At 40.3% G+C, this 144,179-nt stretch overlaps 2 protein-coding genes and 1 pseudogene across 3 annotated transcripts; 1 reads left to right on the top strand and 2 right to left on the bottom strand.

Moving 5' to 3' along the window:
- Positions 1-29,111: 29,111 nt before the first annotated feature.
- On the top strand, positions 29,112-122,196 carry LOC148034108 (uncharacterized). Of its 2 annotated transcripts, XM_087682121.1 has the most exons (5): positions 29,112-29,537; positions 29,646-29,863; positions 96,579-96,707; positions 102,441-102,572; positions 121,888-122,196. In XM_087682121.1, exons 1-5 carry the CDS (start codon positions 29,195-29,197, stop codon positions 121,999-122,001), a joined length of 936 nt encoding a protein of 311 aa, XP_087538247.1. In that variant the 5' UTR covers positions 29,112-29,194; the 3' UTR covers positions 122,002-122,196. The 2 variants fall into 2 exon arrangements, with proteins under 2 accessions (XP_087538247.1, XP_087538248.1); XM_087682122.1 differs by lacking the exon at positions 102,441-102,572.
- Positions 42,471-43,528, bottom strand: LOC148034110 (uncharacterized). Its single transcript, XM_087682431.1, has 2 exons — positions 42,921-43,528; positions 42,471-42,777 (listed from the first exon to the last, which is right to left on the bottom strand). The coding sequence occupies exons 1-2, from the start codon at positions 43,238-43,240 to the stop codon at positions 42,471-42,473; spliced, it is 627 nt and encodes a 208-aa protein (XP_087538557.1). The 5' UTR covers positions 43,241-43,528.
- Positions 43,528-44,485, bottom strand: LOC148034109 (uncharacterized; annotated as a pseudogene).
- Positions 122,197-144,179: the final 21,983 nt, after the last annotated feature.

Raw genomic sequence — 144,179 nt, 5'->3', positions numbered from 1 at the left:
TTCCCAATTCCATTTAATGCATCAAGGATCACATTGATTTCGTAACCGCAAGACAATTCGTAAAAGCCTCAATTGGTAGATGAAGAATACATAAGAATGAGCATGATATTGAGTAAGTTAAGTACCAAAGAGTATGACATGACTTTATATACTAGATAAGTCATGAAGCAACTAGGACAAAAATCACTAGATGAAGTCATTTTAAAAAATAAATAATATTTTTGAAAAAATAGGCCAAAAAGTGACTTTTTAATGCTTGGAGAGAGGAAAACATTAAATAATCATCCCCATGCCACCATCCAATAGGTAAGCAATCAAAATGAATATTTAATAAAGTTCAATTGGTTCTTAACAAGTACCCAAAAGAATGAGTTGACTATATACTCCCCCTCATGCCTATAAAACACCGCCTCTCCTTCACAAAAAAAGCAAAAAGGAATACCTCTTAATGATGGAAAATTTTATCTACTTCTCTTATCCATTAAAGCGTGAGACCGGAAAGAAGAAAATGTCCCCCTTCTACCTCATTTTCATTTTCTCTACCTCCTGTTATGCCTTCGTCCCATATAGCCATATCGCTAAGCGAAATGATGGCAAAAAAATTTTGGATGACTATCAACTCTCCCTGAACTACTATGTCAATTTCACCTAACATCCATGGCTCCACGAGGTCACAGAAATTCAAAAAGCACATTTGAAACCACTGAAGCAAGGAACGCGACCGATGGAGAAAATGACACGGTAGGAATTGGCAAGACCCCCATTACAGCAAACATGAGAGAGGTAACATCTCGTTAGTTTGGAAAAATTTATTATAAGCTTATCGCTTTATTTGACGTTAAATGATTATAAACACATTCTAATGAAAATATATGTGAACTACCACTTATGAAAATAACCTAAGTAATATAATAATTAACTATTTAGTGAAAATACTCTTTCACTTGGAAAATGATTATATGCATGTCATTAAGAAAATATCTCAGTTATGGTTTATTTCACGATATTTATTGTTATTTCATTTATGATACATGTGGTCATATGGTAGATGTTGTTAGGAAAGGGAACATTTTATTAAAAAATTTTGAAAGCAACTATCTCTATTTCATTTTGCTAATGATAAACTGATGTATATAAATTTTATAATAATTTATAAAAAATTATTTAGATAATATCATGAAATAGTCAATCCATTAAATCAATAGAAAAATATATACTAGACGCACATAAATTAGGTGTGAGAAAATATAATTCGATGTCTAAAAGATGAAATAAAAATTACACTTATGATTTTTGCATTGCTTGGAATAAAATTTTCAAAAAAACAATCAGCATTGCACTTAGGACATAGCTAAAAGAATATTGATCTTTCTAGATAACGTTGAAAGTTCAGCAAATGGACAAACATCGTTGATTAAACCATAGAATATGAGAAAAATAATATAAAAATTATTTTCTTGTTGAAATCACATGTAATGTTAATATTAATTATTATATTAGCGAGAACATCAATACCATGAGTTGACCCATGTATGAATCAATGAGAAAATCAAACCTAAAATATAGAGAATGTTGAAGTGAAAACAACTATGAAATACTCAACAACCCTAAAACTATCAATATCAGGATATTAAATAAATATTAGAAGTCTGTAGGACTTGTTGGACATTGATAATAATTTGTCCATACAAATTTTAAAGTCTAAACAAACTTGGAAAAGCATTTGAAATCTTGCTAAGGGCAGGGCAGCGCATGAATTGCCTGCCATAGGCATAAATGCCCATATTATCTTTTAGGATAAAAATACCAATTTTTTCATAAGGATAAAATAGACTTCTCATAATTAATCAGATTCACAAAATAACTTGCGGATCCCCAAAAAGAGTTGTAAGTAGGAAGCAAAATCCTAAGAATAAGGTGGGACCTTAAAAGAGAAACCCCAGATTTGAGTGGGGTTGCTTCTTATGCTGAAAACACTTGCTGATGTTTCTTTTTTATTTATGCACGCATTGATAGTTGCACAAGAAAGATTGATTGTGCTTGCAGCAATTAGATCTAATTGTAAATATATAATCTGAATAATAAGAGGAAAGATCGTGCTATGCCTCCCCCACGACTAGAGCGGAACCTTGCTCCAAGGGGGATTGTTTTGTACTGTCACAAGGAGCTTTGGACCAGGCCCCGATGGCGAGAGGTCACTCAATGAGGAATCCGTAAGGTAGGAGGACGTGGGAGTGCCAGGGGGCTCTGGCCGTAAATCTCTCGATCGATCCTAGGAACTGCATGAACCTCACACGAATCAGGATGGGATCCTGGAGTCCTTGGAACTAATGAATGGATAGAAATCTTGGAGGGTTTCTTTTCTTCTACGCAGACAAAATGGATTTTCTAGTGAAAGGAGGTTTATCTTCTACGTAGGCAGAAGGGAAAAATCATTATAAATAACTTTGCAAAATAATAAATAAATATGTTTTGCCAAAAGATTGTTTTCTCTATCTTTGTGTTGTGTAGTAAAACTACACGAAGGAACCTATAATAACGGGTTAATTAACGAAGCTGCTTTTTATGCCATAACTTGATGTGATAGGTAATTAAAAAACTAAAGAAAACCATTTGTGGAAAGCGGGTGGGCGAGATCCTGATGGATCTATTCTACGGATGGATGGTCCCGGTAAGCTAGGAGCTTCTCTCAAGGGATTCAATGAAATGTTAATTAGGAAAAATTAGATAGAGCTAAGCACTAACTTACCTAGGATTGGGCCTTAAAACCTTGATCAGAAATTATCTTAGGGGAAAGGTACAGCGGCTATGCCAAAACTCATTAAGGTTTCCTGAATCCTAACCAGTTACTAGAAAAAGGCGTTGCACTCCATGAACCAAGGGAAACTACAATCACTCCAGCCATACGAGAAGCCCTTGTGGGACACCTCTGATTGAGCTATAGGACCTCGAGCTTATAGGTTGACCCTCGTGGGAATGGCCAGTACCTTCCGTTACGAGGTGGACTCTGGGAAACCTAAATGATAGACCCTGTGCATTCTCGCGAGTGCCAAGTGAAGCCATGTAGGATAGTTCCCCAATGAACCACTAAAATGTGCTGCCAGGAAATTGTTAGGCATGCATGTGACACTCAAGAATACAAGAAGAGAGATGGAGGCCAATACATTTTCTTACTGGTTTCTTTTTCTTCTTTCACACACAATACAATGTACACAAGTATAGATAAGATAAAACATAAAGAAAAGTGACCTATAAGTTAACTAGTGCATACTTGACTAACTAATCGATTGGCACTATAACTATGCCATTTGTAGATAAATGCAACAAACTAAATATAATAAGTGATAAGTTAGTGGCCATATGAGAATCATAATGGCCACCAATGTGCTAAGTGTAAACGTGCAAACTCATCTAGCTAGGCAGTCCATCATCAATGTCCACACGTGTTAAGCTTCCAAAATAAACACTCGCATGCTTCCTTGATTTGTTACTAGACATCATTATCATTAGCCTTGTTCTTTCCTTTGTTTTCAATCATTTTTGCTCTTTATTATAGTGTAGTCCAAGTAGACCACATGTCACTAAAATGGCTAGAACTTTTCACCATGATTCGAAATCAACAACTTTTTTATTCAAAACGAAGCCAACAAATACTCTATATGATTAGCTTTAATACTTGACTTTAGAATTGAAATGGAATATTTGAAAATATTCAAATTTTCTACTATACAAAACAATCCAACACAATATAAAAAACATTGTTTTGGCCTTTCTGCCACCCTTAGGTTCAAACTAAGGCCTCCAGATTCTATGGTGCCCTGGCTATGACTTTTAGAGACTAGATATGACATGCAACACCCTATATATGCCCTAGAAATTTTGAATTACAACATTTGTAACCAAGTGGATAATACCCTAAGGATCCCAATTCCTATTTTACTGAAATGCCCTATGAGCAACATCTAGAATAAACTATAGCACTTGCAAATGATTGAATATCAGCCCCAATCAATGCCTAAGTGTCCTATTACTCCTACATGTATCTATACCCTATTAATGAAGGTTGAAATAGGTTGAGATAATCTGTAATCAGCTTGTAATCCATGTATAATCCCTATAAATTGATCAATGAGGCCTTGATCAATACTCTTTAACTAAAATCTTTGGGTCTTTAATATCTCCACTTTGAGTACTTATATGAGGGATAAAAAGGCCTAACAACAAGCAATACATAGACTCTGAATCACCAGGAGGTGGGTAAAGTTCCTGCTAGGTCAGTTTGGTCGCACCCCTTTGGAACCTTTAATAGTGGGGAAGGGTCATCTCTCTTTTATCCCACTATCTTCCTTAACATCCAGCTTTTTTCTTAGTGGGAATTTCCATGGCAATAGCATTTTATTGTAAGAAAACATGCATTACTAAAATGATTTTTTCAACCTTCAATGGTACGTATAGATTTGATCAATGAAAATAGAATCAAAAGTTTGAGATTTGTTGAGGATATTACCGCTACAGATCAGTGACTTTGCAATACTTATCCTTTAAAATGTATTTATTTGGTATAAGAGAATCACAAGATCAAATCATAGTTATGCATAAAGACATTCAAAATTATAATCATTATTGAAATGGAAATGAAATGAATGTTGAAATTCAATGTAGAGGCTCTGATTTATGTAAACAAGCATTACTCTCTAATCTATGGTTCATTTAGAGGCTCAAATGACCAATATCTCTGATCTCAGCAAATGATGGAAGGGCTTCTTGAACAAGTGGATGTAGAGATATCTCAAACATTAAAGCAATTGAAAAACCTCTTATAGTTTTGAAGAAGATGGATGATTCAATTAGAATCAAGCCTCAATCATTATTGATGGAAGCAACTATCCCAAATAATCAATTTATAAGCTCCATGCTCCATGATTCCATTGAAATCGGTCTGTCCTTTGCTCAAAGATCATTAATCCTTCAAAGTTGAAGTGCCTTGAACCTTTTTAAATGTTTGAATGCAAGATATTCAAGCTCTATGATCAAAAGCTCCAAAATAGAACTCCATTATGAACTCAATGAAGCTTAATAGACTGAAATCTTTCCAATTTCTTCAATCTTGAAGCCAATCTTGCTTAATAATGGTAGTAGAGAAGCCTATAGGTCAAAAAGAGCCAAATCTTGAAGAAATTTAAAGCTTTAGACATGAAGCTATGGCTGCCCTACTGGTTTCTAGGGTTATATGAAGAAGAAATGGAGATTAGAGGTTCATTATTGAAGAATCTTGATATGGCCTTCTAACTCAATGCTTGATGAAGAATAACAACTCCTAAGATGGAAGTTTGATGAAGCAGGGAACCAAGATTGATCAGTCTCTAGACCCTAGCACATTTTACGAGGCAATCTACATTGAATAATCAGCTCTCTGTTATGGCATGAATGGTGCAAGAAGTATACTCCTTTGGTTGCTCAAGGGCGATGAAGATTTTGCATAAGGTTAAGCACAAGAAAATGATCTTTGATAAGTAAGAAGAGGGATTTGAGAGGAGTCCACCATGGAAGCTTCTTCCAAAATCTTCAAGGAAAGAGGAGAGAGAGAGTATGTTTGAAAAGTAACTATACTTCTAATCCCAACTAACTCTATTTTCATTTTCTTTAACCATTTTACCTCCAAAATGGCCTACTTCTTATCCACGACCCGCCATTTGTCCATGATGCCTCCAACTTGGTCTCCATGTACTCCATTTAGCTCTAACTAGGCTGCCCTTGGTCTCCTTGGTCTCTACACTTGTCCATTGCCAAGCTAACACCCTGTCGTTAAGAAATTGGAATGTAACTAGTTTGAGAAGGAAATCTAGGGAAATATTGCAACCAAATGGATCAAATACCAATTCTCTAATACTACTTGTCAAGAAGAGGACTGAGATGTGAGAGAATGGAGAGTAGAAGAGAGAGAAAAGAGGAGAGAGAATGAGTGATAGGGAGAGAGAAAGCAGAGAGAATGAGAGATGAGGAGAAACGAGAGAGAAGCCATGGAAGTTGTAAACAAGAAGGTGAGATGAGATTAAAAAACTATATTATTTTCAAAAGTGGTGAAAATTATAAGTCTTACACATTTTATACATGTGTCAATGTGACAAGGTATTATCAATAATCTCTCACTAAAAATATAATCTTCTCAACTTCTTACATTTAGTGAATCGGGTTCTTCAATAGCAATAATATCACCATCAAAACTTTCCAACACAATGTACTCACCAAAGCCATTAACCATGAGATGCAATGGTCAATATTGTCATTATTTTTGCCCTCATAGAGTTATATCAATATCCGCAAGTAGTTGTGGTACATCAAAGAGTAGTTTTGGCACATTAGGAAGCAATGTTATACTATACTAGCAATTCAAACATTGAGGATTCATCTACTAACCTTCAGCAAAGCCATATTAGATAGTACAAACTACACTCTATTGAAGTTTAGATTTATAGCTATCCTTTATGCTTATGAGCTCCTCGAGACAATAGTAGGGACTTGTCTAGAATCATAACCAACATTTAACCCATAAAAACTTGAGTGTAATAATTCCCCTAAATGTTGATGTTCTATGGGCTTGGAAATGAAGGAATGTAGATGCATTGTGTGTCTTAGTTACACAAACTTCTAACTATGTTTTGACTTTGATTCAACGCATAAGCAAGGTGTCATAGGCTTAGAATGTATTTAGGAGTCAGTAGGTAATGTGAAGCAAAAGAATAATTTAGAACTAGGAGAATCAGCTACTAGTAGCAAAGAAGTTTGGCGAAGGAGAGACAATTGTAGCATTCATCACCCAAGTCAAGAATCTCCATAGCCAAATAATTGGTGCTAGGATACAAAACTTAGTAAGGAGCTAGCGTGCTAATGTCTTTAGATTTGTCCACCATAGTTTGATGAACTTGCAACAACTATTAACACTCATATGAGATCTCAAACTTTGATATTTGAGGAATTTTCTACATTATTAATGTAGGAGGGTTATGGCTTAAAGCTTGAGAAGGAAGTAACAACGATGTTGCATTCTCCACTAAGAAAAAAGGCAAAGTTGGTTCCTCCACCAAAAGCGATGGTGACAAAAATAAGAACAATGGTGAAAATAGGTTGTATGGAGAGTTCTTCTATTGTAAGAAGATTGTCATGTCAAGAAGGCATATGAAAACAATCGTATCCTAAAAAGTAAACAAAAGGAGATGAACAATACAATTGAAGTAGAGTTTGAGTTATTCATGGGCACCATTGAGAAAGTGTGCTTCTCGATGCAAGAAGCATTTGCTATTAACTTATGTGTGTTGGACAGTGATGTCTCCCATCACATGACCACCAAGAAAGATCTATATAGCTTTATGTAACCTTTACAAGAACCCATCACTTGTTGGTATTTTGATTAGGTTCTTAGACAAACCCCATAAAGTTATTGAAAAGTTTGAATGCCGGTGCTTAAACATTTAAAGGGAATCTTAACTATGGTATCACACATATAGCTCTGGAATTTCTTAGGTTGTGAGCTATCGCTTTGATCGAGAAAGAGACAATGATTCCAAGAATTCAATTTTTGGTTTTCTTTTTTTCTTTTGGGGTTCAAGAATATTCCCTAGGATTAAGAAGAAGCAACCAACAATGGTATCTATCTACTACCAAAACATAGTACAAGGTTTTTTTTTTTTTGTTATCTATGAAGTTATATGATTAAGGAGGATCCTGTGGCACATGGGAGTGCAAGATAAAGAGCTAACTATGCCAAGATATGACAACAAAAGTTGCATTGACATTGCAAAAAATCTAGTGTTCCATGCATGCACCAAACACATAGAGATTCAACATCATTATATGCAATAGACATCCAATATCACCAAATACATAATTTCAATATCACTATATGTGTGATTTGATTGAGGATGGGATAATAGAGCTATTTAACTATCCAATAGAGGAGACTAGAGTGGGTATCTTCACCAAAGTTCTTACGAAGGATTTTTTTTTAGTTCATCTTCAAAGACTTAGCATTGGGTTGAAAACTTGTTGAAAATAAATCACATATGAGTGGACATTGAGGGGGATTGTATTAGATATACTCAATGCCCCACCCTTGTAAGGTTAGCACCAATGATCCATGGTACTCAAAGTTATAAGGCCTAACTTGTATGTCAAATGAGGTCTCTATTGATCAAATGGCAAAAAAGGTGACCTATTTGGGTCTCTAAACTTTGGGTTAGATAGAGTAATTAAGATGAAAGCAACTCCAGGAACATTGCAGTCTTGGGAGTTATCAAGGACCCCCTATTTTGGATCCCAAGGGCCACCAAGTGGGCTTTGATAGGAGGTTCAAAGGGGTTCTTTCAACTAGCCTTAAACTCTTTGCCTAGATTCTATTCTCTACTCACATTTTGTATGCTTTGATGTGAATTTTTTACAAAATTTAGTGTAGCCATAGAGACCATATTGTCAAATCATTTGGACCTAAGATCAATGACATGAGAATAATCTAAGATTCTGATGAGCACAAAATAACTAGATAGATATAGAGCAGAATATGACTTCTATAGCATTGTGGAGTGGCCGTCTAAACAAGTTTGTGAGTCTAACAATCTTTAGGTCACTAATAAAAGGTACAAGCCTTCGAATTATGCCTAGGTGAGAAGAAGCATACGTGGTTTACAAGCTTGGACACTACAAAGAAAGACAATTTTGACTCCTATTAAGGTATTTTCATTAAATGATTCTCAAAATTGGCTATGCATACACAATGGTAGTTAAGCTTATGGTCACAAAATAACCATATAAATATGAAACAAAGAATGACCCCTTCAGCTTGTGGAGTGGCTTGACCAAGTCTATGAGTCTAATAGCTTTCAAGTCACTAATTAAATGCACAAGCCTTTAAACTATGCTTAGATAAGAAGGAATGGGCATGGTTTATGAACTTGGACATTGTAGAGAAAGCCAATTTTGACTCATATTAGGACATTTGCATCAAATGATTCTCTAAATTTAGTTATGCATAGACATTGATAGTTAAGCTTATTAATGTAAGCCAAAGCACTTGTATAAGAACTTACCCTAGCTTTCTCATCTCTCATTGCAGTCTAGATGAAGCTAGAGATGTCATGGCAATCCAATGATCCTTGCTTGTGAGCTCTCTCCACTCCTATTGCTACAAAGCTTCCTTCTTGATCTATATGCTTTGAATACCAAAAAGAAAGAATCAAGTTCTCTACCCAAATCTCACACAAAGTGTAAACATCACAATCCTCTAGAACTCTTAAATGATGGATAAGTAGAAACTCTTGGATAATCCTTTAGGATATTTTAGCTCTAAAAGCTTGCTTCTTGCAAGGAGAACTCCCAAACACACAAACTCCACACATCTACAAATGCACCTAATGTTGTTCATCCTTTGACATGAACACATGCACTGTCTTCTTCACACTACCTCTCAAAGTTACCTCTTCCACTTCCACCAACACCACCTAAACTTTAGCTCCTTAGCTTCACCAAGTTGACCCCAAGTCTTATTTAGCCTCCATGAACCTCCATAATGTTGACATCATCCTTGCCTCTTCATTTTCCCCCTTTTTACATTTAGTATGCCCCTTCTTAGGTACTAGTGGACTCACTATGCAAGTGCTCTACATCTGCCTTAAGCTTTAAAGCATCTTCTTATTTAAGGCTTTTTGCATTTAAGGCAAAAGCAACGGTTTAGCTTCCCAAAATGGAGGTCACCCTCCTTCTCCACAAAAGAACCATGCTGCCTTTCTTTCTCCTCATCCTGCTAAAGTTGGCAGTGGTCTTCCTAACATCATAATTTTTCTAGTCCACATTAGCAGCTTTGAGCCCTTCGAAATAGTTGCCATACCACCTAAGTGGTTTTGCTATCTCAGTATTCTAGCTATCTTATCACCCCTTAGCCCACCATGCTCTTCATTGTCAAAATTAGCTACATAGACTATCCACATAGCCAAACATGTTAATATATCCCACAATATCTCTAAGGTATCTCAACTCCACCATACGTATGCCACTATAGAACTCCACTATACGTATGCCACTATAGAGCTCCACCATACGTATGCCACTATAGAGCTCCACCATACTAATAACTCCAAACATACATATGTCATAACAGAGCTCTACCATAGTAACAAATCATGCCTTTGAACAAGGAATCTTGCATTGCCCAAAGTGCAAGTTGACACCAACCATGAAACTGACCACATAGTCATGACCTTTGGTCTTCCATGCTATTGTATTGAATTTAGTGATGATAAACCTCCTTTAATGATCAAGGCACCAAGCCTTGAACCTCAACATCTGCCATACTCTTGCATCCAATCAAAACCCTAAAATAGGTATTTGAGGTTCTAGATATCAAACTTAGTAATGATGCACCTTCTCCAATTATCAAGATACTAGGCCTTGAACCTTAACATCCACCATACTCTTGCATCAAGTCAAAACCCTAGAATAAGTATTTGTAGTTTCATGTAAAACCATGCTAATCATGTGGAAAACTACAACTCTCTCCCATTAAAAACAAATATATCTTGCTGCTAAAACCATCAAGATCTATCCTACCAAGTGGCACAAAACTAGTCTTTACTTCTCTTACAATTGCTTGTCCATGTGTCACCATCCCATCCTTTGTCATGTTTAGGCTATTGGGAAAAATCCACATCACACTACTAAAGAGTCAACATGAGTCAAGGATAATGTTCCTATGCACTTTGACTTGATTATCCCTTGGAACCTCAAAAGGTACTACCTATCTTCACTATTGATCGACTCATCATAATAAGCACATTCGTTGCTCAAAGATTAGTTTATTTGCAAAGGGTGTTTTGTTTGAGCTTGCAAAGATAGTAAATCTTAGTGAGTTGAATATGCTTTGAGGTCCAAGGATACTTACGAGACAAAATATCATGGAGACAAAACATCATTGACACAAACAACCATGCTTAGTTTTCCTTTTATAAAGGATAACTATGAGAGAAAGAGTAGACTATAGCCAAGATGTTCGGAAGCTTCATTTGACATAATAGGCACGTGAGGTATGACTTCCCAAATATCCCTAATATTAATATGAAGTACTCAAAAACCCCATCTCTCTTTTGAATCATGGACTTGGTCATCCCTAACTTTTATAAGGATATTTACCAACTACTCAGATATTACCTTCTTAGTCATCATAACTAATAATGACTATTCATTCTCTTATTGAAACAAGAGCCTATAATGTTTAGTGAAAAGCACCTATATTGTTCTTTGTTTGTGAATCCCCAAAAAAGCATGGTTAGGCTTAATGTTCATGCAACCCTTTTACCAATGTACTATTTAGAATTGTTGGAAGATATGGCCGAGTTTATCTCAACCCTTCCCCCCCACAATCTTATTCAAATGCAACTTGCTTTGCTCAAACTTTATGCCCCATCCTTGAGACATGAAAATTTTAGAAGATAAAAGAAATAAAAGAGAGAAAAAGCTTCAAAAGTTAGCTAGCTACATGTGCAACCACTACACTTGGGCGTCCTCAAGCTAGAGATGCCCAATAAGTTTGGCTAGCCAGCTCCATCTCTTACCACCTAACTCACTTCTCCCACATCAAAATTTAGGGCATCTCACATCAAGGGGAAAACACCCCTAGGACTTGCTCCATAGACATGTGACCCTGAACCGAATTTCACAAGCACCTTCCATTGATTGGGTCCTCGAGTGTGGACATACTAGGAGGTTTTGACGTGCCTACAATTAGACCTGGCTCTCAATCCCACTACACAATCACTACCCATAGGGTTTTCTTTCAGGAATACCTCAAAGACACACCCATCCACCCCATCAACATCTACCCCACTCCCTTCAACAAATTCACATCCATATAATTACCTATTCATCATTCATGTCCTAGGTGCTACAACATTTGATGCATGCTACAACATGCTACCTTATACAACTTATGAGGAAGACCATTTTGCCATCCTTGCAAAAGACTTGAATGACAATGGGGACTAAAAATTATGGTACTTTGGGAATATTTAAAAAACCTAGGGAGTTGCTAGCTCTAGAATAATTGTAGAGTTCACGAACCACCAATAGCTCCCTAGTTCTTTTATGAGTCTAAACCATTTCAAAAAAACTATAAGCAAGAATGTAGCTTGACACATGAAAATGCACAATATGAATATAAGGGAAGAAAGAGAAATATATATGCTTTGAATATATAAGAAGAATTGAGAATCTCTAAATGGTAGACCTTGTTGCATTATCACAAAATACAAGGGTGTACATAGAGATTTGGAAACCAAATATTGCCTTGAATCACAAGATAAGAGGGTTTGAAGCTTTCAAAGAATATTATTTTTTGTATTTCAAGTGAGTTGTGTATATTAAAATTTGATAGTCAATTTTTTGGCTTGAAGAGAGATCTCCTAGTGAGAGCACTAGCAAGCGAAAGTAATGCAAGTGTGAGCTATGGAAGATGGAGTAAGAGAGCAAGAGAAAGAAACTCAAGATCTAGGAACTCCAACTGTCCCAATATGTGATAGGCCTCCCTTATTCTATTAGTCACTACAAGAATAAAGAATGCAATGGTAGTGATGGGTGCCCACTACCTGCAATATACATGTGTGTCAATGTGGTGAATATGCAAGCAGCATAGGTATGAGCACCTTTACCCCTAACAACCTCCCACTTAAAGGTGAATGTGCCTCTAATAGGGAGAGAACAAGAAAAAAGTGATACAAAGTACAAATATACATAAAGTATAGCAAGATGAGGAAAGATATCATCTCATCCACTGGCCATCATCTTCCTAAAGATGACAAAATGCTCCACTAAGAGACTTTTAGTGAGCAAATTTGTAGGATTTTGGTATGTTGAGATCTTGACAAGCTCATTAGACTTGTCCTCAACAACCTCTCTCATAAAGTGGTAACACACCTCAATGTGCTTTGTCTTCACATAGAAGACTAGATTCTCAACCAACTAAATAGCACTCATAGAATCTGAATGCATTGTATGGACCACATCAATAATACCAAGGTCTACTACTAGACGGCCTAACCAAAGACCCTCCTTGTAAGCCGCAGTGGCTACAACATACTCTACCTCTATAGTAGATACAATTGTGCATTTTTGCACCTTGGATATCTAAGAAATAGCATCTCTAGGAAAGATGAAAACATAGCCAAAGGTGGATTTCCCACTGTCTACATAATCAGAGTCAGTGTGCCCCACAACTCTTATATCCTAGCTACCATAACATATGCACATATATGCAATGCACTTAAGCATGATACCCTTCATTGCCCCCACATCAAACTATGAGTGATGCATTATTCCTTCTAGATTAGGATGAGTAAAGGAGCAACATCATTGTGCCACCATGATACCTTCTAGAGGCACTCCTTCTATGACAAGTAAAGGAACCCCTTAGAGAAATTACAGGTGATGCACATCCTAAGAATATGTGGGGCCTATCCCATGTCCTTCATCTCAAAGATTTTCTTAAGCTAACTATTCAAGGCATCTAGCTCATCCTGAGTGTCTCGATAATCAACATATCATCTGCATAGAGTACTAAAATCATAAGGTTGCCATTTACGGGCCTTATTTGTGTATAAACATGGATCTATATTATTATGGGTATATCCCTGTGTATGCATGAAAGTATCAAACTTGTGGTACCATTCCCTAGGTTCCAGCTTAAGGCCATGAAGGCTCTTTCTCAACTGGCATACTAGGTGTTCCCTACCTTTTTCCTCAAAGCCCTCGGGCTACTACATATAAATCTCATAATGTAAGCCCCATGTAAGAAAGTTGTTTGGCATCCATCTAATAAAGGTCAAAATCTAACTACACAACCAAGGCTAGTACCAACCATAGGGTAGTCATCTTGGGTGGGGTATATAGGGTGGTCAACTAACACTTAATATCCCTCATCACAAAGCTGCTCAAAGGTTTTAGATACATACTCACGCCCATTGTCAAACAATAGGCATTTTAGCCTATACCTAGACTAGTTCTCAACAAGAGCAAGCCAACGTTGAAATATAGCCAATACTTTCAACTTCTACTTTATGGAAAATGTGTGGACCTTATGTAAGTAATCATCAATGAAAGTAACAAAATACTTTGTGCTGCCTAAGGGCATAGGTCCATAGACATCAGAATAAACAAGATCTAAAGGCTCACCCATGCACATAATGCCATACTTCTTATGCGGACTGCATGTTTGCTTGCCATAAAGACAATAATTAGAAGAATCTAAATATTTATAGTCAAGAGGCAAGAGATACTGCAAATGAGTAAGCATTTTCATTCCCTTAAATGACATGTGCCCAAGGCAAGATGCCATGATGATATATGTAATACTGCAACCACTACCAAAACATGGTCAATAGACCCAGATACAAGTAAGGGATAAAGAGTGCCAAACTTGGCACCTCGTGCTAGGACAAGTTTCTCATGGATAGTCTTCCATGAGGAATCACCAAAAGATACAAAGTAACCTACATCATCTAATTATCCAGTAGAAAGTAGAGTTTTGATCAAAGTCAGAACATGGCATACATCATGTAAAGTAAAGATGTTGCCTAAAGTAGATTGCAGCTATATATCTCTAATACCTACAATATCCAATGCCAAGTCATTACCCTTGCGATAAAAGTGAAGCCACTCTTGATAAGGGGTAACATGAAATGAAGTCTCTAAATCAATCAGCCAATACTGAGTATAGGTGGACAAGGCATCAATCAACTATGAAACGTCATGAGAAGAAACTACATGTATGTAATCATCATCAGACTCAGACTGCACTACATCAATCTCTTCAATCTTAATGCTAAACTTGCTAGGGACAATGCAACAATCATCATTTTTTTCTTACACTTTTCTATTTTCCTTTTTCTTGCACTTGTCATCACACAATTTATGGCACTATTATGGCCAAACATGACCCTACTTCCCACAATAATGACAAGTTAACGTGGACTTACAGCAATGGGACTTGGTGCAAAACTATCCACGTGATTGAGAATGAGACTTCATAGAGTCTCTCCCACGATGATCATTACCACTCTTACCATTACTACCTCTGACTACCAAAGCATGAGAGCTACGAGAAGGATTAACATTCTTTTTGTTAATCTCTTCGTTCAATCGTGCACCATTTATATCATGCACTTTTAGCCTATCAACATGCATATTCACACACATAGTAGTACGAAATGTGTCCCATGATTTAGGCAATGTAACCAACAAGAACAATGGTGGAAGATTGTCCAAAAAGTCTATCCCCTATGAAGCCAAGTGGTTGAAAATAAAATGAAACTCATTTAATTAGGTGGAAATGAAAGTCCCCTCCTTCATGCGAAGGTCTATGAGTTGCTTCAGTGAATACATTTGAGAGGTAGGGCTCTGCTTATCATAGATATCACGAATCTTCTCTCGTAATTGCCAAGTGGTCTGCCCTTCAAAGACAACATTATAGAAGACCTACTTAAAGAGTGACAAAATGATTGTAGATTTACATAACTCATCCATTTAGCCCAATCCTCTACATCAAAGCGTTTGAGCTTTACACCCTTCTGTCTCAATGGCTTAATCTCCAATTTCTACACCAAAACTTACCATATCTATGCCTTCCAATATCTATATTTAGTGCCATCCAATTTGTCAATATTAAAGATACCATTGCCATTTGATCTGTTAGCCATCATTCTAAGTAATGAAAGCATAGTACAAGAATGGTTGTAAATTACTACAAATCCACCTCAAAATTACTGCCAACGAAAGGGCTAAGCAAGAGAAACTACCAAAATAATGAGCTATATCTAATTGCAATCAATGAAATGTCAAGACAAAGTTTTTGCTCTCATAAACAATGCTAAAAACTACAATTACAGCATGTTGAAATAAATACAATAGTAAATCCAAAACCAATTGTAGGCAAGCAGTCTAAAAAATCATAGCTCCAATTGCAAGATATATCATGCAACAAACAATATATGTACAAGCAAATAACAATGACTAAGCATGTAATCGGTGTTAAGAACTGGCAAACTCAATGTGCAAGAGAGAGATAGATCTAATGAGTATAAACATTATGCATGTAGTAGGTCTCAAGAATAACTAAAGAGAATTGCCAAATGCACAATCGACTAAGCAAGGATAAAGAAGCTCAATACATAGCCTAGAAGGGTGGATACATCACTGATAGCACACTCACAAAGATAGGTGCTAGGTCCAATATAAGAATCAAATCAACCCATTAGGTGAGTAATGGGATCCAAGTAGCATCCAAAAAGCATATGCATCAGATGAACGTACCATCATCTTAATGAAGTAAGCTCAAGCTCAATTGCAGAAGTATAAAGCTCGATGCCAAGATCCAATGCCAAGTAGCTCCCACTGAAGCAAAATCTAATGATACATGAGCATTCAAGCTCAATACATGAAGTACATAAGCATCCAAAAGCTAAGATGCATCAAGACCATACATTTGAGAGCAATACATATAGCCAATCCTCAAGCCATAAGTAGAATCACTGAAGCATCCAAAGCATAAGGCCAATGCTCCAATACATGTAACCAAGCTCAAAGTCTATTGCCAAGGCAAACCATAAGCACATCCAGGCATATCTCAATGTTAAGCATCATTGGAACCAAGGAGTAGAGTTGAATGACATCAAGACATAAGAGGCATAAAGGCATATCAAAATAGCATGTTGGTTACTACATTACAATAGTAAAAATGATCAAAGAGATGAGCCAATGCAAGATCAAAATAGTCCAAATCACCTCAATATATCACACAATGGTCTAGCATCAACTTATGACTATATGTGCATCATAAGAGTTAAAGCATGATCTACAATCTATGATAAAAACAATGTTACATATTCATACCATCAGGTTTGCTACTATTTATAGCAAATGTTAGAGGTTGAATCACTTAGAAGATGGCCCCAACCACAAATAGCAATGCAGTAACTAGTTAAGTGATTGTCCAAGGGTCTTAAGTGGCCTAGGAGCTATTGCTGATAGTAAAATAATGCAAAAATAAACCAGTAGCAGCCAGGTACAAATCTGTAGGTCACATTGAGTCACCTAGGGTTAATACTGCTTGTGCATGTCACAATAGGGGAAAGGGAGCATTCACAAGTGCTTAAGGAAGCCTTGCAAAGTCCAAATAAATTACCAATGGTATCATGTGATATAGATAACAAGGAAGCTTGCTCAAGACTACTGCATGGACACAAATAAAGTTGCTAGGACAATGCAATTAGCATTGATAGGTTTGAAGTATGCCTTCTAATGCCTTGGAGTGAGCCCACAGAAGCTGAGAGTGAATGATCAACAATGGTTACTTGTTTCAAGCTAAAGCCACGGCTGCCGACGATGAGTGGAATATAGGTATTCATCACAAGTTGAGAAGAATGCTAAGAAGCTCCCAAGTGCAAGGGCTTTGATACGAGTTGAAGGGAGAAGCCCTAGTGAGAGCACGAGCAAGCAAAAGTAATGGACATGTGAGCTGCAGTGGTGGATGGAGCAAGAAAGCAAGAGAGAGAGAGAGACTCGATTTGTGGAAACTCCAACAGTCATAATGTGTGACCTGCCTCCCTTAGTTTATTAGTATCATTAAAAGAATAAAAAATGAAGTAACAGTGATGGGCGCTCGCCACCTGTAGTGTGTAGGTGTGTAAATATTGTAAGTGTAGTGAATATATGAGTGATGTAGGCACAAGGGCCTTTACCCCCAACATAGTTGATGGTACAATCTCGAAAAAATACTCTTTAAGATGGTGTGCCTAATGCATGGATGAATCCTCCTTATATCCATGATCATTGATTCTACTATCCTCATTCAAAGCATTAGACTCGCTTGATGTTGCTTTCTCTTCTCCACCTTGATTCTCTTGTGTATATAGAAAAGAGCAAAATATTGTAATAAGAAAATGATTTTAATGCCCAACATAACAAAGTGTAATTACAATATAATATATTTTGTATACAATTATGGAGAGAAAGATAACAATGCTTAAAGATAATAAAAGAAACAGTAAATTATGTATACCTTTGTTGTATTGATGTTCATGTGGTATAATGATGTTATTGCTCATTGATTGCTCTCTCTCTAAAGAGGTGATCCCACATATCTAAGCTATCATGTCGATGATAATATGATGTCTCATTGGAACTTGACTCACAATATCCATTTGAGAAATAACATTTGCATGTATTAAAACATATAAGCAATTTTAGAAACACACAAGCTTAATGAATTAAAGTGATTATACTTACAAAATTGATCTAAAGTGTGAAGACTTGTATTGTTCCGTGTGGATGCATTGCACCTCATTGTGTTGCTAATTGATAGTCCCTTCCATTGCCTACTTCTTCAATTCCTTCCATTCCTCCCTATGAGCAGTAATAGGTTGTTCGATTGGAGGAAGCCCTTGCTTTATTCTTTCTTGGTTGGTATATGCATGCCACATTAGCAAGGACCTCTTATTTCTAGCCCATCTATCTGTAAACCTTTTATTCTTTGGATTTGGGGGTCTCTTATGCATAGCATTTATTAGAAACAAGCTGACACCACAAAGGTATATCTCCCTTCTAGGCATATCCATCTCGATGCCACCCTACTCATCTATGCCACATTACATCTGACATATAATTTTTGATGCCGATAAGTGCTTAAAAATAGCCAAAATTTACGAATATAAGGGGAAAAATAGACTTCGTCGAAGGCAGCAATGGCAATCAGGACGATTTTAAGCGGCAAGTCCCTAAAGCGCTAGCACTAATTTTCATGGAAAATCAAACGGTAGCGGATGGCCGAGCTGGAGTTTTCCTAGATGCAAAACGATGTCATGAATCCAACGCAAGTCTTAGATTTCAATTCTGCAGTCGTCTGATCCCCCATTTAATCCCCGCAAGGTTCGGGGCTGTGAAGCGGCTACTAGATCTGGAAGTCGAGAAGAGCATGACGGAGCCCAGCTTTGTAGATTTCGATGCCACGGAGCCAGCCATCCAATCGGATCGCGAATCGGAGTCCGTTTGCACCCCAAACAGGCTGAAAACCCTTCCATAGTAGTGTGAAAGTGGTATTTTTTTAAGTGGACATTTTATAAATGAAATGAAATAAAACTCTAAATGAAGAAAACATGCAAAAATATGTCGTGATGCAGGGAGGGGCATTTTTTGATTGACGCCCCATTTTTTGGGGATGTATGTGCCTCTTGGATACTCAATCATGTAGAGAGAGAAGGGAAGATCCTTGATCCATGCAGAGAGGGCAAGATTTTGATGGTAACCACGTGCAATATGATGAAGGGAATGAAATTCTAATTTTTTTTCTTTCTCTCTCATCCCTCTCTCTCCTGCATAGAGGCAATTCATGTGCAAGAAATCAAGAAGAAGAGGGGCTGAAGGATGCTTATCCGGCTGTGATCCGATTGCTTCAAGATAAAGAGGAGGCTGAGGAAATAGGTTTAGCACTGAAGAATGGTTGCTGGTCGGTCTGTGGGCTGCTCAAAATAATTATTCAAAAACCCACAACACGCAAGACACGCGGTATGCTCAAATTTTATGAAGAAATTTGCTTGTTTTTATTGTTTCATGGTCCAAATGTTGTTCATATGCGATGAATTTTTGTTCGAACCTTGTTTCCATCATGTTTGAGGGCTGTAACTACAGAAATATAGAACCCATGATGATTTAGAGTCGCTATTAATTCTTTAAAACCTGCAAAATGTCATTTTTAATGGAAATTAGTGGTTTTTTAAATTTTGAGTTGGCAGAAAGGAGTGGAAAAGGGATAAAATCAGAGAAAATGTTAATTTTCAGTCAAAATAATAGGCCAATACAAATAAATCAGAAAATACCTATTTTTCATGAATAATAAATAGAAAAAAATAGTAAAAATGAAAAAAATAGGATTTTTGCGCTCCAAAAATATGAAAAAATAAGATTTATGTGCGTGAATGTTTGGCAAGGTTAAAGCATGAGTTTAAGCCTCAGTTTGGCCTCATCCTTTATGTTATAGTACGTATTTATTGTTTTTTACATACAAAAATGATACAAAACAACCATTTACACCTATGCACCGCAGCAATGCCTAAACGGTGAGGGGGGGATGAAGTTTGTGCGATGATCTAATTGCTGAAAAGATACAAATTCTGATTTCCCTCTTTGTGCATAGCATTTAGGGATCGTTCCATAATTAAATATAGGCGACTAGTAGCACGGAAGTTTCGGTGCTAGTCCCTAAAGCAGCGCAACACGTAACGCTTAGTTAAAATAAGGGCTATTTTTTGCACCCCACATGGCTGTTTTTTTTTTTTAATACATAAAATGGTTGTGCACAATCGTCATACTGTCAAGATTGTGGGAGAGAAGGAAGGAGTCTCACTTGTAGTTTTCTTGCTTGCACAATGGGGGAATACACACAAGGGTGGAGGCTGAAAACAGTTTTCCTCTTCTTAGTTATGTAAGCCAAAAGAACTCTCTTACAAAGAAATAGAAGAACCCTATATATGGGTCTCAAACCAAACTCAACTAACTAAGGTGGCATACTAACTGAGCCACGAACTAGAGTAGATAAGGATAGCTGTCATGTAGCTATTACTCATGGGCGGTGTACCAACTGCGTCTGCAACTGACAAGTCGGTGACATAAATACACAACGGTCACCCTGGTATATCACGAGTGGAGCTCGATATCTCAACACATACACCTTGCATTAAGCATGCCACATGGTATCTCCTTGAATGCTGAATTAGGAAAGAGTGGAGTTTGTGTGAAATTTATATGTGTTAGTGACGCATCTTGGGGCTAATCCCTGAGGTGTAGGAGAGTCGCAATGGAACCGCGGCAATCAGTCGAGAGGTGCTTCCCTGTGTGTGTATTACAAGGCATTATGCCTATATGTTATGGGATCTCCCTCCAAGGAGAAGAGAAGGTGAATGTTGGAATACATAGTGGATACAAACGTAAAATCGTCATAAGCATTTAGTGCAAAGTGAGTTTTAGACGCTCCTGGCCCGCGAGGGTGTGTGGTGGGGTTGTCTGTTGTATGCATGAGGTCCGGCTAGTGCCATAGCTAGTGTCGGCCCATTTTAGGTCCCATCAGTGGTGTGCTTGTCGGGAGCTGCCTATAAGTGGTGGCTTTCGAATCTTGGTTTTACCTGTTAGCTTTATTATATAGTTGATAGCCGCCTTGAAGCGGTGGATGCTAAAATAGGCGGATTAAAGTTTCAACCATGAGTATGATGATGAAACCGAGGAATCCCCGTAACCCTAAAGATACCTTGTCCATTCTAAGTGGTTTAGTGGGATCTTTGGCTAGAAATGTGGCCGATTACCTTACCCTTTGCCTTGAAAGTGACACCATGCTGGAGTTTGGGTCATTATGGGAAAATACTCATGGAGTAATCATGAGAGATAGTCCATGGGAGCTAGAGAAAAGATTAGGGAGCAAAAGTGATGTTAGGATGGCACAATCGTTTGTGATCCTCAAAAGCAATAAGTTTTTGAAGGAAAAGACTGTGATGCCATTAGTCAAAGTAATATATGCCTATGAGTAGGAGATACCTCCGATGCTAGGACCTGATGCAATTGGGTTCCAAAGCACAATTTTGCAGATCCATAAAGCATTGGACGATATCTACATATGTGGAAAGCCCTTATCAGAAAGGAAGGTTCTATTAGGACCTACCTCCGATTCTAGGGAGACAATAGCAAATGTGGATAGAATTACTAAAACATTAACATCAAGCGATGGAGTAGACTCCTTAGTGCGTAGCATAGGACTCCCTAGACCACTCTATGAGTTGGTAGAAAGGGATAGCAAGGATGATATTAACCTTCCTACACTAGTAAAGGTGGAAATGGAAGAGGTTGGAGACCCCAAGACACTAGAGTTAGGTCATGAATATGAGGATTTTAATGGCCCAGTGCTGATCCCAAAGGAAAGGACTAAATGCCCTCCTCCTTATAGGGATCTCCTCGTGTTTCATGGGCTGGTTAATGAGGATCCGATGGTGCATTTACGAGAATACGGCCTAACTTGCCTTGTAAGTGGGTTCAATGATATTCAACGAATGCTCGTATTCTCAAGTACCCTAAAGGGAGAGGCTAGAAAATGGTACTGGAACCTCCCAAGGGGGTCTATTAAATCCTTTGAGGAGTTGAGTGATCGATTTTTAGATGAATATGGGAAGAAGGTGCCTATGACTTAAGTTTTAGGGCATCTCATGTAGATTAGGCAAGAGTCCTGTCCTTCTGTTAAAGAATATGTTAGAGCCTTTGATGATATTCTAAGGCTTTGGCCAAGAAGAGCTACTGCATTGCCAAGTGATGTGCTATGTGAGCTCTTTTTGAGTGGCTTAGAGATTAACATGCAAATCCAAGTGGGACTACAGAATCCTAAGTCGTTAAGGGAAGCAAAAATGCATGCTATTGATTATGAGGGACATATTCAGAGATGTTGGGAAAACTTTTGGAGTTTTTCCCGCTCAGTACAAGTACATCCTAGCTTCCAACCATTTCTACAAGGAGACAGCTCACTTGTTGATACCAAGGCAGCCTATGAGAGGAACCTTGGTAGCCAAAATCTCCAAGCAGAAAATGGCAATAGTAGGGATAATATACCCTCTGGGGATAAAAAGATTTCAAGCCTAGTAAGTCCCATCAAGGCTTGCAACACTTCCATAAGAGGTAGTTGTGATGGTGGAATTGATAGGACCATTAGGTCTACAAGCTTAGATGAGTGTTCTATGAGTGGTTCTAGTTGTGCTCCTAGTAAGGCTCTTGAGAGACCTTTCCAATTTATAGATGAATCATGCTTTTGAGTAGATGCTATTAGGCAAGTAAAGACATCTCATGTCGATAAGATGCAGCATGCCAAAGGTCCACCTGTACTAAATAGAAGCCATAAGGCTATGAGGCCATCTGGTAATGGTGATAAATCCACTGTGAGTCCATTGGACCAATGTGGGCAGATGAGGCAATCTAAGAATATGAAAAGGAATATGAGATGGGTTTGGAGGCCCAAAACCTCTAAAAATACTATTGGTGTGTCAGATGAAGGGCCAAGAATCGCATGTGGACATGCTTTGATGGATTCCCAAGAGGATGCGACTAAAGGCCATAATGCGACATCTAACAATAGGGACCGCCGCCCTGAGATGCATCTATGTGATGGGTCTAGGCTTGAAGCTCTGTCTAGTTTGGGTCATATCATTGGCATATGTAATGGTCCAATTAGAGAAGAGTTAAATGATCGTAAATCCATGATTCTCCCTGTAGGAGGAGTTACTGGAAAGTTGGGACAAGCGATCCGTTTGAATGACGACCAAGGGGATGAGATATATCAACCTAATGATGTCATTCATTCAGCTCAGAGTACCCAAGAAGAGATGGCCATTATTTCAAAGATATCAGTAGAAAGGCTTGGGCTAGTGGATCTACAAAGAGTATAGATCAAGCTTTTAGCTGACTCGCATGAGTAGCATGAAGCTAGTCCTCCTATTTTATGCTATCCTGATTAGTTTGATAGGATGTACTGTATATGCCAAGGAGATCATATATTGCATGGATTAGAATGAACTATCCATTTTAGGCCAAGCAGGCCAGCTAGTTTGTAGTGAAATGTGCTATTTCTTTAGGCCCAGAGGGCCATTCGTCTGTTTGGTGCAGGTACAGTTGATGGGGTTTTGTTGTTTTAGTGATTGCACTATACAAGTTGACGAAGTCGCTGGAGGGAGCCTTTGCTGCGAAGAAGCTTCTTGTGGCCATTCCAGGTGGTTTCATTCCCTTTTCTAGTTTTTCCTTAAGCAATTAATGATATATGTGCGAGTGAGGGTTTTCTTTCTTGTTGGGACTGGCACTTGAGGCATGAAGTCCCAGGTTTAGGTTCTGTATGTTTGAGGGAGGTCTGAGTAGTCATTGCCTCATGCAAGGCATTGTCAGGCATTGAAAGATCTGTTTTAGATGGGAGTTCTAGTGACCCTAAAGATTTGAAAGACGATATATGACTATACGAAGGTGTGTAAAAAGGGGTTCTAACCCCTATAACAATAGAAAAGGAAAGAAAGAAAAATCCTTGAGATGTTGTTTATCGTCTTGGGAAGGCCTAGTAGGTTCCTGGGGACGAGTAAGACCAGGGGCCGATGCCATGTCTTCCTTGAGGTGACATGTTGCCATAAAATAATAATAATAATAATAATAATAAGGTTGGAGCGAAAATAAAAGTGAGCGTTAGAAAAGGATTAAGTGTCGCCTTTCGAGGACTTGGTAGGTTTTTGGGTACCGAGACAGGACCTGAGGCCGATGTCCTGTTCTCCTTGGGTCACTACGCTCAGCTCCCTCCTTTTTACACAGCTGAGTATGGCAAAATAAAAGCCTTAAAGAAGAGGAACTATGCTAAAAGAAAATATTTCTTGATTAGGCTATAGGAGTCCTCGCCTGTGAGGAGCTCCTGGTTGAGTTGTCCTTAGTTAGGTAGGTAGTTCTTCAGACCACCACTTAGGGCGACCTCTTTGATAGTTCTTTTTAGCTTGGTTGTGTTGCAGCAATTGCTTAGTGACTAGATTTGCACTTTCTATCAGATTATGATGGGCCTACTCCTTGTGGATTTCATGCCTTGGTTTTGTCAAGGGGTAGGGTATAAGCTGTGATGTGTTTTGTTGTGTATCTATTTTGTATCAGCTTGATGCTCCTTTTTGTTGTTTATGTGCAGATCTATTCGTGGGATTCGAGGGCTGAGTCGCCCTATCCCGTGGTCGCCAATGACAGATGATTTTTTATGCCGAGAAGTGCTTAAAAATAGCCAAAATTTACGAATATCAGGGGAAAAATAGACTTCGTAGGAGGCGACGGTGGCAATTAGGACAATTTTAAGCGGCAAGTCCCTAAAGCTAGTAGTGCTAATTTTCATGGAAAATCAAACGGTGGCGGATGGCCGAGCTGGAGTTTTTCTAGATGCAAAACGACGCTAGGAATCCAACGCAAGTCTCAGATCTCAATTCCGAGGTCGTTTGATCCCCCATTTAATCCCCGCAAGGTTCGGGGTTGTGAAGCGGCTATTAGATCTGGAAGTCAAGAAGAGCGTGACGAAGCCCAAATTTGTAGATTTCGATGCCATGGAGCCAGCCGTCCAATCGGATCGCGAATTGGAGTCCGTTTGCACCCCCAAACAGGCTGAAAACCCTTCCATAGTAGTGTGAAAGTGGTTTTTTTAAAAAGTGGACATCTTATAAATGAAATGAAATAAAACTCTAAATGAAGAAAACGTGCAAAAACATGTCATGATGTAGGGAGGGGCATTTTTTGATTGACGCCCTATTTTTTGGGGATGTATGTGCCTCTTGGATACTCAATCATGTAGAGAGAGAAGGGAAGATCCCTGATCCATACAGAGAGGGCAAGATTTTGATGGTAACCACGTGCAATGATGAAGGGAATGAAATTCTGATTTTTTATATTTCTCTCTCCTCCCTCTCTCTCTTGCATAGAGGCAATTCATGTGCAAGAAATCAAGAAGAAGAGGGGCTGAAGGATGCTTGTCCGGTTGTGATCGGATTGCTTCAAGATGAAGAGGAGGCTGAGGAAAGAGTTTTTGCACTGAAGAATGGTTGCTGGTCGGTCCGTGGGCTGCTCAAAATAATTATTAAAACCTGCAACACGCAAGACATGCGGTATACTCAAATTTTATGAAGAAATTTGCTTGTTTTTGTTATTTCATGGCCCAAATGTTATTTATATGCAATGAATTTTTGTTTGAACCTTGTTTGCATCATGTTTGAGAGCTGTAACTACAGAAATACAGAACCCGTGATGATTTAGAGTCACTATTAATTCTTTAAAACCCGCAAAATGTCATTTTTAATGGAAATTAGTGGTTTTTTTTATTTTGAGTTGGGAAAAAGGAGTGAAAAAGGGATAAAATTAGAGAAAATGTTAAGTTTCAGTCAAAGTAATAAGCCAATACAAAAAAAATCAGAAAATACCTATTTTCTATGAATAATAAATAGAAAAAAATAGTAAAAAAATAAAAAAATGGGATTTTTGCGCTCAAGAAATATGGAAAAATAAGATTTATGTGGGTGAATGTTTGGCAAGGTTAAAGCATGAGGTTAAGCCTCAGTTTGGCCTCGTCCTTTGTGTTATAGTACGTGTTTATTACTTTTTACATACAAAAATGATACAAAACAACCATTTACACCTATGCACCGCAGCAACACCTAAAAGATGAGGGGGGGATGAAGTTTGTGCGACAATCTAATTGTTGAAAAGATACAAATTTTGATTTCTTTCTTTGTGCATAGCATTTAGGGATTGTTCTATAATTAAATATAGGTGACTAGTAGCATGGAAGTTTCGGTGCTAGTCCCTAAAGCAGCGCAGCATGTAACGCTTAGTTAAAATTCATGAAAGGGTTGTTTTCCACACCCCACATGGCTGGTTTTTTTTTTACATAAAATGATTGTGCACAATTGTCATACACCTTGCATCAAGTATGCCACACGGTATCTCCTGGAATGCATTGCAATTGATTGATAAACTTTGACCAACGTTGAGAGGACAGGAAACCCAAGCTGTAGGTTAGACGGGCGCTTTCGTTGGGGAAAGTTTGGTGAGGCAAATCAAAATCTCCTGGAATGCTGAATTAGGAAAGAGTGGAGTTTGTGCGAATGTTATATGTGTTAGCGACGCATCTTAGGGCTAATCCTTGAGGTGTAGGAGAGTCGCAGTGGAGCCGCGGCAATCAGCCGAGAGGTGCTTCTCTATGTGTGTATTACGAGGCATTATGCCTATGATCTCCCTCTAAGGAGAAGGGAAAGTGAACGTTGGACTACATAGTGGATACAAAAGCAAAATCGTCATAAGCATTTAGTGCAAAGTGAGTTTTAGACGCTCTTGGCCCACGAGGCTGTGTGGTGGGGTTGTCTGTTGTATGCATGAGGTCCGGCTAGTGCCATAGCCTGTGCCGCCCATTTTAGGTCCCATCAACATCTTATCTTCCCTAGAGGGTTCTATTGGCTTTGAAAATATATTTGGTCTCCTTTCTATCCTTGAGGATCCTTCGCCTACTCCACTCTCCTTGCGTCTATGACATCCTTGATTAGTGGATGGAGACACATGCACTGTGGGTAGAGGAGTTTGTGTGATAGAAGGACATACCACAGTTGATAACATTAAAACATAGTAAAATCGATGTCGCAAGTTGAATTGAAGCTACGATTAGAGATGATCACGAATTGAGGAATTAGAATAAAAACAAAAAGAATGATTGGTATGGGGTCCTCTACACGTGTCTTCTTGACAAACTTGCATGTATGAAACAAAATTATTAATGCAATGTTGGATGCAAAATATACATTGGAAGAAAACAAGGAGTGAAAGGATAGGATGAAACTTCCATAAGGGTCTAATTGTACTTGAATTTTGTTGGTAGCGAGAAGTGTGATTTTGAAACAGTGGCATCATCACAATTTGGTTTTAGTATGTTGAAATATATTTTATAATTGGTCTGGGGGATAGTGCTATTGCAATATCATAGAATGCATAGTTGATGCTTAAAGGTTAAGAAGAAACATGGACTATTTGCCTAATGGTCACATTATGTGGATACAAAATAAAAGACAAAACCATTCGGATTTGTTGAATGCAAAGAGGTGATTGAACCCTCAAAGGTAGTACATGATTAGAGGGGATTGAACCCTCTCATTGTGTCCAAATAAGAGTTATGCTTGTAATTCGTAAAACATTCTCATTCCTCGAGGATTGGTTCAAGTGTTTTGAGAAACAATCACCTCCATCAAAGATCATTAGCGAACAATAATTGTGTGCATTATTTGTAGAAGAGACACTTTCTCATTCCTCAAGGATTGGTTCAAATGTTTTGAGAAACAATCACCTCCATCAAAGATCATTAGCAAACAATAATTGTGTGCATTATTTGTAGAAGAGACACTTTATTAGATATTTAAATGTCCCTTAGTATTATTAGAAGTATGTTTTTGCTCTTGCATGCAAGCATTGTTACTGCTTATAAGTGGCTCATGGCATTGTTCTTGCTTGCTTATGAAAGGTGTTATTGTTGCTTATAGAAGGCTTTATGGTCGCCTACAAGCACCACTACTGTTTATAGGCGGCTCATGGTGGTGATGTTGTTGCTTGCTTATGAAAGGTGTTGCTACTACTTTGGGGATTGCCCATGTGTTACTATTGCCTTCTTATGGAAGGTGTTGCTGCTGCTTGTTGGTGCCATTGCTATTTATAGGCTAGGGTGGAGAGAAGATGGACCGACAAAAAATCATCAATATGTTGTTGTTGCAAAAATTATCATTGTTGTTCCCTTTGCTTCATGTCACCATGAAAGGAAAACAAATCTTAAAATGCCTTTTTACGCCCTTGTTGCACATACTTGGATTTCTCTTGTTGTTATAAAACTAGATCACTTGTATACCAATTTTGGATGAGTGAAATAACACAAAAGTAACTTTGTCCACCAATCAAAAGTGCTTAATTATTACCATCATAATAGGGTAAGGGAGTCATAGGATTGATACCCTTGCTTTATTGGCTTCCTGACTCTAAAAGGTGCCATTTCAAATGTGTGAAGATGTCATAGCATGCTCCGTGGAATGTCCATGGGACAACAACCTTGGAATTATGGGTTCCTCTAAGGCTGGGTTCCTCTAAGGCTAGGTTCCTCTAAAGCTGGATTTAGACAGAGGTGGTAGCAATGCAAACCATGACCAGTATTCTACCACCTTTATGTGAATGGTGAAGCTAGAAACATAGTGAGCCACAAGAAGGTAAATAGACTTTTTTTCTTAGTGCTCGTGCTCTTCCGAGGGGGGGTTGGTAGAAAGAGGGTGGGTGTGGCGGAAAGAGGAGAGAAATCTCAACCATTTGGGATATGCCACATCAAAAGCATGCCCTTTTGATATATCTCTATCATCACTCGTCTCAACCCAGTCTAAGGTTTATCACAAAACGTCACATTCAAAATGCCATCATGTGAAGCCCTTCTAACCCCATTGGCTCATTGACTCCTTTTAAGAAGTTGAGAGAGAAGAGAGAGAATATTGAAGGCCTTGGAAAGGTTCACAACTCCGCTGCCGAGGGGAGATTTTATAATTGTGGCCACTACTCCCAGTGGGCTATGGCTATGAAGGTGGCAGCTGTCGGATATGGCGGCGCGCCAACCATTCATCATCGCTGCGGTTTGTTTCGCTTAGAGCTGTTTTGTCGTGCGTATTCCTCCAGGCCGGCCTCATCCCCGGATTCTTCTTCTTCTTCGACGATGGAGAGCAATATCGTGCCTGCTGTCATTGTAGGCTCTGGACGCATAGGTTCAGCCCTTCAGAAGATGGGCGGAGCTAAGGACCTCGTCGTTCGACGCGGTGAGAAAGTGCCGGCCAACAGCTCAGGGCCAGTCTTCGTCTGCACTCGAAACGATGTTCTTGACAATGTACTTGAAGTCACTCCTCGAGAGCGATGGAAGGGTACGCTGCTTGCTTTCAGCCGAGTGCCATCTCTGTGCGGGGACATGCGTGCGCATCCCTAAACCAGCTGCTGGAGGGATGAGTTCTAATGGTTATTCTTTCCAACAGATTTGGTTTTTTTCCAGAACGGTATGCTAGAGCCTTGGCTTGAGGCCAAAGGGATTCCCGATGCGACACAAGTATTAGTATATTTTGCTGTAGCAAAGCTCGGAGACATGCCTGTAGATGGTAAAACAGATACAAATCCAGATGGTCTGACAGCTGCCTGTGGCAAGTGGGCATCTGCAGTGGCAACTCGTCTGCACTCTGCAAGCCTGTCATGCAAGGTAGATTGAAACAGTTTTCACGATTTGAATATTATAAACTTGAGAGTGCTTCTAAGGTAAATTTTTCACACACGTTAGGAATACATTCTGAACGGATTCATAATTATTGGTTCCATGTGGGATTTTCAGTTCTTTTTCTAGTAGAACATGAAGACCCGTGGTTCTAATCAATAACTCAAGTGTAGGTAAGGACCTATAGACAATGGCTTAGGTTGTTCAGCTGGAAGACACGACTTGTGGAGATTTATGTGTTTCATCAGGTGTACAAATTGTAACTTGCTGAACCTAAATTGGGTCTGGCCAGCCTAGCAATATCAAAAAACTTGGAAAAGCTCACTTAAAACAAAAATGATCGTGCAAAAAGTTTTTTAATCACCTTACCAGGGATGAGTACAATTCTGAGACACAATAGTATCTCTACTTCCTGGAACAGCATTACAAAGAATTGGGCTAAGCAATGGGAGAGAGCAAAACAATGTTGGACCAATTTGTCATAAATATGGAATGGAGTGGCTGTACCTCTTGTATGTGTGCAGATTAAAGGCTATCGCCATATAATTTTAGATCTTCATTGGTGTGGAATATGTTAGGTTAGGATTCAACAGCTCGCACAGACTCACATATACTCATAATGAACAAATGAACATCAAGAGAGAAGAGACTTGCTAGAAGGTCACATCCACTATGTGAGAATGATAATGAAAGTACAATCCCTAAGGTACTAAAGTACCATACCCATTGATGTGCGTTCATATTGGAAAAAACCCCTTCTCCAACTAGAAGGTAAAAAGTTTCAAAAAATAAGAGGTATGCTTTATTACCATGTCAAAATAAGTGACAGTGTAGAGAGATAGTAGGGTTTGCAAGGAGTAACACAGAGTGTGTACGACAAACACTGAGAGAGAAGAGAAACTCAAAAACATAAGAACACGGTGATGATGCATTGAATCATGCTATGAGAAGAAAAGCTGATACAACACAGCTGAAGCGCAAAAGATAGTTGCATTGTCCTGTCTGAATCAAGGGGCAATACTTGTGGGAAATTTGCATACTGAAGGGAGCGAAATGCAATTCTTTGGGTAGTGGGCTATTGAAGTAATCACTAGAAGGTGAAGGATGTCTTTTGAGGGAGTGGAATGCAGTCCTCTAATGTTGTCGGAGATGTGGAAGATGATCACCAATTGTCAAGGGAGCGAACCGCAATCCTCTGATGCCAGGGAGTGACTTGAGTAGCAAAACACAAATCCCAGAGTGTTGGAGCTATCAAATGCAGAGAGAGCAGCCCCGATGTTGATGCCAGGTGGATAATGATGACACTAGATGATGGAAGATGAGCCGGGTTGCAAAAACCTAGGTCCCAGCAGCCTCTGTGATAGACGAGTGACACCAAGTGATGGAGGAGGAGCCATGTTGCAAAAACGCAGGTCCCAGCAATCCCTATGATAGACGAGTGATGAAATCACTAATGCTCGATGATGGAGACTGTGGCCAGAGGCTAGGATATTGATGACAACCTGGAGATGATGATGTCAGGCAAGGAGAAGATCTCCACACTGAAAATCGCAGGTGAAGGTGGAGCCTGATGAAAAAGGGTGCTACGCCAACCAAATGATGGTGACGCTAGGTGGAAGATGCTCCAAGTGCGAGGCCTGATACTCGAATAGGGTGTTTGAAGTAGAAGAGGAAGGGCGAGGGCAGCTAGGAGCCACGAACTGCAATGTCCTCTTGAAGGGGTGTGAGGGCAGTGGAAGGGGTTGGGGAGGGAAGGGAAGTGGTGGTGACTAAAGAAGGTGTTGAAGAATGACTGAAGAGAGACTGGTGGGATGGTAGAAGTGAAGAATGAATGAAGTGATTGCCTATTTATAGGCATAAGCTATCTAGGGTATCACTGAAAAAGTTGCCAAAATGTGGAGACTAGCCCTTTTTGGGGTTTTCAGTGCAAAACCCTAAAATGAAGTGTTTAAACTGAAGAAGTGGTATCTCAACAAAAAGTACTATGTGGATAAGGGAGCGCTTACAACATAACTACGAAGGAATAGGAGGGTGAGTGTAACAAGCTCCCCTCGAGCGAATGATGTGAATGAATACTGGGAATCAACGAATCATTCCCTATACGGTAGTACACCTAAAGCCTTGCAAAAGGTTTCAAACTTCTCTCTATCAACTTCGTAGCCAAATGTGGCCACTAGAGATTGCTTCTTGCTCAGCCAAGAAGTACATGAATCACTAAGCATGAATCGATTACCACTAGTGGACACCCATTATTGTATGGTATCATGTCCAATGGATGAAACAATGAAAAAATTTGCCTTTATAGGGAGTTCACTTATATGCCTATTGACACTTGTTGGGTTGTTTGCATGAGTAGTTGAGATAGTTTGGTGACTAGACATGGAGATTTAACTTGATAAGTTTATGTGGTTCATGCTGAAGTTTAGATATTTGTAGGACACTGTACATGAGAAGGAAGAGATTTTTACATAGACTTTAATGTATGCTTTTGGGGAGCAGTAGAGAGAGCTTTTTATGTTGAAACTAATGGGTTGTCCAGAAGGAGAATTCAGCATTGAACATGGCGCAAAAAATAGGGATTTGTCTTAAAGAATTTGTGGAGGGAAAGGAAGAGTCTTATGCTTTTACTAAGGGCTTTCAACTAGCTTATAACAGGGGTAACACTTAAGAAGAGCAGGGTTGGAAGGAAGTGTGCTCTTTGATGTGTTTTTCGTGGAGCTGAAATACAAGAGCTCACTGGTGTAATATAGGGCATATAGGCTCTATATTGTAGTCCATAGCTTTTACAGTCAAAGCTCTCTTGATCCAAGTGCCTTCTCTTACCTGTAGCTATTCAGCTGAGATATAGTATGGATAGATTTGAAGATTTCTTAATTTATTGCTATAGGTCTTGAAGTGTCTTCTAAATGCTCCGGCACAAAGCTTTTGGATTTATGCGGGCTGCTTTGTCTTGAACAAAATCTATGCGTACACGGGTTTTGTTCTTGGAAAATGGGTCCATGTCTTGATTTTGGAATATATGTACAGGAATTGGATTGATGCATACATGGTATTTCTAAGCTATTATCTTAGCTATTGTCTCAGTGAAATTATCTTGAGCTATCATCTCAAACTTGTCTGAATTGGATTCATGTATGCTATATAAGATCCGAATCAAAGACTTTCCTATAACTAGGTTTTCGATATTTCTTGTGTCTCTATTGCAAAATATATCCTTTCTTTCAGAGATTTCTTATCTCTCTTCTTTGTGAGGCCTCTAATTGAATCCCTATAATTAAGGCTTTTCAGTGTGTCACTAATCCCTCCCCCCCCTCGGTGACATTTGGTGAACTTGACATGAAAGGCCATTTGAAGATTTCACGATGGGTGATGCTACAAGATTTTCTACAGGATCTTCTGATTAAGTGAGAATTATTGCAGAGCTTTAATATGTATTTATAGCAATAGTAGTAGCAATTGCAGTTGTAAACATCTACAAAGCATATGTTGTCACTATAGCTTAGTAGGTTGTTGAAAGCTAGTTGAAATTGTTTGATGGTCGGAATGCTTCAGTCTATCTAAAGATATATGTAGAAAAGATCACTTTCTTTGGGATAGTTGAAATTAATTGGAGTCAAAATTTGTATAACTCACAATGCATGAATTGAAAACATGCATCATTGAGTTGTATATAAAAGATGCAGACTGGGGTGAGTTCAAGAAGGCATTAGGAGAAGAATTTTTCATTGAGGACACAGGTTTGGTTACTGGCAAAACTTTCACAGAGTGTGTTATTAAGCCTAATAAAGGTCTTGTAGCCATGGAGTTATTGCACGAGTTTGAGCACAGGTATGTTCAGTTGGATACTGTTGAGCAGCAGGCTCTAGAGACTCAAAAGATAGAGTTGTCTTCGCAGGCTGCAGATCTTGCCTTGCAAGTGAGCTTGGAAGAGCTCTTGGGAGATGAAATGATAGGATTGGGTTTGAAAAGAGATTGGAAAAATGTAAAAGATGTTGTCTTTGTGCTTATTAAGAGCCAAAGAAGGGCTAGATTGCATGTTGGGATTATGCCTACAATTTCTAGTAAGGTGACAGTGCCTGCTGTGAAATAGCTTGTGTTTGTGATTGCACCTTCTGTTAAAGATGGTGTTATGGATGAGTCAGTGAAAGGGATATGTGAATTGTAACTTAAAGTCGCAAAGCTTGATGAAAAGGTGCGTGCTATAGTCCCTAAGGATTTTTAGGTTGTGAGGGATTTGTTCGTTGCTGTACTTGGTGTAATAGTCCTCTGCATGAGTAGAGAGATTGTGATGTGTATTGGGACGCTTTAGAAAGAAACTTGATTTTTTGGAAAGAGGGAAAAGTTCATTCGTGGAAAACAAGTTTTCCACTTGACCCAAATTTTGGGAAGAGAGGATGCAAAAATTTCTTGAGGATATGGTTGCTAGGAATGTATATACAAGAGTGGAAGCTATCACTTTTTGGTCGTAGATTGAAAAAGCTCCTAGATGTGGTATGGTTAGTAATAAAGCAAAGTTTTGGACTTATGCAATGTATACAACTGAAAAGGGTAAGATGGGCCAAATTAAGGTAAGAGCATTCGTGAGATGATGGATTGGGATGTGCTAATAGATTCATTTTCAGCTTATGCTTATCTTGCCGTGACTCAGAACATAGATGTGATTGTGGAAGAGGAAAGGAAAAGGGATGATGATAATGCATGTGCTTCTAAGAGAGCGACTCTTGGAAATCCGAATCAGCCTAGGGCTTCTGCTAGGCCTACTCGAGAGCATGTGATAAAAGATGCATCTCAAGAGAAAAAGCAAGATGGAAAGAAAAGGGTAAAATAGCCAAGGTATAAATTGCAGTTGGATATTGAGATTGTAACTGATTTGAAGAAAGTACTTGAAGAGCTCATCTTAAACAAGAGGGTTCAATTTACTCTTGAAGATGCGCTTGCAATTGTGAAAAGAGAATTTCATGAAGAAATTATAGATGTTACTCTTGAAGAAACGCTTGCAATTGTGGAAGAGAATTTCTTGAAGAATTGGGGAGCTTGAGACTGCATGTATTGCATTTATTGACCATTGGTTGGAGATCAATGTAATGGCTAGAAGTCTGTATGAAAATGACGGATGGCCGGTTGATGTTGATCATGGATGGAGGATGCAGACAGCAAACAACTCTCTAGGGGATCTTTATGGAGCTTGCCCGAATGTGAGGATTGGTGATGTGCACGATGATCAACATTTCTTTGTATAGGACAATTATACTTAGCTGATTATTTTGGGATAGCTATATATCATTGCTGTCCACATGGAATTAAACTTGTTAGATGATGGGTTAGCTTATGCATGAGTTAGAAGTAGAGATGGGAAAAGAGTTGTCTAGTTCTTGACTGTATGTGTGAATCATGCGAGAAATAGAAACATACTAAGGGATTATCTGCTGCCACTAAACGTGAAAGAGTTTAGGGAACTGGGTTTTCAGTGTGAGCGCTATTGTAAGGCGGGACTACAATGGTGTTGTGTCTAGAAAGCTCTCACTCCTCTTGTGAGCACAAATGCTTTTTTGGTAGGGTTTATTGAATTTATAGTAGCAAGTTCTATATATTTTCAAAGAATTGAGTCTATGTGCAGGGCTGAAAGACCACACACACACACACACACACATACACACACACATACATATAGGGCTGAAAAACATACGAAAAAGCATGGACTATTGGCAAAAGATGAGAGCATCTCTTGCATGTTTGAGGGACTAATTTTTGTGGACACAGTACAGTGACTGAAATTTCAGGAATGCTGAAATCTGAAAATATGGCTGAAAACAACATGATATAGGTTTGGTCATTGGATATGTTTCAGTGATAGAGGAGTTCGTTAAGTATGGATTATGGTTGAATAAAAGGGCTGAATTTGTGGTAGAGACAAAGTACAAAACTGTGGACAAGAAAGTTAAATCGGTTGTAATGCCGTTGTCACGAGACAGTGAAGAAATGTATTATTTGATGTCTAGACAGCCAAGCTTAAGGGATCCAAAGGGAATTAGTCACAAATTTACTGTGGAATTGCTTAAAGAGTTGAAGATTGGTTGTAATGAATTTCTCTTGCTTGCAAAGAGGAAATGCTTTGAGGAGATGATATCTAGGCATGGTAAAGCTTTTGCATTTCAGCCATATAAAATAGACTTTGTGAATCTAGGTGTTGTGGCTCCTTTGGTTATTTTTACTATCTCGCATAGACCGTGGAACTTGCGACTGATACCTATGCCGAAAGCTTACTTGCCTAAGCTCATGGGTTTACTAAACGAGAATATTAAAATGAATATTTTGGAGCCATTATTAGCCCCTTATTTGAACAGATGGTTCATGGTACCAAAGAAAAACGAAACTTTGAGATTTATTCAGGATATGTAGCTATTTAACAAGGTGACCATCAGGAATGTTGGTGCAAGTCCTGTGGTTGATGAATTTGCAGAAGCATTTGTTGGTGGAGGAATCTATTCCTTGGAGGACTTGTATTTAGGTTGTGATCGATTTTGGTTGCAATAGAGAGTAGGGATGTTGCCAATATTAAGATGCCCTTGGTTTTGGTGCATATGTGTATTCTTCCTCAAGGAGCAACAAATTCAATGGCACATATGATGAATGCAATGAATAAGGTGTTGAGAGATTATATTTCTCATTTGACTATGCCATTCTTGGATGATCCATCTATTAAAGGGTGTGCAAGGGAAGAGAAAGATGATGAGCCGAATAATCAAGGTTGCAAGAAATTTGTTTGTCACATTGTCGACTGTGAGAAGATTTTGGCTAGACTATGAGAAAATTTATTGCTAGTCACATTGCTGGAGAGAAGATTTTGGCTAGACTAGAAGAGGTTCATCTTACTCTTTTTGGTTAAAAGTTTGACTTTGGAGTAGATGAAGTGTTGACAGTTGGTCAGATGTGTGGGTCTTATGGCAGAAGGCCATCTCTTATGAAGGTTGATGCAATTGACAGGATGTAGGAAACTTGTTCTTCTATTTTAGAGGTAAGGAGATTTTTAGGGGCATGTGTATTCTATCTCATTTGGATACTGCATTTTGCACATTATTGATGACCTTTATGAGTTATTGCGTACGGGGCAGAAATTCCAATGGGAAAGAAAACACACAAGGGCCATGAGAAAATTGAAGAATTTGTTGAAGCCTACGCCTACTTAAAGAAAGGTGAACTACTCAAATGGGAGACCCATTGTCATTGTAGTGGATACTAGCCCTATCGGCATTGGTCAAAATGATGATGAGGGAAACATATATGTAGTCAGGTTTGGAGCAAAGGTTTTAAATGAGAGACAGAGGATATATCCACAGGTTAAGAGGGAATTAAGGCATGTTACAATCCTTAAATGTGATAGTATTTTAGTGGTGCACCTGTGATAGTTGAGATGGATTGTTTGCCTTTGCTTGGGATGATTGCAAGTTGTGCTACTCTAGATATTGCCATGTTGAGATGCATCGCCTATATCAAGTCTCTAAATCTTGAGTTTCAGCACATTGCAGGGAAAAACAATCGGGTGGCTGATATGTTATCCAAGGCACAGCTTGAAGACGAGGATGAGATGATGGATGATGATGATGAGGGTGAATTCATAGCAGAAAGTATATGTACAGCTGCTGTAGATGCATGTACAACACTCATACATGCAAGATCAATGATGAATACAGTAGGTACAATAGAAGGATTGATGGATACAACAGTTGTAATAGTGAGCATAGCAGCAAGAAAAGTGTGTACAGTGATAGAAAAAGCATGGACAGCAGAGGAAAGACATTATTGATGTTATATTTGAGCATTGGAAATGTTTTTGGTATATGAGGGAGAATGGCGGAAAATTGGGTAGTACTTGAGTACATTAACAAGGAAAGATGGATGGTCAGATGAAGAGTTCAAGAGAATCAAGAGAAAAAAGCATATGGCCATTTTCTGAAGGATGGCTTTTCTTGGAAGCACCCAAAGAGAAAGAAAAGGTCTCCATTGTGAGTGATCTGCAATAGGGCTATTCAATTGCAAATTATGCCAGAATTCCATGAGTCTTTGGGCTGGTCATAGAGGTGTATGGGCTACTTTTAAAAAGATAAAGGAGAAGTATTGGTGGAAGGCTGCCACAGTGATGTGATTTTTTGAGATGCTCTAATCTTGCCGATAACATTTGATTAAGTTACTAATGAAATGTGCAAGGTTGTTTAACACATGTGATGCACATGGCAGTTATTTCATGGTAACAGTCCAAGGACCTCGGGAATGTGGGGGGTGTCAAAAGAAAAAGCTGTGATAGGTTATGCTAGTTGGGCTTTGGTGGTCAGTTGGTGCCAGTCTGGACCTTGGGATAGTTGTTTGGACACTAGGGACTAAGCATTAATTAATTGATGAATGCCGGTCTAAGGGTCAACAAAGATTGGGGACCACTCTAGGTTGCAAATGGCACAACCAATTTAATTATGGATAGGCACATTTAATTTTGGGCCTTGTCAGAAGGGTTGAAATTAATTTTTGAAATTATTTAATTGTGAAGATTAATTTTATGGTTGCATAATGCTGAAAGTTGGGTTTAGAAGGCTGCCACTTGGCAAAAATGCCCATGCGAATTAAGAAAACGTTTTTGGGTCTGGTTTCAACCATTCAGATTAGTTTTTAGCTGGAGGAGGGGAAACAAAGGCTATTGGTCCATTTTCTAAGTAGGAAACAATAGATTACTGAAGATGACAGCCATTTGGAGCCACCAATAGGCCATTTAGGGACTAGAGACATCATTAGCTGGTTGGCAATACCATGTTGGTGCTCCTAGGCTGCAGGTGATTGCATTTCTTGTTGGTTGGAGCAAGTTGTAGGTCTCTCTGTGAAGAATTTGTGAACTCTCTCTCTCTTTCTCTCTCTCTCTACAACATTCTCTCACCTTCTCCAGCCCATTCTTAGAAGATCTCAGCTTATCTTAGCCATTTGGAGCAAATCTCAGCTAGATTTGGTGGACAATAGGAGGATTTCTGTTGTAACCCCTGAATTTTTGCAGAGATTAGGGTTTAGTATCCACCTCGGGACCCTACCAGTAGTAGAAGGGATCGTGTTGTGGGAGCACTAGACTGTGCTCGAGAGACTAGACTAGATGCAAGATTTGTTACAAGAATTCTGATAACAGGATAATCCTATGTAGGGACATAGGGTACAATGATAACTTAACAAGATACGGAAAATCCCACAACCTGGGACCGTAGGTATAGACAACAAGGCTTGATAGGATATGAAGGATTCCACAACCCGGGACTATAGGTATGGATATAAGATATCCGAATTTCAAAATTTCTCTCGATGGGGATAAACAAGATACAAGACAGAACTAGACAAGATCTCATACTACGAGATTACAAGGTGACAAGACAACAGGATTATAATGGAAGACAAGACAAGACTAGATACCATGACTAGACAAAAACTAGAATTGGAACTCGAAGTTACTTATTTGGAGGTCGACCTTTTGAGCTTCCAAGACTATCATCAGCAAGATTGAGGAGCGCTATGGCAAGCCTCTCCTTTTATAGGTGTTGGAGGGCTGCTAAAGATTTAGAATGCTCCATGATGACATCATTGATCCAAGGTGCAAGCTCGATTTTTATGCTCCAAGCTCCGTGCTCCATTGTCGTGCACGAGAGAAGAGAAGAGAAGAAGAAAAGAGGAGAAGATGGAGAGTTTCTCCACCACGGTCCCTCATCCTCATACACTCACTTTCTCACTCCTTCACACTCCCTCTCTCAAGCATAAGCTTAAGCAAGGAAGCAACAAGAAGAAGAAGAGGAGAGCTAGTTTTGGCCACTCAGAAAAATGAGCTTCTTCATTTACTTTTTTCCTTTTATACAAGCTCTAATTGCTGTTGGGCACCCATCCCTTTTTTTCATGACCGACCATTTTAGCCTAGGTTCTCTTTTCCTATTGCCTTTCTATTTACATTGTTCCTTTACCCATACCTGTTTATATTTACAAATTACATAGGAGGGAGCGTGGCGCTCTTTTACAAAGATTTAGAGTGCACCTTTATATTTAAAATGCGCATTTCCTCTTTTGCACTTACCTTGAACTTTTAAGGTTGTCCTTGCGCTTAACATTTTTTTCTCTTATTTCTTCGGTCAGGTCACCTTTTTTTGCTTTTTCATGCGTCTTTTTAATTTTCTTTTTGCTTTCTTTGTATTGGGATTAACATTACCCCCTCCTAGCCGAGTGCCAGTCCCATGGCACATGCGAGCACTTGTTGATGAGGACTTGGGTGGTTAAGTGGTTGGCATGTGGGTCAATGATGGGGCTTTGTGGAGATTAGACGGGGAGAAGAAGCATCATGTGTAACTAGCCTTCCTCCTTGGATAGGGTGGTAAATCCGTGATTACAACTTAATTACAGCAGCAAACAATTTAATTACAACAGTAAACAATTAATGCAAATTTGAAAATATAAATTTACCTACTGATCTTAGACAATGCACAAGTCTTGGAGCTTCCAATTTCTGACATTGCTTCTCAAGGCTGCTGTTAAACCTTAATTTCTGCTGTAACTTAGGGTTTACAGCAGAGAAATTTGCAATTTCTCAGTCTTCAAGTGTATAAATGCTGAGATATTCGGAGCAAGGTTGTGAAATGGCTGGGAGATGAGAGAGAAAGCTGTAGAGAGAGAAAATTCAGAGTTTTGTCACAAAGAATGATTGAAAATCAGTCACATGCAGATGCTACCCTGCCACAACAGCATGTAGATACAAAGAACTGAAGAAAATCAGTCATTTACTGTTGCTGCCCTGTCTCAACAGCTTATAGATGCTATCACTTGCTCTTGATTGGTATTCTCCAGTCCTTGGATGCGTCAGAAGGTCTTCTAATGGCTGCAAATCAGACCAATAGCATCTCCTCCCTCTCTCTTGCAGGCTGAATACATTAAAATGCCTCTCTAGCCTCTAAAGACGTTTTTCAGACTTGCATGGGCATTTTTGACAAGTGGCAGCCTTCCCAAATGGCTTTTTCAGCATTATCCGTAATTAAATATTAATTTTCAGTCTTTAAATACTGAAAATTAATCTAATAATTATTTTGATGCCTTGAAAAATAATCAGATTGACCAATAATTAAATTGGCTTGGCAACTTCCATTCCCGAGTGTCTCTGCACCATCTTTGACCATCAGATTGGCGTTAGGTACCGTTAAACGCCACTTCTTTAGTATCACAAACTAACACTTATGGTCAAATAAATGACCTAGCCCAACAATTGGCACCAGATACCACTAAGTACTTGTGCAGCATAACTTATAGCAACTTTTTCCTTTGACATCCCGTGATTTCCTGGAGTCCCAGGCTCGTAAATTTACTTTAACCCCAGTTGCATCTCATATGTACAATATTTACTTAATCATGTGATTAAAAATTAATCCACATATTAAGTGAGGTTTCAAAAATACATGTCCTCATGACATTACGAAATGGATGTGAGATCATGGTTGTCACGTCCGATGATGTTCGATTAGTACAATCCGATGCTAGTATGGTACCAATCGAACTAATAAATCTTGGATATGCGTCCGATGAAAGAAAAAATACATATAATTTTAAGTCTGTGCTTAATGTTTGGACTCACAAGTTAAAACATAAACTTAGAGATTCAAGTCAAAAGTGCAAAAGAGAGTTGAAACAAGACTCGAGATTGTACTATGTAGCATGAATAATGAAACCAACAATTTTATTATGAGCCAGATAGGCAATCTCATACAAAAAGTGTACAAAAATGGATTGAGATAAAAGCCATCATCCATGGTTCAATCCGAATCAAGATATATGATTACTCTAGGTGCTCATATCACTCTTGGCATCAAAGGTGGAAGCATCCTCGCCATTGCTTAAGGAGCTATCACCCTCCTCAACAAAATCACCCTCACTAATGACATTTCCCTCGTAATCATACTCGGGCTCTCTAAGCTCTAGGTGAGAGGCAGTGATAGGTATGTCCTCCTGGGCCAAACTAGGAGTACTTCTCGAGCCACTCCCATGCTTCGTGTAGTATCTAAGATGCGAGAGACTCATTGGTCTATCTCCTCGAGCTCTAAGTAAAGCTCCCTAAAGATTTACTTCTCCTCCAAGTCTCTCTCGCGAGTCACACTTGTAAGTGTACCAGCGGAGAGCTTGAGCGAATCCACATTTATCTATACATTTAAAGAATGAAGAACTTAGATTAAACAAATGAAACTTTTTTAAATATATTTCATAATATATGAATAAATTTATGAACTAAAAAGTATAAAAATTAGGTGTACAATACCTGCCTTGCCATAGATATCTCATGCATATTGCGTAGCATGCGTAAATTGGAGCGACAATAAATTAGTTGCTCCAATTGTCGTGTGCTAAGCTTGTTACAAATTTTGGTATGCACGAGGGAATAGGCTAACCAATTCCTCTCACATGCACCTGACGAACAATCCTAAACTATGTGAAGAAAAAGTAAGTTTAACTAGAATTAAATAAAAAATGGAAGAGATTTTCAAACATGTGCAAGAATGCGTAAGGCCACTCTTTGGAGGTGAGGCAATTGATAGCCAAATGACTCCTACCAAAAAAGGGGCTTCACCAACGATTCCCGCTTCCAACAAATGATAGATGTGAAAGTGGTGCCCCTTTGATCACTATAATTAATGAGCTCTTGGAGGAAGGCACCATGGTGCTCTTTCGCCAAAGCCTTTGGAAAAAAGGCATCATGATCGGCAAGGACATTGGCATCCATGAAGAGAGAGGGTTTTTCGAAGGCAGGATGTAAGAGTGTCGGAAACCCATGTATGGGTCGCTTCATCGACTCCTCTCTTTTCTTTATTAAAAAGAGAATGTCATCTCTTTTAGGGGTGGTATTCAAAATATCACTACAGTAGGTATAAGATGATAGAGATTTAGAGGGAGATTTAGAGATGAAACTTGAAAAGAAAGTGTGAGATAATATGAAATATAGATTCTAAAACTAAAAAAAAATATGAATCATTAAAAGAAATAAAAATAAAAACAATACCATGAAAAAGAGGCTTCCCTATCCAAGATGGTCGATGATTGTATCTCCTTCATTGCATCCACCATAAGATGATAGAGGAGGCCAATAGTAGCCCCCTCCATGTCCGTCATGCGAAGCACCTTGTAAATGGGAGTGACGACAATGATAATGTCCCTCATATCCATCCAAAATTCCTCCTTTAAGCAAAGCCTTTGAACGGCCTTTGCTTCCACTTGGCTTGATGTGGACTCCCCTTCAAGCCATTCCTTAAACTCATCTGACACAACCGTTTTTTGTAGCTTGTTGTGAACGTCATAGAGACACTCGAGGAGAAGCCACATGGCTGCAAACCGAGTCTTTGAGGGCTTCTTCAACTCCAAGTCTAAGTATGAGTGATATATCGTAAGAACTTGGACCTTAGAGTTGACAAAGCCAACGATTGTGCATGCATCGTTGACAATCCTTGCCACCTATTCCAACTTGCCTATATCTTCCATAAGAAAATCTAGACAATGTGTAGCACATGGTGTCCATACTATGGACGGAAACTCGCCCTCAAGTTTCCGCCCTGTAGATGCACAATTCGAGGCATTGTCTGTGACAACTTGTACCACATCTTGCGGCCCAACCTACAAGATTATATACGATGAAATTAGAATAAATTTGGGAGGTTAAAAGAAGAGATTACAAAATAATGGATTTAGAAGCATTACCTCAATGATGGCTTGCCGTATGTGCCGATACATGAACGAGCCCGTGGTTCTCCTTTCCCTTGTGCCCGCATCCACCGCTCGTAGGAAGTATGTACCAAGTGGGCAAGAGACGAGGATGTTGATGATCCCCCTTTTTTTTCGGTCATTCCATCCATCGGATAGGATAGAGCATCCGTACTTCGCCCAACCGGCACGCACTGGCTCAAGGGACTTATCAATTCTCTCTCTCTCTCTCTCCTCATCGAGTTTCTTGGTATGCATGTCATTGTATGTGACACCATAGCATCCCTCGCATGGACCAACGACGGCAATGGCTTTTACCATCCGCTTCCATCGATCCACTTTGAGAATATGGAAAGAGAGATTGCACTCAATTATGGTGCGTGCAATCTCTATTTCCGCTTGCCTTTGCCTCTCCTTGAGAAAGGAGAGAGGACTGGAAACTTACTCCTTTGCTTGGGCAAGGGTGGCTTGTCTCTTGGGTATAGGTGCACCACTCGAATGGCTTTTTCTAGATGGGATAGAAGAGGCCCCTCCAATGGAGGAAACCGAGACAGTTGGAGAGGGATCGTCTTCCGCATCCAAGACCTCATGATCGGGAGAGATCACCTCCTCACTTGCCCTTGAAAGGCCTTTGCGTCGCTTCAATGCCAAGTATTTCTAACGACAATCTTCATAGACATCGTCGGGAATACCAGGGCATGGTGTGGCTTCCCCTCCTAATTTGCAAAGGTGGATGAGAAGGCGAGTGACAGATGAGATTTGGAGCTTTGGGCAATACTTGCATTGCTACTTGCAAGTGTTGGTTTTCTCCTTCACTCGTTCAAAGTAGGCACAATGCAAGCGAAAAGCCTCATGGAGAGGGGATGCCATTGATGATGTATAGAGAGAACCTAGAGGGTCACGGGTGGAGGGTGAGATGATTGAAGAAAGGAGTGGAAAGAGTAGAGCGCTTGAAGGAGTAGAGAGCTTGAGGGAGTAGAGAGAGGCTGTAGCTTGATGGAGGAGGTTGGAAGGGTTGAGAGGTTAAGGGAGGACTCGAGGAGAGAGCTTGAGAGAGTAGGAAGGATGGAGAACTTGAAAGGAGTAGGAGGGGTGGAGAACTTAAAAGGATGAATGAGATGGTGGGGGAGGGGAGATTTTATAGAAAGGGAGAGTGCTTTGGGGTTTAGGGTTGGCCCTTGGAGAGAGAGAGAGAGAGAGAGAGAGAGAGAGAGAGAGAGAGAGAGAGATTTTTCAAATTCTGAAATTTGAATGGTGGCCCATCATCCATGGGAAAGGTTAGTTTAAAACTTTAATCTTTAATCTTTTCTCTTGAGTCTTTGTGAGAAAGAAAGAAAAGATAGAGAGAAAGAAAAGAAAGAAAAAAACAATAGAGAAGATTCAAGAAAGAAAAGAAGAAAAGAAACGTAAGAAAGAAAGGTAAAAAAGAAAGAAGAAAAGAAAGGTAAGAAAGAAAGAAAGAAAGAAAAAGGCCTAAAAACGGTAAAAAAAGTGACCGTTTAAAACTTTATTGGCCGCAAGACCTAGGCATACGGGAGTTGGGACCGGACGAGACAGGATGGGTCGGATGGGTTCACCCTTTCGTCGGACGTGGACAACCTCGTGTGAGATTGTGGAGGCCGAGAGTAGATTGAGTGGATGGCAGGGGTCTCCGAAGTCAGTGGTTGGTCATGGATTGTCAAATGTACTTGAAAAGGAAAAGGAAGTGCACTACTTGGGGGATATGCCTACCTCACCGTGCAGTACGGGATCTCTGTGCTAGTGAAAGTAGGAGTTGGGTCAAACCTCAGGGAAGCCTGTGATATTGTCCCATAGTTTAGGACCCAGTTTGTGTACAAGGAGAGGTGCTGTGGATGTGACTTAGGGAGATAGGTCTAACTGTAGGTGAGCACAAAACTCCCTAGGTGTGTCTTGCCCTTAATGTGCCCTAAGGGTGAAGTGGGGAGACAGGGAGGGCTAGGGGGTTAGGCACGGAGCCAGCCAATCGAGGCCACTGGATTCCTCTAGGTGCGGTTTTTGTGGCACTCAGATGTTACATGAGAAGCTTTTTGTTCCTTTCTTTTTGCTTTGTGTGGGTCTTTGTTTTTTTTTTTTTTTTTGGTGAGATACATTGGGAGGGAGTACGCTAGACATCATCCCAATGCTCTTCAGTAGCTACATTTCGAGGTGACCTAAGAGATTTGCTAAGGAATGCATAGCCTTGCATGTAGCCCTTTTGGTCATTCCTTACATTGAGAGGGGTAGTAGAGAGAAAATGATGATTACATTTTGAGAACCTGCTATCACTCATATCTTTTGAAAGGTTCATGCAAAAAGCTAACAAGAGAGTGGCCCTTAACATTAGGCAAGCCATTGCACAGATGTCTATCCCTACATTGATATCAAAATAGAGAGGTGGTAGGCCCTCTTCTTGGGCTATTGGATTTTGTTTTAGTAGAATTCGCAAGAGGCGGAGGTAATTACAAGTGGTAAGGAAAACAGGGTCAGGGCATGCCGTGAACTCGTCCAAAAAGTGGGTAATGGAAAGTTGGAGGTCTTGTGCTCCAAAGGTCAGACATTCTTCAGGAGTAGTAGCATTGACATTGTAGATCAAAGGGAAGTCGTACCTACCATGCTTTCCCTGCTCAAAATCCACACCGTGGTGCCTCGGGTAAGCCGTGTAGGTGAGGTCATCCCTTTCGTATGGTAGTGTGTTGCAAAAAGCTATCCATGTCTCAAAATTGGTGTTCCAGATTCTTTGATGCCATTAGGTTGGGCTTCATAGCCTTTGACCTTTCTTGGCTCTTCTGTGACGTTATTCTCTCAGTATCTCACACGCTCTTTTCTCTATAATGTGGGATTTCTAGCCCTCTTGTCAAGCCACCGCTTCCCTAGCCTCTTCGCAACATGGATGGCTCCTTCAACCATTGGAGGGGCTAGCACTCGATTTAGGGCAGAATGGTAGAAGAATTCAAATTGAAATCGTGTGCACCCATTCTTCCACTGCTCCCAATGGTTTAATTCTAGTGCCCAATTGATAGGCAGTTGTTCCTCGGTTTGCGGCATTTGGACATTCGGCATGTCTTGTGGTCTAGCATTAAGCTTTCTCCTCGTGAAGTTAGCCAACTCTCCGCATTTCCTTTTGGCCTTAGTAATTCTTTTTGCGGTGGTAGAATCTTCTTTTTCTTGGCCTTTTGCTCCTGTTGTCGGAGGTGGGGGAGGGGTCTGTTTACCAAGCTGTGCCTCTGTGTCGGCAAGTTGCTCAAAATCGGGCCCTTTGTCCCTTGGTAGTTTTGCTTGGGCTACTGCAATTAGCTTCTCTTGGTGCTCTTGTTCTCCAATTCCGAGCTGCTCTAACTCCTCTATCGAGAGCCCCGCTCGCAACAAAATTATCTTCATTGCGTGAGGCTTGGGCTAGTGCTAGTTCTTGGGGTGTACTCTTGGAGCCCGTATTTTATGGCTCTCCTTGACACCTCCAACTTCCTCTTTAGCCCTTCCATAGGTCATCATTCGCGGCTTGAGTTACATGAAGTATTGTATTGAGGAAGGCATGTTGTTGGACCTCTAGCCGTGCCTTCATTGCGTCGGCCCTTGCTTTTGCCATGATTCTCTTGCTTTCTTCTAGGGCAAGGCGTTAGCCAGGTTCTTGACTCTTCCGAGGTTCCTCTCTTCCCATACCTTGGCCTTCTCCTCCATCTTGCCTTGACTCAGCCGCAGCTCTTGTGACAGTGTTGTCACCACCTCTTCTTGTTCTTTCCATATTGACAACATATTTTCCTTGTCGTGTTTGTGGCGATTCAGCTCTTCTTTTAGCCGTTCCTACTCTTGGAGGGTTTGTTCTCCACTTCTAGTAGCTTTTTTGTTAGCTCCGTGTCCTTCTAGGCCCTACTCTCTTCTAGTTCCTTTAGTATTCGTTCCTTTTGCCTCCTCTCCTTTTGGAACTTTGTATGGGCTTTTGTCTTTACCCTCTTCAGCTTCTTGGTGAGCTCCTCTTCTAGGATTTTTAATTGTTCGAATTGCTCCTCCATATCCTTTTGCCTTTGTATGAGGCTTGAGAAGTCTATTTCTAGCCCCGTTTTTCCCTATCTTTTCCGCTTGCAGCTCTTTTGCACTTTTTTCTTCCTTCTCCGCCTTCATTTTCTTACTTGCTTCTAATTCCTTTGTTAGGCCGTTTACTTGCTTCTAATAGATGGTTATCTGCTTTGTCTTCTCTAGTTGGTAGGCACCGAACGCGTCCTTTTCCACCTCCAATTCTACCATGGCAGCCTTCCTATCTTTCTTCATTTTTTCTAGTTGGCCTAGGAGATCCTGCATGTACTCATCATAGTTGGTCACTGACGGCATGGCCAATGGCATAGATGTTGTGGATGCTTCGACCTTGGACTTCTTTGGGTCCTTTCTAGATTTTGTGTCCATGGCAACATGTCTCTTTGTTCCTATTATTGGGGCTCTGCGACTGGGCGCTAGGCTGAGCCGCTTCACCGAGCTCAGCAGGTACTACACCCATGCCACCATGTTGCTTTGGTCCACTCCCCCTTCTGAGGTCTCTTGGGTGGTGACTGGCGTGGTAATCAAGCCTAGTGGTGGTGGGTTCATGGGGGCCTTTCCCTTGCTTGGCACAATGGGCCCTTGAGCTCTTTCTTTTGATGCAGTGTTGGAGCTTGGCTCATCACTTGGGCATCTCCTTGTGAGTTCTTCAAGCTGGGAGGCTTGCTCTACCGACAACCGCAAGGCTAGGGCCATTTGCTCGTCTTCTTCTCATTTCAACCTTTCCTCATTTTCCATTTTCTTCCTTCTTCCTTCCTCTTCCTCCCTTCTTGACTCCTCGTCCACCCTTATTACTCGCTCCTCTTCCTCTTTTTGCTTCTTTGTTCATCTTCTAATTCTCTCGATTCCTTCTGTGTGGCTTCTACTTCCTTGTCTCCTTCTGCAATGGTTTTCTTCCTCTTTCCTGGGATGTTCAGCTTGAGTTTTCTTTTTGTGCCTTGGTTCGATGAGACTAAGCCCTCCTTCCCTTTCCCACTAATGGTTCTCTTGCTCGAGGCCTCTTGTTGCTGCTAGAGTTGGGGTGGAGCTTGTTAGAAGTGGTGCAGCAATGGAAGCATAAACACGTGCTGAAATAAACTGTTGAACACAAGACAAAAGAAAAGAAAGAGAGAATACAATACAGATGAGAACTCAAATGTATGCTTGGAAAATGGAATCCATATACCAAGACATGAGACAATATAGAAGCAATGTGAGTCACCGGCTATGGGGGCATTGGCACATGCTCCCTCTCCCCAAGAACTATCAGGTGATGAATGAATGAAGAGGAGGGAGCTTGAGAATAAATAGGCCAAATAAATGCCATAAAATATGACTGTTTAATGTTGTCCGTCTGGATGCAAATAATGCCAAATTCCAATAAGTACTGAGAAATAAAATGCCCAAAAGATCTCTAGTGCCCAACCTATTGTACCACATGTACAGACTTAGCCATGAATTGACTAATCTGCTAACACCCTCTCTCAAATCATGGGTAATCTGATATAATACAATATACAATGACAATGTCTCATCATAGTACATACAATAATGTTCGTCATAGTAGAACCATGGATACCCAAGTAGTGGGTGCGCAAGCCACCACCAAGGTGCCTCGGAGAGAACTTGATGTCGATGTCGATTGTACTAGCTCTTGAAAATAGAGAAGAATCATAGTAGCTCTCATGTTCGTCAATGATGCCTCTGATGTAGCACACGTGACTATCCTGTCACCAATGCCGTAGTGTATAAATGATCATGAATTCCCTTCCTTTAGCCAAACCGCCAAAGTGTCCCCTAATGTGATCTCTAGACGAAAGCCACCCGCTCTCTATCAAATAACTAGCCCATCATGAACCTCAATGCCAATTCCAGCTCCAGGATTTAAACTTGCCACACTTTGGTTGATGCGAAAGAGACATCCCTCTTTGGATCATGTACATCTGTATAGAAATATAGATGAGGCACGGTTGCCCCATCTCACCACCCTCTATGAATGATCAAGAATCTACACAGTAAATGGACAATCACTTCATTGGTGAAGCTCGTGCCTTGATCACTAACTAGCTCAATTGGGCAGCCAAATCGTGAGATCACCTACTCCCAAAGGAACTTAGCCATGGTCCTAGCGTCATTCTTCCTCATGGCTTGAGCTTCGGCCCATTTTGTGAGATAATCCGTCGCCACAATGATGTATCTTGCTTGTGAGTATTGCGCTTTAGGGCTGATTGGTCCAATAAAGTCGATCCCCCATTTTTCAAAGGGTTGTCGTAGTGCTTCACGAACTTAGCAGTATCGTGGAATAGGGTGGGCCACCATAGCTGAGATTGCAGTACCTTGCATGCTGCAATCTCCGCTGAAGTGTCCTTCAACAATTCCACCATGTGTCTCAGCAAGCACCTCATGTATTTCGTGCTCACACATACATCTTCGTAATAACCCATCTTGTCCTAGTCTATAGGGCTAGCTGACAATTAACTGATAGGGCTGAATCTTAAGGATAAGGCGCTTTAGCCTAGCCTTTTCTATAGGTCTCTGAGGCAGTCCATGCTCTAGGACTTGGACTATGTTATCTATCCACCAATACGGCGTTAGATCAATCTTGAAAATGTCTCTCTCTCTAGACATGCTAAATATGTGTGCACTGGGCAAGTTGTCTACGATGCTTTGTCTAGCAGCTTCTCTTGTAGGGAATGTAGGACATATGGTCAGCCATGTAATGCTGCTTACCCTTGCCTACAACCATAGAGAAGTTGAATTCTAGAAGTAGAAGTAACCACCTAGCTATGCGCCTTGTAGCACAAGGTTTGTTTACTAGATAAAGCAAGGCTTGATGGTCAACAAAGAAGACAAAGGGCATAGCCAAAAGGTAATGACAAAACTTCTTTACAACGAATACCATGGCTAGGCCTTTCCTCTTTGTTGTGGAGTAATTTATCTCCATATTCGTGAGTTGTCTGCTAGCAAAGCTCACAGAATAATGGAGATTATATTCACCAGGTTGACACAAAACAACATCCACAACGAAGTCTTTAACAGCTTATTTATCTTCTCCTTGGTGGTGTGTGCATGCTTTGGATTCATGGGATATGGCCGTTGCTTAATGGGTGTTGTATCAGGAGTCATCGGGATGTTATGGGTTATGACCCTTGGATCAACTCCTTCGAGTTCATGTAAGAACCAAGCGAATACATCTATGTACTTTGGTAAGAGAGCAACGAGATTAGCTTGCTCTTGCTCAACTAGGTGACTATGAACATAGGCCGAGGCTTTTCCTCTTCCCTTGCCAAGTTCCTTGACCTTAGCAGGCCCTTCGATAGGTTCATTTGCTTGTCCTTGCCTCTTAGCTCCTAACAAGATCACTATCTTGTCGCCCTTTTTGTTTGAACTTCGTGAAGCGTTGAGGTAGGTCATGGGGCTTTCGTTGTTCTTCGGCTTTCAATTTCTTTGGATGCTTCCCCTTGTCCTCCTTCAACCGCATGTGCCTTAGGTGGATTGCAAGGTCCCCCTTGGTGTGGTTGGCCTTAGGTGGTCAGGGCATTTTCGAGTCGCTCTTAGACCTCACTTCTGACGCGAGTTAAACTCACAACCTTTGCTAGGAGTTTCCCCTTGGTTGCAACTTCGAGGCCGATTCTGTTTTACGGAGTGGTGCAACACTTGGTTGAACTAACCCAACTTGCTTGTAGTCTACCACCCCTAGGGCTCCAACCAAGTACAGTTGCATTCTATTCTGAAGACTCCTCTTTCAATCCTAGAAACATTGGCTTTCTTTGGCTTGGAGTTTACTCGTATCTGTTCAATCACTTGGCCGTTCGCATCATATTCTATTGTGTCGGTTTCTTCCTTACTTTCCTCATTTGTAGAGTAGCAGTCTTCATACTCGTCGTCCGAATCGTTATCTTCTGATTGTTCATCGCCCCTTAGGCTTCTAGTCTCAACCCTCTTCTCGTCCGTGATCAATGCCCGATTGTACATCAGGTTCAAGTTGTACACCTTGGTCCACTGCAACTTTGGCTCGTCCATGAGATCCTTGAGGGGTTTGAGATTAATAGGGGTTACTTGCCAGCCCTCTCGTCAAATAATTAAGGGTCCCCTGGAGTTCGAGTTTGTTAGACAGAATATGGAAAGGGACAGGTGTTTGTTGTTTGCTAGGGCTTGTGGCCATCATGCAAAGTGGTGCCAATGGCGAGGTCTTACCCTTTGGCAATTGAGATGTTGTGGCTTTATGGGACTCATTGGCTGTCCTTGTAGCTTGCTTATAATCCTCTTCATCATTTGAGAATGGCAGGTCGGTGGTGGATAGTACATGCATCCAATCCCGCTCGTCCTCGGGGCATGGGATATACTTCGTTAGTGGCTCGTAAGAATTCCTAACATGTGAGTCTCCTTTCAAGATAGCAGAGATGGCGTCTAGGTCAACCGACGTTTTCTAGATATTTATCTCGACTCTTACCATCTCCGCTCTGTTGCCCAAGAACATGAGACCATTGTCCCAATCTTCTATCACTCATGCATTTCTCATCTAAGGTCGGCCTAGCAGGATGTCGCAGTCCACTCTCTTTATGACTATGAGGTTCACTGAGAACTAGACTCTTGCTATCTTCAAGGGCCAGTCTTTTAGCACTCCAAATGGTTTGACCTTTATAAATCCAACTCCTATATCTACAATTCCCTTCCTTGTAGCATCTCCTAACGTGTTTACAAGCAAGATTGCGTGCATCTCTGTGCCTTCCCAAAAGGTATTTATGTGCAAAGACTTAGACACCGAGTTCAAGGTTAAGCTTGATGTGTGGGTTACTGTGTTGTGGTCAGGCAAGTCAGTCACTCCAAGCTCATCATGTCGTTCTATCCACTACTTCAACCCTTGCCATAATGTCGGGTTCTACTTGAGTAGCTCTCCTAGGGGTAGGGTCACAGGGGCTGATATCAACGTCGTAAGCAAGTTGCCAACCGTCTGCTTTTCATTAGGCCGTACACTCTTTTGCCAATGATCTTGGGCAATTTGCGTATCTGTGGCATCTAAGCTCTGTCTATGCAGTGCTACATGGAGTGTGGATGCGTCTCTTGATCTTAACCGAGTTGGCAAGACTAGTGTGCTCACGCTAGAGCTTATTGATCTCATCTTCAATAATGGGTTCCGCCTCCTTTAGGTGCGCTTGGGCTTCTTTCACCCACTTATTGACCTTATCAACCACTTCTAATTGGTGCCTCGGATTAGGATATTCTCCAATCTTGGCACCTCTCTTTTTTGCTATTTGAGGAGTAGATGTCTCTGCTTCTGTATCTGTGACTTGCTTCCCCTTTGATAACGTAGTAGCAGTGCTTGTCTTACGCATAATCTTTGTCTCAGCCCTCTTTTTCCTTCTTCTATGGCTTTTCTTCCCTATTGAAGGTGCATTGAGGTTGCTAGGTCCTGTTAATGAAATACTGGCTTGCCTTACTTGTGCTCATATTATAACATTCAACGGAATTGGCACAACTTTTTCATCAAGTGTTTCAACTTTGAACAATCCCAATGGTACGGACGGCACGATAGCCGAACTAGTGGAATGTTTCCGTCTAGGATACTCAGCGTACAAGCATGCGATCCCACACTCAGGGCATCTCAGGTCGGCCTTGTCTTGATTGTCTTGCTCTCTTTTGGGGAATTGAGATCAGATATGTCTTGGGTGGGCCACAAGTCTAGTATGTGATGGGTTTCTGGTTCTGTTCTCCTAGATCTCTACCTCTTTCCCTACTCATTGCCATCATCAGCACTGGTCTGAAATCCATCAAGATGGAATTATCCTCTTCGTCGTACGAGATGTAAGGGGGTTCACGTATGCTTCGTCCTCGTTCGGCTCCTCTACGTAATGTTCAGAGTGTCGCTTGGTGGATGGGTCACGATGGGTCTAGGTATCTCTGTGGGGTTGATATCCATTCTAAGGACAGTTAGCTTTGAATCATTTGGTGCTGGGAGAGCTAGTGGAGCTCCCCTTTTGAAATATGATAGTATACTCTCTAGGTAGTAAGGCTGATTGTATGGCTGTGAGTATGGCGATCGCCTTGGTAATCGGCAATGCATTGCATCATGGCGAAACCTACCGCAATTGGCACAGGGTTTGGATTTAGGATTCATGCACTCAGCCAAAAGGTCGTTTGCTCCACAATGCACATATTGCATGTGAGGTTGTGCAGGCCTTCTCATCATCTCTTGTAGTATAGCCAACTCTAGCTTTATATCTGCCAACTCCTGGTCCTGGTCAACACTCTTTCCCTTGTCTTGGGTGCTCTGGCTAGATCTTCCACTAATAGTTGTAGCACTTTTTGAAATTACAGAGGCAGTGATGTCTCGGGTTGTGGGTCTTGAGCTCCTCTCCTTGAGTAGGTGATCCACTCGTATGGCTTCTTCAAAGACCCTAGCTAGCACATCTCTTTGTAGGGCTGAGTTGCTCACCAAGGCCTTATAAAGCTCTTCGCTTTGGATTCCGCTTACGAACACAATGGAGACTGCTCGTTTGCTAGGTCACTCTGCGGTTGGGATTCTCTTAAAGAGACTCTGTATGTGGGTGACAGTCTCGGATATCCTCCTTGTCCTTTTGACTGACATTCATCAATCTAATGATGAGGTTGTCAGAGCATCTCGTCTTAGAGAATCTCTTGATGAAGAGACTCTTGAGGTTATCGAGGTCATTGCATTCGACATTGTTTAGGCTAGTGTACCACGTTTGTTTTTTGTCTCCTAGGCAAAGTCCAAAAGCTTGTGCATCTTGAGCAAGGTCCGAGAGGCCGTTAGCCTCGCATACTTGCTCGAACTGCTCTACAAAGCTATGCGGGTCATTGTCGGGCTGATACTTGTTGAGTTGCTTGGCAACCATAGGTATTTTGGTTTGGCTTTTAGAATTTGGAGTGATTTCTAGTTCTGCTAGCAACGAAGTTGTCAGGGCTGCTCCGCTCTGCTTTGCAGCCATGTTATCTAAGAGTCGCTTCGTAAGAAGCTCGCTCAACGTAAGGTCGGCTTCTAGTGCTCTCTCCCTCTCAGCATTTGGTCTTGTTCTATTTTGGTTGGCAAGTGCTAAGACACGTTGGACCTCGCATATTTCTATGTCTTGTCTTATCTTTTGAGCTCGTTGCTCTTGATTGTAGGCAGCTATGCCTTGCAGTGCTCTCCTTGTCAACCCTCACTATGTCTTCGATTAGTCTACTGTGATGCTTCATTTTAGTTTGTAAGTCATACCGGGTTATCATTTGTTGGATATCGACTGGGAATTTTGCCAAGTCAAGCTTGTTATTTTTAGGGTTGGTACTAGCCCCTCACATGTTGCCAGTTTCTTGAGCAACTAGAGTGTTGATCAGATTGATCAAGTCGGGTAGAATTGTGTCCTTAATCGTGCTTGTAGTTGTTGCTCTTGAAAAGTGGCTCAACATTTCAAGTCTCTCATTGTTTAACAATTGGTGTCCTTGGCCACTGTTCGATTTTTGGGGTCTCCTACTAGTGGGTTCGTTCAGCTTATCTTAGTTTGCGTAAATTCCTCGTTATTTAAAATAATCCAGATTGTTATAGATACTCAGATACTAGTGGTGTGCTCCTCAAAGTGCGCTGTGCTAAATCAGGCCTTTAGCTTTTTCTGGTGTACGTCAAATGCTCAATTGATGTAGTGTGTAGATCCAGTGAAAATAATACAGTGCAACGTATACTTTCTTGATCCTTTCATGTATTTAACGGCCACTCTAGTTGGTTCGTTCTGGTCTCTATGGCATCCTATACGTGTGATTTGAGGGGTAGCAGGTTTGGTCAATTAGTCCGGGTCTCTATTGGGACACAGGGTTGAGGGTCAGTGCTGCGGTTGTTTTTTGGGCCATTAGATTGTGATTCATGAGTTTGGTGGCCCTATGAGCCAATCTACACATTTGGGGGCCTACGAGGGTGCTGTTTAGCTTGGGTTTAGTCTCTACCTGCCTTGGGGTGGATCCAATTTGCTAGAATCTAGCTTTTGTGCAGTCTGCCCAAGTGATAGTATTCGAGTTGTAGACTCGGACGTCCGAGTCTGGTATCCGTCCAAGTTCGACTTATTCCAGTCCTAGTGGTCTGGCACTTCACTGTCTGAGTTCGTGTGGATGGCCTTTCGAGGTTGAATTAGGTCTAGGGTTCGAGTCCGAGTCTCAAACTTGGACAGGTTTTTTGTTGTTCGAGTGAACTTTGACTTGGACTGTCCTAGTTGGTCGAGGCCTTCTAAGGCCGCAGACAACGTCTAAGTGCAGCGGTCAGGTTACAGAATGACGAAAAATCCCTCAAATACTCCCAACGTCTGTCCTAATAATGCAACTAGGATCCTGACTAGGATTAACAAGCATTAGTTGACATTCAGAGCATACTTGTAGGGCTCAAGGATGTGCGAATACGAATTGATGTGTCATGAGGACATGTATTTTTGAAACCTCACTTAACATGTGGATTAATTTTTAATCACATGGTTAAGTAAATGTTGCACATGTGAGGTATAACTAGGGTTATAGTAAATTTACGAGCTCAGGACCCGAGGAAATCACGGGATGTCAAAGGCAAAAGTTGCTATAAGTTATGCCATACAGTTACGTGGTGGTACTGATGCTATTTGTTGGCCTAGGTCATTCATTTGGCCATAAGTGTCAGTTGGTGACACTAGAGAAGTGACGTTTAATGGTACCTAACTCCAATCTAATGGTTAAAGATGGCGCAGAGACACTCGGAATGGAAGTTGCCTAGCCAAGTTAATTATTGGCTAGTCAGATTATTTTTCAGGACATCGAAATAATTATTAGGTTTAATTATTATTTAATTATGGATAATGCTGAAAAAACCATTTAGGAAGGCTGCCACTAGTAAAAAATGCCCATGTAAGACTGAAAAACGTCTTTAGAGGTTGGAGAGAGGCATTTTTAGTGTATTTAGTAGCCTGCAAGAGAGAAGCAAGAGATGTTGCTGGTCTCATTTGCAGCCATTGGAGGACTTTTTGAGGTAGCGAGGGGGGCAGGAGAAAACCAATCAACAGTAGGTGACAGCATCTACAGGTTGTTGAGACAGGGCAACATTAGTAAATGATAGATTTTCTTCAGTTCTTCATGAAGGTCTGAATTTTCTCTCTCCTCAGCATTCTCTCTCATCTCCCAGTTTTTCTACAACCTTGCTCCAAAGATTGCAGCATTGAGATCACCAGAGGTTGAGAAATTTCAGATTTCTCTATTGTAAATCCTAATCTATAGTAGAAATTAGGATTTAGCAACAGCCTCGGGAAGCGTGCCAGAAATTGGAAGCTCCAAGACTTGGATTCAACTGGGCTGAGGCTGGTTTTAGCCTATTCAAGTGGAGGGACAAGCAAATAATTGAATTTGGGGCATTTTCCATCTCCATCAAAGCGGGTGAAGGCCAATTGATTGCTTGAATCGAGGGGCAAATCAGAGTAAAGACTTGCTGGTTATTTTGAACAGCAAGGGGAGTTGGAATATCGAAAGGGATTGGGAGAATCCCATTGTACATCAACTTCCTCTTCAATTAAGTTAAATAAATACGGAAAGGGGCGCCAATTTTGGGGGCCAACAAGGTGTCCAATGTCCAAGATTATATGGTAAAGTGTACTTTTCAGTTTTGTGAATTTCTTAATTGCTGTAAATAGTGCTTAATCAGGTTATTTACCACCCTATCCGAGAAAGAAGGCTGGTTACATGGTTCCATTGCTGGGATACCACTCAATCCCTTGATTTGGTGGGCCCGAGGCACCTATTGCAAGCCAAAGCTTTGTGCTAGTGCTAACTTTTATTCTTAGTAGTGATTTACAGAAAGCATGTCTTAACATGGTGATACGGGATCAAGTGGAGAGGATGCATCACTCCTTGGTCAATCACGTGGTGAAGCGGGAAATGGAATGATTGATGTTGGGCATGGTTCCTAGCATGGACAGCATGCTGAAAATGTGGAAAATGACCCAAATGTTGACACTTCAATGCATAAAGAGGTTGACGACCAACAAAGTGAAGAGGAATTTGATGACGAGTTCAAGAATCGGATGAGGAAAGTAACAAATCTCTTTGCTGAACTGGCGAAGGATCCTCAATTTACCCAATTTTTGAATGCTCCAAAGAAGGACAACAAAGACAAGAAGAAGATGCCTTCTACCCTTCGGGATAGCAAGATGCACTGAAGATAATGCCAAACCCTTCATTTGAAGCTCCTAAATATGCTAATGAAATAAAACAGTTGGTAGCTATAGGGCAAGGAATGCAAATGCAAGGCCATCATGGAAGTGCCAATCCAATGGATTTTGGATAGTTGGGCATGCATGCTATGATGGGGAAGCTAGGATATTTTGGTGGATGTACGATTTTTCATACTATGGTTGGACAAGGATCGCATATGGGAATGTATGACACAAATCCCTATGGTATGCAATAGCCAATGCATGGATCACAACACCCAATGTATCTAGGTAATGCAAGTGGAATGCCTAATCCCATGTATGGCAGCATAGGCATGATGCCTGCAGCATAAAGCGGGCCATATGGATATGTATCGGTATCCCCAAGGACTGTGGGAGCATAAGGATTTGATGTTGGTCATGTAGGTGCTTTAGATAGTGCTGGTTTTTATGCAAATACAGCCAATGCACCCTTTTTGCAGCAGCCCATTTATGATAACTTGACCCCCATAGGTCCGCCGAAGGACTATGATGAAGGTAGCGAAAGTGTGAAGTTTGAGTCCTTCAGCGGTGCACAAGATAGGGTGAAAGCTTTGACTTTCATTCAGCAGTTTGACGTAGCCTATTCGGGGGGGAACTTCACGGAGTCCTCAAAGATTCGAAAGGTAGCCACTTTCTTGAAAGCGAATGCATTACAGTGGTGGTCCACTCTTTTGATGAAAGGTAGAGCACCGTCAATGTGGGTACAATTCAAGCAAATGTTTGCATCGAATTGGTTGACAAGTACCTTTGAGGTGGACATCATGATAGCTTGGAATAAGTTGGATGCTAAGGAATGTAAGAATGTTGTAGTTGATGCACTTTCACGTAAGCCACAAATTTCAGTCGTCAGCATGGTTTATCACACCGAGTTGGATGCCATGATAAAGCAATATGTTGTTGATTCAGACTTTGCTAATGTTTATGATCAGCTTTGCAATGGCCAAAGGCATGATCACTTTGTGCTAAGAGATGGATTTTTGATGATGCATGGACGACTGTGTGTCACAAAGCAGTTAAGGCCTAGAGTTCACTGAAAGTTATGCTCCTCCGTATGTAGGACACAGAGGTATTGATGCCACAGTCAAGGCAGTGGAGCATTTCTTTTATTGGCTAGCTTTGAGACATGATGTAGAATAGTTTGTTAAGATATGCATCATATGCCAGAAGGTAAAGCATGATAGGCAAAAGATGCCGGGTTTGTTGCAATATTATTGATTAATTCCATGATAAGAACGGTAATAAATGTGTATATTTCTAGATTTTTCTCTTTCTATCACATCATTTGCTACACTTTCAAAGCCCTTGCCTATTCCAGATAAGCCTTGGTATAGCATTGCAATGGACTTTATTTTTAAGCTTCCTAAGACACCTACAGGGAATGATGGGATATAGACTATCATTTGTAGGTTTAGCAAACAAGCCCATTTCATTCCAGTGAGGAAGAAAATAAAAGGTAATCATATGGCATGATTATTTTTGTAGCACATCTTGTAGTATCATGGTATGCCATAGTTGATTATTAGTGATGGAGACCCCTGGATGACCAGTTTATTTTGGAAGGGCTTGTTTGAGAATACGGGTACCATGTTGAAATTCTCATCATCCTTCCATCCACAGATAGATGGTTAGTCTGAGGAAGCAAATTCCATAGTGTTAGATCTTTTGAGGTGCTATGTTTCAGACCACAAGACACAGTGGGAGCAGTATTTGCCCTTGGTTGACTTTGCTTACAACACAATACATAGTTCTACGAGCAAGCTCCATTTGAGATGGTTGAGGGTGGCAAGAAGGTACCACCTATTCTACAAACGAAGGATAAGATCTTTGAGGCTGATCGTTATGTGGAAAACTTGGATGTAGCCTATGCAAAGATAAAATATGCACTTTAGAGATCGCAAGAAAAGCAAAAGAGGGCAGCTGATCACCATAGACGTGCTTTGCAGTTTGTAGAGGGTGATTATGTATTACTGCGTTTTGAAAAGGCGAGGCTGAAAAAGATGAAAGGAAGAGAAAGATTGTATCCAAAGTTGAGTATGAGATACTATGGGTTCTTCCAAGTGTTGGAGAATATCAAGGATGTGTCATATCGGCTGAAATTACCTCCATATTGGCGGATACACAATGCCTTTCATATCAGTTTGTCGAAGCCTTTTCATGGTGATGTGCCAAAGGATATGTTTGTTGAAATTCAGCCTGAGGTTGAGGAGCTAGACGAGATTTTGGTACTTGAGCAGATTTTAGCACATAAGGAAAGAAAGGTCAAAGGTAAAGTTTCCAGGAGATACTTGGTGAAATTTGAGAACTATTCACCAATGGATGTCAAATGGATGGAAGAGGATGACTTGGCAAACCATCCTCAGTTGTTGGAGCTTTACCTAGATGCCTTTCAGTTAGAGCCAACTTTAGTTCGGGGCTCTGTCAGGTTCAACAGAGCTAGGGTCCGGAGTAATACCTGATGCTTAAGGGGGGGATAGCACTTCCTCTCCTCCAGTTATGGACAACTCTCGTATGTAGTGGATCTCGGATGTATTCAGCATGCATCTGCTGACAATATGTTTGCCATGAGGTCACTACTTAGTGTACTAGTCATTGTGAGATGTATGCAGATGAGTATGAGTTTCACCCGAGCACTAGAACTATACTTTTGCATCAGCTTATGATCTATTTGGCATGAATTTTGCCTCAATTTTGAGACAAAAATTCTGATCAATTTCAGCTCAGCTTCTGATTAGTTTCAGCTCAACTTTTGATAAGCTTGAGAACCGTTTATGGTCACTTTTTGGATTAGTTTTGCACCTGTTTTTGCATTGATTGCTGGTTAGTTTTTGCAATGAGTTTGTGATCAGTTTAGGGTCACATTTGCAACAGTTTGTGATCAGTTTTGAGATCAGCAAGTGATAAGTTTAATGATTAGATTATGCTCAGTTTTCAAGGGTTTATATCTAGTTCCATGGACAACAAGATATGTTATGATGCCATTGATGTTTTAGCCATGGTTTATGCTTGATTATGCTATGCTATGGTTTTGTTATGCTAGATGAGTTAAGCTCATGAGAAATAGATATGTCACATGATAATCTGATAATGTTTTTGAGATTCTTTGTGAGTCTTATGATATGCTATGATTGGCTAGTAATTTTCAGCATGTATTGGGCATATGGAATGGTTGAGCAACAACGCACAATGTTGTGTTTTTTCTATCCACTATTTTGCTTTTGATGCATTTGGCAGTGTAATCGTGGACGATTGCAAGGATTTTAAGGGGAAGGGCTATGATGAGGACATGTTTTTTTGAAACCTCACTTAACATGTGGATTAATTTTTAATCACATGGTTAAGTAAATGTTGTACATGTGAGGTGTAACTGGGGTTAGAGTAAATTTATGAGCCTGGACCCGAGGAAATCACGGAATGTCAAAGGCAAAAGTTGCTATAAGTTATGCCGCACAGATATTTGGTGGTATCCGGTGCTAGTTATTGGCCTAAGTCATTCATTTCGCCGTAAGTGTTAGTTAGTGACACTAGAGAAGTGATGTTTAATGGTACCTAACGCCAATCTGATGGTTAAAGATGATGCAGAGACACTCGGGAATGGAAGTTGCCTAGCCAATTTAATTATTGGCCAGTCATATTATTTTTCAGGGCATTGAAATAACTATTAGATTAATTTTCAGTATTTAAAGACAGAAATTAATATTTAATTATGGATAATGCTAAAAAACCATTTGGGAAGGTTGTCACTTGTAAAAAATGCCAATACAAGACTGAAAAACGTCTTTAGAGGTTGGAGAGAGGCCTTTTTAGTGTATTCAGCTTGCAAGAGAGAGGGAGAAGATGTTGCTGTGGTCTCATTTGCAGCCATTGGAGGACCCTTGAGGCAGCGAAGAGCAAGAGAAGACCAATCAACAGTAGGTGACAGCATCTACAGGTTATTGAGACAGGGCAGCATCAGTAAATGTCAGATTTTCTTCAGTTCTTTGTGGTCTGAATTTCTCTCTCCTCAGCATTCTCTCTCATCTCCCAGTCTTTCTACAGCCTTGCCCCAAAGATTGTAGCATTGAGATCACTAGAGATTGAGAAATTTCAGATTTCTCTATTGTAAATCCTAATTTGTAGCAAAAATTAGGATTTAGCAGCAGCCTTGGGAAGCGTGCCAGAAATTGAAAGCTCCAAGACTTGGATTTAACAAGACAGAGGCTGGTTTTAGCCTATTCAAGTGGAGGGACAAGCAAATAATTGAATTTGGGGCATTTTCCATCTCCATCAAAGCGGGTGATGGCCAATTGATTGCCCGAATCAAGGGGCAAATCAGATTAAAGACTTGCTGGTCATTTTGAACAACAAGGGGAGTTGGAGAATCCGATTGTACATCTTCTTCTTGTTCAATTAAGTTAAATAAATACGGAAAGGGGCACCAATTTTGGGGGCCAACAGGGTGTCCAATGTCCAAGATTATATGGTAAAGTGTACTTTTCAGTTTTGTGAATTTGTTAATTGCTGTAAATAGTGCTGAATTTGGTTATTTACCTTCCTATTCGAGGAGGAAGGCTGGTTACATGGTTCCATTGCCGGGATACCACTCAATCCCTTAATTTGGTGGGCCCTAGGCACCTGATTGCAAGCCAAAGCTTTGTGCTAGTGCTAACTTTTATTCTTAGTAGTGATTTACAGCAAGCATGTCTTAACATGGTGATATGGGATCAAGTGGAGAGGATGCATCACTTTTAAAATGTGCCTTTCGTCTTTTGCGCTTGGCTTGAACTTTTAAGGTTGCCCTTGCGCTTGGTCTTTTTTCCTCCTATTTCTTTGGCCCGAGCGGTCTTTTTCGGCTTAACCTACGTCTTTTTAATGTTCTTTTTGCTTTCTTTCTACTGGTATTAATAAAGGTGCTCTTCCGAGATATTTTCCAGGTTCCCAAGTGTGATTATGGATGTTATATTCTTATCAATGAACAAGGTATTGCAATGGACGTCGGGAGATCCTCGAGTACCTCAAATTTTTCATGTTCTTGAATGCGAACAAATGGTGGGAAATTAGATCTTTCCCCTCTCAATGGTGAGCTATGGTATGACTAGAGCAAGGAAGCATGAAAGATTGAGTGGATCTTCATGGTGCTGGGAAGTTGGAGTTGGTAAGTATCTGGGTTTATTTGGGGTGTGATAGTGAAGGGCCCAAATTTCTGGTGGTCTAGCTTGGTGGAGAGCCTTATTATCTGGAGGTTATGCTTGAGTAACCATACTTTATCACCAACTTTGTATGCTGGATCTTGGAGACGATGCTAGCTCGCATAGTGCTTGTACTGATTCTGAGCCTTTTGGATTTGTTGCTCAAGTTCTTGGTGTATATCTACTAAGTGTTGAGCTTCATCTCGGGCTGTAGGGTTCTTTACTTGATTGGAGAGATGTATATCCATCCTTGGATGCTGGCCATAGTTTGCAAAGAAAGGAGTTTGCTTGGTAGATGCATGGATACTATTATTAGAAGCAAACTCTGCAAAGGGCAAGAGCTCAAACCAATAATTTTGATGGTATGGTACAGTGGAGATATTGTTCCAAGACTTGATTTACCCGTTCTGTTTGACCATCAGTTTGTGGATAATTGGTTGCGGATAACTTAACTTGGACTATGAGGAGGTTGCAAAGGCACTTTCAAAAACTAGATATGAATTAGGGATCCTGATCGTTGATGATGTCGTGTGGGAGTCCATGTAATTTGAAAATGTATCTGAGGAAGAGTCTAGCAATAATTGCGCCTGTGATGGTCTTGGTAATAGGGATGAAATGTGCCATTTTTGTGAACCTATCTACCACAACAAGAATAGAGTAATATTTGTTTGATTTAGGAAGATCTATTATGAAATCCATGGATGGAGAAGACCAGGGTTGTGTTTGAATGGACAAGGGTTGCAAGAGGCCATGTGGTTTGTGACGATGTACTTTGGTCCTCTTGTAGGTATCCCATGATTTTATATATTCCTTAATATCTTTCCACATCAGGGGCCACCAAAAATATCTTGAAATAAGCTCTAAATCTTATTAACTCTAAAGTGTCCTACTATTGGGCTGTCATGGCATTGTTGGAGTACTTGAGTCTCGGCTTTCTTGGAGGGATGCAAAGTAGATCCTTATAGTATAACAATCCATTAGTTTTCTAAAACTCACAAACTTCATTTCCTTTTCTCTCTTGATTTTTTCTCTTGACATTGTGGGCCAAATCATCATGTGGCAGGGCTTCATGGATTAACTAGATCAAGGTAGGGTCATCTTGGTGACAACTAGAGATGGCTGCTAGCTGGAGGTGCTTTGGCTTGAGTAGTATTGCTTGTTGTTGATCAAAAGCTTCTTCTCCCTTCTTAGATGCCAGGTAGGATCTTGTTGATAAAGCATCTGATTGGCATTGTTGGTGTCTTGGGCGATAGGTGATGACAAAGTCATACCTAGATAAGAAGTTACTCTAGCGGGATTGTCTTCGATTGAGGATGCGGGTCGTCATAAAGTATTCTAGATTTTTGTGATTTGTATAGATGATAACTTTATGGGTTGCAGGGCATCCTCCAGATGATGATGCCAAGTATCAAAGGCATCTACAATGGCAAGTTCTTTGTCATGGATCTCATAGTTTATCTCTATAGGGGAGAATTTCCTTGAGTGAAATACCATTGGATGCATATGACCATCATCTCCATGTTGGGATAAGATGGCTCCTAAGGCATAGTTTGATACATTGGTCTCCAAGAAAAATGGGTTGATAGGATCTTGGTGAACTAGGATCGGGGTAGTGGTAAAAGCAGTCTTTTGGGTCTGGAAGGCCTTTTCGGCTTCTTGAGTCCATGAGAACTTTGAGTTTCCTGTGAATTTGGTGAGTGGTTTGACTATCTTCAAGTAATCCATGATAAATATCTTGTAGAAGTTGGTAAAGCCAAGGAAACATTGGACATCGTGGACACATGTGGGTGTCTGCTAGTCAAGAATAGTCTAGATTTTCTTGGGGTCCATGGAAATTTTGTTGAGAATAGCAAATGATGCTTAACATGAATGCCCGTAGAGGCTAGATATGTGCCCAAAAGAGGCTTGCCCACAAGAGGCCTTGTATGAAGATAGAGAAAAGATGTATGCTCTAGAAGCTCTCTATGAGAGATGCCCAGAATCCCATAAGCACAGTGAGGAAGAGTGGTACTATCCAGAAGCTATAAAGGCATGTACTTGTTGACACTCATTTCAATGCAATAGAACAATCATTCTGTGTCACTTAAGATACATAGAGCATGTCTACAGAAATTCACACTGAGTTCAAAAGAAAAACACCTGAGAAATGTGAAGCTTATGAAAAGATGGCTGAAACATTGAAGGATGCAACTATCTCACAAAATAGAATGGATTGGACTAGGGCAAGGCCTATTACCATAAAGGTAGATTGGGCTTCGCAGATTCAGGACCTTGAAAGATAGCATGCCAACATGACGTGTGACAAGAAGACCGGAGCAAAATGTCAAGTACCATGCACTAACAAAAGTGACAAAGAGCATAACCAAGGAAAAGAGAATGAAGACAAAGAAGAAATTCGAAGAATGCCAAAGAAGCATGAAGAAGAAGATACTTTCCGTTGCTACAAACAAAATGTTTCTAAAAAATTTTCCATCATGGATCTTGTTTTCCCTTAGTGGATGTGCTTCCCATAGTGGATGTAACAAACCTTACCAAGATGTAAAGTTTCAAGCCTTAACTTGACTAGGTTGCCAAAGAGCTAGTCTCCTGGTCCATGTTCACATGCAGGGGGAGCAAAAGTCAACAAGGGTAGAGACTCATCATTTGAGGGGGGGTGTTGAGAATAGCAAATGATGCTTAACATGAATGCCGGTAGAGGCTAGATGTGTACTCAAAAGCGGCTTGCCTACAAGAGGCTTTGTATGGAAGATAGAGAAAAGATGTATGCTCTAGAAACTCTATGAGAGATGCTAGAATCCCACAAGCACAGTGAGGAAGAGTGGTACTATCAAAAAGCTATAAAGGCATGTACTTGTTGACACTCATTTCAATGCAATAAAACAATCATTCTGTGCCACTCAAGATTGTGTTTATGAGTCCAAGTTAATCTATCTTGGAACCTAATTCACTTGAGTTATAATTCTTTATCTCAATCATGTTTTATGTTTATAACCTCCGTCTGCCATAGCGAGTATAGCTCTAGATCCGTGTTTCTTAACAAATTCCTCTCTTGGAGATATTGTATTCCTAAGAATTCCACTTGTGTTTGATGGAAAAAACACTTCTTAAGTTTTGCATATAGTCATTTTTCTTGGAGCTTTTCCAAAACTAATTTTACATGGTGCTCATGCTCCTTTGGATCTTTTGAGAATATCAAGATATCATCCAAGTGTATAAATACAAAATCATCTAGATGCTCTCGGAAGATATCATTAATCATATGTTGAAACACTGTAGGAGTGTTGGTGAGACCGAATGGCATAACAACATACTCGAAGTGACCATACCTTATGCAGAAGGTTGTTTTCCATTCGTCTCCTTCTCTGATTCATACAAGATTGTAAGTCTCTCATAGATCAATCTTTGTGAAGATCTTGGCTTTTCCAAGGCGTTTCAAGAGCTCTGGACTGTTATCTTGTTGAGTCCTCGATAATCCATACACATTTGAAGTGACCTGTTTTTCTTCTTCACGAACAGAATTGGGGCTCCAGCAGGAGACTTTGAGTGCCTAATGAACCCCTTGGCTAAGTTCTCATCAATATTTTTGCGTATTTCAGCTAGTTCATCAGGGGATAGCATGTAGATAGGTCCAAAAGGTGGTTGAGCCCCCTCATGGAGTTCTATAGCACAATCATATGGTCACTGTTCATGTAAGAGATCTGCATTTTTTTTTTCAAAGATATCTTGAAATTCTTGATATTGGCTTGGTAGCTTGATTGACTCATTCTTACTAGATTCTTGAGTTGGTATATGATATATCATGTAGGACGGTTTCTGCCTTGTTGTGTGCATAACGGCTTTGGCTCCTAGATATACCGACTTTCCTTGATTTTTACGATGTATAATCTTTTAATTAACTTAATCATTTTTTGGCTTGTGTTTCTTTAGCCAAGGCATCCCAAGGATGTTTGGATTTTTGGAATTGGATATGACATTAAAGCATACATAAGATTTGTGATCACCAAGAGTTACCATGAGTGGTTGGGTTTCCTTGGTAATATCTCCAGATGCTAGAGGTTTTCCATCCACGACTTCAACTAGTGTAGGATTGGTCTTTCGGAGTACTAGAATCTGGTATCTATTCGCAAAGCCATAATCAATGAACATGCGGAGGCCCCAGAGTCGACTAGGGTTTTGAGGGAAGGGGTCTTTCTCGGTAGGATCATTTGGATCGTGACAAGGAAAGTTTCCATGGGTGTGGGTGGGATCAAGAGATCCTTTCTTATATCAAGGTATGGTTGTATGGTCTCATTTACAATCGGACATCCTTGTTTTCGTGCTCAAGGATAGTTGTGGCAACTTTTGGGGTTCTGGCGCTCTTATTTGGACAATTTAGGGCGATGTGTCCAGGGTTTCCACGATACAGGTATAGATGATTCTCTCTTGGTCTTTGCTTTTCTTGTGGGGTCAATGGTTGGAATTTGGTATGATCTATGTGCATCGGTTCAGGCTTGGTTTCTTCTCTGATTGGGGCTGGGTTTCATTAGCAAGGCCTTAATTCTTCTCGCTTTTCTTGCTTCCTCTTGAATAATCTATTATCACACTGGATGGCTTGCATGATATAATCATTGGGTGTTTTTGCCTCAGGTATAGTGAGTATAAGGTCCTTGATGTCATCTCTAAGACCCCATTTGAATTGACTGATAAAATACTCATCGTGCGAAGTGAGATTACAAATTAATTGCCTAAATTCAAATGCATAAGCAGAGGTAGGGTGATTATCTTGTCGTAGCTTCTGAAGTTTTGTTTCTGCTACTCGACCAGTGTTTGCATCTTCAAATGTGAAAGTGAGCTCGTAAAGAAATGCCTCATAGTTATGAAGTACTGGCATATTTGTTTCCAAGATTGGGGCAAACCATGATAAAGTTTGACCACAAAGCAAAGTCCCAATGAATCCCACCTTGGAAGCATCATCTAGATACCTATTTGGTTGCATGCAGATATAGAGCTTTACTTATTGTGCAAGAATCCCCTAAACTTCGAATGATCACCTTTGAACTTTTCTAGTATGCTGATCTTAGGTTCTCTTGTTGGGGGTTGATAAATATGGAGAATGTCTAATCACTTCCTCTGTTGTTCTACAAGTCTCGGATCTGGTCTTGCATCTCTTGAAGTGTAGGCCTAGATGCATAGGGTGTTCTATTTGAAGTTGCGCTTGTTGTTCATTGAAGTCTTGAATTTGTTGTTGGAGGTTTTGAAGGGAGGCCATGATTCTTTCTAGGGTCTCCTCCTAGTGGGGCTAGAAAGTAGTCTTGCCAAACTATTATGGGAGCACTAGACTGTGCTCAAGAGACTAGACTAGATGAAGATTTATTACAAGAATTCTGATTACAAGATGATCCCGTGTAGGGGCACAAAGTACAATGATAACTTAACAAGATACGGAAAATCCCACAACGTGGGACTGTAGGTATAGACAACAAGACTCGATAGGATATGAAGGATCCCACAACCCGAGACCATAGATATGGATACAAGATATCAGAATTACAAGATCTCCCTCATCAGGGATGAACAAGATACAAGATAGTACTAGACAAGATCTCGTACTATGAGATTATAAGGTGATAAGACAACAAGAGTATACTGGAAGACAAGACAAAATTAGATAGCATGACTAGACAAGAACTAGAATTGAAACTTGAAGTTACTTACTTGGAGGTCTGGACTCCTTGAGCTTCCAAGACTGGCATTGGCAAGATTGAGGAGCTCTATGGCGAGCCCTTTCTTTTATAGATATTGGAGGGTAGCTAAAGATCTTCTAGAATGCTTTGTGATGACATCATCGATGATGTAGGCGATGACATGGTATATCTTCTAGAAGGTTCTATGATGACATTGCAAGGGTCGGTTCGCATGGTTGGATTTGTTAGGAATTTCAGATGCCAGCCCATCCATTGTGAATTTGGGGCAGCATTTGGCCAATTGGGGTCCAATTAGAGCAGGTCCTAGGTGAAATTCAAGGAGTAATTGGCTGAATTTGTTTGTTGATTGTGTATACAGCAAGGGGCATTTGGATCAGCCAAGGAGATTGAGGGATCTCCGTTTGTAATCAATCCATTAGCAATTGAAGATAAAGAAATACCAAAAGGGGCACCAGTTTTGGGGCCAATAGGGTGTCTATTGTCCAAGATTTTGAAGGTAAAGTGTGCATTTTAATTCATATTTATTTACTAATTGCTTAATTAAGTGCTTGATCAAGGAATTACCACCCTATCCAAGAAGGAAGGTTGGTTTCAAAGGCTATGTATAAAGATGTTTCACAATTTGTTGAATCTTGTAGCCCTTGCCGAATCTATTCATCGGTGAGACATAGAGGTGGTTTACAACCTACCTATCCTTATCAATGCATTATAAATGGGTTGTTGATCTTGTGACCATGCTTACAGGTTATAGCAAATGAGGTATATTATACTTGATCGTGAGGATATTACCAATTAGGTTAAAGGCAGAGCCTTGGAAAAAGTGAGAGAGAGCATTCTCCAATTGTCAAAGCATTAGCAAAGGCATGCAGAGGTAGAGTTAGATAGTGGCCACGATCGCTTCCATATGTATTATGGACTGATCGTACCACACATAGTGCCATGACAAGGTATATGCTAGTTGAACTGATGTATGGGAAAAAGCCAATCATGCCAATAGAAGCGGCTACTACAAGGAGTGTCTTGCCATGGAAGGACAGGGTGACTAGAGAAGAGGTGCTAGCTCCAAGGATCCGTCAGTTCGAAAGAAAGCTAGAAGGCATATAGATTGCAGTAGAAAGATTGAGAGCAGCTAGGCTTTGAAACAAAGAGAAGTTTGATAAAAAGCAGACTTAGACCAAGAGCTATAGAGGATAGAGATTGGGTACTTGTGTATGATAGCAGCTTGGACAATGAGCATAGTACCATCATGAAGATTTCTAAGAGATGGTCTGGTTTATACATTGTTGAGCAGATATTCAACTATGCTAGCTATGCTCGTTGTGAGCTAGGTGGTACAAATGTGAAGATTTCAGTTGTAAAAGAGAGGATTGAATTGTTTAAGAGAAGAGATTCAAGCACATAAAGAGGATGGACAGGACATTGAGCTTATTGATGATAGTATCTAAAATCAGCAAGAGGAAAATTGGAAATATGATGAAGATGAAGAAGACAAAGGCTTTGAACTTGTCGAAGACTAAGAAGTTGTTGGAGAAGAAGCAGGTTTAGAGTGGCAATGGTAAGAGTGTTGTAAGTGTTGTACATTCAAGTTGCAAAGTAGGTTGTTGCAGTTCACAATTTTGGAAAACCTTTAATGTTTGAAATTTGGTGTTGATTGGGGAGCCTTTGATGATGCACAACACATCTAGAGTGTACTTTCACACCTAGGAAGATCCCTACCAAGTTTGGTAGCCAACCGAGTAAGTACGTGAGAGAGAAATGCTTTGGAAAGTTGATGTCTATAGTAGACTATGTGTAGAAAAATAGGACAGCAGGTTGTGGAGAGTTTTTTTTGGGCAGCAGCTTACAGAATTTAACGCTAGTGTCTCAGGAAAGTTATAAGCTCAACGATCCGAGTCATGATTGGAAAGTTATGAGCAATTTTATATAGGGCTGACTTGATTGACAAATTTTTGAGAGTAGGGAGTGACTAATAATGGTGGGTGAAAAGCATTGACCTTGAGATTGAGTAGTGTGACACATGCTGGAGGATGTGTAGGTTTAGAGGGGGTGAATGTTGTGTGGTATCATGCTTAATGGATGAAATATTGAAAGAGTTTGCCTTTATGGGGAGTTCACTTATACACCTATGGACACTTTTTGGGTTGTTTGGATGAGGAGTTGAGTTAGTTTGGTGATTGGATATAGAGATTTAGCAAGTGGCTTATATGCTAAGTGAAACTTTAGTATTCTTTATGTTACTTGACAAGTTTACATGGTTCATGTTGAGGTTTAGATGTCTATAGGTGTTATATCCCTGGACATTCAGGTGGGCATAAGAAGCATTGGTCACAATGGTCATGAAGTGACTTACTGCGAATGCACTAAGGTCACTTCAGGGTTAGGACAACTGAGTCCTATCTATAGGACTCGAGGCCCTATTGTGCACGTTCATTGTGTGATCACCTCTCTTGGACTTTTGGCCCGTTGGTCGATGCATATGTACATTGGGATTGTTAGAATTTGCCAATTCTATAGGTAGTGCCCAATGTTTTAGTCTCTAGTTCTTTTTCAGTTCTTAGCATGAACACAACTAAAGCTATAAGTTATGTCACTACTCTTAGAGTTAGAGTTAGAGTCAGAGTTAGTTAACTCTAGTTGAGTTAGAGCTAGGTCTATCTAGACCTATCTTGTACCTTTCATTCTCATTCTTTTAGTTCAGCAAGTACACTCTACTCTTTTGCTTCAGCACACTCTCATTGTCTCTCTTTTCTCTCCTCCATAGTTGGCTGTCATTTTCCAACATTTGGTATTAGAGCAAGGTTCTACGTGCGGATTCAATTCAGCCACCGTCAGTTGGTGTAGCCCCGCCTAAGGTCCTGTTGCTATTAGGCAGCTCCTAACGAAGAGAAGGATGAGCTGCTTTGTTGTTTTCAGCCTGCGCGCAGCCCTATGCGCAATCCTGCACATAGCCCACACACAGCCCACACACGGCCTGAAAATCTACTGGTTTGGAGGAGCTGTTGTTGTTTTCAGCTCTACTCCTTATTTTCTCATCTATGCCTGCCATATTCTCAACCCTACTTGTGATTTTTTCCAAACCCTAAAGAGTGCAGAAACCCTAGTTTTCAGTTGTGGAAAGTTGCACCTCGGCTTTTGAGGTTGTCAACGTGGGAAAGTCACGTTTTGCCTTTGGGTAGTGATCGTGCCGCAAGAAAGCTGCATCACGTCTTCAGATGTTGGTTGGTGTCGGGGTCGCCGTGCCGAGGTTGTCACGTCGGCGGTTGTCACTAAAATATGGATAGAGCATTTGGTAGTTCCTAAAGAGATATTACAAAGACAACAATGGTAAAATTTGAGGATACAACATAAGAAATGTAAATGGGATACAACCACACTAAAGTTTTTGGGCTACATTATCTATCACTGGTAGATGAATATTCAGGATATATATATTTAGCAAAAGAGTAAAACACGGATGCACTTGTGGAAGAGAAATAGAAGAGAGATAAAGATAATGCAAGGACATCTAGGAGAGTGACAAGATGTATGGATTCTCCTAAAGTTGCAAATCAGTCATCTTCCGAGCATGTTATGGAAGAGGTTGGACAAGAGTAGAAATAAGATAGCAAGCAAGAGGGCAAAACTATTAGGATATAAGTTGCAGTCTGATATTGAGTCAACTACCATGAATTGCTTAGAAGATCTTGTAGTGGAAGAGTTAGCCATTGCATTTGTAGATTTTCTTAATGCATCTGAAGAGGTTTATGAAGCTCATGTTTTACTTGATGCAAGGAATTAGAGGGAGATTGGTGAAGTGTTGGATATACACGATTTGCACGATACAAAAATTTTCCATCCATTTTGGCCATCTCTTTTTGAATCTCAGCTTGTGTTGCCCAAAATTTGGGGCTTTTGTCAAATTTCGCTCTCGGAGTTTAAACTGACAACCCAATTTTAAAAAAATCATATTTTCTTTGATATTCCCGCCGAAATTTTTGGGGCTTTTGCCCGATTTGCAGTTCACATGTGAATCTTCATTGGAAATGCAAACATTGCACAATTTCATCAACATTTGTGTTTTTGTCCTAGAGGCTTTGGTACATATCACAAGACAGATTCTAGTTGCTCTTTGCTGTTGGCATGCACCCGCACCCCGAAGTGACATTACTGTAGAGATTCAAGCCGTAAGATACCAATTTCTTCAATGTCTTTGAAATTTTAGGAAGAAATTTAGGGCTTTTGCCTGACACGTATTGTAACCAGTCTTCCTTCCGTGGATGGGTGGTAAATCCCTGATTACAGCTTAATTACAACAGCAAACAATAAATGCAAATCTGAAAATACAAATTTACCTATTGATCTTGGACAATGCACATCCGATTGGCCCCAAAATTCGCGCCCCTTTTGCTATTTCTCTAGCTTTATTATTGAAGAAGTTGACTTATAATTTCTCCCGATCCCCTTCGTAATCATAACTCCCCTTGCTATCCAAAGTGACCAGCAGGTCTTCAATTTGATTTGCCTCTTGATTCGGGCATTTAATTGGCCTTCACCTGCTTCATAGACGATGGAAATGTCCCAAATTCAATGGTTGGCTAGTACTCCACGTGAATTTAGCTGAAATTCACCTTCAGCCCTATTGAATCCAAGTCTTGGAGCTTCCAATTTCTGGCATGCTTTTGGAGGCTGCTACTAACCCTAATTTTTGCTGTAAATTAGAGTTTACAGTAGAGAAATTTGCAATTTCTTAGTCTCCAAGGGTGCAAATGTTGAGATATTCGAAGCAAGGCTGTGAAATGGCTAGGAGATGAGAGAGAAAGCTGTAGAGAGAAAAATTCAGAGTTTTCTCATGAAGAATGACTGAAAATTGGTCAAATGCTACTACCCAGCCACAATAGCTTGTAGATGCAAAGAACTGAAAGAAATCAGTCATTTATTGCTGTTGCCCTGTCTCAACAGCTTGTAGATGCTGTCACTTGCTGTTGATTGGTCTTCTCTTGCCTGTGGTTGCCTCAGAAGGTCCTCCAATGGCTGCAAATCAGACCAGCAAAATCTCCTACCTCTCTCTTGCAGACTGAATACACTAAAAATGCATCTCTTCAGTCTCTAAACACGTTTTTCACTCTTGCATGGGCATTTTTGACAAGTGGCAGCCTTTTCAAATGGTTTTTTTCAACATTAGCTATAATTAAATATTAAATTTCAGTCTTTAAATATTGAAAATTAATCTAATAATTATTTCGATGCCTTGAAGAATAATCTGGCTGGCCAATAATTTAATTGGCTAGGCAACTTTCATTCCCGAGTATCTCTATGCTATCTTTGATCATCAAATGGACGTTAGGTACCATTGAACGCCACTTCTCTAGTGTCACAAACTGACACTTATGGCCAAATGAATGACCTAGGCAAACAACTGGCACCAGATACCACCAAGTACTTGTGCGACATAATCTATAGCAGCTTTTTTGTTTGACATCACGTGATTTCCTTGGGTCCTGGGCTCGTAAATTTACTCTAACCCTAGTTACATCTCACATATGCCATTTACTTAACCATGTGATTAAAAATTAATCCACATGTTAAGTGAGATTTCAAAAATACATCTCATGATACGTATTTCATGACAGAAAACAAGCGGTACAACAATATTTGGTTGCTGTTATAGTCAGATTGAGCAGAAAATTTTGAGAAAATTTAGTAAATTTTGGTAAGAATCGGCATTAAGTTGCTGTAATTTGTACTTTTGAGGGCATGCATTACAAGGCAGGTGTGGTATAGTAATGCATTGCTGCTATTTCTTGGTTGAATGCTAATTTGGATCAAATTGGACACCTTTGGCATTGTGTGTCAGTTTGGTACTTGTTGCGTGATCTTGAGGGGATTTTTGGTACTCTGAAGAGAACAATTCATACTTCAGAAGAGAAGTATTTGGCTACATATTTTTATCCATTGTTGACAGTATGGGACGTCAGGGGACTAATGATTACAGCAACATTCTTGGTGTTCTCACTTAGGAGGACAAACTTGATGGATCAAACTACCCATTGTGGAGTTTTAAAGTCCGCAACCTTTATGTAGCGAAGGACTTTTGGGACTATTTTACAAGTGATTTGCAGCAACCAGGAGGTCTTGCACCACAAATACCTTGGCATAACGGTAGAGAAGAGGTTGCTGGTGCTGCTGCCCCTCCTCCCCCTTCTACGGAGGATTAGAGGTGATGGGATTCAAAAGATGCACAAGCACTTTCTTTGATTACCTTGTTAGTGAAAAGATTGATCATTTCACACGTTTGGTCTTGTAAGGCCTCAAAATCAGCATGGGAGGTACTTGATTTTATGTTTGTAGCACGTAATGAGGCCAAAATATCTTTATCTCCGTAGAGAGTTGGCCTGTGAACATGGATGGGGGTGATAGCATGATCGATCTCCTTACTCACATATAGGATAAGTAGCTGCTCAATGTGGATGAAATCATTTAGGATGTTGAATTGGTAAACATCACACTGAACTCTCTTCCAGAGTTGTATCTTGGTTTCCACACCTCTTTGATGTTGTCTTTGAAGGGGGGGGGGGGGACAGCAGCCCCTTACATTTGTGGAGTTGGAAGGTCTCTTGTTGCAAGAGAAACAGACTTGAAAGAATGTTATATTGTGTTCAAGAGATATGGCTATGCTTTCCAAGTTCAAAGGCAAAGGAAAAGTCAAGCAAAATGCAAAAAGTCAGCAAAAGGGTGATATTAGACAACCATCAAATAAGGTTGTCCAAGATATAGAAAATTCTAAAAAGAAGTGTAAGCTAGGTCACTATATTGGTGAATGTCCTAAGAGATTAGCCAAAGAGAAGAAAAAGGACTATGGTTTGGTTGTTCAAGAGACATTAGTCAGCAAATCTACTGATGGTGATGCTTCAGTCAACTTTGTGGAGGAGGACTATGCATTTTTGACTTGCAATTATGATTCTTCAATGGCTGATTTAGCATCTAATGCTGTTGAAACATAGCAAATATGGTATTTTGACAGTGCAGCTTCCAAGCACATCACTTCTAGGAAGTATTTGTTTTCTTGTTTGCATTCAATCCTTGCTGGGAAGTGTATTATATGTGTGAATATTAACAATTATGATGTTTGTGGCATTGGGACAATCACTATTACAGATGCAGATGGTTTTGACTTCATGTTTCTAGATATCTTGTTTATGCGTGGCATTACAAAGAACTTCTTGTCTATCTTTGCTTTTAACAAGCATGACTTTCAGGTCATCTTTAAGGATGACAAATGTATTGTCAGAGATAGGGAGATGGATTATGCACTCAGGTTGTCTGGGACCCTGTATAGGGGTTTGTTTTTGTTAGATGCCTATGGTGCACAATCTCATGATGCTCTGGTAGTTACTACTCTATCGCTCACTATGTAGAATGTGGAGCTATGGTATGTCTGCTATGGACATTTGAGTTTTGGGAGTTTGATGACCCTTTAGAGGTGTCATATGTTAGATGCATTGCCTCTATTGGAGACGCCACCTCCTCATGCATGCAAGGGATTTATTTTGGGCAAGATGTAGAGATTTGCCTTAAAAAATGATGGTGTAGTGCATAGTCATGTCGCTACGCGGACACAGTGTGAAAAATCCTCAAGTGCATCATCAACTGGCTTTCTTATTAAATTAGAGAGTTAATGTCATATTAGTCATTAATGTTAGTGTCCATAGTATAGATGGTTCACACTAGGGGATTTTTGGATAATTTTAGCCTATTTTGATATTTTGGACATTATTTTTTTAAATATCCTAAAAACGTGTAGAAAACTTGCAAAATTGGGTATCTTAAATTATTTTTTGTAAATATCCTAAAAACATCTAGCAAACTTGTAGAATAGGGTATCCAAAATATCAAATATTAGCTAAAATTTTTCAAAATTCCCGTAAGTGTGAACCATCCATACTACAGATACTAACATTAATAACTAATATCATGCAAACATTGGGTCTCTGGCTGTGGAAGTGAATAAGAGTAGTAATGGATGGATAGATGTATATGATGTTAGAGAGATTCTTAAGCGAGGATTAATAGTAGTAAGAGATTAGGTAGATTTTTGTATGAGAGCAAAGATGATGATAGAGATTGCATAGAGTAGAGACCAACGAGAGATGAAACAACACACATGTAAGAGATCAGAGGCTCAAAGTATCCCAAAACCAATCCTTGATTAAGAAAACCTATTTACAATGAGTCTCTTCTTCACGATATTGTGTTTCACCTTGTTATACCTAAAAAATCACACCAAACACTAGCTTCTACTCAGTTGCTTAGATGGCAAATGTGATGGTTCCGTTAGCTGTGAAAGGGGGGTAAAACTTTAGGACACTTGGTCTGAATTTTCCTGGATCGCTCCTTCTCCCTCTTCACCTTTTGGAGTGTTGTTTGTTGCTTGAAAATTGTGATCACGTCGTGAATTCAGGAGTCCTTTCTTTTTGTACGAGATCTCCAATATTGACTGAAAAGTAACTTGCTTTTTGCATGACACCCTATTCTAGAAGTTTTCTATACCTTTTAGGATATTTACAAAAATTAATGTCCAAAATATCAAGAATAGGCTAAAATTGTCCAAAAATCCCATAAGTGTGAACCATCCATACTATGGACACTAACACTAATGGCTAATATGACATTGACTCTTTAGATTAATAAGAAAGCCGAATGATGATGCACTCCAGGATTTTTCACATTGTGTCCACATAGCGGCATGATAGTGTGCTGTCGGGAAATTGCAGCTTATTCACGTTGATGTTTGTGGTCCCATGAGGACACGTGCACTTAAAGGTCATCTTTACTTTGTTACATTTATTGTTGACTACTCTTGGTAAATATGGGTGTATGGGTTGAAAGCAAAATCTGATGTGTTTATGCATTTTAAACAACTTGTTGCGAAACTTGAGGTTGAAACTGGCTTGAAAGTGTTGACACTTTGCACGGATAGAGGGGGGAGTACATGTCTCGTGCTTTTGAGACATATTTGCTCGATCATGGCATTATGCATCAAGCCAAATGAAGAATCACGCTCTTATGGAGATGACTCGTTTTATGCTCAAAAGAAAGGGGCTACCTCATAAATTTTGGTTAGAAGGCCTTCAGTGTGCAAATCATGTGTTGACTCGTGCACTCACTAAGGCACTAAAGACGATCACCCCATTTGAAGCTTGGTATGGCAAGAAACCCAAGGTTGATTACTTTCGGGTGTTTGGTTGCATAGCCTATGTACATGTTCCAAAAGAGCTTCATGGGAAGCTTGATGACAAGGTTGTAAAATGCATATTTACTGGCTATAGTTTGGAAAGCAAGGGTTATTGCTTGTATGACCCATGCACAAAGAAAATTTTTGTCAATAGGGATGTCATATTTCCTGAAAATGCTGCATTTTCACATGATCAGTTTCAAATGCCAGCAACCCATGACATTGGTGATGTCTTTGAGGGTCTCTTACCACTTTCTTTGGAGTTTGTGCTTGCTGTAAAATTCTAGACAGACATAATACAGCAAGTTGTTGCTGCACCATATGCGCTTGAAGAACAGGGTATTGATGATGGTTTGCCATTGCAGTGGAAGATGCAGTACAGCATGAAAGGGCTGCTGTAAATGTGGAAAAATAATCCTGAGATGGTTGTTACAAACTCTCCAGGAGAGTAAAATAGATGCTCCTTTAGCTCAACCCACTAGAAGGGCTGCTAGACATGCAACACATGATGTAGGGGGAGCCCATTTGACTGATTTTACGAAAGTAGATGATTGTGATGAGCTTGTATTTATGAGCTCGCGGTTGGATGATGATGAGCCTACTTCCTTGGAGGAAGCTCAGTAAGATGTACATTGGATGCAACAGGCCATGTAGGATGAGTTAGACTCTATTGCCACTAACTCTACATGGGATCTTGTGGATTTACCATTTGGCAAGAAGGCCATTGGCACAACATGGATTTTAAAACTCAAATGCAAGGCTGATGGTACCAATTACAAGTACAAAGCACAATTGGTAGCAAAAGTCTATGCACAGAAGAAGGGCATAGATTATGAACGGGGATTTGCGTGAGGATGTTTATGTGTCACAACCTCTAGGGTTTGTGGTTAAGGGGAAAGTGCACATGGTATGCAAGTGAGACAAAGCTCTTCATAGTCTCAAACAGGCTCCTCATGCATGATACTCTAAAATTGATGCATCTTTGGCTAGCAAAGGGTTAAAAAATAGTCCACTTACACCCACTCTATACATTACGAATGAAGGGGGGGGACTTGCTGATTATCATTCTTTATGTAGATGACATGCTGCTCACTAGACCTTCAGAAGAAAAAATTGCAAATTTCAAGGCTAAATTAAAATATGCTTTTGCTATGTTAGATATGGCTGTAACACTATTATTTGGGGATTCAATTTACCCAAAATTAGCACAGTATCATCATGTCATAGTCATAGTATGTAAATGAGCTGTTACATAGATTTAATATGCAAGATTACAAACCTATGTGCACTCCTATGGAGCCAGGCTTAAAGTTGTTTATGCATGATGGTGAAGAGATATTTGATGTTGCAATTTACAGCCAGACTGTTGGCTGTCCTATTTATCTTTGCAATACACGTGCTAACATTCAATATGCAGTATCTTACGCGAGCAGGTATATGCATAGTCCAAGTACTATACATTGGTAAGTTGTTAAGCAGATCTTTAGGTACTTGCAAGGTACTCAGTCACATGCACTATTATTTCCTAGGGGGGAGACTTGCAATTACAGGCTTGCAATGATTCAGATTGGGTTGGCGATGCAGATACTAGGCCGTCTACCAGCGGAAATTGTTTCTTTTTGGGCCATTCATGCATTTTATGGCTAAGTAAGAAACAACCTACAGTGGCTACCTTATCTTGTGAGGTTGAGTACAAGGCAGCCCTTATGGCAACAGTGGAATGTGTATGGTTGTGCAAATTGTTGGTTGATCTACATTTACTGCTGTAGGATCCTACATCCATTCTTTTTGATAATCAGAGTGCTATTGCAATGGCATGAAATCTTGTGTTTCATGCTCACACGAAACATATTGAGGTGCATTATCGTTATGTCAGAGAGAGATGGTATGCAGGAGAGATTAGCTTGATGTATGTTCCTATAGAGGAAAATGTTGTAGACATTTTCACCAAGGCACCACCTCATGAGAAGTTTGAGGCTTTTCAGAAGTCCTTAGACTTGCTAACCTTTGGTGATTGATCATTCTTGTACTTTACCACATTGGCATTGCAAGGGGCTGTTAGAATTTGCCAATTCTATGGGCAGTGCCCAATGTTTTGGTCTTTGGTACTTTTTCAGTTCTTAGTGTGAACACAACTAAAGTTATAAGTTATGTCACCACTCTTAGAGTTAGAGTTAGAGTTAGTTAACTCCAGTTGAGTTAGAGCTAGGTCTATTTTAGACCTTTCTTATACCTTTCATTCTCATTCTTTCAATAAAGCAAGTACATTCTATTCTTTGGCTTTACACACTCTCATTCTCTCTCTTTTCTCTCCTTCACAAATGGTTGTCATTTTCCAACAGGGATAGTATGGGTAGGTAATATGGGATACCAACCCTTGGGATGCCATCGTGACTTAAAGTGTTGCTAGCTCCCAGGCTGGAGGGTGAGCTTGTTATGTTGGGAGATGAGTTTGATATGTCTAGTTTCTTTTATTGTGAGTTTGACTTATGTCGTGTCTTGTATGTAGGTTGAATCCTAGGGGGAAGCTTCATTGGTATGAGAGTAAGACAAGGAATCGTTGTCGATCATCCATGTACTTAAAAGTATGGCATCATTATTTGTACAATGCTCGATTTATTATTTGGATGGACTACCATTCATTGAAATACCTTTATGATCAGCCCAATCTCTGTGGCCACAAGGTGAGATGAGTGGAGCTTATGTAAGAGTTTGACTTCAAAATTCGCTACAGGAAGGATGTAATTAATATGGTTGTCGATTCTCTTAGTCAAATTCTTTAAGTTAATGTCTTATCCTTCTCTGAAATCTTGATTGATTTCTATCTTTCATAAAATGATATTCACTTCGGTGGGATCTAGCAACTAGTTCAAGAGGGATCTAGTAGCGAGGAAGCTTTGGCGGTTTGGATGCCTGAAAGTTGGCTATTGAGAGAAAGATGACGAAAGAGTATTTTATTTGTAATGGATTAATTTTTAAACAAGGCAAAGTATGTGCATCCAATGATCAGGATATTCGCAAGAAAGTTCTATACGAGTGTCATTATGCATCGGACTCCTTGGCATGCATTGGACTTTGTGTGTATGTGTACACGCAATGTCAGCTTAATAAAACCGAATGGCATAGACAGGCAAGGATGTTGCATCCTTGTTACAAATTCTCGATAGAAAGTGAAGTAGCATTTCTATAGATTTTGTAGTAGGATTGTCTCGTATAAATTGAGGTCACAATGCAATCTGGGTTGTGATAAACCGATCAACAAAAATGGCTTGATTCATCCTACAAAGAAGATCATGAAAAGCCATGAATTGGTTGGTCTCTTTGTCGAACATCTTTACAGACTTTATGTTTGCCTGATGAAATAGTTAGTGAGTGGGATCCTAAGTTTACTGGCCATTTCTAGTAGATAGTCTTTCAAAAACTTGAAACTCTATTGTCCATGTCGTTGTCGGAACATCTTGAAACCGATGGAGTGATTGAAAAGACAAATCAAACCATGTATGACATGTGTGCATATGTCTCCCATAAGCAATCTGATTGGGAGGGTTATCTTTTTGGGATTGAGTTTGCTTATAATAGTGCTAAGTATACGGCTTTTGGTTATAGCTCGTTCATGCTTATGTACGGTTATGAGCTAAAACCACGCATTGCTATTGAGCTTAGGGGGATGAAAATGTAGTCCGTAATCGACTTTTTGCACGATATGCAGAAGATGTTGATGATTGCTAGGAAAAGCATTAAAATGGCCAAGGATCGTGCCATGATTTATGCTAACCAACATCGTACTCTTGGAGACCTCCAGCAAGGCATATGGATTTACCTTAAAAGTCCCAAAGGACTTTGATTTGATGACTATTGGCAAGTGCTATAAATTGTCTTCAAGGTATTATGGTCCTCTCGAGATTATCAAAAAGATAAGTAGCATATCCTATGAGCTGGAAGGTAAAGAAAAATTGAGTTCACCTTGTGTTCCACGTGAGTCGTTTGAAAGAATGATTGGGACAAGGTGAACTGATTGTTCTGATTGAGAGAGTCCCATGGTTGGAGGGTACTGCCTGCTATTATGTTTCACTTAGATCTGAATTGGTTCTTGACCTTAGGACTAAATGATCTCGTCAAACCGTTTATCTTGAGTATTTGGTCAGATGGAAAATTTGTTCGGAGGTGAAGGCTACTTGGGAGTCGGTACCTTCATTGAAGAGTCGTTTTCCTCTCTTAATCTCTGAGGATATTGCTAAGGACAACAATTATTCACATTGTGGTTATGAAGTGACTTAGTACGAATGCACTAAGAACACTTTCGGGTTAGGGCAGTTGAGTCCTATCTATAGGACTCAAGGCCCTATTGTGCACGTTCGTTATGTGATCACTACTTTTGGACTCTTGGCCCATTGGCTGGCACATCCATACACCGGGATGGCGTGGGATGGTAGTTTATGCCAACCCTTGGGATGTGATTGTGACCTGGAGTGCTACTAGCTCCTAGGCTCGAGGGTGAGCCTATTTAGCTCTATGGCTAGGAGGTGAGGCTAATGTCAAGTTTCTTTTATTGTGAGTTTGGCTTGCATTGTGTCTTGTGTCCAGGTCGGACTCTAGGGGGATGTTTTAGTAGGACACTTTACACTGGAGAAGGAAGAGAGTCTTTACATAGACTTTATAGTATGCTTTTGGGGAGGATTTGAGAGAGCTTTCTGTGTAAAATTAAGGGGCTGCCTCAGAGGTGAATTCACCATTGAACAGGGTGCAAAAAACAGGGATTTGTCTTGAAGAATTCGTGGAGAAAAAGGTAGAGTTGTATGCTTTTAATGAGGGCTCTCAATTACCTCATAATAGGGGTAACACTTGAGAAGAGCAGGGCTGGAAGTTTGCTCTTTGGTGTGTTTTTCGGGGCTAAAATACAATATTCCACTGCTGTAATATAGGGCATATAGGCTGAATATTGCAGTCCATAGCTTTAACAGTTAGACCTATCTTGATTCGGGTGCCTTCTCTTACTTCTAGCTATTCCTATGAGATATAGTATGGACAGATTTGAAGATTTCTTGATTTACTGTTGCAGGCCTTGATGCAAGAGTTTATTTTGGGCTAAAATAAGTGTCTTTTGAAAGCTGGAGCATAGAGCTTTTGGATTTATGTGCACTGCTTTGTCTTGAATGAAATCTATGCATATATGGATTTTGTTTCTAGCAGGGGGTCTATATCTTGATTTTGGAACATGTGTACAACAATTGGATTGATGCATACATGTTATTTTTGAGCTAGTGTCTCGGTGAAATTATCTTGAGCTATTGTCTCAAACTTATCCGAATTGGATTCATACATGATGTATAAGTTCTGAATTAAAGACTCTTCTATAACTAGGTTTTCCATATTCTCAAAGAACGATAATATCTAACATTCTCCCTTAGCCCACTTCCATGAGAGAGAGTGGCTATTAGAGAGTCTCCACTCCTTGAGCCCCTTTACTTGTTTCTCTTCTCGAAACTAGCCTTCCTTTTCGTAGAAGAGTGGTGGAACCCTAAAATGTAAAAATTGTCACGAGAATGACAAACGAGCTTAATGATTTAATTGAAATGGACTCTAATTCTAGTACCCCTAGTTCTTGGCATGTGACCATTGCTCTAGTAGTGAAATATTTGACATTGGGGCATATGAGGGACAAGTGTATAGGCTGTGTGGTAGAAGGATAGGACAAAAGCAATAAGATGCAATGTGAAACTTTCATTATATTGAAAGTTTATACCTTTGAATTGAGTTACATTGAAAGTTTGTACCTTTGAATTGAGTTATTGCCCAGTAAACCACTCACTTAGGCTAGTTAAATTGTAAAGCAGACCTTAAGGATAAGTAGCCCTTGTGTTTTGATTTAGGGGTATTTGGTCATTTATTTAGAAACTTGATCTTGGCTATGGGGGGTTCTTACTCTCTAGTCTTGTTTTTTGAAGAGCTGTACCAATAAGCAGAGATGCATGCTTGCTAATTGTTCATGATGAACAGCAAGAGGAGAGTGTTTTGCAGCCATATTGAGGTGCTAGACAACCAAGAATCAATCTCTTACTTCTTTCTCTTTTTTAGGCTCTGCAAGATTTGTTTTACAATAGATTAGAATTAGGGTTTGCTATTTACAAAAGATTAGTGGCTAGGCTTTGCAAAAAATTCAGTCATTTTGGATATGGAATTTCTTGCCAAAGACATTCCAAGCCAAACCCCCAATTGGCCCCTTGTTTTGGAGTACCAAACCATGGAAGATTCTGGGTAGACATTAGGGTAAATGTATTCAGACATGTAAGTTCAACTTCTAGCCACTCAAAGCATTAAATTCAGCATCCAATCTCAAGGAAAGTGCATGTTTTAGAGATTAGGGTTTAGGGAGAGTAGGTTTAGTGGTCCGAATTACTTCAATTTGATAGTGAATTGTAAGTGCATTGTTTAGGGCAAAGCTCTAAGATTGTCGAACAAGCAGGGTTGAGGCCTCATTTAACGAATTAAATCAGTTTGGGATTCAGATTTGTGGGCATTCCTCATTGATTGCAATGTGGGAGCAATGTGAGACCATGGATACATTTTTCAATCTCATGTTGGTTAACATTGGAGTGATTGTAGCTTTGTATCCTTAAAGACATACGTGCTTATGTTTTTGATTGAGATGGATTTAAAGCTTGTTAGTCAAGGTTGGTGAGAGCAACTGACGACACAACAATAAGTTTTTAGTCTCATAGACTTCAAAAGTGGGTACCATCAAATGCACTTTACGCTGGGGATGTACATAAGATAGCTTTCAGGACTACCTTTGGCTTGCATGAGTTTTTGTTATGCCATTTGGGCCTACAAATGCACTTGTGACATTTACTCTCATGATGGATCATATCTTTAGATCACATCACTCTATTGTTGGCACCTTCTTTGATGAAATCATTGTGTATTCAAAGGTGTTAAAGTTTAATTCATCCCTTGGATTGGCATCATCAGGCTATAGTTGTATAGTTAGATCTCTCGGGCATAGTTACGCATTTCCTGTTAGTTTGGGCATTTTCAGGAGTCGCCAGGAGTAGGCACCTTGTTCTAGGTAGGTTAGACAATCATTGGGCAGGCAGCAGTGCCACGTGGCACATTTGGGACAGATCGCAGATTTTTTGCGTTTTTTATGTGCAATTGGCCATTTTCAAAATTCAATAGTTGGTCAACCAGATTTAGGTGGCTGACCTGGTCATTTTAGTGGCCTATTTTCAGCTATTTATTGGTAGCCTTAAGTCAGACCATCTCACTTGTCTATTTTCAGGCAGAGAGAGATCGGCTTGCGGAGATATTTCAACAGCATGTTTGTATATCTGCCTTCTTCATTTCAGCATTCGTTTATTGCAGATTTCTGCATTCTACTGTCTCTTTTCTCTCTCTCTTCTCCTGTGTTCATTGTCTTTTAGACTTGTCCATACACTTATGCATTCGTTGCACTTTGACATGGTATCAGAGCAGCATTGAAGGGCTGATTAATCATGGGTGGACTTGAATGGGAGATTTCAGCGTGACAAAAGTTTGTGTTTTTAGCATTTGGAGGGTGAGCTAAATAGGTGAAGCATGGGAAAGAAGCGAAGTTGTTGTTTTTTGCAGGTTTTGCGGTTTGTGAAGGTGAAAAGGCTGCATTTTCAGTCTTTTGGAGCAGATTTTGAGTTTTCATTGCCTTGTGTAGTTGAAACACATTTGGGATGGGTGGAGAAAGCCCTAGCAGGCACCGTTTGTGGAGTTTGAGGGGGGTGCCCTTGTTTTTGTGCAAGTTATTTAGTTAACAATGTCTTTCGAGATTGATGCAGAGTTTCAGGCTATTGTGGACCGTAAGCTCCCCATGTTATTGGCTCTTTCTTCAGATCAAAAGCTCGATGGGGAGAACCACAGGACTTGGCAGGTAATGATACTTGCTATCGTGAAATCCTATGATTTGGTGGAGCTTGTGATCAAGGCTATGGATTGTTCTATAGCTCATGATTCTTCCAAGTTTTTTGCCGATGAGAAAGCTGCGTTGCTCAAGGTACAGGCACGTTGGGATAAATTGAATGCTCGCATCTATTCTTTTCTTTTTCTCTCTTGCACTTTGGCCTTTATTGCTCACATCAAGTACTTGACCGTGGCTTGGGAGATATGGTTGGATGGATCGAATGTAAAATCTAATGACCATTATGAAGCAAGTGTCTCTAGAGGCTTAAATGTGGACTTTGAGTCCCAACAAGTCTTCTTCTATACAAGAGCATGTTAATAAGCTTCAGTAATTGTAGACACAAGTTCAAAATGCAAGAAAGGTGATTACCTCGAAGGATATGGTGATAACTCTTCTTTCACAGTTACTGCCTTGGTTTAGTGCATTCTACTCCACCTTGATTGCTTCAGGGTAGATAGATACCGTTTATTGGGAGGAGTTGGTTCTGATAGTCTTGGAGGAACAATGCAACGGTTACAACTCTCCCAAGTCGCAAGCATTGATATGTCAATCTTTCCAATAGAAGGGGAAGAACAAGAAGAAAAAGAAGGACTAGAAGCCCAAGCAAGATAAAGCCAAGTAGTTTACTTGCCACATCTGTGGCAAGATAGGTCATTGGAAGAAGGATTGTCTTGACAAGGATAAGGACATAAGAAGGAGAAGACTATAAAGGACACACGAGCGGTGGGTACTCCTTCATCGGCGGTCTTCCTCCATTTGGATGTGATTGAGGATGCTCTTCGACGGCCATTGATGCAACAATGTTGGGACCCCAGTCCCGTGAGTGGATTGTGGATAGTGGCACGTCCCGCCACATGACTCCTTCAGATGGTATTTTTTGTATACATTCGAGGCATAGACAAATTCTTATCCTATCAAAGGGAAAGGTGATATGCTATTGGTTTCGGATAGGCAAGGTGGTGTCCACAAATTAGAGGTTCTCTATCTACCAAGTTTAGGATATCATCTTCTTTCAATGAGTAAGATTTGTGCTCTTGGCCTGCTAGTTGAGTTTGATAAGAATTCCTTTCACGTTCTTTATGGTGCTTTTCAAAAGGTTCTTTGTATAGGTTATGAGAAGGAATCTACAAGATGCAGACTTCATCAACTTTTTCTTTTGTTCTTCTTGCTTCTCAAACTCAGATTGAGCTATGGCATGCTTGGTTTGGCCATCTCAACTATGAGTATCTTCAGAAGTTAGCTTGTGGCTTGTGTGTGGATTGTCGGAGATTGGGGTGAGCCATCCAGTATGTATATCTTGCATTCGTGAGCATTGACAGACACCTTAGTGTCTATGGGCCGAAGTAGTAGCCATCGCTATCCACATCCTTAATCGATTCCCTACATCGGCCGTGGTTAGTATGACACTTTTTGAGGCTTATTTGAGTCAAAAGTCAAACATGTTTTATTTCAGGGTGCTTGGGGTGTGATGCTTATGTTTACATCCCAAAGAAAAAGAGGGATAAGTTTGAGTTGGCTTCCAAAAGATAGGTGTTCATGGGTTATAGCTCACAATCCCAAGGATATAGACTTATGTTTGCATCTCGAAGAAAAAGAGGGATAAATTTGAGTCGGCTTTCAAAAGATAGATGTTCATGGGCTATAGCTCACAATCCAAGGGATACATGCTTTATGATTGTGTTTCATGGGAGATATACACGAGTCCAAATGTTTGGTTTGTGGAGTTTCTAGCTTTGCATAGAGGGGTGTTGAACATTTTGTACTTGGAGATTCAGGTGAAAGTTGGGCATTTGATCTAGTGGCTCTAGAGCCTTTGCCTATCGAGGCTCCACCATCGGTGGAGGAGGAGATCACTTCACCATTGGATTCACTTGTTGTGTTGGCCCCAGTGGACATTCGAGAGACTTTGGTAGAGGTAAAGCGGCGAGGGAAGTATTGGCCTCATCGTTGGGCACACGATATACTTCATGATTTAGGGATTGAGAGAGTTCATGAAGAGTGGTAGCCGCTGCAAGATGGCCCACAACGATCTCAAAAGAACCATGTACACTTCATCGAGCTTGTTTGTACTAACTATTGTTTGATGTCTTGTGCAATGTAGGATAGAGAGCCCAATTTTTTGAAGAAAGCTTTATAGTCGGTGAAGTGGGTGATGCGCTGCAGAGATGCAATGTCCGGCGATGAAATGTCAGGTAAAGAGCAAAACACGTGAGCAACAGCAGCGAGTGAGAGCGAGAGATGCAAGATGTTCTTGGGTACAATTGGAGTGTGTACCACTTTAGGTTTTTAGATAGATATATATGAAAGTACAAGTGTGCTAAGGGTGCGTTCACACCCGTGCACATATAAAAGGCACGATGGCCCTTTATTCCCAACAACCTCCCACCTAAAGGCAATGTGCCTTAAGAGGAGAAAAGAATCAACTAAGTCTAAGTATGTACAAAGCTGAAATACATATATCTATCCAACTCCCATCATCTGTCGGCAATGAGCAAACCGCTCTGCTGGAAGACCCTTCGTGAGAAGATCTGCAGGATTATCATCTGTATGCACTTTGACAAGCTCAATGCTCTTGCTGTCAAGTACATCTCTGATGAAGTGATACTTCACCTGTATGTGCTTCGTCTTTGCATGAAAGACGGGATTCCGTGCTAGCATGATAGCACTCTGACTATCACAATGAAGAACGGGTAACTCTGTAATGCCAAGATCTCCCACCAGACGTGAAAGCCATAAAGCCTCCTTGCATGCCTCAGTACAGCCACATACTCTGCCTCTGTAGTAGACAATGCAACACACTTCTGTAGCCTGGAGATCCAAGAGACTGCTCCTCTTGTGAAGGTAAACAAATACCCAGAAGTGGACTTTCTACAGTCCGCATGACCAGCATAGTCTGCATCCGTAAAGCCAACGACAGATGCCTTCTGCTTTCCAAAGCAGATGCACAAATCACTTGTGCCTTTGAGGTATCTCATAATACCTTTCACTGCTTTCCAATGCTTTTTGCCAGGGTTTGCCATATATCTGCTAACCACTCCCACTGCAAAGGCAATGTCAGGACGTGTAGCAACCATAGCATACATCAAGCTGCCAACAGCTGAAGCATATGGAATCTTGGCCATTTCAGCCTTCTCATCATCAGATGTAGGGCTGTCCTCTGCACTGAGTTTCACATATGGAGGCAACAGAACACCAATTGGTTTCCCCCCCTCCATATTGAAACACTGCAAAACCTTAGAGACATACTCCTGTTGAGATAGAAAGAGTAATCCTTTGGATCTATCTCTGAGTATTCGCATGCCAAGAATGTGATTTGCATCACCAAGATCCTTCATGTCAAAGTTGCCATGAAGACTTTGCTTCAACGAATCCAAGGCATGAGTATCCCTGCCAGCAATCAGCATGTCATCAACATACAGAACCAAGATAATTAGGCTGCCATCTGCGGCCTTCTTGGTGTACAAGCAGTGATCCACTTGACTTCTTTGAAAACCTTGAGACTGCATAAATGTATCAAACTTATGATACCATTCTCTTGGTGCTTGCTTCAGCCCATACAAACTCCGTTTGAGCTTACATACCATCTTCTCTTTGCCTTTAGCCACAAACCCTTCAGGCTGCTGCATATATATGTCTTCATGCAGATCACCATGTAAAAATGCAGTCTTTACATCCATCTGTATGAGCTCCATATCTTCAGCTGGTTGTTCTCAATGTAGTCATTTTGACTACAGGAGAGAAGATCTCATCAAAATCAACTCCATGTTCCTGCTTGTACCCCTTAGCAACCAATCTGGCTTTGTACTTTGGCGAGGAACCAGAAGTGACCTTCATCTTATAAACCCATTTGCATGGAAGCGTTTTCTGCCCTTTAGGCAACTGCACCAAGTCCCAAGTGCCGTTTTTCTCAAGAGATTCCATCTCTGACAACATGGCTTTATACCATTTCTTGCTGTCCTGTCTGTCCATTGCTTCCTTGAAGCATGACGGCTCACCACAGTTAGTGATCATGACATAATCAGCCACATTATTTGCACCAGGAACGAATCTGTCGGGCTATCTAGTAGCCCTAGACGATCTCCTAACCCAATGATCATTGTTTGCTGGCTGTTCAGCCTGCATATTATCATTTACAGCTTGCTGTCCTGGCATTTCAGCCTGCAAATCAACATTAACAGCTTGCTGTCCTGGCTGTTCCTGCACATTTAGTGGCTCATCATTATGGGCAATGGCTGGCAGATCATTTCCAGCATCATTTTCTGCATTCGCAGGTTCATTTACAGCAGGTATTTGCTGCTGTACAGCGGGCACATTTTGCTGTCCAAAAGGTACTTCTTCCCGGAATACAACCCTACGAACCTCCTCAGTCTTTTCGGGCTGTTTATGCATGCGACCTTCCCGGAAGATAACATCATTGCTGCGCACTGTTTCCTTTTCACGGGATCCCACAATCTATACCCCATTTCACCCTCATCACCATATCCTAGGAATATGCATTTACAGGACTTTGGCTCAAGTTTGCTGCGGTCTTCCTTACGAATGTGCACAAAAGCCTCGCAGCCGAACACTCGTAAATGAGCATAAGAAGGTGGCTTGCCCGACCACGCTTCCTGAGGAACTACCCCCCCCAAAGACCTGTTTGGTGACCGATTGATCAAGTGAACGGTTGTCATAACAGCCTCTGCCCAAAAACCATGGGGTAATGCAGCATGAGACAGCATAGTACGGACTTTATCCTGTATAGTCCTGTTCATACGCTCTGCAACTCCATTCTGGGGTGGATTATGAGGGGCAGTGAGCTCCCTTTTTATCCCTTTGCTGTCACAAAATGCCTGAAAGGCCTTGGACACATATTCCCCACCATTGTCAGAGCGAAGACACTTAAGTATCTTATCAGTCTGATTTTCAACCAATGCCAAGAAGTTTTTAAACTTGTCAAGTACTTCATCCTTGCTACGAATGGGGTAAACCCATACCTTCCGTGTAGCATCATCGACAAAGGTGACAAAGTACTTCTTCCCCCCCAAAGACAATCCTGGCATCTGACATACATCTGAATGTACTAACTCTAGAGGTGAAGATTTCAAAGAAAGAGATTTCTTATGAGATGTCTGCGCATGCTTACCATAGACACAATGACCACAATGCTCAAAATCAGCATAACGGAGACAAGGCAAGTAACCCAAACGAGAAAGAACTTTCATTCCTGTTTGACTCATGTGTCCTAACCGGCCATGCCACAAAGAAACGCTTGGCTGCTCGGTTACTGCGACAACATGGTCACGCACACTAGATACATGAAGAGGATACAGAGTATCACTCTTTGAACCCCTGGCAATGACTCTAGATCCTGTACTGATCTTCCATTTTCCATCGCCAAATGTGGTATGATAATCATCATCATCTAGCTGCCCAGTACTGATTAAGCTCTTCTTGAGCTCAGGTACATGATGAACATTCTGAAGAGTAAAGACAGAACCATGCTGAAACTGAAGCTGCACACTGCCAATGCCTGCAATATCACATGCTGAGTTGTCCCCGAGATGGACAACACCATGTCGACCGCCTGTATAATCGGAAAACCAATCTCTGTAAGGGGTGACATGAAAGGAGGCACCCGAATCTAAAATCCAGGTATGCATGTCATCAGCCGAATCGGCAACCAATGCATGGGCATCAAAACATGAAGACACGAAGAGTACATCGTTCCCACTGTCACTGTCTTGAGTGACTACATTCACCTCTTCGATCTTGACGCTGCTCTTCTTGGGCTGGCTCTCTTTCTTCTCTTCCTTGCTGTCCTCTGTCTTCTTGCCTTTCCCTTTCTCTTTCTTCCACTTGTAACAGTCACGTTTGAAGTGACCCTTCTTGCCACAGTGGTGGCATTCCACATTCTTGCCGCGAGACATGCTGCGACCCTTGCCATCAGATTTTCCCTTCTGCTGTGATCTGCCCCTGGTATGCAAGGCACTAGACGACTTACTTGATGCATTATTTTGCCTATTCATCTCTTCCATAAGCAAAGAGCTTTCCACGTCAGAATACATAAGCATAGCATTCGAGTTACTCAAGGCAGTCCTGAATGTATCCCAACTCTCTGGTAGAGTGCAAAGCAGAAAGGTAGCTTTAAACTCGTCATCAATGACAAACTTCAAAGCAACCAGCTGGCTGAAAATTGAGTTGAATTCATTCAGATGATTTGACATAGCAGTTCCTTCTTTCATCCGCAAATCCATAAGCTTTTTTAGCCAATACACCTTACTAGCTGCACTCTTCTGAGCATACAATTCCTCCAGTCTAGTCCAGATGGCATAGGCAGTGTCCAAACCCTCTATGTTAAACAGCAGAGCATCAGAGACAGATAGCTCAATGGTCAAGCGTGCAAGCTCGTTCAACTCATCCCAGTCATCTTGTTCCACATCTGCGGGCTTTACCCCTTTGGCCTTGATCGGCTTAGCCTGCTTCTTCTGCAACAGGATATTGTAGCATTGCTTTTGCCACACTACAAAATTATGTGCACCCTCAAGTTTCTTGATGTGCATAAGATGGCTGCTATCGCTGCTGCCAGCCATGATTTTCAGTCCAAAATATGACCACAAATTCAGCAAATGCAGGCCCAAACTGTCAAACAAGTGACCAAGGTACAAACAAGTACCAACCAGCAATAAGTACCAGTTAAAAGCAGAAATTTCAGATCTGCAAATCAATTTTCAGAAGCACCAAATGTTGTGCTACAGCACTCCACAACTGATGACAGCTGTTCCAAGGACAAATACATCACATTACATGAGAAGTCCCAAATTTTAGCTGCAATTTCTGCTGTACATGCACCCACGGGCATAAAATTTGACCCGCACGGTCAAAAGCCCCAAAGTTTTGTGCTCAAAACATCAACCATACATCTGCACTGTCTCTGACATGCATAGAGTAGACCAATTTTGCCAAAATGAAGCAATTTCAGCAAAACCCCCAAATTTTTCAAGTGTCAGGCGTCCAAATTGCATGAAATTAAACCCGCATGTACATAAAATGACCAATTTGCGCACAAATTTTGCTCAAACAGCAAAAGCCCCAAATTGCACGGGGTCCAATGTGCATCAATGTCAAGAAATTGGGTCAATTTCAGCCCAATTTTAACATGTACATGAAAAGCCCCAAATTTCGGAGGCAAAATGTCACAAATTCCTGCAATTTCTGAGACAGAATCTCACTGTGTGTCTTGCTCGTGTCAAATCCGGACAAATCCCCAAATTTGTGGCTCAAATCTGCCCAAAACACAGAACTGTGCTTACACGCGTGAACTCCCGTCAGTGGGCAAAGGGGGCAGCTTGCAGTAAACCTTTGAAAATTAAAAAATTTTGCAAGAGAAATTTGACGAAAACTGTCCCGTAACGTGACGACTGTTGCGTTTTGACCTGCCGCCAGCTGCACGTGGCCTAGAAAGTCACGAACTGACCTGGCGTGACCTGCGTGACCAGCGCCTGTGCAAAACACGTCACTTCTGATCTGCGCCTGACCTGCACGCTGCCTGGAACTGCACGCCTGACTGCACACTGTCCAAGAACAGTGACGAGCTGACCAGAAAATGACTGACTGACCTGCGCGCAACCTGGGAAATGTCGCCTGGCTGAAAAACGTGACCTGTGGACTGCGAGAAGCACGAACACCTTAACCGAAGCTCTGCACGGACTGCGAGAAGCGCGAACACCTTAGCCGGAGCTCTGATACCAGTTTGAAGTGAGTGATGCGCTGCGGAGATGCAATGTCCGGCGATGAAATGTCAGGTAAAGAGCAAAACACGTGAGCAACAGCAGCGAGTGAGAGCGAGAGATGCAAGATGTTCTTGGGTACAATTGGAGTGTGTACCACTTTAGGTTTTTAGATAGATATATATGAAAGTACAAGTGTGCTAAGGGTGCGTTCACACCCGTGCACATATAAAAGGCACGATGGCCCTTTATTCCCAACAGTCGGAGCATTGGAAGAAGGCTATGAAGTAGGAATTGGATGTGATCCATAGTGATAGCACTTTGGATAAGCATAAGGCACAACTCATTTCAAAGGGCTTTGCATAGCGGCCAAGGATGGATTTCCATGATACCTTTAGTCCTACAGCTCGGGTGGCTATCATAAGGGCTGTTCTTGACTTAGCCAGCCATAGGAGATGACTAGTTTATTTGTTTGATGTGAAGTTTGCTTCCCTAAATGGAGATTTGAAGGAGGAGATATTTGTTGAGCAGCGTCCTGGCTTTTCCTCATCCAATGATAAGGTGTATAGGTTAAAGAAGGCTCTTTATGACCTCAAATAGGCATGCATTGTTCGTGCTTTATGTGGATGATCTCATCTTTACAAGTGACCATGCCTAGAAGGTCAAGCAAACAAAGGAGGCATATTAGAGGTATTCGAGATGATATATATGGGCCTTCTTTACTTCTTTTTAGGTCATGAGATTTGGCAAATAGTGAGGGGGATTTTTATCTCCCACCAGATATGCGGGAGCTTTTGACTACATTTGAGATGGAGGGGTGTAAGGCTATTTCTTCTCCTATGAATTTGAACTAGAGTCCGGAAGGCCACAACCCATGTAGATTCACAAGTGGCAGATGCTACCGGCTACAGATAGTTGATTGGGTCATTGATAGGGCTCCTTGACACTCGGATTGATGTGCTTTGCTACAAGTTTGCTTGCAGGGTTCATGAGTGAACCCAAGCTGGTTCAATGGTGGCAGGCTACTATGAGGATTTTGTGGTTCCTGAGGGGGACTCGACCCAGGTTTTTAAAATCTAGTAGGTACAAGAGATTCAACCTTAGTTCTATAGGACTAGGCGAATTCAAATTGGGCCAAAGATTTTGACCATAGGAGGTCATCGATAGAATATTGCTTTACTTTGGGCGTAGGCAGTATCTCGTGGAGTAGCAAGGAGCAACCCACAGTTGCTCTTCCCTCTATAGAGGCAAGAGTATGGAGGGGCGTCTTCTACCACATGTGAGATAGTGTGGCTTCAACAATTACTAGGAGAGCTTGACTACCTGCAAACAAGTCCTATGACCCTTCACTTGACAACGAGTGTTGCATTGCTTTGGCACGGAACCTTGTGTTTTATGCTAGGTCAAAGCACATTGAGATACAATATCACTTCACTAGGGAGAAGCTCTTGGATGAGACCATTGATGTGGTATATTGCAAGACAAAGGACAATTTGGCAGATTTGGTTACGAAGGCACTTCCTTAGGTTGTTCTTTGATAGCACTCCAGAATCATGAACCTTATGCCCCACGCAGGATCTAAGAGGGGGTGTTGGAGATTTATTCCTCCCCTAGACTAGCATTGTCAAGTTATAGTTGTACAGTTAGTTTTGCCAGGCATAGTTACGCATTTCTTGTCAGTTTGGGCATTTTCAGCAGTCACCAGGAGCAGGCACCTTTTTGGGCAGGTCAGACAGTTAGTGGGCAGGTGGCAATGCCATGTGGCACATCTGGGCAGGTCGCAAATTTTCTGCATTTTTTATGTTGAGTTGGCCATTTTTGGCAGCTGGTTGGTCAGATTTAGCTGGCCATCCCAGTCATTTTAGTGCCTATTTTCAGCTATTTATTGGCTGCCTTCCACCAGCCCATCTCCCTTGTTTGTTCCAGGTGTAGAGAGAGATCAACTCACAGAGATACTTCAATAGCCTGTTTGTACATCTGCTTTCTTCATTTCAGCATGCATTCTACTGTCTTTTTTCTCTCCCCTTCTTCTCGTGTTTATTGTCTTTCAGTCTCGTCCATATGCTTCTGCGTTCACTGCACTCTGACAGAAAGAGGTAGAAAATTAAGAAACGTTTTGTAAGTTTTGAAAGTAAACTCTTTGCTGCGATGGATGCTAGTGATATGTCCTGTTACGAAGGATTTTGGGCATTGGTCCCACTATCACAAATAAAAGGAGCTTGCTCACATGAATTGCACCCAATGTGCACACCATAGTTTTATCTCATATAGATTTAGCAAAGGTTTTGAAGCTTTGAGAGACCCAAGCTAGTGATTTTGAAGCTTGTTCACATGAATTTGTGCACATCATTGTTTAGAAAGGCTATTTACCTCATACACATTTTGTAACTTTTCTTCGCACACTTTGGCCAAGGCCGATATATTTTAGAGGTTCTAGGATTGGATGATATTGGATGAGAGCCATGTTAAGATTGTTTCCAACTCCACTTTGGGCATGCCTAGGAGTGCTACTAGCATATACATAGAATCTTCTAGAAAGTAAAGATGTGCTTGTACTAATGAGATTCCATCAGTTTTGATAAGAAAAGGAGTTGGTTTTGCAACAAAGTTTCAATTTTAAAGACCCTAAATGTGTATAATCCAGTTTAGAAAGAGCATCTTTAAGGTGCTTATCTCAAAGATGTCATTTTGAAGGACCTTAGTGTACATGAGTCAATTTCAAGGGCATTTGTGTGCTGATAACCTTACAGTTTAAAAAGAGTGTCTGTAAGGTGCTAACTTAAGAAAAAATTGCAAGATGAAGCATAAATGCAAGAATCAAATTTGTTACGAAGAAGCCACTCAATAATTTGACCAGGCTGTGAACTATGTTCACCGAAAGGTAAGATCTTCAGGGCAAACTTTGCAGAACCTTGCATACCAATCATTGAATTTGAATGGAAGTCTTATAAGATGAAGATGATCATTAAAAATTGGTATATTACAAGTTAGCACATGGGTGTCATTAATGTGACATAATGACTTTTCAGTAGTTTTGGAAGTTTCTAATGAGGGAATGCTTTTCAGGTTCTTGATGTTGTGGAGTTTCAGAAGCCAATGTTGGAGAAACTTATTTGGATTGCAAGTTTCATGTTGGTTGGAGCTCGCCATCCAGGTGCTACTGTTGGAGTCGTTGAAAAAGATTATCGAGATGAGGTTGGTCATGCCAGCATTGCCTTCATTTTTCGATGTATGAGTAGAGGCAACCCATATAAAAGTCTAGTTGTTCATTCACTTGTCAAGCTGCTTTGATATTTGTTGTTAAGAGATCATTCTGGACTAGATATGTGAATATATGCACATCCAATTTCACAAGGAAATGAAAAAAATTGGCTGATGATTGTTTAGTTCAGAAAGAAAATAGTAGATTTTCTTACTGGCTGTAACTTTAGATATAGCTCCTACACTCATTATCTGCACTTTGTGAAAGAGATACTTGATAGAACCAGTTCACTTAAATACTTTGTATCTTCTTTGAACTTGCGTATTTGACATTACTCTTTCCTCTGAGAAGACTTACTACTGCCATTATCTGACAATGAAATCCTATCCGCAACTATTCAGGTGCAGTTCATGTTCCATGGATGGTCCATGCTTTAATGGGTGTCGGTTTTTGAGCAGCGAAAAGCCTAATGACTGACCCTTACCCTGAAATTTTGTGTTTTCCTTTCCTCTGTCTTTGTTTACATTCATAAAAAGCTCACACAATCGTCCTAGTGTCTGGCAAGCATATTTTTTGATTTAGGTCCTAGTTTTTGATAGTTTTTACTGGCACTTGTATAGGCATATAGTTATGTAGGACTCTTGGATCGTCGGAGGAGACTTCAATAACCTGGAGGCTTCAGAGGACCAGCAGGGCAGAGGTAGAAACTACCAGGGCATTGCTGGGGAGGAGCAGGAGGCATGGGAGGTCTTTTTGTTGGCAGTTGGAGCACGTGATGCATGGAGAGACCCTGCCTTCCACAGGAGGGAGGGGTCGTTGGACTTCTCTTGGGGATACAAGCAGCTAGGTGGAGTCCTGCTTGAGATGTTGGACAAGTTTTATGTGGGAGAGTAGGGAGGCTCTCATGGAGGCCAGATTGAGCAGTTGGCAGGCACCGCATCGCCCGATCAGTGCTCGGTTCTCCTAACACTTCACCCTCAAGCATCCGCCCTAGACACACGATCCTGTCGGATCCCTGACTCGATCTATAGGAGGGAGGAGGTGACGAGACAGATAGAGCAGATTTGGACCAGAGAGTGGGACAAGAGGGACCGGATAGCAGAGGAGATTGCAGAGGTCCTAGAGGAGTCGAGTAGAATCTGCCAAGAGGCAGCCATACAGGTCAGGCAACAGAGCTGGGAGGAGAAGAGAGCACTTCGGCGGGACCTGGCGGCCACGCAAAGATTATTATAGGAGGCACCAGGGGATCCCACTCTCCATGCACAGGAGGTGCGTGCGTGAGCAGCCCTTGCTGGCCTAGAGGACAAGCACTCAATGTTCTCTTTCCAAACCTCAGTAGCCTTCTGGGTGAAGAATGAGAGGACTCGTTCTAGCCCAGATGAGGTGATGGAGATTGCTACAGACTATTACACGCGTCTTTTCTAGTAGGAGATAGCTTCAGCTAGAGGATAGAGATGTAGACAACAGATATGGGATCACATCGCGTCCCTCGTCACAGAGAAGATTGGATGCTCCCTCCAAGCCCCCTTCACAAAGAAGGAACTAGAGGAGGCTTTCCATACATAGGATGGGCAAAAATGCTCGGGAGAGAATGGTCTCTCTAAGGCCTTCTTCACTACCTACTGGGAAGTGGTGAAGGGCCCTCTACTGATGGCCTTCCGGGAGGACTCGTTCTAGCCCAGATGAGGTGATGGAGATTGCTACAGACTATTACATGCGTCTTTTCCAGTAGGAGACAGCTTCAGCTAGAGGACAGAGATGTAGACAACTGGTATGGGATCACATCGCGTCCCTCGTCACAGAGGGGATTGGACGCTCCCTCCTAGCTCCCTTCACAAAGAAGGAACTAGAGGAGGCTTTCCATACATAGGATGGGCAAAAATTCTCGGGGGAGGATGGTCTCTCTAAGGCCTTCTTTACTACCTACTGGGAAGTGGTTGCTGAAAAACGGCCATTCAGTCAAATTATAGCTTGGGAGAGGGAGAGAGAGAGAGCTGATGGTCCATTTTTTTATCGGAGAACAGCAATTTGTCGCAGAAGACAGCTATCTGGGGGCCTCAACAAACAAGGAACAGCAAGGAGTCACCTTCTAGTAGGTGTTGGCAACAGCATTGCTAATTAGGTGACAGCATTTTGGAGGTGCCTAGCAATAGATGACTGCATTAAATGCAGGCTATAGCAGGCAATAGGCAGAATTTAGGGTTTCTCGCGAAGAAAATCAGATTTCTCTCTTATATTGGCCTTCTCCAACCCCTTCTCCAACCCATTCTGAGGAGATCTCAGCATTTCTCAACCATTTTGGGTAGATGTGAGCCAAATTTGGTGGACAATAGAGAGGTCTTTGCTATAAACCCTAAATCTCTGCAGAAATTAAGGTTTGACAGTTACCTTGGGACCTGTGCTAATTGGTGAAGGCATTGTGCATTGAATTCAGCACCTGAAATTTGTGTAATTGTCAAAGAATTCAGATGCCAACCCATTCATTGTAATTTGAGGCAGCATTTGGTCAGTTGGTGGTTCCATTTGTGCAAGTCCTAGGTGAAAAATCAAGGGGTAATTGGCCCAAATTGATTGCTGATTGTTACTATAGCAAAGAGTATTTTTGGAACAACAAACAAGATTGTGAATCTTAACTTGTTGATTCCATTAGCAAGCAAATTAAATAAATACTGAAAGGGGCGTTAGTTTTGGGGCCAACAGGGTGTCCAATGTCCAATATTATTAAGGTAATTTGTGCATTTCAAGTTGTGTTCATTTGTTGATCGCTATAGTTAAGTGCTTAATTAGGGAATTACCGCCCTTTCCAAGAAGGGAGGTTGGTTTTAGTAGTAGCTTCAACACTATGGTGACTGCGTAGCAAGGAAGAGTGGCAGCCAATAACCAGTAAAACAAAGAGGTATTTTGTTGTGAATGAGGTTGTGGACAGCTGTAATAACTTGGCGGCACTAGAATGAGGACCAAACATGCATGTAGATGATGGAACATGAAGTCAAGAGCTATAATAATGATGTAGAGGACTGTGAGGTGCAGGTGACGGCCCGGGTTCTGTAGATAGACCAACAGCACAAAACACAATAGTTTTGTGGGATACATGCCTTCAAATGTAGAACCTTGAAGGGCAACCTATCACCAAGGATGGGCAGCGTATTTGAGATGTAGCAGCTTGAAAATGCTCCAAATAGGGCAGCATCAGCTCGATTGTGATATTGTCCACAAGAGGAAGGGGGGTGGGGTGGGGGCATCTCTTTATCTCTTTGTGGTGAACATGGCAAAGGTTTATGGTCCTGTGAGGTCTTAGACCTTCTAATGCTCGAAAGGACTTAGTGTGCATCATCGATGTTTGATTGCCTTGAGTAAATAAAAAAACTGAGAGTAAACATCATCAACATTTTGTGTGTCTCCATGAGGGCTTATATTGATAGTGCCTTAAAAATGCTCAAAAGGACTTGATAAATTTTGTGGGTGTGATATTGACGCATTGAAATCCAATAGCTGATGTAGAACGATTTGTGCCATTGAGAACAATGATGTGGCATAAAGACCTCATGCAAATGGTGTCATGAAGGGGACTAGAGAGGTAAGAGAAGAGTGTGGAAGATAGAGAAAAGAGGGGAGAGAAATATTGATGAGGAGAGAGAATGAGAAAGAAGCTATGAAAGCTTGCAAGAAGTAGAGAGATGAAGAGACATATTTTGATTATTGTTGAATGGTGAAAAAAATACAAGTTTCTTACATCTTATACCTAGTCAGTGTGACTTCGTATTTTATTTTCCCAAATATTCTCAAAGATTAAACTTCTAAGTTATTTATAGATGGACACATGTATTTTGGGGGGATAGGGAGCAAAGGTCAATGATGACAAGCTTCGATGGAGTGTCCTAACTTGAAAAAGTAGGTGCACCATGTGGATAATGCTCCATCTTGTGGGGAAGAAGCCGTAGCACCTGTGACAAACTTGGAAGGGAAGGGTGGGAGGGATGAAAACACAATTCTCCTCATTGTTGCAGTGGAATAAAATGAATTAATCTAAGTTGCTAGTGTTATTGTCGCTTTGTGCAACCTTTGTTTTTCATGGAGAATGAGGATCTTTGGCTCTTGGGGCACTTTTGTTCTAATACCGTGTACACGCATTGTGAAGAAAGCACAGGGAAACCCTAAGATTGCTTTGAGAGGATGTTAAGAAGCAATAGGGTTTGCAGTGGAGACTACATTGTGTACGAGAAACAAGAAGGCTGAAGGAACTCGGAGATCAGAGAAAGCAAGAAATTATGAACAATGTACATTGATGATACATTGGGGGCCTTAGGCCTCGGTGTCTCTAAGATGAGTTCAAAGGCATGAATCAGAAAGTCCATTATTGACAGAGTGGCTTGAGATGATTGCAATGTCATGGCTGATTGGGAGGCAACACCTATAGAAGGAGAAGACTCTGGTGAGGGAGCAAAATGTAGTTCTCCATGCAAGGGTATGTCATGAAGACACATGATGAAGATGGACAACAATGAAGGGATTGAAACACAATCCTCCATAGTTGCAGGAGATGACAAGATGACTTTTAGGGGTTGTAGTTGCAAAAATGAAAGTGTCTCCTGAGAAAGGACCTATAGCAGCAAAAACACTACATAACGTACATCCGGTCCTCTGTTGATGATGGCGAATGCCTAGACACAAAGAATATCTGTTTGCACTAGTGTCGGACTAGGGTTTTGTATTGCATGTAATTGATGTGCATTCCTGAGCTAGGTTCTTCTGATGCAAGGCCTTTAGGAAGGTCACTACAAAATAAGGGGTGGTGCGAAAGGGCAGCCTGTACAGCTCAATGGATGGAAGGGAGGGTGGGAAGAAAGGAAGGTGGAGGAGAAGCAAGGTGCTGGATGAGGGAGGCCACAAGTGGGGAGCATCACAGAGTGGTGGCATGGATGAGGGAGAGTGCTGGCAGAGAGAAGAAGCAGGCCGCACACAGCACAGCAATGCACAGCCAGTGGCACAGAAGGGGAGGTGGTGGGATGGGGGATGCCACAAGTGGGGAGCAGCATGAGGGGTGGCATGGGTGAGGGAGGGTGCTGGCAGAGGGAAAAGGCAGATTGCATGCACCAGAGCAATGTCCAGCCAGTGGCACACAAGGGGGAGGCGGATGGAGAATCTGGGTGGCATAGGCCAAGGGGCACAAGGGAGGTGAAGGGGCACAAGGGAGGTGAAGGTGGCAAGCTGGATGTCATAATCAGCAGCCAACTGGCTGCAGAGGAGCATCAATGTATGTATTACATGCTCAATGGTGGTTGTCACTTAGACTTCTATTCACATAGACTCCTATTCACATATGACAACCTAAAAGGCTTAAATTTGCTTGGAGAATATAAACTGTTTGCATATTACATCATAAAGACAAATGTCAAATACATCATCAAGCTTTGGATATATTATAAATTCACATTGAGGATGCAACATTTTCTTATTCCTATTAAATTTTACAGGGTTTTAGAGTGCAGAAGACTGCATTTTATAGTTTGCTCAAGTGACAATTCTCACACAACCACCTTCTCCCACCTCTCTCTTTCTCTCTCCCTATTAAATTTTACAGGGTTTTAGAGTGCAGAAGACTGCATTTTATAGTTTGCTCAAGTGACAATTCTCACACAACCACCTTCTCCCACCTCTCTCTTTCTCTCTCCCTACCCTGACCCTTTCAATGTGTTTGAAAGGCTGTGCATGTGTCTTGTGTGCAGGTGGTCATGCTTATCAATGAACTCTCTGGTGCTGCTTCAAATGCAAAAGGAGTAGTGTTTGATGAAGGAATTGAAAAGAGACTGTGTGCATATGCTCGTTCAGTCAGTCATTTCCCAACTGCATTGAAGGAGGTGATTTCATTGATAAATGGGTTTATATAAAAACTATTCTTGCTGTTTAAACCTGCAGGATCTAAACCAATCGTTCCAGATGGTTGTACATATTATGAAATAAATCAGTTGATATTTACGGATTTGGATTAGTTCGAAAAGTTTCAACTGTCAGCTGGTTGAAAAGAGGAGTTTGATAGAAGAGATAATAATTTATAATCTGTAATGATTTAAGGTACTGAGTTGCCAAATAGATTATCTAGGTCAATCTGCAAAGCAATGCTTCTCTGTGATTTTGAGAAAATTGAGACCAAACAAAGGTTAACTTATAGAACTAGGAGACGTAAAAAATTGGAGTGACAAAAGTAGTTTTAGGTAGCCCTTCCAACAGCTTAATTATCTACTCTGTTTCACTCTGCAAAGACACTGAAACTTCATGTTTTGAATGAAAGGTTGGCCACTATCTCCTGCATGCGTGAAATAACTTCGTGCTCCTTATGCATAACTTTGTTTCTCAGACATCCAATATTAAATAATAACACCCAAGCTGTCTCTAACTGATAAGAGTCTCAAGACCACAAGTGGTCAAGTTGATCTCTGGACTGATACTGATTGCCCACAGGCATTAGTGTCCAATTCTCTCAAGAGAATCAAGAATCCTTGGACAACCCAGCCTGTGGCCTACACTAAGTGTGGCTTCTCTGTGTCTCACCCTTGAGCTTTCAATGCCTACACTCGCCAAGGACTAGAATCATCTCTGTAGCAAGACATGAGTCAAAGGAGAGAGAGAAACTCAGCACAACAGATGGCAGCCATGCCAGTGAAAAATACTGTGAGAGTGTGCAATGGAAGAGAATCACGAACACGGAGAGAAAAGGATAGGAGAAGAGAAAGCAAGAAGAGAAGAGAAATCTGCACTGAACAATGAAGGAAACCTGAATACAATGAGGACTGATCAGTCCCTGCACACAATGCAAGGCATCCACGAGGGCACTGATCAATCTGAATAATGATGACAGCACCTATGACAGTGACAGTGACGAGTGTGCAGGCAGTGGTCGTCACTGAAGATGGAGAAGAATGCAACAATTTGAATGTGTGCAAACCTGCCAAAAGGAAGAATGATCTGCCCCCAGCCAGCAGCCCATGGGTATGAATAGCCAAAGGTGGCCAAATCTGGCTGACTGCTCCAACAGCCACTAAAAATGGCTGGCCAATTGGCAATAAATGCTGGCTGATTGCTGAAAAATGCTGATGTGGCAGCAACAACGTAGATCGCAGCCAATCAAGACTGCATAGGCTAATAGGTGCTTGACAAAGACAAAAAATGCACACTAAAACCCGACTGGAAGAAGAAATGCACGCTCTAGAGTGAGCTGCCTCCTCCGTCAAAACACATGACAGAAATGTCAAAGCTCCTAATGTCCCTGTCTGACTTAGATTGATGCTCACAAGCAGGAGATCATTATGCATGACAAACATGACTGCTAACAAATACACAGTTGCCGAATATATCAACATAACAGCCCTAGGACATTAAGTGCATGCAGCAGTTGACAGCATAATGTCTCCAGCCAATAGCGCATCCAATCATGGCATTATTTGCTAAAAAACTTCAGTTACACAAGCAAATAGTCAGCATGATGTGTCCAATGAATAGGGTGTCCAATCATGACATCATGTCCCAAAAATTTGGTTTAAGAAATCAATTTGTTAGGTCTTTTTTTTGCCCTAAAAAAGTATTTTCTTTGAGTACTAGGAACAAGAATATTGATTTAACTTTCTTGGAAAAAAGGAAGTCCTCACTACCTGACTGCTGCAGAGAATTTAATTGATGCTAGCTGTGCATGGGACCCACTCACACATGCTCTAACTTGCAAACATGCTTGCAGTTCTAGTTTCATTACTGAAGAAATGGCCAAAACTGATACATCAGGGATACGTTCCCCTTTAATTAAGCTTCAAGGATGTGCTGTTTTCCCTTATCACTCAAAGTAACCTTCTTGTTGTATGCATCCACTTTAGCCTGAACATGATGAAACCATGGCACGCTCAATAGAAAATCACAACCTTCAAAAGACATGATAAATAACTTTTTTGATTCCACAAAACTCTACACATGAAACATGAGATTCCCAATGGAATTAGGCCCCCTTTCCTGGTCTTTCATTGCTTCCAATATTGCTCTTCCTTGTTGCTCACCCATGAGATTTAGTGCTAAACCAACAACAAGCTTTGGCTTCTTTGACTTCATCCATACATCAGTTGTGCTAGAGTTGTTATGCTCTTTCCAAAGACTTTGTTGTCCTTGAAACTTAACATGTCTTATCTTGAGTAAGGAAAATTAAGGCCTGAAGTAGTCTCAAATCAGTGTAATTTTGTTGCCTAAACTATATATAGGAAAAAACCCCCCCAGAAAACTTATTTGAAGAAAAGAAACTTATATTTTAAAGTGGTAGGATAAAAGGCTTATCTTTAGAAAAGCAATCAGGGACTTTTCCTAATTATTTTAGTGTCAACCTGTAATTGTTACCATTATCACCTTTTCTTCTCCCTGCTGTATCGTTTCCAGCCATGGATTGCTACCATTGCACACAAGATTTGTCTTAGGATATGGCACTCTTAGAGTGTTTCCCGGTCTTTCATTGCTTCCAATATTGCTCTTCCTTGTTGCTCACCCATGAGATTTAGTGCCAAACCAACAACAAGCTTTGGCTTCTTTGATTTCATCCATACGTCCATTGTCCTAGAGTTGTTATGCTCTTTCCAAAGACATCGTATCAAAGCCAGGTGCTCTTGATTGACACCAGAGCCTTGATTTCGAAAGCTTGGCATTCAAGAGCATACCAAAACACTTTTAGAGATACTTTACCACTGTCAAAGTGCAGTGAGTGCCGAAGTGTATGGACAAGACTGAAAGACAATGAACACAAGAGAAGAGGGAGAGAGAAAAGATAGAAGAACACAACAATCTGTAGTCAATGAATGCTGAAATGAAGAGGGAAGATGTACAAGGGGCTATCAAAGTATCTCCTCGAGCCAGATCTCTCTCACCAACACCTAAAAGACAAGTGATGGAGGGCAGGCTGCACAAGTGCCATATATAGCCAAGAAAGAAAGCAATAAAATAGGCAGGACGCCCAGCAAAATTGGCCGACCAGCTGGCAGCCATAATAAATGCAGCAGATTGGCTGCACACAGCCCAAGAAATGTGTGATCTGATGTCAGGCTGCCACGTGCCACCGCCCCTGGCTGTAATCAAGTGCATGTACACTATGACTGCTGAAAATGCCCACTAATTGACAAGAAAATGCGTAACTCCTCTCGAGAGAACTGATTGCACCAATTGTAGCGTGAGAATGCTAGTTTAGGTAATGACTAATCTCTAACACCCCCTCTTAGATCCTGGACATGGCATAAGGCTCAGGGATTTGGAATGTTGCCGGAGAACAACCTAAAGAAGCGCCTTCGTAAACATATTTGCCAAATTATCCTCTATTTTGCAGTAAACCACATCAATCGTCTTGTCCAAGATCCTCTCTTGAATGAAATGGTACTATATTTCAATGTGCTTTGACCTAGCATGAAGCAAAGGGTTTTGTGCCAAAGCAATGCAACTCTCATTGTCACGATGAAGGGTCATAGAACCTGTCTGAGGGTAGCCAAAATCGCCGAAGCTACATTAACTCACATATAGTAGAAGACACCCTCTATACTCCAACTCTGTGGAAGAAAGAGCAACTATGGGCGACTACTTGCTACTCCACGAGATAGCACGTGCACCCAAAGTAAAAAAAATCCTGTTGTTGACCTTTGTTTGGTAAACATCTCTAGCCCAATGTGAATTTATCCAACGTGTAAAAACCCAAGCCGAATCTCAATACCAACTTGATAATGGGGTCCCCCTCAAGAACTGCAAAATCCTCATAGTAGCCTTCCAACAAACCACCTTGGGTTCACTCATAAACCTGCCCAACAAACCTACAAGAAAGCTTAAATCAACCGGAGTGTTAAGAAGCCAAATCAAGGACCCAATCAACTACATGTAATGGAAAGCATCCGCCACCGGTGAATCTACATGGTCTATAGCCTTTCAGTTCAGATCCATAGGAGTAGAGATGGCCTTACATCCCTCCATCTCAAAAATGACCAAAAGCTCATGCACATACTACTACTAGGAGATGAAAATCCCCCTCAGAGTCTAGTAAGTCTCATGGCCTAAAAAGAAATGAAAAAGGTCCATATCCATCATCTCGAACACCTCATGTAGTGCCTCCTTCATTTGATTGACCTTCTAGGCATGGTCACCTATTAAGATAAGATTATCCACATAAAGCACGAAAAATGTGTGTCTTCCAACTGAGGTGTGAACATACAATTGGGGATTGGAATAGGAATGCCAATACCCCAACTTCCCTTGGAGGAATGAGTCTATCTTCTTGTCTAGGCAGGTGGAGCTTGTTTGAGGCCATAAAGGGCATTCTTCAACCTATACACTTGTCCATCTGATGAGGAAAAGTGAGAGGCTGCTCAACATAGATTTCCTCCTTCAAGTCACCATTAAGGAAGGCAGACTTCACATCGAGTTAATAAACCAGCCATCTTCTATGGCTGGCTAAGGCAACAACGGCCCTTATGATAGCCGTTCAAGATATAGGTACAAAGATGTCATGGAAATCCACCCATGGCTGTTGTGTGAACCCCTTTGCAATGAGCTATGCTTTGTGCTTATCTAGAGGCCCATCACTCCAGTATTTAGTCTTAAAGAACCATTTAACACCAATCACCTTCTTACGAATGGGCCTAGGCATAAGTTTCCAAGTGCTATTTTGCTCAATAGCATCCAACTCTTGCTCCATAGCCTTCTTCCAATGGTGTAATTGCAAAGCCTCCTTCATGAAGGCGGGCTCCCTATCCTGCATGACATAGGTCATCAAACAGTAGTTAGTATAAACAAGCTAAGTGGAATGTGCTTGGTTCGTTTGAGAACACTACAGGCCATCCTACTTTGCCACTCCTTAGGGATTCCCTCAATCCTTGAATCATAGAGTGTATCACAAGCCCAACAAGGAGGAGGCCGATACTCTCCTCGCTACTCTCCTTCTATCGAAGTCTCTTAAAGGTCCACTAAGACCAACTCAATGGGTGAATTCGATGGTGAAGCAATCTCCTTCTCAGCCGATGGTGGAGCCTCAATAAGCAAAGGCACTAGAGTAGGTGCCTAACTATCACCTAGATCTCTAAGAACGGGATGCTCAACAACCCGCTGTCTGTTGTTGGGAACTCCGTGAACCGAACATCTTGACTCATGTACATCTCCTAGGAAGCGGAATTATAAAGCCTCTATCCTTGGGACTACAAGCAATATCCCACGAACACTTATTTTCTTGGAAGCCAACTCAAACTCATCCCTCTTCTTCTTCAGGATGTGAACATAGGCATCACACCCAAACACCTTGAAATGAGAGACATGTGGCTTTTGTTCAAAGTTAGCCTCAAAAGGGGTCATATCAACCACAACCGAGGTAGAGGATCGATTAAGGATGTGGACAAGAGTGGCCACTGCTTCGGCCCATAGACATTGAGCTGTTTATTGATCCTCCATCATAGTCCGTGTGAAGAAAACTACTAGGGTTTGTATTGAGGAAACACAAAGTGTACAACCACGACAGAAACACAAAGAGACAGACACAAACACAGAAAGCAAGACTCAAACCCTAAACGCAAAACTCAAAACTCAAATGCAAAACTCAAACACAGACAAAAGAAGGGAGAGAAGAACACAACTCTGAAGTGAATGAAAATTGTAAATGAATGGAAAAGTGTACAGATACTCAAGGGCAGAGCAAAGTGTCAGAGAGTGACGTCCACCAGAGATAGATCCCAAGTCTATGACTACCAATCGGAGTATGGAGTGAGGAATTTGCAAAACACTAATGCTAGGAGGTTTAGAAGACTAAGGCAACAGCTGTAGAAGAGAGAGATGATGCCACGCGGCTCTAGAAGGGTGCAAACGCAAGCTGAAGAATGTCAGCTGATAGAGAGGAAAGCAGCCACACTGTCGCCAAGTAGAGGGAGCCCAAACGTAGGCAGCTGGAGGGTGTGGAGACTAACACCTGGCTGATGTGGGTCAAATGCAGGCACTAGGAGATGGTGGAGATGCTGGCGATGGCAGGTGGATGCCAAACGTAGTATGGAAGATGGCTCCAGACAGTGGGCGATAGTCTAGAGGAAGGTGCCAAGGCATTGCAAGGGCTGATGGAGAGGTGGCAGGAGTCGTAAAGGTTGGACAGCCACGTGGAGGTAGATTAATGGCTGAAATCTGCACACAAGGGTGAGAAACGTGCAAAAAGGGATGAGGCTAGATGGGAGCAGCATGTCTATTTATAGATGTTGAAGGGTGGCTCAAAGAATTAGGGTTTTTAGGGAACAACTGAACTCTCTTGGATCGCTCCCCTTTTTAGGGTTTTTTATTAATTAAGTGTGTTTTGGGGCTGTTTAAGAATGCTAATCAGTCGAAAAGTGTGTTTTACCTCAATAGTCCGCATTATCTCGATCACTTTGATTGCTCTGCTCCAGTATGCCATTCTCCTAAGGGGTATTCATGTTGGCAAACTCTTGGTGAATGCTGTGATTTGCCACTCCATAAAATGTGAGAATACTTTGGACTTCAAGAAAATACGTGTAGAGAGGGTGTGCAACGGTTGAAGAAGTGAACAAGTAAGTGAGAGAGAGAGAGAGAGAGAGAGTATAATTCGAATTTTTGGTGTACCAACAATGTGTTGGTGCACAAAGAATAAAATGTATTTATATTTAGGACACGTAAGGGTGCATTCACATATACAACTAAAAAATATGTGTACTATACACAGAGGTGAATAAAGGGCCTTTATCTCAACAACCTCCCACTTAAAGGTCCGAGATGAACCTCTAACCAATTCCCACTAGTCGTATGCAATGCTCATGCTGAGCTTTGCTTAGACTTTTAGTGAGAACATCTACAAAGTTTTGTGTTTTGATCTTGGTCAATGTGATTAGACCATCTTCCAGAATCTGTCTAATAAAGTAATATCACACATCTATATGCTTTGTGCGTGAATGATACATGGCATTTTTAACCAGATGCACAGCACTCTCGCTATCACATCCCAACACTGGAGTACTCATAGACATGCCAAGGTCCTCTGTAAGTCTGCTCAACCATATAGCTTCCTTAGAAGCTTCAGTAGCTGATATGTATTCAGCTTTAGTAGTACTCAATGCTACGATGTTTTGCAACTTGGAACACCAAGAAAAGACCCCACCAGTGAATGTAAAGACATGCCTGCTAGTGGACCTACAAATGTCCAAGTCACCTGCCATGTTTGCATCACAATAACCCTACAGACTAAGTGCACCCTGCCCATAGCAAATACACTTTCTTTGTGTACCCTTTAGGTATCGAAGAATACACCTGACAGCTTCCCAATGTGGTTTGCCAGGATTTGGAATAAACCTGATGGCAACTCCCATTGCATGGGCAATGTCTAGACGAGTAGCAACCATACCATACATAAGAGAGCCACAAGTTGATGCATAAGGGACTCCCTTTATAGCATTGGCTTCCACGTCATCTTTTGGGTCGTTTACTTTACTAAGCTTAAGGTATGGAAATAAGGGTACCCCAAAAGGCTTAGCTTCAACCATGTTAAATCTGTCTAGTACCTTTTCAATGTACTTTTCTTGAGATAAGAACAACAATTTCTATGTTCTATCCCTGTAAATCCTCATGCCCAATATATGCTCTACATTCCCCAAATCTTTCATGGAGAAAGCTGATTTCAGTTGATCTTTGAAAGCATCCAAGCTAGTCTTTCTTTTCTCAGCTAGCAACATATCATCCACATATAAAACAAGTATGATGGGGTTGCCATCTATATCCTTTTTCATGTACAAACAATGATTTGCATGGCTGCGTGAAAACCCATGAGAGAGCATAAAAGTGTCAAACTTTTTGTACCACTGTCGTGGTGCTTGCTTCAGCCCATACAAGTTGCGTTTTAGTTTACACACCAACTACTCTTTTCCAAGAACTACAAAGCCCTCGGGCTGTTTCATGTAGATTTCCTCATCAACGTCTCCATGGTGGCTACATTATTGGCACATGTATGTAGGATAGAGACATTTGTCTCAAAAGGAATATATTGAGAAGGTACTAAGGGAAACCCATGAGTACTGTTGGGAGAGAAAGCTTGATTCAAAATGTGCCCATGTTACCAGGTCCTCCCAATGTGACCATGCCTAAGCCCCGTCTAGCAATGAAGCCAACATTCGAGGGGCCACACTGATCGTTGCACTCACATAATCTTTTATCCATTCCTTACTAGGGTGTGAAGTGACTATTTGATCGAGGCTATCATCAATCTTCAAGCCAGCCTCCAAGTTCTACCCCACGCTCCCATCATTAACCTGCTCGAGGGGCTTCACATAGACTTACGTATGGGGTCCATCCCCCATTTCATGTGGCAATGGACCTCATGAGAACAAGTCGATATCCCATGGATCCTACCTCAGCATTAAAGCAGACCCTACCTGGACAACCAAACACAATAACCCTCACCCACCTCATAGAATATGGAGTATTTCCACACCATTTTGCCATAAATGTGTAGTGATTGATAAGGCAACAAATAACCAATAGGGATAAATTAATGATTTTTAAGACATCAAACAAAGGCAATGACCAATAGATTAGTAAACTGTCTTAGTTCTATGGATGAGTTAAATGATGAATGAAATGAATGGCTAAGGAATAATCAATGAAGATTATGATTAATGGATGTATGAAACGATACATAAAACTAAGTAATCAATATATAATTAAAATCACACAATGATTAATGAATACAACCAAGAGTTGTTTTCACATCCATTTGGTACAGCTCTAAGTCCAATACATCAATGAGAGCAAAAAGCACACATAGAGTGGTCATCTTCACAACAAGTGAGAAGATCTCTTGGAAGTCAATCCCTTTCTTTTGTGCATATCCTTTGGCAACCAATCTTGCCTTGTACTTGGGTTTTCCATCGACTATCTTTACTTTGTAAAACCATTTGTTTGGAAGAGGCTTCCTTCCTTTGGGCAATGACACAAGATCCCAAGTATCATTAGCATACAGAGATTTAATCTCTTCCTGTATAGCTAGCTCCCACTTATTGCTGAATTTGCATTACTTGGCCTCTTAATATGTAAGAGGCTCACCCTCACCTGTAAGCATCACATAATGCAACGAGAGGTCATCCCTATGTGGATGCCTTCTTAAGCATGTAGACCTTCGTACCCAATGATCTACATTTTCAAGAATTGGGTCTACATCTAGAGGTACGTTATTTTCAGCATTTATTCGCTTCTGTAAGCCATTTTCAGCATGTTGTTCATGATGTACAGCACCTTCATTTTCATTACCAGCACCTACATTTTCATAATCAGCAAGTCTATCTAGCTGTCCATGACCTCCTTGTGCTTCTATTGCTGTCCATCATCATCTGGCTCAAAAATAATTAGCTGATCATCAGTTTCAGCCTATAGTACAGCATCATGAGGCTCATCATTTGAGTTAATAGGTGGCTGCAAATTCTGAAATTTGACCTTTTTCATGTCTTCGTTGGAGGCTAAAGTACCTTTAAGCAATTTTACCTCATTAAAAACATGAAAATGCCTTTGGTGGATTTTGGGTCAAGTTTGCTTCTCAGCTCATCTCTGACATGCACAAAAGCATCACAACCGAATATCCATAAATGGTCATATGAGGCCGATTTGCCAGACCAAACCTCCTTAGGAATGCCATTATTTAAGGACTTGTTTGGAGAGCGGTTGCAAACGTGAACCGCGGTTTTAAGTGCCTCTCCCCAAAATTCATGAGGGAGATTAGCAGTGGACAACATGCAGCACACTCTTTCACATAAAGTCCTATTATATCTTTCAGCCACCCCATTTGAAGAGTTGTAAGCTCCTCCTTAATTCCATGCAAGTCACAAAAAGACTTAAACTCAATAGATATGAACTCACCTCAATTATCAATTCTCAAGCATTTCATCTTTCTACCTGTATGAGTGCATGAAAAGTTTTAAAAACAGCAAACACTTCACTTTTCTTTTTCAACAAATAAACCCAAATCTTCTTGGAACAATCATCAATAAAAGAGATAGAATATGCACCAACACGCAACGATTTCACAGGCATACTACATACATCAGAATGCACTAAGTCCAAGACATTGGACTTACGAGAGACACCAAAGTAAAATGAATTTTTCATTTGCTTTCCAAACTAACAATCATTACAAAAGTCAAGTTTAGAGCCTTTTCCATCAACCCTCTTCAAAGAGATAAGGGTTCTAACTGGCTCATATAGCCTGATCTCTTATGCCACAACTCCAAATGACAACCAATTTCAGCAACTGCAAGAAACTTGCCATTCAAAGCTTTATAGTGCAAACAATACAAAGTGCCCTTCTTGGTTTCTTTTACAATCAGGATGGAACCCTTTTTCAACTTCCACAAACCACCACCAAACAATATAGTGTAACCATGCAAGTTTCCTTGGCTTTGGCTGCCTCAAACACATCTATCTTATTCTCTTTCCTCTTTTTGTCTCTTGCATTCTTCTTTCTCTCTTTTTCCTTCTTGTAGTACCTGCAATCAGGCTTCTTGTGGCCCATTTGACCACACTGATAGCAAGTAATATCACTCCTTTCCTTTCCTTTGCTCTTGCTTCTGCTTCTCTGTCCGGCATTTGCATTTCTCTTTTCAGCCCTGCCTCTAACATTTTAAGCTGAGTTGTTGCCTTCTCCACTAGACTTACATCTAATTTCTTCATTCAAGATTGAACCCCTCACACCATCATATGAGAGATTGGGGTTATTGCTGAGAGAAACCACCAAGATCTCCCAAGAATCAGGCAATGTCATGATCAGAAAGATCACCCTCAACTTATCATCAAAATCCAAATTGGCATCCTTGAGCTGATTTAAAATGCCAGTAAATACACTCAAGTGCTCAGCTGCAAGCTTGGACTCATCCAGTCCCATATTCACCAACTTGTGCATTAAATGCAGGTGATTAACAGGTGTGGTGATCTCATAGGTAGTTTTCAACTTCTCCCATATTGCTTAACAAGTATCTAAGCCCTTAATGTTTGTCAAAATGTCATTAGTGACACCCATCTTAATGTAAGCCATAGCCGTTTTGTTAACTCTGGCCCAATCTGCATCAAGCATTTGTGCGGGTTTATCTTCCTGCAAAGCATCCTCACAATCCTTTAAGAACAATATGCCTACATATGGTCTTTCCAAAGGTCAAAGCCCTAACCATCAAACCATTTGATTTCCATCAAACCATTTGATTTCCATCAAACTCTTAATGTCAGAAGTGGAAGAAGTTGCAGCCATTTTTATCACGACCACAAGAGTAAATGCACTGAATTGCAAGAGCGCAAGCTAAACCAGCAAAATACACTGCTGTTTTTACATAAACCAGCCACCACACGGGCAAATGCTGCAGAAATTTACCAAAATTTGCACAAAATCCCAAAATTCCAAGTCCAACAGTGCATAAATGTCAGTCAATCTGACCCAACTAAGCAAAATTTCCACAAAACATGAAAAGCCCGAATTTTCCTAGGTCCAATGTCAGGAGATTTTACTTGAATGAGCAAAATTTTGACAAATTTGGCAAAATCCCCAATTTAATTGAGGTCAACACGCACAATGTCTGTAATTTCTGACCCGAATGTCACTACCAAGCACAAACAGGATCAAATTTGGGAAAAGGCCCAAATTTTTAGGCCAAATTTGCATAGATCCGTAAGTTGTGCTACCACGCGTGAGCCCCTGTTAAGGCAAGGAGATGATTGGAAAATTAATGAAATTTTGATTTCTTTTTTTTTTTAAGTGACCAAGGTGGGGGGAACCTTGCTCGTCGCGTCGTCCTGCCTGCAACCCGTCATGGTGATTGCCGTCCCACGCGCAGCCATCGCGTGGTTCCCGTTGCATACCATCACACTAGTCAACACACGCGTAGCACTTGCCGCCTGGTCTTGGTCCACACCTGCTACCCAATCGCCTGCTGCCTGGTCCATCACGTCTGCGTGTTGGCAACTAGTCAGCTATATTGGTGGCGCCTACTCCCCGTCGCTGGTCACTTTCAGCACGACCTATGCTGCACAGGCCACAATGACCTATTCGCGAGCTGCATGCATTGTCAGCTGTCCTTGGTCTCAAGAAACATGCAGAGCCTTGAGCTCTGATACCAGTTGTAGAGAGGGTGTGCAACAGCTGAAGGAGTAAACAGGTGAGTGAGAGTGACACACAGAGAGAGAGAGAGAGTGTGTGTGTACGATTTGATTTTTGGGTGTACCAACAATGTGTTGGTACACAAAGAATAAAATGTATTTATATTTAGGGCATGTAAGGGTGCATTCACATATACAACTAAATAATACACGTATGCTATACACAGAGCTGAATAAAGGGTCTTTATTCCAACAATATGCCCATGTCATTCTACAAAAATCATCAATAATTAGCATAAATACATACTCCCTTAAGGGACACTGTTCGCATAGGTCCACATAAGTCCGTCAAAACAAGCTCCAAGGGCTCCTTAGCCCATCGTAAAACCTTGTTGGGAATAGCATCTCTATGCTACTTGCCACAAATGCAAGATACACATGGTGGGTAACTCGCCCCAATCCTTGGTAACCCATGTACTAGCTAACCATGAGTTGCCTTTTGAAGGTACTCATAGTTGAGGTGGCCAAACCAAGCATGCCAAAGCTCTGTTTAAGTCTATGAAGAAATAAGAGAGAAGAAAAGAAAAAAGAAGACTGCATCTTGTAGACTCCATTCTTCTCATGTCCTACACAAAGAAACTATCATGATACACCATCAAAAACTCGAAAGGACTTCTTATCAAACTCAATTGTCAAACCAAGAGCAAAAATCTTTCTCACTAGAAGAAGATGATATCCTAGACCCGGCACATAGAGCACCTTTGATGTGTGGGCAACGCCTTGCCCATCTGGAATTAGCTGCATATCACCCTTGCCTTTGATGGGAACCGAAGAACTATTATCTATAAGGATTTTCCCATGCATCGGACACATATGTGCAATCCCATTTGAAGGAGTCGCGTCGCTGGAAGCGCCATTGTCCACAATCTACTCATGAGACTGTGGGGCCATCATCGCTACATTAGTGGCCGTCGAAGAAACATCCTCTATCACCTCCAGGTGGAGGAAGACAACCGATAAAGAAGCAACCACCACTCTTGTGTCCTTTGTAGTCTTCTCCTTCTTGGTGACTTCTTGTCCTTGTGGGGGCAATCTTTCTTCCAATGACTTGTCTTGCCACAAATATATGAAGTAGACTCCTTGGCTTTATCCTATTTGGACTTCTTGTGCTTCTTTTTTATGTTGTTCTTCCCCTTTTGTTGGAAAGTTTGCTTGGTCAAAGCCTCTGACTTGGGAGCATTTTAACCATCGAGTTTCATCTTGGTTCAATTCCATAGAAACCAACTCCTCCCACTTAAGGGTCTCTGTCCCCTCTGAAGCAATCAAGGCAGAGTAGAATGCACTGAATTGGGTTGGTGATTGAGAAAGAAGAGTTATCACCGTGTCCTCTGGGGTAATAGCCTTCCCTGCATTCCAGACCTACATCTGCAATTGCCGAAGCTTATTGACATGCTCCCGTATAGAATAAGACTTTTTAGGACTCAAAGTCCTCATGTGAACCTCTAGAGACACCTGCTTCATCATGGTCATGTGATTGTCATTTGATCTAGCTCTAGCCATATCTCTTGAGCCATGGTCAAGTGTTCAATGTGAGCAATGATGGTTGGAGTGCAAAAGAGAAAGAGGAAAGAATCGATGTAGGCATGCAATTTGTCCCAATGTTCTTGTACCTTGATTCTTTATCAACTCGGCTTTCTCATTTGCAGAAAGCTTAGAGGCATCACGTGCTATAGGACGGTCTATAGCCTTGGTCACAAGCTTCACCAAATCATAAGATTTAAGTACGGCAAGCATCATTAGCGCCAAATGTGGTAATGCTCCTCATTGAGCTTTTGATCCAAAGGAAGAGCCAACAACACAAGGACCTTATGGTCCATAATAGCTTGAAACTCCGCGTCAATTACAATCAACCTTCTAAATGGAATGACCTACACAAAAACAAAGATAGCTCTCTGTGACTCCACACACGGTGTTGGTGCTTGCCAAGGATTCCTCCACTCGCCCTCAAAGAGTTTTACTTGCTGAAGGCAATGAAAACTCAAAATCTGCTTCAAAAGGCTAAAAACGCAGCCTTTTCTCCTTCACCAACAGCAATGACCTACAAAAAACAGCAACTTCGCTCCTTCTCGCTATACTTGTTCACCTTACCCTTCAAAGTCTGAAAATGCAAACTTTTGTTGCGAAGAATCTTCTCGATCAGGTCTGCCCACGATCAATCATCCCTTCTACACTTTTCTAATACCATGTCAAAGTGCAACAATGGGAAACGCATGGACAAGACTGAAAGACAATGAACACCAAAGAAGAGGGAGAGAGACAAGGGATATAAGAACGCAAAAAATTGCAGTCAATGAATGTTGAAATGAAGAGGACAAATGTGCTAGGGGCTATCAAAGCATCTCCTCGAGTCGAAACTCTCACTCCAACACCTGAAAGGCAAGTGATGGAGGGCAAGCTACACAAGTGTCATACATAGCCAAGAAAGAAGGCAATAAAAGAGGCAAGTTGGCTAATAAAACTCGTTGACCAACTGGTAGCCATAATGAACGCAGCCAATTGACTACATGTATTCCAAGAAATTTGTGATCTGAGATTAAGCTGCCACATGGCACTACCCCTTGCTCTTAATCAAGTGCATGTACACTGTGACTATTGAAAATGCCCACTAGCTAACAGGAAAATGTGTAACTCCTCCCAAGAGAACTGATTGCACCAATTAAAGCCTGAGAATGCTAGTCCAGGGGATGACTAATCTCTAGTAAAACTTGTCGACCAATTGGTGGCCATAATGAACGCATCCGATTGGCTACAGGTATTCCAAGAAATTTGTGATCTGAGGTTAAGCTGCCATATGGCACTACCCCTTGCTCGTAATCAAGTGCCTATATACTGTGACTACTAAAAATGCCCACTAACTAACAGGAAAATGTGTAGCACCTCCTGAGAGAACTGATTGCACCAATTGTAGCCTAAGAATGCTAGTCTAGGGGATGACTAATCTCTAATAGTCACAAGCATAAGCATTCATCATATTTTGTTATTGTGTTTGTTATATACTTCATATATCTTTATTTTCCCGAGCCTATCCTTACATTGTATCAAAGCCGAATGCTCTTGATCGACATTGGAGCCTTGATTTAGAAAGCTTGGCATTCAAGAGCATACCAACACTTTTAGATTTTTTTGCCACAAGCAATTTCCCTCAAAGACAATCCCAAGTTATTGTCACAAGGACATAAAATTTTATTGCTTTGCTTAGCATTTGATTAAAAGTTAATCAAATGTCCAAATGTGACTTACATGTAAGGTGAAAGTTAAATATTTCATAGTGTGGGACCTAGGACCTCGAAATATTAGTTGGTGCCAAAGGCAAAAGCTGTCATAAGTTATGTTTGATAGATACTAGGTGGTATATAGTGTCAAATTTTGGCCTAGACCAATTTGTTGGCCACTAATGTTAGTGGCAATATCAGATACTAGGCATTAATTAATGAATTAATGTTGGTCTAAGGGCTGATCTCAAGGATACTTGGAAGACAAATTGGCGTGTCCATTTTAATTATTAGCTAGTGAAATCATTTTTATAGTTACTAAAATTATTATTAAATTAATTTTTAAAATTAATATTTTAAAAAGTAATTTAATAAGCTAGATAATGTTGGAAAATGGGATAAGAAGGTTGCCACTTGGCAATACTTACCCATGTAAGTGGTAAAAATATTTTTAGAAGTTGGTGAAACTCTATTCTAGCCATTGTAAGAGAGGAGGCTATTAGAGAACAAGAAGATGCTACCAATGTGATTTGCAACCACCATGGACGAGTCCTACAATAGGTGACAGCAGTTTGGAGCCCTCCAAGTGCAAGTGATAGCAACTCAAGGTCCTTCCAATGTAGATAACAACATACAAAAGGGGGACAGGAGTCTTTCTGGTGGTCCTATGTTGTAGGTGACATATTCCATGGTTGTTTCTGTAGGGCAACAATAAATTTTCAGCCTTTCTCGCAATGAAACTCTGAAATTTCTCTCTTCAGCATTCTCTCTTATCCTACAACCATCTCTCAAGTTATCTCAGCAAAATCCAGCCATTTGAGTCATAAAAGGTGGATATATTGAAAAATCTCGTGTAAACTCTAATTTACAACAAAAATTAGGGTTTGACAACCACCTCAGGATGTGTGCTCAGAATTGAGGGCCTAAGACTTCAATTGCAGCAATTGAAATTGAAGAATTCCAAGGAGATTCAAGAGGCCAACTAACCCATATCAAATTTAAGGCTCAATTTGTCTTTCAAGGAGCAGGATGAAGGCCAATCCCCAAGCAAACCAAGGGGCAAATTGGTTTGCTGATCAGTTTTGACAGCAAGAGACACTTGGATTAGGGGAGGAGATCAAAGGATCTCAATTGTACTCCATCCATTTGCAATAGAAGTTCAGGGAATACTGTAAGGGGCACGAGTTTTGGGGCCAACAGGCTGTCCATTGTCCAAGATTTGAGTGGTAAAGTGTGCATTTCAATTTATGTGAATTGTTTATTTGCTGTAATTATTGTCAAATCAAGTTAGTAGGACCCTATTTGAGGAGGAGTGTTGGTTTCAGTTATCCTATCCACCCTAGCTTTGATGCTCTAAGGGTCAAATACCCTTACCAACCCTCTAGGCTAAAACAAAAGAAAGGCCTCTATCCATAAATATTGGAAAGTCCTAAGATGGAGAGAATAGAGGCACTGAGAAGACACAAGCCTTCAATATTAAATTCTCCTTGTAATGCTCCTTTTTTTCTTCGGTACACCAATCTACAATCCACTATTCAGTTTGGAGGGAGATGCACAATTACCAAGCTAAACTCGAGAGAGAAACTAGAGCTCCGAACTGAAAGAGTGCACACTTACATGGGTAGAATGAGCTATGCAATGTTTAGGTTTCAATGAGAGTCTATGCATGATATATATGGTCCACATTTTGCTAGTCCTTTTGTTATTCCCATTGATGTGCGAGTTGTAGGTACACATATTAGTAGGTGGATTTGAGAATAGGTCCTCGAGGATGGATAGGTAACCCCTAAAATTCACTAGCTTTTTCTAATTCATCTACTGTTTGTGCATCACCTTTAACATTCCAAACCCATGCATCCACCCTCTTCTCTTTCATTTTATCCTTTGGTGATGCATTCTATCATCCTTCAGTTAATTAATCTTCTATCCCTATGCACTGAGGGGTTACTATCCATTCACTTAGACATGTAACTCAAGGTCTCCATTTTATATAAGTTAGGTATTGTGGGTGGGGAGATGGTGGGAGTTTTGTCCCCAAAGTCTACATCCTAAGGAGCTTAGACCCATCTATCCCATGTGTATGAAGCCCCTAATATCACTGAGGTGGCCACACAATGCGTGCATGTTTTTACGTGTGGGCTTGTAATGAGGATATCGGTGGAGTATCCCACATTGCCACGGGGACAAGAATTTGTACCTTACTTCTTTGGAACAATTAAGTTGTGTGCATGTGAAGAGCACCTGTGAACGGAAGTTATAATTGTGGGGACGGTGAAAGCCGACCTGGTTTGGGCAGTTGGGGACACTGGCAGAAGTTGTGGTGGACAAATTGCCAGTGGGTGCATGGTGTCTTATCTTGGCTCTATGCATCAAATGTGCCCTTGGAAATGACTCTTGGTGTCATGGGGATCAGAACATTAAAACATTTAATGCTTTGGACTAAGGTTAATGAAAGCTTGAACACTTCCAAGTTCAAAGTGCTTAGGATTTTGAATTGTCGATGGGCAGTGGCCAATTCTTGGGTAGCTCTAGGATGCTCCGGTAGATTCTTTTTTATTTTTGCTTATCTTGCTAAGTCTTAGAACAAAAAAGTTAGTGGAAGGAGTTCCATGTTCATTAATTGCAGGAAATGCACTTTTATGAGGCTGAGTTTTGCATGGGCAGGTTTTGCCACTTGGCACATAGGGGAAGAAACATGCCATGCAAGGCTGGAAGGGAGCATTCTCCAGCAGTTGGAGTGGTTGGAGGAGAGAGAAGGTGGAGGGAGCATTCTCCGTCATTTGGAGTGGTTGGACTTCTCTCCTCCAACCACTCCAACTGACAGAGAATGCTCCCTCCCAGGTGGCTGATCAGGTGACTGCTGTTGGAGGGCTTAGAACAGCTGAGAGAAGCCAATTTGCAGCTTACGGCAGCATCTCAAACAGATTTATCCAGCAAGAATCAATATGTCTTTAATATGAATCCACAAAGGACCAAGTGAAGATAAACAAAATTACAAAAGCACATGAATCATCTTTATTGACACAGTTGCATTGTCTTCATAGTCTAGAATATCTCTGTTTTATATGAGTATAAGCACAATTCCACGATCTTTCTTTGTCTTTGTGGATCATTTAATCATTGTTGTCTCGCAAATTTCATATTGTTAATAATGAATAACCATCTCTCTTTGGTCATGGAGATGTCCCCAAGAGATTCCTTTGGTATGAAGAAGCTATAGAGTCATATGTCTCTTATCATGGCACTGTCACTTGAATCTTTACTTTAGTCTTCAAGTAGCTTCCCCTTTAGGCTAGCTTGCAAGAAATTATACTGAATCTTTCCTTTAACACATAAAAGACTGTTGAGCTACCTATCCCACATGCAAAATACAATAGCTACTTACAAAAGCAATATAGTTGTAGCGGATGTCACATAAACACTTAGTACCAAATAGGGCTCAACGGAATGACAAAATCGACATAGAAACCCACCAAACCTTCGAATCACAGACTAGACACACAAATTAAGGCTTCAACACTTCCCATCCACATCATACACTCATATAATACAGGGTAACGATACACTTACAAAAGTAAACATAACTCGACAATTCCAGCCAAAACACTATAGAAGTATATAAAATAAATTTTCAAGGCCAAACGAGCTTCAGAGAATACATGAAAGGTGTCTACATTTCAGAGTACCTCATAAACCATACTATCAACATAAAAGCAGCAAAAAATTCATACAAAACTCAGTCATTTCTAGGACTAGGTATTTTTAACCCCAGATGTTTTTGCCCCTTTTGCAGTTTGAATGGAGAAATGGTTGGTTTTATTCTTTATCGCAAAAAGCCATAGCCGCTGGGCTCCCCGATCCATGTCCCCTCCATACGTCCTGGTTGAAAGAGCTCGGAGCCATATAAGGCTCGTTTGTAATTCTGAGCTGAAAGACGATGGAAAGCGGCTGTGAAATTGAAGTCCTCGATGTGGAAAACTCTGGAGAGAGGTGCTAACGTTAATGTACCTCCAAATATATATATATATATATCTCTCTCAAAATGTATTCTCGTTCTCGTTAAGATTATCGAAGACATGTCTAAGGTTTCCGGCACAGAAAAGCCATGCTTTCTCTCTTTTTGTGCACATTTCATGTTACGTCTCCTCAAATTGAAATCAGTAGTGCATGCGTGGTCGCTTTGCGCTATCGAACAGTGTGCACAGCAAGTAGCGCAACTTCGCTTCATTCCTTTGTAATTCTTGGTTTAACTTTATAACACTAGCATTCTCACGCAAGAAACGCGATCCCACGGGGTGTGAGTATCGCATGGGAGCTTAGCTTCACTTCCCTATCTTACAAGAGCTTTGCCACCCTTTAGCACAAAAACATCACATGCTTCATTATCGCATGCTAATGCTATCACACAGCAGCTTCACTTCCCTATCACACTAACTTTGCCACCCTCCTTGAGCGCAAAAACATCACATGCTTATACTTCTCTACTCAAAACCCCTCTTATCTCTCACTCCTTTTACACCCCCTCTATATCCTTGCTCACTCACTCTCTCCCTCTCTGTCTCTCTATTACACGCATGTATAAAAGGCCAAATCTGCATTTGCATCTAGGAGTACATAGACTCATATATACATGCAATGATCATGCATTAAACTTGTATCCATACTTACTCTGCGCAATAGTTAGCAATAGCTCTATATGATTCTTGGATGTTACAATGAGAAATAACATTGCCACATTGAAATGAACCATAAATGAAAGATACACGAACCACACCACAAAGTTTAAGTGTATCCAAGCATTATATACAAACTCCCAGCATTAATAATCTGCACCATTGAAGTAAAGCTTGAAACCAAAGTTTGTTCTAAAGATTACACCAATAACTTTGCACCACAAATTGAAGTATCAACAAACCACAAAGCATCACTCCTCAATTGTGCTTATATATTAGTATTCAAATGTTACAAAAATTTTAAAACTTTTCATGGGTCTTAATCAAAATAAAGCCTTTTTGTTCTTTGAGAAATCACTAGAAAAAGTTACATTCTCTAATATAGCATGGCTAGGTAAAGCCAGTCTCATAGCCACTTTTTGTCCTGGTGATTGTACAAGAAACATGATAGTCTTTTCTCACTTGTATCTAAATTTTTAAAACCCCATAACATAAACGTAAACACATCTAACTATCAACAAAGATTACTTAACATTAGAACAACAATACTTGGTCTAACATTTGCAAATTACTTGATAGGTATTGTCACAGCTTGATGTAGTGTCAAAAGAACTAGGATCTTTAGATTTATACGTTGGCCATCTCCTTGGTATTCTATCAGTGTGAGATCATTGAAACCTCTTATTATATTTAGCTTTATCAATATGCACTCAAAAACACTAAGTATATCCACAATGTCTTCCTTTGTTCCTTAGTATATTCCTCTCCTTTATGTGTGATCCCTTTCTTATACAATTTTTACATCTCTGTATTTTTACACACACACACACACACTCTCTCTCTCTCTCTCTCTCTCTCTCTCTCTTATGTATATATGTATAAAAGTATAGATATGCATTTGCATTTAGGTATATAGAGACACATATGTATGCAATGTCTTTTATGCATCGGACTTGTAAACTTTACTTATACTTACTTTGCATAATATCTAGAAGTATCTCTATACGATCCTTAGAAGTTACAATTAGAAATAACATTATACCAAATCATTAAAAAAAGATATACGAAAGTATATTTTGTATCCTTGAGTGCAAGAAATCACATACTTGCTCACTATCTTCTCTTTAACCTGTATCTCTCTCACTATTTTTTCTCTCTTTCTCTCCCTACTCTTCATCCTCCTTCATTTATGAATCTTTTCTCGTATATTCGTTATCCATCTATCTTTCTTATTTCCTCCCTTTTTATCTCTCTTCTTCCTTCGCAACCTCTATCTTTTCCTCCCTCTTCTCTTTTCACATCTCTCTTCCTCCTCTCTTTTATCCCTCTCCTCTATTCACAATCCCTCTCTCTCACCCCTTTTACATTTCTCTCCTCTCTATTTACACTCACTCTCTCTCTTGTCCTCTCTCTCTCTTATACGTATGTATAAAATGCCAAATATGTATTTGCATCTAGGAGTACATATACTTATATATACATGCAATGATTATGTACCAAACTTGTAAACTTACATTCATACTTGTATGCAACAATTAGAAGTACCTCTACATGATCCTTGGATGTTATAATCAAAAATAACATTGTTACACTGAAACAAACCACAAAGTTTAAGTGTATCTAAGCATCACATATAGACTCTCAACAATATTAATAATCCACACAGGAGAAGTAAAGTCCAAAATCAAAGTTTGCTCTAGAGATTGCACTAATAACTTTGTACCATAAATCCAAGTAGGTACAAATCACAAAGCATCACTCCTTGAATGTGTCAATGCATCTACATCCAAATGCTACAAAAATTTTGAAACTTCTTATGAAGCCTAACCAAAATGAAGCTTTTTTTTCTTTTAGAAATCATTGAGAAAATTTTCATTCTCCAACACAGCATGGCCATGTGAAGTAAGTTCCATTGCCACTCTTCGTCTCGGTGATAGTACAAGGGACATGATAGTCTTTCCTTTCTTTCTTGCACCTAAATTTTTAAAATCCCACAACGTAAACATAAACACATCTAACAATCGACAAAGATTACTTAACATTTGAATAACAATAAACGGCCTAATATTCACAAACCACTCGGTAGGCATTGTCATAGCTTGATGTATCGTTACAAAATAACCAAGATCATTAAATTCATACATCAACTATCCCCTCAGTATTCTATTAGTGTAAGATCGTTGAAATCTCTTATCATGTTCAGCTTCACCCATATGCACTCGAAAACACTAAGTATATACACAATGCACTACCTCAATAAAAATTAAAAGTAAAATCTCTATATTGACATCATCATATAAACGCTCAATGACCCTTGCAAGCGTTCTTCTTATAATATCATGCGTTGTCATTACGCACAAGATACATTGCAGTTTCTTTTGATACTCAGAAGCTGGATAATAGTTCTAGGTTGGAGTAGACATCTGCAAAAGTTAAGCAAACACTTAAATATAGTATAGGAAATACTCAATTATCATTGAGTATATGCCAATTGAATATAGCACAAAGGCCATTTTACATATATGCCAAGTAGAGACTATAAAGCCATCAAATTTCAGGAGATATATTGGTGCGCAGATCGGACGCAGGTAGCTCACGTAGTGAATTCCCAAAGGTCCCCAAGAACAAAGCACTCTACTTTTTAGCACAAAAACCAATGTAAAAACAAGCACGACATGAGACAAGAGACAAATTGGGTTGAATCTCCCCCATGCCTTGTGTGAGCGCTTCACAAAGCATGTATTTAATGTATATTTCCAATCTTTATGCTCAAAAATAGCCCAATTACAAAAATATGACAAGCTTTTAGCTTTTGAGTTTGCTTTCTACCAAAAATAGGAAAATAAAGCTAATGGACGGTGCCCAAAGAGTCTGGCATGCCCAATCTCAATGTCCGAATAGAAATAACATATCCAGGCGCATAAGCGCATACAAAATAATAATAAATAATCGATGTCTCTATAGACATAACAAAATATAGGCGTGGCGCCTATCAAAATATAGTCCAAAGATCGGAAACCCGCTAGACTCCAATGCTTTCCTCCGCCACTGCTGCTATCTCTACACATCAACTGAAGCATTCACAATCGTTAGTAAAATAACACAATTAAACCGACAAAAGTGAATACCTAGCAGTCTTCAGCTACATAAATAAATCAACTGGTTAGAAATAAATCCTAACCTTAATTTATTACGAGTACGCACTCTAAACTCATAAACGTTTATTAATTTAATATGCATTTTGCGGAATCACCCGCTATGGAATCACCCATGTACACACTAAATTAATGAAACGCCCGAAAAGGACAGGCGTCCCCATCAACTTCTCGCACAAAGAATCCTCTTTGCGTATGAGCCCCGGTCATCTAAGTTTACGGAATCCACCGTAAAACCTCACGGAATCCACCGTGGAATATGCCTCCTGGCATCATACCCCCGGGGTGGGATAGCAATTGACCTCAATTGCTATTAGCTCAATGTGGAGCTAACAGAGTGGGGAAAACATTTAGGTCTCTAGCGTGCATCCATTGTGCTTCCTCTACAAGATGGTTCTTAAATTTCACTAGATATCTAGAATACCTTCGGCCAGTTCTAGTGGTCATGTAGTCAGTGTCTATGATGGCTTCTGGTTCAAGTATTTCAGTCTCTTCTTCTAGTAAAGGTGGGTTTTCATAGACAGGGTGGATAGGTAATTGTCCTCTAAATGGTCTCAATAAACTAATATGAAATGTATTATGAATTTTCCAATGGGATGGCAATTCTAACTTGAATGCATTGTCATTAATCTTATGAATGATTCTAAATGGTCCGTAGAATCTAGGGGCTAATTTGACAACTGGATGTCTATCTACACTTTGCAGTCTACGCTTTTCTATTCTAAGCCAAACATAATCATCAACTTTGAAATTCATAGCTTGTCTTTTCTTGTTGGCTTGTTTAGTATATGATTGTTGGGCTTTAGCAATCATATCCTTTACCTCATCAAAAATAGTGTTATGCATAACAGCAATATCATCGGCACTTTGTATTCTATTAGACAAAGATGCAACAGGTGTAGATAATCTATGTCCATAAATAACTTCAAAAGGTGCTTTCTTTGTAGATGTGTGCGGTGTATTATTGTAAGCAAATTGTAATAAATGTAAATGAGTATCCCATGTCTGAGGTTTAGAGATAGTGTATGCACGTAAAAGATCTAAAATAGTGCTATTTGTGGCTTCTGTTTGTTCATTTGTTTCTGGATGAAATGCAGATGAGAAATCAATCTTTGTGCCTAGATTTGCAAACAGTGTAATCCAGAAATTATTACAAAATCTAGAATCTCTATCTGAAATAATCACTTTCGGCAATCCATGGTTAGTAAAAACAGTTTTCAAAAATAACTGTGCTGCTTGTGATGCTCTTAAAGTTTTCTTACATGCAATGAAATATGCTTGCTTACTAAATCTATCTACAATTGTCCAAATCATGTCATGGTTAGATTTAGTATTTGGTAAGCCAGTAATGAAATCCATAGATATATGTTCCCAAGGTTTAGATGGAATAGATAAAGGCATTAATAACCCATACTGTTTACCATGATGTCTTTTTATTCTTTGACAAATCAGACATTCAGAAACAAAATTAGACACATCTGCATCCATATGCGGCCAATAAAAATCTTCAGTTAACATGCGTAATGTAGAAATGATACCTCTATGACCTTGATATGGGGGACAATGAATTTCATTCAAAACAAAAGATCGGAATGGAATAGTAACACACAGTCTCTTTTCAAAGAACATGAATCCATCATTATATGACAATGAATCAACAGGAATGAAATTATTTTGAACTAATTTTTGCCAATCAGAATGAAAAGTAATATCCTGGTGATATGTGTCTTTCATAGCAATCAAAGAATCAAAAGATATGATAGAAATGTTATAAATTGCAGGTCTTCTACTTAATGCATCAGCAACTACATTTTCTTTTCCAGGTTGGTATTGAATGATAGGATGGAAACTTTGAATGAATGAAGCCCATTTGATATGGCGGTCAGAAATTTGGGGTTGGCTAAGTAGATGTCTAATGCTTTGCTGGTCGGTCTTTATCATGAATTCTGAACCCATTAAATAATGCTTCCATTGTTTTAATGCTTGAACAACTGCTAAGAGTTCCTTGTCATAAGTGGAATATTTAAGCTCAGAGGGTTTCAGCTTAGAACTAGAATATGCTATTGGATGGTTATCTTGCATTAGCACGGCTCCTATTCCTGATCCGCTAGCATCAGTCACAACTAAAAAGAATGGTCTGTTAAAGTCAGGCAATTGTAGGACAGGGGCATTGGTCAATGCACGTTTAAGTAAATCAAAGGATTTCTGCTGGTTTTCAGTCCATTGATAAACAATGCCTTTCTTAAGAAGTTTGGTCAGTGGTAAAGCAAGTAATGAGAAATTACGTACAAACTTCCTATAGAAACTAGCAAGACCAAGGAATGAGCGTAATTCATGTACATTTTTAGGAATAGGCCAATGCAATATTGCGTCAATTTTCTTAGGATCAACTTTTATTCCTTCTTTTGATACAATATGACCTAGATATTCTATTTCTGTCTTAAAGAATTCACTCTTGTCAGGATTTGCAAACAATTGATTTTCTTTCAGTAATTGAAAAACTAATGATAAATGCTCATAATGCTCTTTTTCACTTTGACTGAACACTAAAATATCATCAAAGAAAACAATCACACAATACTGATATTTTAGAAAAATACGGTTCATCATTCTACTGAAAGTGGCAGGTGCATTAGTTAATCCGAATGGCATAACTAAGAATTCGTAATGGCCAAACTGTGTCCTGAATGCAGTCTTAAATATGTCGGATCTATCTAGCCTCACCTGATGATATCCAGATTTAAGGTCAATTTTACTAAATATAGAAGATCCTTGCAGTTTATCCATAAGGTCGTCAACTCTAGGTATAGGATACCTATTCTTTACAGTGATCTTGTTTAATGCTCGGTAGTCAATACACATCCGATAAGTATTATTCTTTTTCTTGACTAAGAGCACAGGTGCACCGAATGGAGAACTGCTAGGTCGAATTAAACCTCTATTTAGTAATTCTTCTACTTGAGTCTGGATTTCTTTTTGCTCTATTTGATTGTGCCTATATGGGGCTTTGCAAGGTAGTTGTGTACCAGGTATTAGGTCAATTTTATGGTCTTCTGGACGTGATGGTGGTAAACCTGGTGGTAGGTCTTCTGCAAAACAGTCCTTAAAATATGCAAGAAATTCCTTGTGCCTAGGGTGCATATGATTTTCCTTTGCGTGCAATTCATTCACCCAAATGAGATATGATTTAGTATTCTTGCGTAGTGCACGTTTTGCTTGAGTATGCGAAAGCAGTGGAAACATATGAGATGCATGCATACCAAATAATGTAATAGATTTTCCTTGAAAATTAATATTCATTGTATGCGTAGAATAATCTATATTGGGATTATGTTGGTGTCTCCATGGCATTCCTAGAATAATGTCGCTAGACTGTAATGGGACAACTAAGAAATTTCTTCTTTCAATATATGGACCAATTTGAATTTCTAAATTTTGAACTTCTTGTGTGCCATTGTACCTAGTGCCTAAAAATGCAGCTTTTATGCGATAATGCGTAGGTACAGTATGCAATTTCAATTCCTTTACCAATTTTGCTGAAATAAAATCATGCGTACTATCGTCATCATGCAATACAGTTCTTTATTTTCCATGCACCATACATTTCATAGTCAACAATGAATGTAAAGTAGGTATACCTGGTAAAGTGTCGGAAGTAGTAGTAGGATCATCTTCATCTTCAGTGAAATCCGGCATATCCTCATGCTCGTCTTCGTCCATAGCTCCAAGGTAGTTGATATGTGCTGATGGCTTCTTTGAATGACAATTTGCTGCGAGATGGCCTGGCTGGTGGCACTTGTAGCATACGATGGCCTTGGCTTTGGTCACATTATTTGCAATGGCTGGGAGTCTGGGTATATTTGGATTTGCTTGTTGGATAGGCTTAGGATTTGGATTGACAGTGGATGGTAATGCAAGTGGTTTAGGCCAATTCTTGCGGAAAGATGGTGATGAGAAACGACCTGGATTAAACCTTCTGAAATTTGAATTGAATTGTTTAGATCCATAATTACCGTTTGCTTGGAATGGCTGTGGTCGTCGATCTCTTCCACGTAACTTATCTTCAGTGTCGTGAGCTAAGGAGATGGCATCTTCAAGGGTAGCAGGCTTGAACATATTCACCTCAGCGTAGTAATGTCCAAGAAGTCCAGACATGTACTTCCGCTTATGTGTCGTCTCTGGTACGTCTTCAAGCATGCGTAGCTGTAAGAGTGCATTCCAAAAACGCTCTGTATACTGTGGAATAGGCTCACGGTCGCGTTGTTGAAGTAAATCCCATTGCTTGATAGCCTTCTCATGAAATTGCGGTGGAAGGAAATTTTGCATGAACTTCTTCTTGAAATCTTCCCATGTAGTAGGACATTCTATGCTCTTGCGGACGACAGTCCACCAAAGTGATGCTCTATCTATCAGATGATTAGTAACACACTTGATTTTATCTTTCTCAGGATAAGTTTCCTCATGGAAATAGTCATCAAACTGGCTAATGAATGATAAAACAGTCTTTCCTTCTCTTATGCCATTGAAAGTGCGAAACTTGAAACTTCGTTTACTTATCTTGGATTCCTTGCGAATGGTTTGTGCTTCAAGAGTGGCGTCGATGGTACGGCGAATCAAATCTGCAGCTTGAGGTTCTTCTTTGTCAGTGGACGCTCCTTGTAGCTTTGTCAATTGCGCTTGCAAGGCTTGCCTAGCTCTTCGCTCTTCGTCCAATTGTAACATGATAAGATCCAGCTTTTGTTCCATGGTAGGCTCGGGTAGATCGTCTTCAGCCATAGGATCATCCATATGTGGGGTAGTCATCCTGTAAAACTCAACAAACCTTTCTCACTCAAAATCAGTTAGCGGGATGAGCGTAGCTCAAATTTTGGGGTTACAAGGCTATGTATTTTTGGGTATTTTCTTCTTCAATTTTCAGAAATTCTGAAATATTTCTGTCTCCGTTTGCTGAAAGTACTTCAACGAACTTGCAGATAGGTAAAACAGCTTGCTGCGAACAACTTTCCAGTTCAGAGTTTTTGCATACGAACAAGTCTTCTAGGAGTTTCGAGCGTTAGTCAGTTCTGATTTAGTCTGACTTGCAGAGTTGCAGACTTAACAGACTTGCAGGGTTGTTGACTTGCTGGACTTAGCCGATTTGCAGGACTTGCAGTACTTGATTAGTGTCGACTTGCGAAACTTGTCTTCTGGAGTGCGTGACCGAGAGTTTGCAGACTTGTCTGCCCAGTAGAACTTGCAGAGTATAGAAGGATTTAAGCTTAATTAGTTAAGCTTAAGGTAATAAGCTGAAGTAAGTCCGCCGTTTTTTATCGTGAGGGGGGGGGGGGGGGGGGCTGTTTTTTGACAGCGCGGAATTGTCAGAGAGAGAACTAGGGAGAGAAGAAGAGGAGAGAGAAAGACTGCAGAGGAGAGAGAAAGACTGCAGGAAGAGAGAGAAATAGAGTGACGAGGAGAGAGAAAGACTAGAATTGGAGAGAGAAAGACAGGAAAGATGAAGAAACCATGGAAGCTTGGAGCAAGAAGGGAGAGAAAGATTGTAATTGTATTGATATGTCAAAAAGATATGAAAAATTACAACTTATCTCCTTATATACCAATGTCAGTGTGACATGGCATATTATCAACATTTTAACTATTTCCAACTTCTTACAGGAATTTTCGGACCTCCCAGGATGCATCGATTTGTTGATTAGAAGCTTCTAAAGCTTCTTAAGCTTTGTCTTAAGCTTTTACACTAAGCTTTTTTGAAGAAATAGATATGGCTCTTACTGGTTTATCACGACTTGTTCATGAAGATGAGGGAGTGGTCCTCCGCCGACAGAGAGTGGTCCTTCGCGATCTGACAGTGGAAATAGGGGTTCTTGATCGCCAGAAGTCTGCCTGTATCGACGGTTCGCGACGAGATTGACTGTAGAGGCCGTTTGTTCCTGGAGCTCCGCCTTCGCCCGAGATTGGTAGCGATTGGAAGCCCTTGATCTCTGCTCCGCTCTGATACCACTGGTGCGCAGATCGGACGCAGGTAGCTCACGTAGTGAATTCCCAAAGGTCCCCAAGAACAAAGCACTCTACTTTTTAGCACAAAAACCAATGTAAAAACAAGCACGACATGAGACAAGAGACAAATTGGGTTGAATCTCCCCCATGCCTTGTGTGAGCACTTCACAAAGCATGTATTTAATGTATATTTCCAATCTTTATGCTCAAAAATAGCCCAATTACAAAAATATGACAAGCTTTTAGCTTTTGAGTTTGCTTTCTACCAAAAATAGGAAAATAAAGCTAATGGACGGTTTGCTTTCTACCAAAAATAGGAAAATAAAGCTAATGGACGGTGCCCAAAGAGTCTGGCACGCCCAATCTCAATGTCCGAATAGAAATAACATATCCAGGCGCATAAGCGCATACAAAATAATAATAAATAATCGATGTCTCTATAGACATAACAAAATATAGGCGTGGCGCCTATCAAAATATAGTCCAAAGATCGGAAACCCGCTAGACTCCAATGCTTTCCTCCGCCACTGCTGCTATCTCTACACATCAGCTGAAGCATTCACAATCGTTAGTAAAATAACACAATTAAACCGACAAAAGTGAATACCTAGCAGTCTTCAGCTACATAAATAAATCAACTGGTTAGAAATAAATCCTAACCTTAATTTATTACGAGTGCGCACTCTAAACTCATAAACGTTTATTAATTTAATATGCATTTTGCGGAATCACCCGCTATGGAATCACCCATGTACACACTAAATTAATGAAACGCCCGAAAAGGACAGGCGTCCCCATCAACTTCTCGCACAAAGAATCCTCTTTGCGTATGAGCCCCGGTCATCTAAGTTTACGGAATCCACCGTAAAACCTCACGGAATCCACCGTGGAATATGCCTCCTGGCATCATATATCTCTACAAAAAAGTAAGCATATCATTCCGTTCTCCAAAAAATACATCTCTATATGCATCTCTGCAAAAAAAGTAATGTATCTTATTGCATCTTCTAAAGTACATCCTTATACACAATGTTCGTCGTGATATTCACAATGCTTCCGTTCTCATCTAATCAAACCCTCACATTGCATGAGAATTTCACCCTTGAAAATGCAACATACAATTGTCCTTGTGTAAATACCGATGTCTTTAAGTAAAGTCCAACAACAGACAAAGTCTGGCCTTGTGACTTATTGATCGCCATACCAAACACCAATCGAACAAGAAATTGCCTCCGCCTCATAGTAAACGGAAATTGCAAGGTGCTAGGAATAAAAGTGATCCTATGGATAAAAACTCGTTCCCTCACATTTGTCCCTGTTATTATCTCAATATCTATTACATTTTTATCGAATGTCTTACATATCAACCGTGTACCATTACACATACATTTTCCTAGATTTAAGTTCCTAAGCATAATAATAGGTGCATTCATCTTTAGCAGCAATAGATAGGGAGGAAATCCACCTCCAAGATCTAGCGTATTTAAATCCTCTACTGAGTATAAAAATAAGCTATCATCTGTCTTTGCAATTGAATCTGCGCACTATAGTACTGTATAACTTCTCCTGGTATCGATTGCAATGTGCGATGATTCAAAGAAGCTAGCTATGTATTCCATGCTGCAAGTATAGCACGCTTGTTGAAATATGCTCCAAAGTCTCTCACCATGGACACTTCACTGTACACCTATCAACCAAGGTTTCAATAGAGTGTCCTTTTAGTACCATGCTAGATGGAATATGTAACTTATCACAATTCTTCGTAATACGCACTTCATCCTCTATCCCTTGAATCCAACTAATAAATCCATTATCCATTATACCACCAACGGTTGACATCCGTATATTCCCAAACAACCTTAGCACCTTTAACATACTGTCATAAATGAGAGTAACATAGTGCTACGTTAACAATATCTTCACAGGTGCCCTTCATCACGACAAGTAGGATCTATCTAAAATCACCTCCAAGTAAAGTGACCTTTCTACCAAATGGTTTATCACAACTCATAATATCTCTCAAAGTTCTGTCAACTACTTCAAATGTAAATCTATGCATCATGGGAGCCTCATCCCACAAAATAAGGCTTAACCGTCTCAACAATTGAGCAGGATTGCTCTGAACAGGAATATTACACGTGGATCGATTGCATAGATCCAATGGAATTTTAAACATCGAGTGAGTAGTACAAATGCCCTGCAGAAGCAAAGCAGCAATGCCAAATGATGATGTTGCTAATGTTATATTCCGATCACTTCGTAGCCTAGTAAGCAAACACTTGTAAAGAAATGTCTTGTTAGACCCCCCGAGACCATCCAAAAAAAAACATCCCTATAGTTTGCACCAATAGCATCTATAACTGCATTATATGCAACTCTTTGTTCATCATTCCACATTGCCTCCATAGAAACACAAACTATACGTTGCTCCAGTATATCATATGCATATTCATCTTCTAAAAAAGGGTTAGCACACAACTAAGAATCTGTTCGACGAGGTTCTAACAATCCATCAAAGTTAGACAATCTTCGCCCATGTTGTAAAAGATCTTGAATATGCAATAAAGCCCTATTTGATGCCTCTTGTTGTAAAACTATAGAAGATATATGCACATGCTCTAGTTGTAACTTATACAAAATATCCTCTACCATTGGTGACATAAACCTATCCCAAAGCTGACCAGGCTGCACAAGCTAATAGAAGACCAAGATGGCAGCAAACAAAGCACGCAACTGGGCACCAATTTGTACAGAGGTAGCTCCTTCCAATCACACAACACACTCATCATCACCCTCTAACACACTCTTTGCAATGCAAGCTTCCTTAAAAGCATTGTACATCACATTGCCAACAATATGCAAATCTTTAAAAGACATTACATCCTCGAGACACTGTCAAGAGCATTGGCAAGTAATAACGCTCACCAGATGTGGGCGACACAAAGTATATTCGATAAAGCTGAAAACTTTGCTTTATCAAGAAACTTAGCACAAATAAATCTATCATAATGGCATGCTTCAGAAGGTTTAAAAGGGTGCTCCAAAATTAGCAAAGTATGATAATGCACTAGCCCCTGCTTTTGAAACCCAATCACACTAACATAGCCTACAACATTCCCAAATAGATTCCTTTTCAACAATGTATGCATCATATCAACGTGTTTTTTATGAAAGACTCAAGCAGTCAAATCAAGACAATCATAAGCACTCTGTCCAGGAAACAAAGCATTAGTTATCTCTAACCATTTGGATTGCATGTCATTGTTATAAAGAGATCAGGTTTTTCCTTACTCCACACTATAGCCATGGCATCCTGATACAACTAATACATGTGCCTTGGCCCATCAATAAAAGAAGATGGAAAATCCACCCTTTTACCAACAATAGAGGCACCAATGATTCCCACTAGCCCATCATCTATCACTCCCATCATATTTGCCAAGCCCTTACAAACTTTCAAGTGTAAAACTAATTGATTCTGATGACACAAGCCAACCTTCATTGCTCTATACTGCAGTAAGCATCAATAATAAATTGTTGCAACAATTGACCATCCCGCAACATACACACCTCAGTGTCCTCACGCACTTGTAGTCAAAATGCATAAAATTGCATCCGAGTAATATAGTCCTTATTAGACAATCCATGTATATTAATTGGAGCATTAACACCACTATAAGGTCCTTTACATGCCAACCATTATCACCCATAGGAAAAAGAAGAACATATAGCATTGGCATATATGCCCTATGCAAGTTTGAAATAGCAATACATCATCCATCTCGACTATAAACATGTATGTCTTGATGATCAAGAGTATTCTCATTGCCTTGTCCTGGTATGATAGCCGCAACCTCAGTTGCCATTGGAGCTAAGGATTTTCTATTAGCCCGTTGAACCCCAAAAATAGTCATTCCTAAATCATGGAAGGGATTGTTTTGCAATTGCATACCCACGGATCTAAAAGCTTGCGCATATACATTTGTTGATGCATCATAAATTGAAGCTCCCCAAGCAAATTTGACAACAAATTAGGCATAACATCCAACCAATTAGATAACTCATGCTCAATATCATAAACATAAAGTTGTGCAAATCTTGGCCTTTCCTGTCGTTGCATATTAGGAATCAAAGGGCCTATACGATGATAAATGGAGCTATGCACTCTAAGGTATAAGAATTTCCCAAAACAGACAAAAACTCATCAACATTGGCACTAAGTGACACAAATGCAAGAGCACTATTATATGCACGTATATTATTTTTAAATACTCTACTTTGAGTATGTATACCCTGCAACAAATCATGCAATAGCTGTGGTGGATATTGCAACAATGGCAACATTACTTTTTCATTTTGACAACAATGTTTACCAAACAAAACTGATACATGCACTTGAGTCTCACATCTCCACTATTTAGCTAAACATCACTCACACATCTCAAAAAGATTCCCCATGAAATGCACAATCAGGTCTTGAAATAGCAATATTGTAGTTGCAGGATGAATATCCACTGCAAGCAAAGCATGTAAAATGGAGCAAAAACCTCCATTTCGAGGGCTAAAGGTTGGAGCATTATTGACATTAATCACATGATTTTCTAGATTTTTGGTGATTTCTAGTATCACAATTATAATCCATAGCAAATTGTTACTCAATCAAACTGTGAACTCCCTCATGAATCAAGCTACCGTGATTTAGGGCCCCTCCTTGCAAAACGTTCTGGCACTCAACTATAGTAAAATGCATCTCTTTGTACCCCCTCCAGTCATGTTTTGCCATTTGAGCCCTAAGCCTAGCAACATGACGTCGTCTATGTCACGTAGAGTTGAGTCTATGTCTATGATCATATACATAACTCATAATCATTGCTAGTTGTCCGATGCGAAAATCCCATATTGTTTGGATTCTCACAAAGCCTGCACGTCAAGAGAGACCATGCATTCTTTCAAGGAGAGACTTGATTGGGATTAGTATTTTCAAAAAGACTTAAAAGTGGAATCAGTCTAGAATCACATAATCAAAAACATTGTAGCAATTTAAATCGGCACAATGCTCCTACGCGCAAGGAACGCTAGCAGCCAAAATCATAATCATATATTTTTATATTCTATGCAATTAGATATCTAATCCAAAGACAAACGAAAAAAATGTATATCTAACGAGCAAGTGATCTCCCAAAGCTTATAACTCAAACCCAAACATATCACTCTTCAACAAGAATGTGCAATACACCTATGTTAGGATTCTTAAATTATTTCCAACACTAATAACTTCCTCAAATGTCATAGATGGGTGTCACTAAGAGTTGAGAGAGAGAGAGAGAGAGAGAGAGAGAGAGAGAGAGAGAGAGAGAGAGAGAGAGAGAGAGAGACCCAAACGAATGCACATGCATTTTATATCATTCAACATTAAATTCTCTGCACATGATCTATATGCAAATGCAAACACAATTCTCCAAGTACAAAATGGACATCTAAATGATCCTCAAAGGTTTTTTCATCATCAAATAATTTTATAAATATAATGGATACACACACACACACACACAGAGAAATTATGGGAGACTTGACGAAGATTCAACAATTGCAATAACATAGTCATTTCTTTACATGAAATGCAAGTTCATTAAAAGAAAGCACACAACATTACAAAAAACATGGTCGATGCACTTTAAAATGCTAGTAGTCAAAATCAAAATCAACCCAAACCCAAATCAAAAAAGACCTAAAAAAAACCACAACTATAAGAGAGACAGAGACAGAGATAGAGGGAGAGAGAGTTTCCACTCAATAAGTTCAGTCGAGATGGCTCAATTGCTACAATAGGACATTCAACTTTACAAACACTCATGTTTACCCAACAAACATATACTTAAAAATAAAATTGTATTTAATATTTACAAACTCTTCAAAAGAGAAAAATGCACATTTTTCCAATCCAATGCAAGTCCCTAGACATTAAAACAAATATTGGAGATATATATATATATATATATCCAAGTATTTTACAGAGAATACTACTCTCTCATATGTATTACATTGCAAAAATCAATTAAGTTTTCTCTCTAGATTGCAAGACATAATAAGTCTTTCTATATATCAAATTTGCCTCAAGAAAGAGGCAATGGACACATACACAAAATTATAAATGCAATCAATGTTTACAAACTCTCTTTAAAAGAGAGAAAAATGCATATTATTATTCTAATCTAATTCAAGTCCCTATAAATTGAACCAAAATTGGAGAGAGAGATAGAGACAGAGACAGAGACAGAGAGAGAGAGAGAGATAGAGACAGAGACAGAGACAGAGACAGAGAGAGAGCTGAATATTCAAATATTACAATTAGAGAATATTACTCTCACATGCATTACACTACAAAAATCAATAAAGTTATATCCACATTGTTTGACATGATAATGATAATCCTTCATACATATCAAATCTCAAGAAAGAGGCATCACATCACATTGAAGGTACCCAATACATTTTACTCAGTTTAACCTCATTACATTAAAACCAATATAGGCTTCACAAAAAGGAAGCACACATTATCACAAAAAAAGTGGTGGCCCAAGCACTTTAAAATAACATAAGCGAGATAACAATATATCATAAGCTTTATCCAAATGATAGAGACAGAGACAGAGAGGTGAATATTCAAACATTACAATTATACCATACAATTAGAGAATATTACTCTCACATGCATTACACTGAAAAAATCAATAAAGTTATATCCACATTGCAAGACATGATGATTCTTTATATAGATCAAACCTCAAGAAAGAGGCATCACATCACATTGTAGGTGCCCAATACATTTTACTCAGTTTAGCCTCATTATATTAAAACTAATATAGGCTTCACAAAAAGGAAGCACATATCATCACAAAAAAGCAGTGGCCCAAGCACTTTAAAATAATATAAGTGAGACAATAATACATCATAACCTTCATCCTATGCAAGTCCTCCTCAGTTGTGACCGTTCATTTGACGACTCAATTGCTATAGCAAGGCATTAAACCTATTAACATTCATTTGAAACTGCAAAAGTGGTAGTCAACAACCCCTCTAGCAAATCACAAGCTCGTGGTTATATCCAAGCTCCCAAAACGATGCCCACATATCATTCACCAACAAATTCATCAACATGCTTGTCTCAGAGACAACTGCCTAAAAATCCCTTACTTCACCACCCAAACCACTCGAGACTTATTGAAGTACACTCTAGACGTGCTTTGTCTTGCACACAACACCATACAAACCTTAGCCTGTTAATGCAACTCTACAGAGTAAATAGTAAGTGCATGATCGACACATGTGGATAAACTCATTTGCAATTCCATCAACTCATTCATCTTGGTCTCAAGGCATTTAAACTCTGAAGAACTTGAAGCAGCCTCTATGTTTCTTCGAATCCTGGCTGTCCTTGTAGATTTAGTAACATGCCTTCCTTGTTGCCTTGCCACTTCTTTCATCTTTCACACATTAACTTTATTCATTCTATTAAATTCCACATTTTGGCTGCAACAAAATACCCAAATGACTGTCTCCCCAAAAAATATACAATACCTTGACGCAAATATAATTAGAACAACTATCTCCCATACCCATGCGAATAGCTCCAAGCAGGCAAGCGTCAAAGAGACGATGTCATGGTTGTTCTCTTTAATTCCATTGAATCAATTGCATTCAGTGGAGTCGAATGCACTATGTATGGAACATCCTCCATGGCTTTGCTTTATTCCATGATGACTACACGAAACTTTCAAACGAGCATAAGAGTCCCAATAGAGAAATCTCAAAGCCATTGAAGACACAATCAATAAACACATTTGCAACTGAAAACCCTAAATCAAAGGTGTCTAGGACTCAAAGATAAAAGAATAGTCATGCATGAACACATGCGTAAATAGCCATGCATGAGCACATGTATACACAGTGCTTGCCAAAGGCCAATTAATGATTCCCCTCTCTAATGGATGTCCATTCATCCACGTGCACATAACACTTGCTGAAGGCCCAACAAGCATCACTCAAACTTGAAGATATGCTAGTCTCAAGGCTATTCTAGACTCGAAAGTGAAAGAATGCACATACATTATGCCCAACATGCATAACCAAATGCATATATGGCCATGCATGAGCACATGCACACACATCGTTCAACAAAGGCCGACTAAGTATTGTCTAGCCTCCCTCCTCTCCCCCCCACACCCTCTCTCTCTCTCTCTCTCTCTCTCTCTCTCTCTCTCTCTCTCTCTCTCTCTCTCTCTCTCTCTCTCTCTCTCTCTCTCTCTCTCTCTCTCTCTCTCTCTCTCTCTCACTAATGGATGTCCGTTTGTCTATATCTGTACTACGTAGCCAAAGGCTCATATGTGTTGAAGATCCAAAGGTGTTTGAGGCTCAAAAGTGAACGAGTACCAAGGCAAAATATTAAAAAATAAGCTATTAAAATAGGTTTTAAAAAATTTTATAATTTAGAAGAGATAGATAATGTTTTTCAAAATTGAGATATTCATCGATCGAAACAAATACAATAAACTCATTTAAGAAGTCTAACAGAGGTTATATCTATCAAGTAAAACATGGATTTGAGGATATGCTTATGAGGTGATTCATCCAAGTTAACATTGCCAAAAACCTATCCAGATAAACTTTGAAAGAAGCAAGTTGCACATCAAGGGCAATGTTCTCTAGTGTAAGGGGATGACCCTACACGGCGATTCATTTGGGTCAACATTGCCAAAAACCTATTAAGACAAACTTTCAAAGAAGTAAGTTGCACATCAAGGGAAATGTTCTCCAGTGCAACCAAGCTCTCATTCTTGTGAGCAATTAACTCACGTAGGCCATCCTCTTTGTGACTTGCACTGTCAGTAAGAACTTTCATCTTCTCGTCGTGATCATCCAAGGATCCAGTACGTGGCCAATATTTTCAAACATGGCCATATATCTCCCCTATGTAACCCTTGATTTCTTCTAACTCATCTTGTATCCTCACCCCATCACAAAGGTTCCCTTCATATTTCTCCTTCAATATTCTATGAATCCTCTATAGACGACTACCAATGCTCTCACCAAGAGAAATCAAAGCCCTTTGACATTGAAATAGTGCCTTCACTTGCTTCTCAAGCCCATCCAAGCGATGAATGACTCTCAAGAAACCAACGAAACTCTCATACCTTCTTGCATGCTTGAGTGCACAACAAACTACCTTCTTCCTTGTAATCTCTTTCACTTTGTGCATATTCATTTGCACGCTGGGAGTGCATTGCACAACATTTGTTGCATACACATTTTTGTTTGCTACAAAAGTCTCCATGCTACGCAAAACACATGCATCAACATTGAGGTGCATATCAACTATTCTTATCTTATCTTTAAATTTAGAAATAGTGAAAAATCCTAGATGGCATTAGATTAACTTCCAATGCAGGAGAATTGTAAAATTTTAAAAATAAGATGTGAAAAAAAGAAGGTTCATCAAGTGCTTGTAATTTTAATAAGAAAAGTATTTTGTACATTATTTAAGAGAGATAGGCTTGCTCCCATGCAAACCTTTGGGGATAGACTACAACAAAGAGAAAGGAAATCGGTGCATTCATTACGCTCGTTTTGAGAGCATGCAATGGTTATGTGAGAGGTATCCATAGCCACATTGCTTAAGGTGCTTGAAACAATAAGTAGTTTGTCAAGTCCACAGTTTGTAGCTTATGAAAACGAAGGTATTTTGATTGTGTTTTGAAGACCTATAGAATTGAGCAACTAAGTGCATACTCTCTATGCTAAGTAGTGAAATGGGAGCATGCTCTCTGAAACATCACACAGATTAACTTGAAACAAATGAGTCAAGAGGAAATTGATTTGTTGTTTAGAGTTGGATTTTTATTTGGAGTTGTAAAAGTTTCCATTTTTTAAAGAAGGAGAAAGAAATTAGGGTTCAAAGGCTTAAAAATCAATAAAATATGGAACCTTTTTAGTTTTTATAAGAGAAACCATAAGTAGGGAGTTTAAGAAGCAATGGGCTTGAGATGAATTTGTAGCCTTTTGAGTGGCAAACCATCCACATTTCCTTTTGTCTTTTGTGTTAGGCTTTTGCATTTGTACTCTTTGCAAAAGCAAGTGGATTAAAAGCTTGTGGGGAGTGGAATTATAAGATCTCGTGCAAGATAAGATAAGGGAGACATGAATTGGAGTGTGTGTGGTGGACAAAGGCAAAGGGGATAAAGAAAGGCTTGGTTATTGACAAGGGACATTCTCGGCCCCATTTGATACAAGGACTTGTAGGTATGGCTTCTATAGCTTGTCATTGGTGGTGTTTTATGATCATTTGAACTCTTGAATTCTATATTCATCGATATTGCCTCTCTTGAGGTTTTCCTATGGCATCTGCCCTTGGCAACCTTGAGCCATGCAATGGGAGAGGAACCTCAAGCTTCAATGCATAGGAAGGATCCATCAATCACAAAAATGCCATGGAAACTGTGAAATATAAAGAATCTTTCGGTGTAATCTCAATCCTTTTTGTTTTGGGAGTAATTAGTTTAGAATGTTTTTCTTTAGTAGAAAAGTTGGAGAAGTAAAAGCCATTGGAGTATCTAGTTCTCACATCAGATATAAAGCTTTCTGTGTGGCCTCTTAGGCCTATATGTGGAGAACATGAATGGAAGGCCTCTTAGGCCTATATGTAGAGAACATGAATGGAAGGGAGTCCCTATAAAGGCTATTTTTTTTATTAATCTATTAGGCCATTGTCTAAGACAATAAGGCCGCATAGGCCTTACTATCAATCGTTAGGTTGTTGCCTACTCTAAAGGCCATTCAGGCCTTATAATCAATGTTTTATATTAAGAAAAAAAATGCCTATTAATTGGTCATATAATGTTTGGTAATACAAAGGCCAATAAGGCCTTATTATTGGCCATAAGGCCTTTGCTAATCCAATTGGCCAATAAGGCCTTATTATTGGTCATAGGTTGTTTGCCTGTACTAAAGCCACAAAGGCCTTATTATCAACCATGAGGCCATTTGCCTTGTGTTAAGGCCAAAAATGCATCCTTACTAGTCATGAGGCCATTTGCCTTATAATAAGGTCACAAAGGTCTTATTATTGAACTTGAAGTCATTTGGCAATGCAAAGGCTAATAAGGCCTTACTATTAATTGTAAGGCCATTTGAAGCCATTTAAACAAAGGGTCTTATAATTAGATGTTAGGTTGATAGGCTTAATCCAAGGATATACAATTGGCCAATAGGCCATAAGGCCCAATGTTTCATCACTTGTCTTTTTTGTAAAAAATTTGTTATTTTTTAGGCTATAGCCCACTTGAATTGATCCTAAGGTTGTAACATTCATGCAATGCCACTTGGTCAAATGGCTATTGGCCAACATAAAGGTCTCAAGCATGTGGATGACATCGGCCTAATTAAGACTTAACACTCAACTTAAAGGGGACACAACATACCAACATGCCATCATGGAACAAGGCCATAACTAAAGGTCCTTACAAGGCAAGGGGTCACTGCAAAATTTACCATGCAAGCCTAAGACTTTCTACTCGAATCTAGGGATATAGGTTCATTCAACTAAGTTAGCCACTTGACTCGACGATTAAGAGTGAAAACCATGTAACCAACCAAAGGGGTACCTATTTGAACCACTAGCAAGGGCCAATGCCCAAGGCCAACACATTAGGGCCACAAACCGACACAATAACACAAAAAGCCAAGACTTGAAATGGAGGGCCTACAAGCCGCCCTAGACAATTTGGCGAACACCTAAAAAATCCAAGACCCCATTTCATGTAACTCTTAGGCCAAGGATAAAAGCCCTGGATCTATGTGGACCTTGACAACGAGCACCCAAGGGAGTTGTTTTTGCAGATCACACAACTAGTCTACCCAAGATATTTAGAAAGAAAGCATATAAATAGATGCATGAAAATCTTGTTCAAAGAACCATTGAAACACCCTATCATGTGATAGTTAGTCCTTATTATAGTATAAGGACTAACTATCCTACTTGCAAGAATAAAAACCTTAGGATGCTCTTATTGCAACTATATAGAGGGGACTCAAAGAGTTGGTTCAATCAAGGATATGACAAGAGATTGAGGGAGATCTCACAAATTCAGACATTTGGCATCACAAAGATGAAGCAATAACCCTAATATTGGTGACATGTAGCATGCTAGGAGGTGAACCTTGTAATACCTTGATCCATCAAAGATGGTCTCCTTAAAGTAGCTTGACAT

Source organism: Lygodium microphyllum, chromosome 7, assembly GCF_053477565.2.
Source record: "Lygodium microphyllum isolate KBCC chromosome 7, Lygodium_microphyllum_v1.1.10, whole genome shotgun sequence".
Classification (NCBI taxonomy): domain Eukaryota; kingdom Viridiplantae; phylum Streptophyta; class Polypodiopsida; order Schizaeales; family Lygodiaceae; genus Lygodium; species Lygodium microphyllum.
The sequence above is the reverse complement of the archived record's forward strand: the minus strand, read 5'-3'. Positions and strand labels throughout refer to the sequence as shown.

What these genes read in the sequence shown, in the direction of transcription:
- LOC148034108 (XM_087682121.1), top strand. Translation starts at nt 29,195, where the DNA reads ATGGCTATGAAGGTGGCAGCTGTCGGATATGGCGGCGCGCCAACCATT. An exon ending in CTGCAAGCCTGTCATGCAAG is followed by an intron (nt 29,864 to 96,578) that starts GTAGATTGAAAC and finishes AATGCTTTTCAG; the next exon opens with GTTCTTGATGTTGTGGAGTT. An exon ending in AAAAAGATTATCGAGATGAG is followed by an intron (nt 96,708 to 102,440) that starts GTTGGTCATGCC and finishes TCTTGTGTGCAG; the next exon opens with GTGGTCATGCTTATCAATGA.
- LOC148034110 (XM_087682431.1), bottom strand. Translation starts at nt 43,240, where the DNA reads ATGTGGCTTCTCCTCGAGTGTCTCTATGACGTTCACAACAAGCTACAA. An exon ending in AGGGAAGCCTCTTTTTCATG is followed by an intron (nt 42,778 to 42,920) that starts GTATTGTTTTTA and finishes TACCTACTGTAG; the next exon opens with TGATATTTTGAATACCACCC.